The 129692-nt window shown below is 38.7% G+C and overlaps 7 protein-coding genes and 1 pseudogene across 9 annotated transcripts; 3 read left to right on the forward strand and 5 right to left on the reverse strand.

Annotated features, from left to right (window-relative positions):
* Positions 1-6482: 6482 nt before the first annotated feature.
* Positions 6483-8720, reverse strand: LOC114466191 (cyclin-dependent kinase inhibitor 1B-like). Its single transcript, XM_028451759.1, has 3 exons — positions 8032-8720; positions 7834-7951; positions 6483-7162 (listed from the first exon to the last, which is right to left on the reverse strand). The coding sequence occupies exons 1-2, from the start codon at positions 8588-8590 to the stop codon at positions 7836-7838; spliced, it is 675 nt and encodes a 224-aa protein (XP_028307560.1). The 5' UTR covers positions 8591-8720; the 3' UTR covers positions 6483-7162; positions 7834-7835.
* Positions 8721-11609: 2889 nt separating this feature from the next.
* LOC114466237 (uncharacterized) lies at positions 11610-11727 on the reverse strand (annotated as a pseudogene).
* A 3200-nt stretch (positions 11728-14927) lies between these two features.
* Positions 14928-44346, forward strand: ptdss2 (phosphatidylserine synthase 2). Its single transcript, XM_028451738.1, has 13 exons — positions 14928-15134; positions 15464-15723; positions 26587-26688; positions 30366-30448; positions 33334-33401; positions 35940-36074; positions 36348-36398; positions 36558-36671; positions 37196-37314; positions 37442-37556; positions 39359-39504; positions 39868-40053; positions 41744-44346. The coding sequence occupies exons 2-13, from the start codon at positions 15539-15541 to the stop codon at positions 41895-41897; spliced, it is 1458 nt and encodes a 485-aa protein (XP_028307539.1). The 5' UTR covers positions 14928-15134; positions 15464-15538; the 3' UTR covers positions 41898-44346.
* A 1353-nt stretch (positions 44347-45699) lies between these two features.
* tmem168b (transmembrane protein 168b) lies at positions 45700-57833 on the reverse strand. Its single transcript, XM_028451733.1, has 5 exons — positions 56773-57833; positions 55114-55807; positions 51842-51984; positions 50006-50280; positions 45700-46707 (listed from the first exon to the last, which is right to left on the reverse strand). Exons 1-5 carry the CDS (start codon positions 57207-57209, stop codon positions 46160-46162), a joined length of 2097 nt encoding a protein of 698 aa, XP_028307534.1. The 5' UTR covers positions 57210-57833; the 3' UTR covers positions 45700-46159.
* A 766-nt stretch (positions 57834-58599) lies between these two features.
* On the reverse strand, positions 58600-78606 carry samtor (S-adenosylmethionine sensor upstream of mTORC1). Of its 3 annotated transcripts, none has more exons than XM_028451753.1 (5): positions 75833-77156; positions 71784-71925; positions 69669-69791; positions 66494-66608; positions 58600-62695 (listed from the first exon to the last, which is right to left on the reverse strand). In XM_028451753.1, exons 1-5 carry the CDS (start codon positions 75834-75836, stop codon positions 62069-62071), a joined length of 1011 nt encoding a protein of 336 aa, XP_028307554.1. In that variant the 5' UTR covers positions 75837-77156; the 3' UTR covers positions 58600-62068. The 3 variants fall into 3 exon arrangements, with proteins under 3 accessions (XP_028307554.1, XP_028307555.1, XP_028307553.1); XM_028451754.1 differs by lacking the exon at positions 75833-77156 and adding an exon at positions 72028-72681 and having other exon boundaries at positions 58601-62695; XM_028451752.1 differs by lacking the exon at positions 75833-77156 and adding an exon at positions 78312-78606 and having other exon boundaries at positions 58612-62695.
* Positions 78607-80888: 2282 nt separating this feature from the next.
* On the reverse strand, positions 80889-86321 carry ppp1r3ab (protein phosphatase 1, regulatory subunit 3Ab). The gene is made up of 4 exons (XM_028451729.1): positions 85476-86321; positions 84720-84781; positions 84498-84583; positions 80889-83131 (listed from the first exon to the last, which is right to left on the reverse strand). The coding sequence occupies exons 1-4, from the start codon at positions 86249-86251 to the stop codon at positions 80954-80956; spliced, it is 3102 nt and encodes a 1033-aa protein (XP_028307530.1). The 5' UTR covers positions 86252-86321; the 3' UTR covers positions 80889-80953.
* Positions 86322-95045: 8724 nt separating this feature from the next.
* LOC114464209 (forkhead box protein P2-like) lies at positions 95046-109467 on the forward strand. Its single transcript, XM_028448267.1, has 11 exons — positions 95046-95126; positions 96637-96714; positions 98156-98279; positions 98340-98502; positions 102336-102423; positions 104176-104307; positions 107255-107378; positions 107472-107542; positions 108475-108576; positions 108644-108765; positions 109350-109467. The coding sequence occupies exons 1-11, from the start codon at positions 95046-95048 to the stop codon at positions 109465-109467; spliced, it is 1203 nt and encodes a 400-aa protein (XP_028304068.1).
* A 5402-nt stretch (positions 109468-114869) lies between these two features.
* Positions 114870-121134, forward strand: LOC114466192 (uncharacterized). Its single transcript, XM_028451761.1, has 4 exons — positions 114870-115215; positions 115587-115661; positions 116695-116913; positions 120665-121134. The coding sequence occupies exons 1-4, from the start codon at positions 115155-115157 to the stop codon at positions 120922-120924; spliced, it is 615 nt and encodes a 204-aa protein (XP_028307562.1). The 5' UTR covers positions 114870-115154; the 3' UTR covers positions 120925-121134.
* Positions 121135-129692: the final 8558 nt, after the last annotated feature.

A 129692-nucleotide genomic window follows, 5' to 3' on the forward strand; every position in this document is an offset into this window, starting at 1 on the left:
GAACGACAACAAGTAAAAAATATTTAACAAATATTAAAAACAGGGGATGTAGAACAAGTAAAACATATTTCAGCTCTCTGTAAATAATGAGGATCGGCAAACGCAGCAGCCCACATCGGCTGAAGCTGATACACGTAAAAAATGCAAAAATCGGCCGATAATATAGACCGGCCGATGCATCAGTCTATCACTAATACAGTCTGTTGTGAACTAGCATTTCAATCTACTGTTTTAGTGCATTGTTACCCAACATGAGGTATTGACTCGGTTTCAAGATTCCACAGATCTCAATCCAGACCAGCATCTGTGGAATGTGCTGGAGAAACAAGTCCAATCAATGGAGGCTGTGCTTTGCAGATACCATAACACACCTTCAGTAGTTCATTCATACCTGAATGAGACAAAGTGGCCTTAAAGCTATAGGTAATTACAATTTTCAAATGATTTCTTTCTCTTAAGACGAAACCTCCTCCTATGTTTAGCAACAATAACCGTGATTCCTCAAAATAAAAACTAAGATTTCAGGCTAGTTCCTCACATCCCTCATCTCCATCGTCATCATCCCTGCAGGAGACGCATAAAAGAAGATTTTTGAAAAGCTGCCACGAGTTCCCTGTCACACCGCCTCCTGTGTAGACTGAGCCGCACTCTTTGTTATCCTCAGGCATGAATACTGAGTGGATGTAAAGGAAAAGGGATAAAGAGGAAAAAAGTAGAGCTCTGAGGCACATCTGCATCAGGCTGAGCACAAAGTGTGAAAACTCCTCACTTCCCTTTTGTAACTCATGCTATTTATTTACTGTCTGAATACATCCCACATTTCTGTCACACTGACTGACCAGAGTTTTTCAAAAGGGAGAATTGGATGACGATAACACAGTTCCAATAATAAAATGTATTTGTTATGTGTTTTTGTCAAAGTATCATTTCATCTGAGATTTCACTGCGTCTGTTAATAATGAGGCTATAGAAATTATAGAAAAGTATGTTTTAGCTGCAGAATTATTAGGATTCTTATTAAAAAATATTGTTAATGTTGTATGTAAAGCTAGGAATGTATGGTGATTTAGCAGCTGCATATGCAACGAAAAGAAATATAAACACACACTTGTGGAGGTCGACATGTTTGACAAACTGACATAGTGATGACTCAAAGAAGTGCTCCATTCACGTAACTCTGACTGGTTTGATGAGGTTAAGGGCATCCGATGGTTGCCATGGTACGTGTCTCACCCCTGTGGGATGCGGGGGATGCGACACCCACACTTTTATAAAAACAAAGCTTCATCCCCCTCACTTTTTACACAGGGATTCATTGTTGAAAATGTATTGATCCAGTTAGATTGATTGAATGGTGATCAGCCAGCCAGCTGACGAAGCTGCCGTTCTGAGAAGGTAAACAAAGAGTTAACAGTCATGAGTAAAGTGTAAGTAAAGTGACAAAAATGAGTACGGGTGGCAAAAAATGGTCCAAACGTGGCAAAAATGTGACAAGAAAAGAGTGAAAAGTGACAAAAATGTGTCAAAAGCAGTCAAGAGTGGCAAAAACATTTACAAAAAAACAGGTGGTATGTAATGGTAAAAGGTAGCTTAAATGAGCAAAATGTGGCAAATAATAATGAAAAAGGACAAAAATGTGGAACAAAAAGAGGCAAAATGTGGGGAAAAAGGAAATAAGTGTTGTCTATTGGGCAAAAGGTATAGTGGCAAAAAATGGTTAAGAAATGACAAAAATTGAATAAAAGTGTCAAAAACAACTTGCAAAAATGGACAAAAAAATTGGAAAAGGGTATTTATTGACAAAAGAAAGCTCAAATTTGACAAATCAATAAAGTGTAATATTTTTGGGAAAAGCGAGTGAAATGGGAAAAAGGAAGTTGCAAAATGGCCAAAGAAAAATGTAAAAAGGGGTTAAAAAGTTTCTCCCTTTTAAGGTTTTCTGGGGAAAAAAATTATTAAAATTATGACATAAAGAGCCACATGTTGAGTATCACTGACTTAATTCATCATGGTTTAAATTAATTTTATAAACTAAATTGGGAGTCGACAGTTGCCCTACCCTTAGAACACCCTCACTTTTAAAATCACTGCTCCACCCCTGACGGAGACTCCTTAATTCAAGATGTCTTCCTTGTTCAACTGAAAGATCTGTAGTCATAATGCTGCACCCACCAACATTTTCAAAGTCCCATTTCTTTTGTTCTGGTAGGTGCGATGTCAGAGTCCATCAACCGTAATGTTCTTGGTCTTCTTTGGGAACAATGTCATAACGTCCGAGAACTGGATGAAACCTAACTAAGCCGTAAAACAGCTGATTGAAATGTTTATTCTCCATAGACTCTCTCTGTGAGCGGAAATACAAAGATTAGTCATGAAGGGAACATAATTAGAACATATTGAGGGATATCACTTGCGTTTGGTGCTAAAAGTTGATATAAATGACACCAAAGATATTTTTCACACCAATTAGTAACACGGTTTTATTATTCACCTTTAGACCCATCATTTAAAATGCATTTTTGTGATGGGTTGTGTATTGTTTTAAGAATGATTTGTTGTTTTTAGTCATATTTAGTGCACAGTATTAATCTCTTAGGGGAATCAGTTTTTACCACGACACATGTTTGTCGTTACGTTACCATGGGTAGCACAGTGTGGTCATTTATTTTCATCACATTACAATTTTACAACACATGCACACTCCGTCTGCCCCTGCACCACTCACAGACACCCTGTGGAGGAGGACAGGTGTCCCTCTGAACTGATAGCTGTCCATCCCCCACCCTGCACTCAAACACTTGTGTTCTTACATGCCAGAGTGCATACACAACAAGGGGACACCTACCAGCATGTTCGGCCCTATAAAAGCATGTAAGGGTGCCTTCTTTGATCCTGTGAATGTATGGGGGAAATAGAAAAAGAGGGTGCTCTGTGTGGTGTGTTTAGCAGCAAACCAAGTTTTAAAGTAAGTAAGCGTTTAAACAAGTGACGTTACATCCGTGTCTCTGACTCACTACAATCTTATAAAACACAGTTAAAAACCCACCTATTCACACAGACATTTAACTAAATCATCTCCTCCACCCTTGTTGCTTTGAGTTACTTTTGAAAAGTGCTATAAAACCAACAGATTATTATTATTATTATTATTATTATTATTATTATTATTATTATTATTATTATTATTATTAAGTAGGGCCTGAGTTTGAGATATTTCTGTGAGAAGCTTGCAAGTTCTCCCATGATTGCGTAGGTTGGTCAAACGTGAACTCAAATCTGTGTTTTTTCTTAATTTAATTTTCTTAGTTTCTTTCTTTATTTATTTTTTTGTGAGTTTGTTAAACTGTAGCACAACCAAAAAAAACAAAAAAAAGCACACCCCTTTGAAAGCAGTGTGCTGGATCAAAAACGCCAAAGATGCAACGAAAAAAGTCAGCACAACTGTGTGGTTATCTCCCAGTTTCATTCAGACATGTCTGATGAAAGGCATCCAGCCTGAAACGCAGTTGTGCAGACTTTTTTTTTTTCATTGCAAGTTTGTTAAACTGTACAATGAGGGGAAAAAAAGTGTTAATTGTATGATACATGATAATCTAAATTTATCCAGGGTAGTGTCTGTGTTAAATTTCTTTCCTGAGATATACTGTGGACTATACAAGAAAATCATGCAATTACGTCGTTTGTTATGAGTCAAAAGCTCTTCTCTGACAGGTTTGGTCTGCAGATCCAAAACATACACAGGCCCCCATTTCATCACACTATAGAATTTAAAAAGTGTTTTTCTTTTTAGTAAGGGGGGCAGAGGGGGTCAGGGAGCTTTAACTCGGTGACAAAGCCTCATTTGCAGGTCAATGCGATGGCACACTCGCCTCTCCTCTCCATCCAGCTAGCCTTTGTTCCCTGTCGCCTGCACCGATGCCAGATGGTCATGGAAAATGCTAATTCCGTCTCTGGCTGATTTTCTTCTTTTCTAGATTTAATTGCAGCCTTTGCAAATTGTTGCGATAATTGTGCATTTTAAGGGACAGAAAAGACGTGCTGTCTGAAATGATCCTCCTGGTTGTTACATTTTAGAGGAAAGGTGCACCGTGGCTATAATCTGAATAATCTGACCCCATTCAAGTGTGGAACTTCACTTTTATAAGAATGTACACATTAATCCTGCAAAGCCTAAAACATTTACAAAACAGTCAAACAATGCTGGATTGTCTAAATAAAAAAAGGAACCGTTTGGAAATAATTAAGAAAATATATTAACACTGAATAAAAGTTTCAATTAGAAAATTTAAATGTATACATTTATTTAAATCTTCTCTTAGTTTGACAGTTTACTTTTATGTTTTGATAGACTCAGTTTTGTGACAGGATGTATTAAAAAATAAATAAAAAAATCAGATGTTCATTTCAATGTTATTTTCAAAGAATAACCGTAATACTAATTTTCCAGCATTAAAAAAACTATTTATTTCATGTTCACATTGTATCTAATGTATAATTTTAACCTATTTTATTCCTGTGGTAAATAACTGTCTGAAACACAAAAAACATAGACAAACTCAAATGTTTATTTTACAAATGCAGATATTAAGTGGTGTGTGTGTGTGTGGGGGGGGGGGGCTTCAAATGTTTTACTGCTATTAAAATTAGCACTTGCTTAAGGATTTACAGAATAAATTATGATTTTAAGATACTGAATACAACTACCATAATAACTTTTTCTGTAAATTAAAAGTCATGGGGGGTAACTGAGAGGCTAATGTTCTTTGTTCAGCAGTCACATTGATAAGGCCTGACTGGCAGCTTTCCTTTATAACCAATGTAAACTACAACAGGGATTGAGCTATATTTTGTCAAACAATCAATGGAGGCCTTTTAAATTGTAAAATCCACATACTGTGAGAAACCTTCTAGCTTTTGAAATGTCATTACATGCAATGTTTTAGGATGTATAGTTTACAAATTTCACTTTTTCTCAGAAAAATTTAAGCTTTTATGGGATTTGTGGCAAAGCCTATTAAACAATTTCAGGCCCTGACCAACAAATTTCACCAACACAACTCACATCACCCCCTTCAGAAAAAACAGAAGAGGAATTTAGGCTCTATTCACCAGGACAGATTTTATAGGTGCTCTGCTGTAGAGACAAAAAGGGGAAGATGACCCCCATTAACACTGAGTGAGATTGGAGACCCTGAATGTGTCCAGTCTCCATCATCGAGTGGACATCATTAAAGTAACACATAAACAGCTGTTGTTTTTAGCATGTAAACTATTGAGGATTTAAATGTGTCCTGAAAGACCTGGCAGCCCCCCGTGGGCTATGGGCGTTAATTAGCTGGATATAGCCATAGATTAATTATAATATTTTTTTGCCTATTCGTATCAATGGAAAAGCCAGACAAAGTGTCTTTTGTTCTCTGATGCAGGACATTCTGTGGCTGAGTGAATGGGCCTTGGCTATGTCTACATGGATTTGCCATATGGCAACAAAAAGGAAAGAATAGAGCCTGAAAGTGCTTTGTGTTGGAAATCAGAACAAGCTCCGTCACAGCTTATGGCTGAAGAGCACAGAGAAAGTCACCCTGCCCATCAAAAGTCTTCATTTTCTGTCACGTCACAGGCAAATCTATTCAAATGAGTGCAGGAAATGATGGAGCATTATGGAATAGGGCGCTGCCCTGTGTTTGTGTGCACCATTCAAATACTCCATTTGGTTTCTGTCAATTAAGAGCAAACTTGCAAGTATGAGCCGTTTGAATGGTTTGTTTCAATAGACAATTACAAAGACTAGTAGTATTCTTTTTCCAGCTCTGGCAGGTGGCCTCCACACCCGGTGTGTCTACAGCGGGGTAAACAGTGCGTGTCTGCTTGTGTGTGTGTGTGCGTGGGTCTTTGGAGGACTCGTTGAGTGCTGGGTGGATGTTGGGGGTGGACAAAGCAGGGATCCAAAGGCAGCTGCTGCTTCTTTAGAAGGGCCAAAGGGCCTTTAAATCCCAGCCTATACCATGCAGCTGCTGCTGCTACGCCAATGGTTGGTACATGAGCGCATAAAGGCCCAGGAAGATGCAGCAACGAGTAACTACCTGCTCATGTGTTCAGAGGCATCACCTCTGAGTCTTCTATATTCAAACTGTTTTTATCATGTGCACAGTAAAGAAACATGTTCTCCTGCACAATGAAATTTCCACTTTGTTCACCACACTGGATGTCACAAAAAAAGAAATTGAAACAAAGAACAAAAAACCAAACAAATAAAGAGATAAGTATAGTAACAATAATTCTGATAATATAAAAAGTAATAAAGATAAATATGTACATGGTAGAAAATATAGATAAGTCAAATATTAAGTGTAATGTGCATAGTGAATTATATACAGTTCTATCGGCTATGGAGAGTCTGATGGCTGAGGGGAAAAAATGATTAAAAACCTTTAAAACCTGCTTTATAATCACAGAAAAAAAGAGGCAAAAACACACCGGCATCAAGTGAAAGATATTTTATTCCCATCTTTTGCATGACATCATTAGGGCACTTGTATGAAACACACACAAACAAACAAACAAACGGCTCAGACACAAAGAAACCTATTTTTCAAGTGTGGACTAAGTAAAGAAAAGCTACATGATTGCAGAACATCACAACAACAAAACGTAAATAACAAAATAAAATTATGCCCATTGGCTACATCAACAAGGCATTTAACAAATATAAAACATAAATAAATTATAAGTTAGAATAAACTTAAAAATATACATTTATAAAAAAAAAAAAAAAAAAAAACCAAACCAATCAGAAATAAATGTTGTCTCTATAAAGCTGTACACTTTTGGCCAGTGTAGACGATTCTTTAGAAGAAGTTCAGGATTGCACAGATGTTAAAACATTTAACACTGTCGAGTGGCTGAATGCGATAGAAACCATGAATGCTACATTTTGTACTGGATAGATTTTTAGGCCTGTTTCTGCTTTATTTCTCAGCCACCCAAACCGTTCAGTCCTGAGAGAGCCGCTCCGGGACCGGCCGCGTCCTCCTCCGGAGCCCCGAGCCGCAGCCGGTCCGTGCCACGTCTCATCCCCGCGCGCTCAGCGGTGAGGAATCGAACATCTTCCCATAAAATATCCTCCATAAAAAGCGCAGGAAAAGTAGTGCAAAAAATCCACCTGAGAATGGAAATGAAAGCGCAGTGAGTTTCCTGCTGGTGCAGCAGAAGGCGTCACACAGCCATGCCCCTCCACCCCTCCCTCCCCACGGCCTTTTCCCGCCACACAGTGACGCAGGCCCCCTCCCCCCACGCCGGGGTGTTACTACAGCTACTACTATCACTACTCCTGCGATTTCACCACAGCAAACTCTCCCCACCCCCACACTGGGCTTTTCACTCACGTAACCAGGGGCGATTAAAGCGTAAACACGCACAACAGAACAACAGATACCTGCGTAAACACCACCAATGACTATCACTATCAGCGGAACAAAGCACTACTACTACTACTACACACATATATATATATATATATATATATACAGTTTAGCGTCTCCTAAATATAAGTTAAAATGTCAAATAAGGAACCTTTCTGATTTGTTACGATCACATACATTACGATTCATTAAATAGATTATCTATAACATGTAACCATGATTTAATGCCAAACAAAGACACATTAGGTTAAGTTAAATAGTTGTTCTAAAATGTCAATTTAGTGAAAAATAAAAAGACATTCTGCTGACAAAGATAGAACCGTTCTTTGCCCCAAACAGTCATTTTTAATCACATTATATGAGATTCTACAGATGATAAATGATACATGCTAGTAATAAAATATGTATATACCTTCAACGGATCCTTTTCCGTGGGGTTTGTTCCACCGGGATCTGGGTCTTGGAGAGGTGGCAGACGCTCATGTCGCTGAGCATTTTCTCCGCAGCCCTCTTTCGTTTCACGAAGAAGTCTGTGCGTAAAGAAGAGGAGACACGGTTAGGTTCTGTGAAGAGTGGAGATGGACCTGGTGTGTGTGCGTGTGATCCTTACCTGTGATGTGCGTGTTGCTGTCAGCAGACACCGTCCTCCTGCGTCGCACACACTGGATGTGTCTGTGACTCGGACTCCCTGAGTTCAGCTGATAGGTTCGGTTCTCCTGGTTGACCTCCACCGGTCCACAGGGCGTCCCGCTGCTCTCAGGAACCATCAGCCGCTCCAGCACGTCCACAGCCCGGGGCTCCGGTAGAGCTGAGTCCCCTGACGGCCTCTGTTTGACGGGAGTCGCAGGAACCCTGGTTCTGATGTCTGACACTGAGTCCTGGTAAAACGTGGGACTTCTTTCCACGGGGACCTCTTCCCATTTATAATCCCCATCCAGCGGGGTGTTGGTCTCGAAATTAAAGTTCCACCGTTGCTGGTCCCGCTCGGAAATCTCCCGCATCTTGTCGTTCATGTCCCGCTTCAGCTCGTCGTGGTCCACCGGTCCGAAGAGGTTCCTGCAGACACCGGTGCGCCTGTGCAGAGGGAAGGTCCTCCGGGCCACCAGCCTCTCCAGCGCACTGCACGACAACTGGACATGGGACATCTCCGAGGTCTCCATCATCATCATCAACAACAACAACAACAAAACCTCCAGGGAAGTGCAAGAGCAGGGCTGAGGTTATCCTGGGTGTGAGGGTGTACTCTCCTCTGCACACACACGTCTGTTTAAATGTACCTTTCATGGACACATATGGAGTATATAGCCGGTGAGGAGCCGTGAATCTGCTTTCCCATTGGTTGGATGAAGCCCAACCCTCTGCACAGAATTCCCCTCCCCTCCCGCTAGTCCTCTCACCGTGTGATCCGATCATGGAGTGACTGTGTGTCAGCTCGGTCGGATTTTCATTTCTACTTTCACAAGCCGATTCCTCTTTCTCCTTCCTTATTTAGCGCACATTATACTCTGCACGTAACGATCACATGCCTGATCCAAGTTCAACAGGTCAAACCGTGTTTTCATAGTAATGTAAACTACCTGCTAACAGATAGACATTACATCTATGTGATTGTATTACTGATTATCAGGAACAGTGTAGTTATAACAGTATATCAGTATGTTTTCTTCTTCCTGTAAACAGTTGTTATAGTTTTCTCTGTGCGTCACTGCTGAGAATGTAAAACAATGAGTTGAACCCACGACACACTCTGTGATACCAGAACAAAAGCCTCAATGTCTTGTGCTGAGAATTTGCTGAGTCCGCTGTCCTTCACTCTGCCCAGGGACAACGCCTTTGTGGTTGATGACGGTTCATAGCGACATCTAGTGGTCAAAACTACCATTACTTTCTATCACGGGCGTATAGGAAATCCAGAATACATGAGAATGCAAAGCAACAACTCCCATCTCAAAGTTGAGACACAGGGACTTGACTTTATCACAACAGTTTTCCACCACCATTCACCACACCAGAAATACACAATGTACTGACATTCTGAACGCGAGCAAACACTGCATGGGCAGAGTGCGTGCTGGTCTGGAAACGGGCCAACTTGCCTGTGCAATATTATTTAATGTATGAGTTGGAGACAAGTTAAACATTTTATTAGTTTATATTCTGAATTGTTGGAATGTCAGTACAAAATATATATTTACACGTGTTTTTAATTGCTTTATTATTTGAAATATTATTACTGACTTAAACAATTGCAAAGTTTTAATTTTAGTGAGGTTAGTAAACATTCAGAGCCATAAACACAATGATACAAATAATTTGCATAATAATCCCTTTCGGTGTTTCGATTTTTGGCCTCATTTTTGGTTTGTGCCAAAAAAAATTATTTCGGTGCATCACTGAGCTACATGATGAACAACAACAACAAAACGTAAATAATAAAATGTATATAGTATAAATATATATTCCTAATAAATAAACAGTATAAACTTAAACATATATATGAATATATGAAATGAATGAAAAGCCTGAACGATAAATACTTGAAATCGTTTAAATTGTGGGCCCTGAATCTATAATCTATGAAAGTTTATGTTTTTTAATGGAATTATGGAAATCAAACAACTTTTCCATGATATTCTAATTGAACGAGCCGGTGGAGCTTAATGTAAAATCCCACCAAGTTGTTACAATGTAGACACAAGTAATTTCTCACAATTAAGAAAAAAGTCTCCAGGCTATATTTAAAAATATCCCCATAGGGCTGTTTGTGAAAATTCTGTATTATTATTATTATTATTATTATTATTATTATTATTATTATTATTATTATTATTAATTAATGTATTTATTCATTTATTTGTTTAGTACAACTAAAGTGTTTGATACATTCTGAGAATGTTGGATGGCGTGTATGTTTCCAGGAGTTACTGATGGGTTAAGCTATTGGAGCATCACTGATGAGTCATGCTACACACAGAGAAGCATGACCATGAATGTAAGACATGGAGAAATCAGCTCAATGAAACTAAAAAAAGACCTTCAAGGAAGTCCAACACTTTTGAATAGTGATTTTATTGAAAATAGGGTGTTAGCACCATCTAGTGGGTTAGTTTAAAAAATGCAATTGCGTCTGTTTCTTTTCTGGCGCATGCTCCATATTTCCTATCAGCATTGGTGTAGAGTACTGATATATCCTATCCTAAGGAAAAGTACTGTTACTTGATTGAATTTGTGCTCAAGTACAAGTGAGTCATACATAAAATACCCAAGTACAAGTACAAAGTACCTCAATTAAATAGTACTCAAAGTAAAAGTTACTATTCTTTCACCCTCCCACGGTTCCCTTGCTTACAGTAAACATCTCATGTATAAACTTAAAAAAAAAAAAGAACAAATCTTGCACAATTGGAACTTCATCTGTATAACATAAAAGGTCTGTCAAAATGTACAATTCTTTTTTTTATTATTAAAATAACACCAAAAAGTTAAATTTAATAAATACATTAAAAAATATATGATTAAGGATAGCTACATTTATGATTTCTAAAACAGTGCCATGCCAAATGTGTCATGCTTGTAACAACATAATATCTGGGCGTTGATCAGAAATGACACGACTAAGAACTTATGAAACAGAAAAAAATATATATATAAAATCACACAAAATAATAATTTACTCAGTAGCAGTTAGGTGTAGAAATATAATGAATTACTTCTTTTAAAACACACTACAGTAACAGTAAAATTACTGATTTACAGAAATATACTCAAAAAAGTACAAGTACCCAGAAAAGCCACTCATTTACAGTAATGTGAGTACTTGTTTCTTTCACCTCTGCCTATTAGCAGTGTGTTATCCTCACCTTAGTTTGTTTGATATACTGTACACATAGACTCATAATAATAATAATAATAATGCATCAGTTTTATATAGAGCTTTATCATAGACACTCAAAGTCGCTTTACAGAATTAAGGCATTATTCTTTCACTCCACACTTAGTGGTGGTAAGCTACTATTGCAGCCACAGCTGCCCTGGGGCAGACTGATGGAAGCGAGGCTGCCATAGTGCGCCATCGGCCCCTCCGACCACCACCAACACTCACTCACACACTACATTCATACTAGGCAATGTAGGTGAAGTGTGTTGCCCAAGGGCACAATGACAGATACCACTGAGGTGACTGCCACCCCACTGTGGCACCTGGAATTCTCAGTGGTCTCCCATTCAACTACTAACCAGGCCCAGACCTGCTTAGCTTCCGAGATCTAACGGGATCGGGCAATGACAGGCTGGTATGGCCTCATAATGTAGGACAATTACTAATAAAAATAGCAAACAACTTACAGTTTTTCCTCAGTCGCTTTGGTGCTTTTCTCACATCACTATTAACATTTGCACAGCAGTTAGTGCCTAGTGCATAACCTGCAAAAGCACGTCACTTACTAAAAATGGATAGTTCATTCCTCAAAAGCAAGTATTCACTGCCAGTGTCATCAAAATGAGAAGTCTTGACACCATTGTTTATGAACAAAGTAGTAAAATGGCTTTGTCATATTTTCATTTATTTTCTCAGTGTTTTCCATTGGAAGAAAGGGTCAGAACTCGGTGACACTACCTTAATGCAGTACACGCTTTATCGAGAGAGAGAGAGAGAGAGAGAGAGGGAAATAAATGTAACAACTTTTCCTGTGTAATGCATTTTGAAAAACATGTTGTGTAGTATGTTCTGTGAATTGCTAATGTACTGCATGAAACTACACAAAGTAAAACATTTTACAGTGCTGAACATTAGAGTATACATATAGACATGTTTTACCTGTACATACATCTCCTTCACGCTTTCATATATGCTTGCCAAGTGAGGGTTCATGGGATTCATCCCTGAGTGACTGTAAAAAAGTGGCTTGTCATTGGTTACAACTAACACTTCACACACTTCCTCATGAGTGAAAGCTGAAGTTCACCTGAGAGCAATTCTTCAATTTAGGAGACATTTCTAGCAAAAAATGATAAAGAAAGGTATAAAATTGGCTTGACAGAATTTGATATCTAGTTCAACAACTTTGTATGTAATGATTGAAGCAATGAAATGAAGACTATTAGTTTTATTGGGAACGACTATTCAGCATCTATAAGTATAGTTCATTTTGACTGATATGACACAAGCATATGATAATGTTATAAAACAGCAGAGAATTGTATGAAAGCAACTGATAAATGTCCAAAAGCATTTGTAATTTGTTCAGAGGAAGGAGAAATTGCTACTATGATGTGCACAAATGACTAAATGTTGTGGAGGTTGTACTAATAGTTATGAGAATTTTCATTCTGATCTGAGAAAAGCACCAAAGCAACTGAGAAAAACTGTAAGTGTATGTGCTCCTGCCTCTGTCTACACATTAACTTTGAAGCACTTGTTTTTGTCCTGGGGCGGATATTATCTTCAAAGAAAGGAGAGCTAATCTCAGGCTTTCATCAGGGTAGCAGGTCACACACACACGCACACACACACAGACACACACAAACACACACACAAACACACACACAAACCCAACTGTTTGGAAGTAGTTTGACACTGTTGTTCCAATATTGTGTACACAAACAAAACAGATGAAATACAATGGATTAGTCAGTTAAAGCCACATTTAATACAACAAATAAGATAATAACACAAATGTATAGGCACTGACCCCATTAACAAGATAACAAAAAACGATCCAAAAAAGGTTAGGAACCAATACTGTTTCTCTCCACTTATTTACTAATTTAGATCCCTTAAAATGTGTGTTATCACTCATTCATTCCATCATTATGCTATATTGTTGTTTTTAATAAGTTTTCTATGCAAAATGTTGCAGTTGAACAAAGGGGGTACTTGGATTCAGAAATAACAAAAAGGGGGTACTTGAGCTAAAAAAACGTTTTACTGTTTTGGGACATGAAAATACAGTCATGACAATTTGTCACCATAATATGTGTTAAACTAAAGCTACAGAATACACAAATTATAAAGTACAATTGACTATGCCACAAAACTTAGAAATAGATATGCTGTTTCTGACTCAGGAAGATGGAGGTGGTTTCAGAAAGTGCGGGGACATACCTACAACATGACAAGGGTTCCTGGTCACTGACGGGCACGTGGCGTTCGCATAGGCTCCGCCCCTTCCCTCGTAGTGTGCCCACTACGAAAGCAAGAGGCCCTTCGCCAGCTCGTGGCGCTTGGGCCTAATAACAATGTTGCCATCAAAGCCCGGTCTCAGTGGGTTTTTGTTGTTGTTGTTTTATAGAAGGAAACCAATGTTGAGGTGTCATTAAAGCAAAAAATAAATAAATAAATAAATAGTTTAAAAGACACTGCCAGGTTTTTACAGAAAAAGCATTTTTTTCTCAGCTTACTGTCAGAAACTGCCGATTTGTGTGAAACTTGCTTATTTATGAAAGAATGAAACTAGCTAAAAACGAAAAAAAAAAATAATAATAATAATTCTAATGAAAGTAGACACTAATTTTTCGGATTGTCATGGTACAAAATATTCTGTGGGTCTTTAAAAATCAGTCAAAATGCTCTAAAATTGCTAGCAGTGAATGAGTTAAAAAAAAAAAAAAATCCTCCAGAGGTCGATGAGGCATCTACGTCATAAATATAAAGAAGACTAAATACGTCAACGCTGTGCGATGTGCCTGCGTGGCGGCCATCTTGGTCGGGGCAACGTTTTAATTATAGCCAATGCTGGTAGATTGAAAATTAATCATAACTTACTAATGTTCACAGCCGCTTTTTATATTTTTTACTTCATTGTCAAAGTCAAAATATGTGCTATTAATACAGAACCTTTGATTCAAATTAAAAATAACAAAGTGTCTCTTATTGCACAACCGTATGCAGCACAATGTACAGGCACTCTTGAGTTGTTAGTTTACGTGCCTTCTAAATTAATGGAAAACCCTGTCACTTTGGCTGGGTCCGAATAGCCCCTCCTATCTCCTTTCCTATCCACTTTTCATAAGCCAGTGGAAGACGTCATGGGGTTAAGGAAAAGTGTTAGGAAAGGAGTTAGGAAAAGGTGATCACGTTTGCTTTGACGATCAGACGCACTTCCACTTGGTGACGTCATAATCCGACGGCCTCAGTTTAAATAAAACTAGAATGCTCTTTTATAATGGCCACCACTTAAACACTTCCCATGCTTAAAGAACAGTGGATAGGAAAGGAGCGTAGTGTGCCTCGCCGTGGGTACGCAGCTCAAAGTGACTTCTTCTTCTTCTGTGTAGTTTTATGGTGGTTGACAACCAAGGCAAGGAGCATTACCGCCCCAACTCAAATAAGGGGCGTGTCGCATCTCCTATTTTATAATATATCAATGTGTATACGGATGTGCAGCGTTTTGAACAGGAACTAGCCAAAGTGAGCTGGTACTTCGAAATAAAAGTATTCTAATGGGTTGAAATCGGAGTCCGTTTTATTGTGATAACAGTAAACCGGAAATAGCATTGCTTAGCAACCTCTCCGTGCCCATGTGACTGTTCAGGGGTTGTGTGTAGTCGTCTGGAGAGGTTTGTCTGGTTTAACGTGCTGTGGTGACGCCTCATGACTTGATGTATAACCGCCAGCTTCACTAAATACTCGTGAACTTTCCTGCTTGACGGATTTTAAACGCGCTCATGTCGCGCTGTCCGGACCTTTAGCCTGTAATCCTTTAAATTCAGCTGGTGAGTAAATATTAGCCTCCTGTTTTTGTGGTTAGCTCCAACGGTGACTACTGGATAGAGGAATTGTCGAAGCTCAGCATTTTAAACTAATGTTTAGTGGTGTTTGAATAGCTAGTATATACATTGTAACTCAGCTGTGGCTTGTGGACAAGGTCAAAGACTCAGTAACATTGTTCTTGTTAAACCGTTTGTCTGAAGGACCTCACTGTGGTTTGTTAAATATAAACCAAGCTAACACTTTAACGCGTGTGAGGGAGTGGTGCTGACTTTCACGGTGTCCTCCTGACCTCCTGTCAATGTGTCATCATGGTAACCATCCTGTCCTGCAGGATGCTCCTGGGTGGGGCCGACGCGGATGAACAACCCTCACCGGGACCGTGTGCTTGTAGTCAGACCCGGGTACCATGAGCAAACCCGAGTCTAAGAAGAGCACCGGGATCAACGCAGAGCAAGTCGACAACGGCTTCCTGGATCCTGGAGATTCAGATCTGAACAAGACCAAGATGATGAAGCAGACCTCCAGAGAGAGCCTCCACCGGAAGAACACGGAGTGTGAGGTCTATGACGACGGGACCAACACCTTCTTCTGGTGAGTGATGTCTGAGACCAGGAGTGTCATTGGAGTATCGGTGATTCTCAACCAGGGGTATGCATACCCTGGCCCCAGTGAGCTTAATCAATGCTCTGCATACTTGGAACCATTACTCAATTAATTTCCAATGGTGATTCATCAATATTGATATTCGTCAAATCAGTCTGATAACCAAACTTTCTATGGCTCATAATGCTTAAAAAAAAAAAGAAGTTTGTTTATGTGTATCCTTTCATTTCTAAAAATGCTTTAGCAGTGAAAAGGACATAACTTGTCACTATTAATTGTAACTTGTGATTTTGTAAGTGACTAAATTGTTAAGTCATTGCACAGAAATTGTGTTCATTCTTTAACATTGACATTTATTGAAGTGAAAAGTGTAAAAATTGCATTTGTTTTTACAAGGAAAAATACTGAAACATTTGGAATGTAAACAATGCTGACATCAAATACCAAAAAATATTACTAACAAAGATAGTTCTTTATAGCTAAAAAAGTGCACTATGATTCTAACTTCAGCGTGTATATGAGAGAACTACAGATTAAATTTGAACCTTGAACATTTAAATTGGTTCATACACCATTCAACAATTGTTCTTTTTCATTCAGCTGCAGAGGCATTTTTAGGCCAAATGCCATTCACACCTCATTCTTGGGGACAGTAGACCTAGTGTAGATATGACTATAGGTACAGCATCCTGTGTGAGGAGGTAGTTGGTGGATGTCTAACCAATAACAATAATAGTGATTGATACATTTTTATTTTTGTAGTTCTTCTGCTTTCTTATGTTATGTTGGCTCTTGTTTTTTGGTTTTTCTTAAAAGGTCAAGTTACATTTTGATTACAAGTTGCATTCCAAGAAAACCACACCTAATACTGAGAAATATCAGATAATTTTTTAGTGCCCTGATAAGACAATTTGTAGGAAATGCCTAACATGCATTTTTGGGGACAACTGCATTGCTTATACATGCTATACGGATATTATAGGGTGGTTGAATATCTAAAAAGTGTGACAAACAGACAAACATGTCCAATTCCGCTCAGTCCTGTTTGCTCATGTTATCCTGTTATGGAAAATGAATGCAAAGCTTCATCTGAAGTGTGTTTTTAATGTTTTTTGATAAACAAGCAGTTAAGATTAATATGACTGCATTCAAATCTGAAAAGGCACTGGTTCAAATACAAGTTTAGCTGATGGTGTATTAGTTGAAATTGTCATTTTATCTGGTGACATGTCTCCAGTAATTAATAATTTCACAAATATTTTTTTAGTACCATGTCGCACATTACCATGGTAGCAGTGTAGCTAATGTTGCTCTTGGGAGGTAATCTTGTGTGATTTTTAGTGTTGCCTTGTTTGGTACAATTTTAGGAAGCCGGTAATCTGAACGGGGAAAGATGATGAGATGGAAAGGAAACAAAAAAGTGTATTGTAATGCAGAAGTGACACAGAAATGGGTAAACCCTGAAATAGAATTGGTGAAATTTTAAACGGAAAATTGGAGGCTCTAAATTTGAACCAATAAGATGACCTAATATCATAGCCCCTCCCCTTGCCCTTCGACTGTGCTCAGTCAAAAGTAAAATTTCAAGTCCAGTAGCCTCAATTAAGCTGCCAGAATCCACATGACCTGAATGACTGAGAACCTTCACAGTTATGTAACTCAAAGATTTCCAGAGGCGGGAAAAGACTCAATGTCTTTATATGCCAATTGGAAAGATATTCCTTGTCTGGTGTCACACATGATACCAGACCAGGAATACACAAACCACGGCCCACAGGCCATATATGACCTGTTAGGCTTTTTAATCCCACCAGTTTAACTACCCTCCCACAATCATTAAACACGCGTTAAGATACCCACACACAGACATTTGTAGAGAGAGAGCAAGAGAGAAGCAAGAACAGGATGAAGAAGAGACCAAGTGCTGCGTTTAACTCTGTGAACCATAACATTTTGTTGTGCAGATGCAAACGTGGGTTGGATTAAATTAAAAAGTAATGCAATGGTTTAAATCCTACTTGGAGGAGCGAAGTTTTTTTGTAAACATTGGAAACTTTTAATCTGACAGATTACCAATGTTGGTAAGGTTCCTCGGGGCTCTGTTCTTGGACCCCTTCTGTTTAGCCTTTATATGCTTCCTTTAGGACAAATTCTACAGAAATGTAAGGTTGATTATCAGAGCTACGCAGATGACACACAGCTATATCTATCAGTGAACCCAGATGATTTTGAGGTGTTGTGTGACTGCTTAGAAAAAGTAAATTGCTGGATGAGTGAAAACTTCCTTCAACTAAACCATGACAAGATGGAGGTGATTGTCTTTGGTAACAAGGAAAAAAGGACTGCTGTCAGCAATTATCCTGAGTCTCGATCTTTAAAAACTAAAGGCCAAGTCAAAAACCTATGTGTTCTGATTGACTCAGATCTGAAATTCAGCAGTCAGATCAAATCTATCACTAAAACAGCCTTATACCACCCTAAAATGACTCAGAAAGATCAGGAGAAAATGGTTCAAGCTTTTATCTCCAGCAGGTTGGACTATTGTAATGGTCTTCATCAAACAGCTACAGCTGGTTCAGAACGCTGCAGCTCGAGTCTTAACCAGAACAAAGAGGTCAGAACACATTACTCCAGTTTTAAAGTCTTTACACTGGCTCCCAGTCAGCCTCAGAATATTTAAAGTTCTGCTGCTGGTGTATAAGTCTGTGAATGGGTTTGGTCCAAAATACATCAGTGAGATGTTAGTCAGGTATGAACCCAGCAGGTCTCTCAGATTTCATTTCTCTTGCCTAGCCTCATCACAAACTTGTCCAAAAGCTGCCTATTTAAAAAGCTTTATTGTTTCACTTGATCAAGTCTTTAAAGTTGAATAAAATTGAGCTGCATGTTCGCTAGATGTGGTTTAGCATGGTGTGTTATTTGTAGTATTTAAAACATATTTATTATTTGATCGGATTGGTTGGATTTTCATGACTTTTGAAGGATGGAATGTAGAGAACACTGAAACGTGGTAGCTGCTTTACACAGATTTCGACGTCCATGATGAGGAAATGTTTAAAAAGTTAAAAGTAAATAAAGAATGTGTAAATCACCACACAAGGAACTTACAGTTATGGCACCCATCAGTTCATGACACACTTTCAGCTAGAGGGCTGCTTAGATAAGTTACACTTAAAAAAAACATGCATTGAGACTTTGTGACTGTACGGAGCTGCACACTTTGTTCTCAGTGATGAAGTTTAAAGGATTTTGCTTGATGAGAGAGTGAGATATTACTTTTCTTGACTCACCTATGTAATGTAATGAGACCTTGAATTGTCACAGATCCAAGTGACTGAGCAACACTTCTTTAACAAAAGTTGAAACTCATGTTTCTGCACTGTTGTAAAAAAAAAAAAAAAACAAATGGGAAATTAATTTGTACAATAAGCAATCATGCATATCAATGTGTTACTGCCTGTCAAATCCCAAAACCTTTAATATAATGGCTTTTAAATGTCATTCCTATTAGCTCACAAGAACATCACCCATCTGCTCATGTTATCATTTGATCAAACTATACAACCAATCGTGGTCCGCAAGGCAAAACGTTTTTGATTGATGGAAGCTCCTTAAATGAAATCAGATAGTAGAGGAGTAGGATCAATTTTCATCTTAAAGTTGATCCCCTGATTCCATGTCTCTATGTCAAAATGTCTCTGAGCTCCAAGTTGTCCCTAAAAGAGATTGTACTCAGTGTGCAGTTGGTTTCTCACTTGGTGGCATCTAAAGACACCACATGTGTTAAAAGGAGCTAAAAATTGAAGCTTCATTTGCAATCCTGACAATTGAAGTTTTCACCGTGGAATTCAAGTTAATGATCTATCATTAGAACTATAACAGACAGAAAGACCTATGCTTTTTACATGTGTTAAGGTGGAGACGTGACACATTGTCTGAACAGTGTGTCCTAATATTAGTTTGTGGCCAGTCACGCCAGGAAAGGTGACATTCTCTTGTGGTGCCGTATTTTCTGATTTACAGCTACCTTGGCCTTTGAACCTGTTTCTCTAGACAAGGGATTTTCAAAGAGTTGTAAAACGACCCCTCCACCCCAGAGGAGAAATATATACTCCCATAAAACACACAAACACGTTTAAAACACAATTTTTAAGCGATTTGACCTTAAAATGCGTGCGTTCTTTAGTCTGATATACATTTCAAGAGTTTTTCATTTTGACTGAGGAGTCATAAAAATCCCATTGTTTAACCATCACTTTAATTTTTAAAATTCTAATAATGACCTATTCAATAGCAGTTTAAAAAAAAAATTCATTCATCACACTATGCCTCCAGTAGCTACATATCAATCAAACAATATTTGATTTAATAAGTGCTTTTCATACAAAAAGAATGCAGCTCATGGAATTAAACGATTGCACTTAAAATGTAAACCGTTACACTGCTGTGGCATGAACACAGTCTCACATCTTTCTCCTGGTTTGTATTGACTTGAATTGAAGCTCCAGTGAAACATTATGTGTGGTTGGTAAGTGTCCACGTGACCTTGACTGGTGGAAATGGAGGACAGATGTATTGAGAATGGCTTTGTTGTTTCTGACCTTGTGGTCAACTTTAAAAACAAGTAACATTTGCTTGGAAATAACAATGGATATATATATATATATATATATATATATAGATATATAGATGTTTAGATATCTCATCACTTCATTCATGCTTTGTCATTTAATGCAGCACTTCACCTGCTCAACTCAGAAAAGGTCTGGAGATGATCAAATTCCTAGGTTTTGCAAAGATCTCTCTCTAAAACTCTTGGCTCACTCCCACACAGTCAGTGCACTCCTCCACAGAGACACACAGATTAGCTATGTGTGATCCAGCTTCTTCTAGTTTACAAGAATAATATTTACATACAGGACATACAGCCTCTTATCTGCACAGGCTGCACGTCTTAGGTTGTTTACCTCAAACAGTTTCTAAAATATTGGTAATTGGGGCAGCAAGGAGCCAAGGTTTCCCAACAAAACATTGTCCGACTCCAAAGTATCACATTGCCTTCCCCGGTTTCTTGTTTGCTTCCCATACTGGATGGATTAGATCACAGGTAAATGGTAAATGGACTTGATTTTATATAGCGCTTTATCACCACACTGAAGCAGTCTCAAAGCGCTTTACATATCAGCTCATTCACCCAATCACTCTCACATTCACACACCAGTGGGACAGGACTGCCATGCAAGGCGCTAGTCGACCACTGTGAGCAACTTAGGGTTCAGTGTCTTGCCCAAGGACACTTCGACACATAGTCAGGTACTGGGATCGAACCCCCAACCTCTCGATCAGAAGACGCTCCTCTACCACCTGAGCCACGGTTCTCAATTGGTGAGCTTGGACCCACAAGTTGGTCACAGACCTGTTTCCATTGGGTTTAGGGCATTTGCAATGACCAAAACTAAAAAACGACAACTAAAAACTCTGGGATTTTGTATGGAGATTGAATGCTATTTGTTATTAACACTATGACTCAGGAATTTGATAATTAAAATCCTTAATAGATTTTCACTATTTACTGTATTTAACTAAATTGATTGTACATACTGTTCCTCTTAGAATTGAAAAAGTTGATTAATTTGATCCAAGTTTCTAAATTTAGAAGAAAAAAAAACATTTTTTTTTTTGTGAAAACTTACGAAATGGTATTTTACAGGTCATAAGATATTTTCCCCACGACCCTGATAAATTTTATTTATTTATTTATTTTATTTAACCTTTATTTAACCAGGAAAAAAAATCCCGTTGAGATTAAAAACCTCTTTTTCAAGGGAGTCCTGGCCAAGAGGCAGCAAAGTTACAACACTGAACAAAAATACATTTACATTACATTAAAATGACAGGATAACATAAGAATCAAATAAAACAATTACAGACAACTGAGGCAGTCTCAAATTCTCTCAGTTTCATTTTAAAAGCATTCAAGGATAACAATTCAAACAAGTCAACTTCCAGTCTCTTTGCAGTGTGTTCCAAGCACAAGGAGCTGCATGTACAAAGGCTTTTTTCCCCAGCTGATCATTGGATCTCAGTGCATAAGTGTTCGTGCTTCTCTTTGTAGGTAATGTACAGATGTAAGAGGGCAGTAATCCAAGAAGAGCCTTATAAATAAAAGTAAACCAATGACACTGCCTCCTAGTGTACAGGGATGGCCATCCCACCCGTGAGTACAGCTCACAGTGATGTGTCTCGGCTCTACGGTTTGTGATGAACCTCAGAGCAGAATGATAAACCGAGTCCACCATCAGAAGACATGTACAAGAAGCATTCATATAAAAAAGGTCACCATAATCTAACACAGATAAGAATGTGGCAGAGACAAGTCGCTTCTTTACACCAAAAGAAAAACATGTCTTGTTGCGGAAGAAGAACCCCAATTTAAGTTTTAATTTCCTCACAAGTTTGTCAATGAAAAGTTTAAAAGTGAGGGAATCATCAATTACGACACCAAGGTATTTATATTCATGTACCACTTCTATGACATTTCCTTCAAGAGTGGACACGACCGGGGGAGCTTGAGGCACCTTCTTATGATTAGAGAACAACATTAGCTTGGTCTTCTCAGCATTGAGAACCAGTTTTAGATTAATCAGCAAATGCTGGACAGAAACAAAGGCTTTCTGCAGGGAATTAACAGCCTGTTCAAGAGATGATCCGAAGCAATAAATAATTGTATCATCGGCATAAAAATGCATATTAGCATCAGAAACATTTTGTTCGACATTATTAATGTACAAGATAAATAAGAGGGGCCCCAAAAGAGATCCCTGCGGCACCCCCTTGTGAACAGTAACAAATTCAGAACAAAGGCCCTCGTATTTAATACACTGGGTCCTGTTTTCTAAATAATTTGAAAACCAAGCGACAGTGTGCTCTGACAGTCCAATGAGATGTAGCCTGTGTTTTAAAATAGCATGGTCTACAGTGTCAAAAGCTTTAGAGAGATCAATAAAGAGTGAAGCACAGTACTGTTTTTTATCAAGTGCTGCAATAATGTCATTTATCACCTTCATAGTAGCAGTGATAGTGCTGTGCTTTTTTCTGAAGCCTGATTGCAATTTAGAGAGGATTTCATTAGAATAAAGAAACTCTTTCAACTGATCACAGACAAGCGACTCCAGGATTTTTGATAAAACACATAAATTTGAAATTGGCCGATAATTGGTAAGAACTGCTGGGTCACCTCCTTTTAATAAAGGGAGCACAAAAGCTGATTTACAAACAGATGGAATATCTTTGTTCCTAATTGAAAGATTAAAAAGAATTGAAAGTGGCTCTGCTATAAAATCAGCTGCCAGCTTTAAAAAGTAAGGCTCAATCAAGTCAGGTCCAGGGGGCTTTCTGTGGTCTAATGTTTTTAGAGCTTTGTGCACTTCGTGACAAGTAAAAGGATTAAAATTAAAAGGATCTCCAGAAAACATGGAAGATTCTGTGCAAGAATTCCCAGTCGTTATTCCTTTTGAATCAAATAGAGAACCAGATGATAAAAAATGCTGGTTAAAGCAGTTCAAGACTTCAGTTCTATCATAAACTGGGACTGAGTCTTTAAGTACAAATGACGGAAGAGTCTCTGTGTTTTTGTTCAAAGACAGGGACTTGATCACTTTCCAGAATTTCTGTGGATTGTTGAGGTTCTCAGTGGTGACCGACAAAAAGTATCCTGATTTGGCCTTTTTGATAAGCGAAGTGCATTTGTTTCGAAGCTTTCTGAAGAAGGACCAATCAGTGGCAGAATTACTTTGTCTTGCCTTGTCCCAGGCCTTCACCCTGTATTTCTTCAGAGGTGCATGCTTATTTATAATTTGCATGAAAGTGTCTTTGAAAAAAGTCCATGCTAGCTCTACATCAGGGATTAGACTTATATATTCCCAGTTCACCATCGACAAATCGTGATGAAAGGCTTGTTCATTCAAATGTTTAAGATTCCTTCTACAAACAATATGGGGTTTGCACTTTGGAATCCTAGGAACAAGTGGGTCAGAAAATGAAAAAGCATCACTAAATGTTGGTTTTGTGCTGCTGGTGATTAATAAAAGGGTATTTGTGGTGTTTTGTCTCCAGTGACTTTGACTTTCTTGTAAAACCATATTAAGAAAAGAAGAAAAATCAAGTTTATATCATCTTTTGACATTTTTAAGAAAAAATATTGAGATTTTAATTTTGGTCCATAGTGCCCAGCCCTACCAACTATTACCTGTTCATTCAATTGAAAGTGAAAAAATGTCCTGTTTTATTATGCAAAGAAACTGGGTTCATAATTATGTGATGTTCACCTCAGATTTAGTGATAAATCTGCTCTCTATTGTTCATTGCACACATGATTGTGAGGAATGAGACTTTTAAAACTAACAATTTAGGCTGTCGTAGACTTTTTTTTCCTGGTTTTCAAAGTCATATAGTTAGTTGCCCACTTGTAGGTTAGATTCTTGTGAACAAAAGGCCTTAATCTTTCCGGCCTCACTGTTGCCTCACATTTATTCACATCAGTTGTCGTCGTCAGGCTAGAGAGTGGCTGGGCCCTCCCTCATGTCTCCTGCCAAACAGGTCGGATTGGGAGGGCTGAAAGGGTGAAGACAGGTGTAACTGGCATGTGACTCAAACCTAGTAGGGCTAATGGGGAGAGGGAGTTTCATCACTTTGATTGCTGACAGCTGACACAAATTAAAAATCCAGTTCTTTAGACCATTGCTTCATAGCAGATATCCAAGTAGTCTCAAAATAGCAGTACCCATAGTTTGTTTTACATTGCAAATTTACTCATGCAGCTACAGGCTAGGACAGGTTATTGTCACTGTGGTGACGGTTGAAAACACGTTAGTGATCCACACTGTGTTCAACGGTAAACACTTTCCTAATGACAGTAACCACAGATGGCGTTCCACTCAAAACAACATTGATGTCAATGAATTCATCACAGAGAATGTGTTTTGATGTTACCATTCAGATGATAATTCCTGGCTTGTCCTGGTCTGATTTTGCTTTATTCAATGGATTTAACTTGAGTTATATTTGAGTCTTTGGCTAAACTGAGCATCTTGGACCTCAGCCACCATTTCCATCTTTTATAACTTTTTCATCAATTGATCTAGTCCGACACCTTTGCCAAACGTTCAATGGTTCCTCTTCTTTTATATTAAATGAATATAGACGAAGCCCCATGTTAATACTTAATATTAATTTTACAGGATGTTAGAAAGCAGTTATTCAGAAAGTTAACGTGTCTACTATGGACCAAATGAAGCAGTACCATCAGTAACCATATAGGGCAGATACGGTCAACTGGTGGCCCGGGGGCTAATTTTGTGCGGCCCCCAAAGTAAATTCACAAAAGGACAACAAAAATGCCCTAAATTATGCCACAAAGAAAGATGAAATTACTTAAAACACAACAACAAAAATACATAAAATAATTTCAAATAAATGTTGCTAATCTGGCACTTGTATCAGATCACATTTTTGTGACCCCATTGTGATAAAAGTTGTCTATCCTGATAAAGGGCAATGTGGTTGTTAGTTACTATTGTGTTCCTAGGTATCGTGGTATTAAGTTTTTTTTATACAACAATTACTGTCGTTCTTACCAAGTGATTTGATTGGACAGTAGACATCCCAAGAGATCTGATATAGACTAACAGCATCGGGACGGATCATATAACTCTGCTGTACAGCTGATCTCAATACTGTTAATTACCATTACACTTTGGGCTACACACCGCAGTACACTGTCACTTCTACTTTCACCACATTTCCAAAAATCAGATTTTTTTTCTGTGATCATTCATATTACATATTAAATGCGTGACCTGCATGTGCACAACAAATACGTACAGTGTTTACGTAAGTAAATATGGAGGCGTCCAGTGTAGGACTGTGTGTCGCGCTGAGAAATAACTTTAAGGAGAGTGGAAAAAGAAGAGAGCCAGGTTTATCGCTCTAGCCATTTGCTGTGTGATGGCTGCTCCATCTTAACAACAGACTGTTTGGATGTGATGACGTAGGAGTTAGATAGAAAGCGCCTCGGCCTTTCAGATACGTATCGGATTTAGGACCACATATGAATATTACATGGGTCGGATTTGTGCTGTTCAGACTTTCAGAGATCAGATACAGGTCCCATATAGGCAAAAAGATTGGATTTAGGTCGCATTTACCTGCAGTGTGCTCTCAGTCTCCGCTTGTGGAACTATTTTTGTTTGCACAGCCAAATGATTAAATAAATAAACAAATCATAATCTCTTATAACTGTTAACTAATAAAATGCGGTTGTAGAACTGTTGTATAAAAGCAATATCACACTTGAGGTGGTGCTGTTGTACTGAAAAATCAGCACTGGTGTGATTCAGCCTAATGGCATATTGCTTAATTAAAAGGATAATTTTTTTTCTTGTAGAATAATGTAAACAAACTCAACCCAAAGTGAATAGTTTTAGAACTATGAAATCATTTGTCTGTTGTATCACACAACAAAAGGCCAAACAGATCTGCTGAATGAAGGGCTGTGATGAGAGACTCGGCTTATTCTAACTGGACCATGCACATTTCAGTTCTCTGTTATTTACTCAGACTCTTGTTCAAACTTACCTCTGATCTAATCTTTGTAGCTTTCGTTTCTTTCATGCAACTGCGTGAAATAATGAACTTACAGTCCAGTCTGCAGTCATTTATCTATCAATGTTCATGATTTTGGAGAGTAATGTCTCTAATCCACACATTTATCCACACAGTTATCTTTCCTCAGCATTTAATAGTCAATAACCACTATTTCTGTTTTTTTTTTTTTTTTTCTTTCTTCAACAGGCGAGCCCACGCTGTGACTGTGCTGTTACTTCTCACCTGCGCTCTGGTCTACGTTACACTGTTGGAGGAGACTCCTCAGGACACAGCTTACAACACTAAAAGGTCAACATCCTGTGTCCATTTCATGTGTTCTGTTGCATTTTTTAATCAGATAAAGCACATTGAATTGCCTTGTGTATGAAATGCACCATACACATAAATTAGCCTTTCCAGTAATTTAGTGGGGGCAGAACCAAAGTATTACCCTGAAACCACTGCAGACTCTATCATTCTTTATATTTATTTTATTAGTTCAATTCAACAATTTGAAGCCAGTAGGTTGATGTTGTCATTGCTTGGGTTGAGTTTTTTTTAAAGTCTTTACACTGGCTCCCAGTCAGATTCAGAATAGACTTTAAAGTTCTGCTGCTGGTGTATAAATCTGTGAATGGGTTTGGTTCAGAATACATCAGTGACATGTTAGTCAGGTATGAACCCAGCAGGTCTCTCAGATCTATGGACACAGGTCAGATAGTGGAGCCCAGAGCTCACAGTAAACATGGTGATGCTGCTTTTAGTTGTTATGCTGCAAAGAAGTGGAACAAACTGCCAGCAGAGCTGAAGTCAGCATCTAATGTGAACATTTTTAAATCAAAGTTAAAGGCTCTATATTTCTCTACTGCGTATGATTGAGAGAGAGATTTATGGTCATGTTGTTGATGTAATGTGTTTGTCGATGATTTTAATTGATTTTACTGATGATTTTAAATGTTCTTATTGATTTTAAACAATTGAATTTTTTATCATGGAAAGCACATTGAGTTGCCTTGTGTATGAAATGTGCTATACAAATAAATTTGCCTTGCCTTGCCTTAAGCACCTTTACCCTTTGACCCTGCTCTGCCAGCACAACTATGTGCTAAGAAGATAACAAATTCATGTCAGAATTGATGTTATTTTGGAGTTCCTTCACAATCTCAGAAAAATAAGTCACATTTGCAGTCTGAAACACATGGACCCTGATGGGTTTACAACAAAGCTGCATCTCTCTCTTTTTTTTCACTATTTGGAAATGGGCAGCATACGCAAAACAAAACATGTCAAGGAGGTCCTTTACAGTCTCAGAGAATGACTGTGGACTCACTTTCTACACTATGCAATTTCTAGAAGACAGAAAAATGTCTTCCAAGTTTCCTAAACCATCACCTGAAAGACTGCCAAAAAAGGATGTCTTTGGAAGCAGTATGTATGAAGCAACCACTGCCAGATTGTCAAAAAGAGCTTAAAGATGTGGAGAAGGGTCAGTCGCTGCGTGCATTCATCCCAGTTACACACTGTGGGTGGAGCAGCTCTGAAGTGTGGGTGTTTCCATTCAAATCTGGCTTTACACGCATTCTCCAGTGTGCGTAAGTCCTTTTCCTCTTACACGTTTCTAACCCTGGAATAAGTGCAGCGCCCTGATAAGGTGAAACATTTTATTGCACTAGAAATATGGACTTAGTTACATTTGAAGCCACACGGACTCGTGCGTCACGCAGCAGCAGCTGTGATCACTCAGCTGCTGCTGCTGCAATAATCTGATCAATGATCTGATCAAATCAACCTGTTACATTTTTTATCAATGAAGGCATTTCAAATATAAAGTGAACTTTATAATTTTCATTGATTTCAATGATTTTCACAAGCGTTGAGAAAACTCCATGTTTCGTGATTTCGAGACAGCCCAAAAAAATGACATCACCGCCTCCTTTCCTTCAGCCCACCTTCATTCACACATATGCGCTTTTTGGCTCCTTACGCACAGTGGGCGTGTCAGCAGCCTGGACCGGAGAATACGCGTAGGAGAGAACCGCAAAATAGCACTTAAGTTCAGAATGGAGAATAGACCCCTTAGTTATTTAACTTTTATTGGAACAGATCGGTTAATTTGTGAGTAAATCATACTTTATAAATATATTATTATTTTGAAAAGCACTTGTCAATGTTATACAAATAAAACTACTAGAGACTTGTATTTCATTTACTAACGCACTGCAAGTCTGCTAAATATCACAAAATAGTTTTTTATTGTGATGGAGTTGAACGTTGTGCTCATTTTTTTTACATAGGCTGAGGCTGGCTCAGGCTTCTATGTGTAGCTAGTCCCTGGTAAAATGGTGGCCAAACTGGAGCTGTTCTCGTGGGGTTCATGTCAATTTTCCAAAATATTTTAAATTATTTGTATGGAAAGTGGATCATTTAAAAAATTCACATTAGTGCAATTATTGTGCCATAGTTTGTATTTATTTGGATGATATAATAATACCATTAACAGCACTGGTAATTTTTTTACAAGATAAATGCTTTTATGCATGTATTAATTCATTATAGTTCAATTTTAATAGTGAACAAAATAAGTCTCAGTGCTGCCACCTCCCAATCTTTCATCTCCTGAAAACCAGGAACCTGTGCAAAGGAGTTTCTTCTACTTCTTTGATGTGTGTGTTTGTAAAATGGTTCTTAACGGGATTTGCTGCTGTCAGCAATGTCTGGCTCTTCAAGATAAAGACCTGAGAGCTTCTTCCTGGCACTGGAGTACACTAGGAAATACAGGAACACTAAAGCACGTACACTTACTCACACAAAGAAATACAGTTATGCCTCATTCTCACTCATCACATTATACTTAATGTTATTAGTATTAAATACTGTATTCTGGGCATCATACATTTTAAATCTCTCTCTTCTCTCTCTCTCTCTCTCTCTCTCTCTCTCTTTCTTTCTCTGTATCTCACACACATGTTGGCACCCACACTCTCCATGGTCAAAGGGTATTTGGGCATTCTGGTTTTTACATTCACCAAAGTGAAATGCAAAATTAAAAAAAAAAATGTGTCATAATAAGGAGGGATTTAATAACTTGTGTCTTAATCCTGTTTCCTTCTTTGATGCTGCTTATTTCATGGATGAAAAAGGATAACTGATCCCTACAGCATCTGATGTACTTCACTGCTCAAATCTATTTGATTAAAAAAGTTAAGCAGATCCTGACATATGACAAAAATATAAGTAGACATGATAAAAAAAAAAAACAGGCATTAAGTAGGAAGGAAATGTTCGCTTTTAACACGTCAGTATTTTTTATTTATACATTCAAAAACAAATTTATACATTTAAGGAGCATCAGTTTATACAACATACTGTACATTCAGAAAGCTTGGCTTTTATCTCTATGTACAAAGTGCTAGAGTACCACCAGACACATGAACAGTTTATTCCCTAAAGCCATCCACTCTCTAAACAATAAACACACACCATAGACACCAGCATCACTACTAATATAATGGAAAAGGAAATACTGTCTCTTTTTTAATTAGTCTGTTTTCTAATATTTTATACCTCATGCACTTTTTTACTGATTCACTTTTTATATACATGCACTTTTATTCCCATTATTTTTTATTCTGACGAACTTTTTATTCCGACAGACTTTTATTATTTATTATGTTGTTTTTATGATAACTGTGTCTGTTTGGCTTGAATCTTTGAAATGTACTTGATTGTTGTTGGTAGGGGCACGTGCAGTTTTGTTGTACTTTGTGCAATGACAATAAAATGATTCTATTCTAAATATTAAGGTAAACAACTATTTACTCATCCCTAATGTTAGAGGTGTGTTGGGATGGCATTCTGCTATAAACAAACTTCTTCCAAAATAAAAGCTTTGTTATATATATTTTCCTGTGACTCACTTTTGGGTCGCAACCCATAAGTTGGGAAGCCCTACATTAAACAGTGTTGTCCTGGCTATGTCATTGCAGAGGGATCATTGCCAGCATCTTGGTGTTTCTCTGTTTTGGAGTGACTCAGGCCAAAGATGGACCATTTACCAGACCACACCCAGGTAACAGGAGCACTTTCATCCCAGTCCACAGCTCCCTGACTCCACACACAACTAACTCTAAGATGGACCAGATTCCATAAAATTTTGGAGGTGATCCACTGATTTTAGTTTCAAAAATTAAAAAATCCCTATTTTTCATTATTAAAAAAAAAAAAAAAAGTCCTATCTCTGTTCTTAATAAACCTTTATGAAAGTTGACTTCATTATGTCAGGTCAGTTTCCAAAGAATATGGGGTGTCCTTACATTTGAACCTACTGTATGGTTATTAATGGGGATATATATTTCTCCCAAGCATTGAAAGTGTGAATGATCATGGTACTATGATCAGGATCACATTTGTGGAAAATATAAATAACAGATGAGTACAAGAGTTTAAATTGCTTATTATTGTTATTATTTAATTTAATTGTGGTTCCAGGAAATGACAGCTGAGCTGATCCATAATGCTTTTTACCAACCGTAATTCAGGTGTCAGCCATTTAATGTGTGTGCCCATTATTCTTGGATCGAGAAGTAGAAGTACCTCCTGACCACAAACGGCTAGTATTCAACCCATGAAAACATCTGACAGTCTCATATTGGCTTTTAGCAAGAAATAGAAATCCTCTAAGTACAAATCAGATTGAAGGAGAAGTGACTTTTGTGAAGCAATTTGGTTCAGGTGAATGTTCCACAAAGCACAAGAACATAAACACAGAGCACACACACACACACACACACACACACAGCAGCCAACTCTAGAGGGAAGAGAGAGCAGGAAGGAAGGAAGGCAGCAGGGAGTGGAGCACTTGTGAAGTGCCACAAAGTTGTGTTGCCGTTGTTGACTCATCATATTCAGAGCTGACAAGAGGACGGAGTTTGTGTTTGCATGTGCTCTGTCATACACTCCAACCTGTTGATCAAGTGTAGGGTCACATGTTGTTCACTCTACAGACCTCTGGGAAAAAAGGTGTTTTTTTTTTTTTTTTTCACCGTGCAACCTGAAAGTCTCAATGGATTACTGCCTGGAAGTGTTGCTGTGCACAAAGATCACACGCCCCAATATGACACAGTATTAGTGACTCACAGTGTTTGGAATAACGACGTTTAAAATAACGGCGTTAGGTAACGGCGTTTTTTTTTCTTTCAGTAACGGGGTAATCTAACTAATTACTTTTTACGTCGTTTTAACGCCGTCATCATTACTGAACGTTAAATGCGGTGCGTTACATGCATTGATTGAATAAACTTTTATCCGAAAGCAACCATGGCTTCTTACGCAGCTGTAGTGAGGAGGTGGGTTAAAAACAAGGTGAGCAGATTGGCTAAGGCAGCGTCATGTGTCATGGTAGCCAATCAGAGCCAGTGTTTTTACACACACACACACACACACACACACACACACACACACACACACACACACACACACACACACACACACACACAACTACTACAGATTGGATGAAGCAGCAGAGATGGTGAGCGTCTGATGAAAAGTTGTCATTTTTCAGTTGGCGATACAAACACTACTTTAAATTAATTGTGATCAAAGTCAAGAACGTGTATGTGAAGTGTTCATTATATCCAGGAGTGAAGACTTTGTCGACATCCGTTGTAAGCAACTCAAATTTAATGAAGCACCTCACAACGACACACGTATCTAAAAAAATCGGAAATTTTTGACATATATCAGTTACGCAAATAGTTACTTTCCTTGGTAATGAGTTACCTTTATTATAGAGTAATTCAGTTACTAACTCAGTTACTTTTTGGAACAAGTAGTAACTATAACTAATGACTTTTTTAAAGTAACGTTCCCAACACTGGTGACAGTGGGACAGATTCATTAAGATCTGAAATGAAGGGTAGTAAATCACATGCATCCCTAAATCCTTTGGTGGTGCTGTTTCTTCACCTGCTGTGGGGAATTCACTAACATTGCGGGGCAAATAGGTGTGCGTATAGACGTTGTTGATACTGCCATATTTAAATTAACATTATGTTCGTTTAACGTGGAGAGGTGAGTGCACAGAAGCACAAAATGACATTTGAAGAAGTTCAATTGGAGGCAGGTGGACCTCTGTCTGCTGCACAATCATTTAATAATAATTTTCCCCTTCATCTAATGTGGCTGCTCCATCACTTCCTGTAAAGCGACATCCATGGATCTCCGTGCACAGCCTCTTTGCATCGCAGAGTGACACACCAGACTCCAGCTGTTTCTCGCCCTCACACACACTTTATTCTATATTTTCTTTCAGTGGCTGTTAATATTGACTATTGTTTTATTTAAAATATATTAGATTATATATTTTATTTCTTATAGTAGAAAGGTCAACTGGAGCCTTTTTTTCCCATATCTGCTGTGTTTTGTGTCAACATTTACTGCAGCCATGATCTTTGTGTGTGTGTTTGCACCTGCCTGTGGGTCCAGAGCAGAAACAGTCACCACAAACAGTTCCAGATATAATGAATTGCATTGCACCCACTGCATTACTTTATTTGCATTTCCGCCTCACATTTTTGCTCCCATTATGAGATCCACCTACATTACATATTCATCAGAGGGAAATGCGCTAAATGGATTGTGGGCGCATTGTGATGCACAGAAGACGCGCAGTCCTGATTCCCTGGGGTTTGTACCCCTTTAGTGCATGGAGTGATATTTGCACACGTTTTAATACCCCTAAATCTTTAGTGAATCCGCCCCTTAATGTGCATGGGGCCCATTATTCTCAAAATCAGAAGAGAATCAGCCAAATCCCAAAAGCAGAAACTACAAATGTGTGTTTTTAGAGAGAGCATAAGAAGAGCACACTGACCCAGTTTACTTTGTTGGACACTTTTTGTTACTTTGCTGTTTTCTCTTTTTCCGTTTTAATTGTTTGTCATCCTCTTTGTGCAGCTTACTGGAGGTTTTGGCTCTGTGTCACCGTCGTTTACGAACTGTTCCTCATCTTCATCCTGTTTCAGGTCAGTAGACTCTACTTGCATCAATACAGTGGCAGATGGCACTCAATACCATGACTGTTGAGGAAGAAACATCAAACAAGAGCTGACAGAGGGGTGGAAACCGTCTCTAGATAATTAGAATCATTTGAGCTGTTTGAGAGTTGTTCAGCCTAGTTTTTCACCCTAAAAGCTGCAATGAACTAATGCTGTATTTCACTTTTTGTAAAATAGTTTCCACTAGCCTAAAGCCTTTTTCTCAAATAACAGTATTTTACACCAACCGATGCCATGTTGGGTTAAAAAGTTTGCGTTCAGCAAAGGATCTGTTAAAAGTAATGGCCTCCAACAGAGGTGGTGAAAATAAAGTCACTAATTGATTACTCACAAATGTATTATTGACGACTATGAATCGATTCCTAAATTTCCAAAGAATCGTTATTAAAATTTGTATAATTTTAATAAAAAACCTTGTGAGTCCTGCTAATTTGAATATTGCAATTACATGATACAGTATTGAAGATGCTGTGAGATATTATGATAAGAAAAATCACAAAATTCAGCAGCTGACTGATCTTAAATGAAAGATCAAGAATCACTAATAATAATAAAATGAATCAATAATTATAAACCAATTTTAGATTATCAATTATAATTATTGATTAAAGAGACTTCAATAATCACAATTGAATTGGGAAATTGAGCTAATTACCATCCCTAGCCTCCACAGTCACCAGGGGCCTCATTCATCACTTGTGAGTAGAAAAGGTTCTAAATTTGTTTGTATGAAATTTTGAATGTGCGTACGTACAGGAGAACATGAGCACATCAGTCAACACCAGTGTTGATAAATCCCACCTGTTCTAAAGCACCGTGCGCATGCCTTTTTCAGGCTCATTTGCATTGAGAAACTCTTCTATTTAACCATATATGGTAGCAGCAATATCTTTCAGAATGCATGAAGGGACTTTTGACATAACCAAAGCCATAAATGACATAAAGTATCAACTGAAAAACATCCAGAACACTCTAATCAATGAGTCACTGGCAGAGATGTCTGCAAGCGCTAACAATATTTAAGGTTTTATTTATTCAGGCAACTTTTTTCAGGTAATTTTCTTTGATCTCCTGACATGAGATGACACAAGCGCAAAAAAACATGTTAAAATGTAAAATCTGAAATGTGTCACTTTTCAAAGACAGCTGACAGACAGACTTCCCTAAAATCTCTCAATGATTCTCCGTCTTGTTTGAATGACAGCAGCATTACTTCTGCTCTGAGGGATTCCATGCAGCAAGATGATGTGCAGACTTTATCAGCTTTATACTGAAGTGCCCTCCCTGTGCTGAACCAGCACAGCCATCAGCCTTTAAGCAGGGCTATTGTGTTTTTTTTGCTCAAAGATGCTCCTTGAACACGCATGGGCATCATTAGACACAGCTTTAGGGCGTAACTGTATCCCCAATCAAACACAGAGATCTAGCACCATCTTGAAGATGTTCTCCTGTAGAGTGCACGGCTTTCTGAATTGGGGGGGTCCCAATCCGATATTGGTCCGATATTAGCCTGAAAATGAATATCGGATTCAAATTTCCGGATTTTCCGATTCTTTTTTTTTTCCAATTCATTTTTTATTTATTTTATTTTATTGACAAATGCTGTAGATATTATGTGTAAGGTTAACTTTTATGTAACCAATTGGTTAATAATAAATGGGTCAGTTTTTCTCATACCTACTGTTGATGACTATTGTTCTCTTGTTTGAGTGACATCACTTGATCAAACCTTTTCTAACATTCCACACTACAAAATACGTAATTATTGTTTTTTTTTATTAAAAAAAAATGGAGAGAGAGAAAAAAAAAGCATGTATGATTCATGCTCATATCAAATCAATATCGGTATTGACCGATACGCAAGGCTGCAATATCGGTATCATATCGGAAATGAAAAAGTTGTATCAGGACATCCCTATTCTGAATCCTCCAATAGTTCATTTCAGGTGTTATTTTCAGCTTTTCCTGTCAATTTGAGTAATTGGTCGAGTTATAAAACACAGCTTTGAGTAGATACTATATTATTAATTAGCAACTTTTTTTAAATAGAGGGAACTGTGAACATGTGCGACCAGTTTGAAAGTGCTGACGCTATGACTCTTTCACTGTTCTACCATCAGGTTATGTGTATATGCATGGTAAGAGTTGTGCGTGTATTTAGACCTGTTTCTACACACAAGTACAAGATGATAAATGCCATACTATGGAAATGTTGGTACGTATGAACTGTTGATAAATGAGACCCCTGAACTCTTTCTAATGGCATCACTTTGTTACATTTCTGATACAAAGAATGATGGGTTCAGAAGGAATCAATGGCTGTAGAGCTAATAGAATAATATAGTTGTAAAGATGAAGGATGGGCCAGTTTTTGTGTAAGTAAACTAAAGTTTGCATTGAGGGAGGATTGGAAAGCACTGCAGCCTTTACCATGTCCCTCAATGTTTAAAGAATACACACTAAGGTGTATAAAGATCTAAGGTGTGCTTGAACTCCACTACCCAGACAGTGCACGACGGACGACAGTTCATGAAGTACATCGACCCCAAGCTTGGTGTACCTCTTCCTGAGCGTGACTATGGAGGAAACTGCCTCATGTACGACCCGGGCAACGCTTCGGATCCTTTCCACAACATCTGGGTGAGAACATTCACATCTGTTGGTGTCACGATTTTAAAACCTGTCTTTAATTAAAAGAGCTCAAATAGATCTGTTTTCAAACAAAGACTGATGTTGAAACTGAACTATTAGTAATGTTATCACGCTTTCTTCATTATTGGTTTTTACTAACTGGGAATAATTATTATTTCTCATTCATCACACTGTCTTTTCACTGTGTGAACAAGGCATGAGACGGTGCTCAGCAAAGGTTGTTAAATCATGGTGTTAAACAGTTTTGTGTTGTCGCTGCAGGACAAGATGGATGGCTTTGTCCCGGCTCACTTCCTGGGTTGGTATATTAAGGTGAGTTTAGATAGATGAGAACCTTTGTACTGATGGAATAGCAGGATAACAACTGTGGATTAAACACTAAAGAAAACCATCATCCATTGCTGTGTTTCTGACACGCTTATAGAAAAGGTCCAATCCTCACACGCTCTATAATCTCATTTTGTATCGTAGACTCTGATGATCCGAGATTGGTGGATGTGCATGATAATCAGCGTCATGTTCGAGTTCCTGGAATACAGCCTTGAGCACCAGTTACCAAACTTCTCAGAGTGCTGGTGGGACCACGTACGTAGCTTAACTCCTGCTGCTCACTGCCTGCTTTAATTTATGTTGTTATAATGTTGCTTAACGAATGAGAAAACACATTTACTGATGAAATATTATCACTTTATTAAAATCTCTATTCTTTACAATATAATAAAAAAATAAGACTTCTAACAACAGCCAACAGTTAAACCAGAATAGTGGAATGGATCAGGGGCTTCTCTCTACATTATATATTTCCCCATTTTTTTTTTTCAAGAAGTCACATTTAAATGATGGTTTATGAAGGAGTTATTGATAAATAATTTCAATATTAATTCTAGCAGGAGTTGTTGAAGCTTCAGGTCAGTGGACTTGTGCTGCTAATAAGTGCTTTCTCATTTGATCACATGTCCAAGCTTGTCCTGTGCTCACGGATCCTGGGTTAAAACCTGTATTCTAGCTGCTCAGATAAATGACCGCCGCTAAATATTCATCAATTTCTTCAGATGCTCAGAAACTGTGGGTTGTTTTTATTTACTCGTCAACTTCTTTTCTCTCTTTAGTGGATCATGGATGTGCTGGTGTGCAATAGTTTGGGGATTTACTGTGGCATGAAGGCCTTGGCTTGGCTGTCAATGAAGCCGTACCAGTGGCAGGGTCTCTGGAACATTCCTACCTACAAGTATGACACCAAATATAGCAATAACACTAGGACAAGTCATTTAGTTTTCTTTTATCAGATTTCATTGGTTTCCCTATGGAAAATACAAACTAACAGTATCTTTTTTTGGTGTTGTTGTTCCCTTTAGAGGAAAGATAAAGCGTATAGCATTTCAGTTCACACCGTACAGCTGGGTGAAGTTTGAGTGGAAGCCGGCGTCGAATCTTCGTCGATGGCTGGCTGTATTGGGCATCATTTTCATGGTAAGAAGTGTAATTTTATTAAAGGATCGTGGCACCAAATAATGATAAAGTCCTTGGAATGTGGGTTGTGAGTTTACTTATTTAGACAACCTGTCATTGGATTTATATGTCCAGAAGTGACTCAGTATTCTTTCTTCTACTGGCTGAGGAATTAGAGATTTAAAGTACTTCTAGTTAGGAATCATAGACATTCATTTATGAAACGTCACCGTCACCTTCACACAGACAAATCCTAGAGTGGTTAAAATGCTCTTGGTTTTGTTTGCATTTGAGACGGTTTGAATTTTAGAGCAACAAAATAGTTTTGGCCAGTCAATTTCACAATTTCTGACAGCTGCAGCCAAAGTAAAGTAAAGTAAAAATAAACACCATAAAACAGTATAAACAGTTCATATACAGATGGAAAGCAGTGAAGAGTTCCTTCCATTTATTAAGATTCTATATGTGAGGTTTATAATTCAGGTTATCATTAATGCCTATTTCAATGCCCAAATAATACAAGCTCTATGGGGGAACCTTTTCCAGACATAAAGGATGGTTATGAGGTTGGAAATTTGTCTTCTCTGTATTCTCACAACAGCATGAAAAGCACCGTTTGATAGATTTTTGCGTGCGTCCTGACTCCTAACCAAGGGGATTGCTTTTGGGTCCCATTCCTAAAGCCACATTTATTTATTTATCTGAATAATATCCACTGTTATCGGGGAAGTTTATTATTATTTGCACTATAGTATTCTGTATAGTCATCTTAAAGATGTAAATCCTTCTTTTAATCAGAAATAAAATGGGTTAAAAGTGACCAAAATTGGTGGAAAAGGTGGTCAAATGAGATTTTAAAAACCACAGAAAATTGTTTAAAAGTTGCATATTAGAGTAGGCAAGTCAATCAATCAATCAATCAATCTTTATTTGTATAGCGCCAAATCATAACCAATGGTATCTCAAGGCACTTTACAGTAGAGCAGTCTTAAGGACGGACTCTTCATTTTATGGATACACACATATGCATATATACGTATATACACATACATATGTATCCCACACCCAACATGAATTCATCATGTTGGGTGCAAGTACAGGCAGAAAAAGTGGTAAAAAGGGTTCAAAGTGTCAATAATGGAACAGTTAGTCTGAACTGGCAAATAATGGGCATGACATATTGTGAATGTTATTAAATTGACAAAAATACAGTAAATTTTAAGTATGTGTGAAAAATGTTTGAAAGGGAGAATAATTGGTCAACATATGTGACATTCGGTTGGAAAAGTGGTGGAAAGGTTTTTTAAGTGCTGAAAATGTCTTGAAAGTTTAAAAAATGTGCAGAAAAGGCATTGAAATTTGATTGACAAGTGGCAGAAATGGGAGTGCTTTAGCAAGAAAAAGTGATGAAAATAGGTTAGAATATGGTAAGTTTGGTGTAGTTGCAGAACAATGGTAAAAACAAGCCACACTACAGAACTCACTCACACATGCTGTCCCTTAGAGGACAAAACGCTAAAAGTGGTACATATTGTGCAGCTGTTTGTTAATGTGCCTGTGTGGCATTTTGCATCAGCAATTTTAACCCTGAATTGTTTTTCTGGTCAGACTTCATTCGAGTTAAAATGATCGAGATTTATATTGTATATCACCATTTTGAGAAAAAATATTGAGATATGAGTTTAGGTCCATTTTTGATTGCAATGATAGGATTACGCTTGGAACAACACTGTATCATTTGGACAAAACGAACCTGTAACTAGTTACTGGTACTCATTGTTTGTTTCTTTACATGTTTTCTATTTGACCTCTCCCCTCATCAGTTCCTCTTGGCAGAGCTGAACACTTTCTACCTGAAGTTTGTTCTGTGGATGCCACCCGAACACTACCTGGTGCTCCTCCGCCTCGTCTTTTTTGTTAACGTGGGGGGCGTGGCCATGAGGGAGATCTACGACTTCATGGACGACCCGTGAGTAGCTGTTACACCCAACCCTTCATCACATTTTTAGTTCGTTGATAAAAATGGTTACTTGTTTGTTAATGTTGTCGTTGTTGTTGAAAGTGTTCCTAACAGTGGAAGCATTCATTCACTGCAAACACCTGACTTAAAATAATAAACCACATTAAAGATTAGGAGTAGATTTGAAAGAAAAGCAAAGGATCATGTGTATGAACCAGAAATTTCATAATTTTTCTGTGGACTTTGTAAATTGCAAATTGTCCTTGAAATAAAGCTCTTCCATCATCAGTGAAACACATGCAGAGAAAGTGAAAAGATGCCTTCCTGATGATAGCATTCATAAAAAACACAGGCTTGTCTTTTTGGCAACAGGAAGTTCCATAAGAAGCTGGGCCAGCAGGCGTGGCTCGTGGCAGCAATCACAGTCACCGAGTTCCTCATCGTGCTCAAGTACGACCCCAACACCATCATGTTGCCCATCCCCTTCTTCATCATGCAGTGCTGGTTCTTGGGAATCTTCCTCATCTTCATCTGGACTATGTGGAGATTCTTTATCCGGTAAGAAGTCGTCCCCAAGGCGGAGCCTCGACCCCTTGAGAAAAATGTAAACATTACTCAAAAATACGTGAATCAATCTGAGAAACACTGGAGCTATGTTTGACACACTAACATGATATAAAGCTTGAAAAAGTGATTTTTACATGTTACCCCCTTTAAAGAAACTCGTGTAAGAAGTAGGAGCTTTGGTTATCATCAACTCTTTGGCTTTCCTGGTGAAAAGTCAGATTTAAGAAGATCATCTTACCATATCGAGGTATTACAGCTGCTTCAAACCACAGCCAGAAAAACAGAAGGAAATGATTCAATCTGTCTGCTCTTTTATCAAAACGTTTAAAGGTTCTTCTTTCTGAAAGCTCATTTAAATCCTGCTCTGTTTATATCTGAATTATTACTGTTTTTTTCATTACAAACATTAGCACTGGTTTAAATGTGGCTTTATACTGGTAGAAAATGCTAAGCCCTGCTCAAATTGTTTGGTTTGAAATATGGCCTAACTAAGATGTAGTGTTAATGATCCTCTTTTATGCGCTTTGTGAAGGAACTGCTTCCATTAATTCTTACTTCAAAGTCTCAAGGCACATTTCATATGGAAAACATTCAAGGCTGTCATTGTCTTCTGATGGCAATAGGACAACATCATCAGCAAATAGAACGACTCTCCTTCTCGGTTATGCCTTTGTCTCCTCTGTGGTCTACTAAAAACATCACATGACATACATCTCATCCTTCTTTGAAGAAAATAATCTGTTATTGTCAACAAAAGTCCAAATCACCTGAAAAATGCTGTTCACATAAATTACGGGCTGTAGCCAATAACTGTGATTCACATGTTTTAAGTTGATTTCTCAACCAGTTTAGCACTTTAAAAACCAGCTGCATTGTGGACCACAGCATTATTAAACCATAGCAACTGCTATCTGCAGAGACAGTTTTTTTTTTTATTACATGTGTCCCTTGGTTCAGACATTCAGTTCACATTTAGAATAATGACCAATCTGAGCAATAATTTAGGAAACAACTATGGTTTCTGTCATTGTGTATATGTGCCTGACATTATTGTATGTTTTTGATAATGTTCTGTTTGTTTTTGTTGTTGTTTTTATGTATTTTTTTTGTAATTTGGTAATTTGAAGCAATATTGTGTTAATTTTGGGGCAGTGTCTGCTCTAAGGACACAACAGAAGGTGATAAATCAATGGCTTCGATGCCTTGTTGCTCTTGCTTTGGACAGAAAGATGAGATTAGACTGCTGAGTCAGCAGTGCTGACACTTTAACAACATAACAAATGTGTGGCTAAAAAAATCTGCATTTCTTACAAGAGAAAGAAGAGAGCAACTTAATTTCATTTAGTTTCAATCTGATGAAATCATGCACACTGGACCTTAGAGCAGCGGTTCTCCAACTTTTCAGCCCTCGACCCCCAAATATAAAGGTGCCAGAGACCGGGGACCCCCACTGTACCTGAAGGTGGTTAAACACAGACACGAACATTGAACATGAACAGTCATGTGGAGACAGGGCCATCTATAAGGGGGGATAAAGGGAGAGCTTTTTAGGGTCCACCTGAGACAGTGTTTAAAACACATAGATGTGGAATGTGCAAACTGTGAAACACTGACTCAGCTAATTTAGGCTAATAGCAGACCTGTGTCACAGTGTAACACAATCATTACTTTCTCTTTACAGTGACATCACTCTGCGCTACAAGGAAACCCGGCGACGCAAACAGGAAGTCCCGTCGGACTGGGAACGCCCATCAGGGAATGGCAGCACTGCCGCCCCCACCGGCCGCAGCAAACTAAACGGTAGCTCAGAGACGCTGCGCTACAGGAAGTCCTGAGAGGAGGACATGTCCATGGACAACATACGACACACACTCAGACTGACTGCTGCGACACGCTCAGCAGTCTCAGGGCTTATATTTCACCCTGTTGGCTTTTTAACAAACTATTTTGTGTTGTGACCGTTTTGAATGTTGAGTGATTTAAAAAAAAAAAAAAAAAAAAAAAAAAAAAGAGAGAGAAAGATCAGACAAAGACTCCAAACCAACGTTCAACAGGCCATCTTATTGAAAGCTAACATTTAGAAATGTTAGTTCTCAGTGTTTGTGACTGATGGTCAGTCCTTTGGTCCCATTTCAGCCTCTGCTCTGTTCTTTGTGGGGTCAAAGCTTGAAGAAGGATTTGTAGAAGAAAAGTTTTGCGAAGGGCAACGATTAAGCAACAAAACATAGGAAACCAAACCTCTGAGTGTCCACACAAGCTGCCTCTGCTTCACCTTCACACACACTGTTGGCATCATTTTTTCAAGCCAAAGACAGGATTGGATCTGCTTCACAGATGTTATCTAGATGTTTTCTTTCATTTAAACAGAGTCCTGCTCTACTCCTAGACAGCTGCAGTCTTACATGTCTCTGATCTACACAGGGACAGATTTCTATCTATGGTCATAAAAACAGTGCATATATAAACCTCCAATCATCACCAGCAGGGTTCAAACATGACAATGGATGATTTGTTAGTTTTGTTAACATTTTTTCGAATTATTGTGAGGATTTTCTTTGACTTGTGGAGCCGAAGCAGGAAGTGACCATGAGCTGCCTGTTCATAAATCATGTCATTAAGCTTGAGAACGTGTAGGCAGTCCTACTGTCAGTGTTTGACGCCATGGATGAAAGGGATTTGTTTTTATTAGCTTTTTATAAGTAAAAGTGAGTCATTAAAGGATGGTGCGGCTCTTTTTCTGCTTCAGTGTAGATTTGGACACAACACTGACGTCTGTTGGATCCAAAGTGAACACTTTGGATCTGATAGTTGGCAGAAATCGTTTCTCCTTTTTTTGTTGGTAAGGTTCCGTGTTGTTATTCTGCTCTGGTGTGTGTAACTCCGGGACTCTGTGGTGATGGAATAGCTCGGTTTTGCTTCCTTATCTAATCACATTAGAGCGATTCGCTCCCAGGCCCATGATTGGTTGTTTACTTGTGATGAGAAACAAGTCCATCATTTAATTTCCTCTACAGGCTTCATTTCTCTGTCAAACACATGTTATGTTTGGTTATTGGTGTGTGTGTGTGTAGCTGTGCTTATGGTGGAGGGAGAATGGATTTAATCTGGGTATCTTCTAACTGTTGCTGTTCTTCAGAGGAACTAAATCCTAATCATGACTGAGATTTGTAACGGAAGCAGGACCAAGACAATCATTAGAGTTGGTAGAATGCAACGAGCTGGATCTGCTGTTTTTAGGGCAAATTGATAGATTTTAAAGAAGGCCAACGTGCTCCTGTGAGGTGATGGTTAGATATAGGAAACTGGAGGTTTGGGTGTATTATTATTGTAGAACACTTACAGCTGCTGAAGCTCATTTCTTTTTATTAAGGTTCAAATAGACTTTATATTTCAAAACATATTAAAACCAAACCAAATAGTTTAGCTGTGCTTGTACTTTTCATGCTGAGGTCAGAGCTAATCCAGTGGTTTTCCTGTTTCTGAACATCTTAATTCTTCAGTTCTGTAAGGGGGAGGGGCATACAATCCTTGCCCAATAGAGGTTTTCATTTAAAAAAAAAAAGCTCCTGTAATGTTTTTTTTTAGGGCTGAATAATGGATATGATTAACGATTAAGGAAATCAGATGGTTTCATAATGAGGTTTTTTGTTATTTATTTGACGTTTTGAAATAAAAATATCACTTGACTGTAAACACCTACAAGTGGATGATTAGAATTTGGTGTCATCAAACAAGGAGTCTTATTCAACACTTTGTGAAACCAAAAACCTTGTGACAGAGATCCTTCATCTCTCAGTCCAGCTGTGGACGTTCCTCGGCTGATGTTGAAGACTTCATACGTTTGTTCTTCTGAATGTATTACAGCAGAGATAAGGACCTTCTCAGCTGCTGTTTAATTCTGCTGAAGTCTACCATTCCTCGGCCTTTGGACACTTACTGCCATCCTGGACTGTGTTTGTGCTCTAATGCCTTGGGTTGGATGGAAAAGCTTCATCCAACAGCTTCATCGTTGGATCTACACATGAACTCTGAGCGACCAAAACAGGAAGCAGCCATTGAATCAGAACAGAGCAACTTTTCATCATGGTTTTTAGTTGTAAAAGCAGCCACTAGAGGGCGTTAGAGCTGTAATCTCTGCTTTGTGGAGTGTATTTGAAAAGTGGCTGAAAATAAAAAAAAAAAAACATTTAACTTGTTTTGTTTAGATGTGAATATTTTTATGATAGAAACTGAAGATGATACGACACATTTTTATGTTTTCAATAAAATGGAGAGAAAAGCTGAGTTCAGAGTCTACGTATATTTGGTTGTATCTATATATTTGATTGATTTGCTGAAGCAGTTCACCTGAACTATAAAAAATGCATGAAACAAAAATGGAAGACTTAATTATATATTTAACGGTCTGTAGCTGCAGCTCAGCAAACATTTAGTCAATGTTATTCATCTACAAACATTGTAGATCATTGTTTTTCAACCTTGGGGTCGTGACACCATGTGGGGTCGACTGGAATTAAAACGGGGTCACCTGAAGTGTCTAGTAATTGATAAAATAAGAAATAGACAAATCTTTTTTTTTTTTTAGATAATTATTCTCTATCACACTATTTCAAACAAAAGTGTTGTGTATTTTCACTTTCTCAAATCTAAATGTATTAAAATGTCTAAGCTGGTGCATCTTGTCACTTTCTGCACTATAGGTGGCTACTCTGGATTTGTAACAATGTAACTAACATGATCAAAAACTGATTCTAGAGGGAAAAATGTCTCCGGGGTCAGATATGAAGATGGGGGTCATGACCCAAAAATGGTTAGGAACCACTGTTGTAGAAGAACATGTTCCATTGTTACTGTAGGAGCTCAGTATTGTGGTTAGTCTTTAGTCTGACTTCAGTCCAACCAGCTGTCAGAAAATACCCAACTTTCCAAAGCCAATGACTTAGTTTACATGTTTAAAGACCCACACGGTCCCTAAGGGGAGTCAAACTCAAGACTGTGTACAACATTTTAATACAACTTAAGTAATTTAAAACAAACATCCAAATAAAATAAATTATACAGACTTTGGGACACTTTGACACCATCTTTTCATCATTTTAACATAAAAGATAATTTTCTGCACAACAAAGTATTAATTTGCCTCATGTGAATACATGTCACTGACTCACTTCACTTTGTTTTTTGCTGCTGAAAATCCAAAAACTATTTAACAGATGTTATCAAAAATAAGCAGCTTTGTAACCGACACATCAGGTAGGAGAGATTCCAAAAGTGCAGTGTGAACGCAAACCGAATCAAATGAGTGGATTAATATTAAAAGAAAAATAAAGGTACATATTTTGACTATATATAGACTAAGTTTGATGACATGTTGACAAATAAGAATATTTAATGTTGATTAAGGCTTAATTTGAAATTATTTGATGGCTTTTACAACTCATTGAGGACGTATGATTGGTGCTGGTATGATCCAATAACCAAGGCTAAGTGAGAAAGATACATCCACACCACATTTCCTCAGTAAAAACCTAATCAAACATTAAGTATTATTTAAATAGAATCAATACGTAGTCATCAGTAAAACATATAAACACACAATCAGTTACAAGCCACAAAAGATCAAATTATTTTATTGCATAGCATTTTAATCTTTAACTTTCCAAATACAGTTTGCATAGCTAGATTTAGTATGTGTTTCAATCATTCCTGTGCTTTATTATAGAACACATCACTCATTCATTCACAGTGCAGTTAAAACGCTACATGGATCACCTGAAGCAGCTGGAGTGGATTCAAAAGCTCAAACCCCTAAAAAAGCATAAAACCCATTTCTACAAAGTGTTGTGCATCACTCCACCATGAAGCCCAACATGGCCTGACGTCACTTTGGTTTATTAGCTGGACGCTCTAAGGTCAACGGCACAGTGGGATTAAAGCAAACATTTGGAAAAAATTGATTGAAAAAGTTTTAACATATTCACAAATAATTCAAAACTAGAAAATCTATTGCTTTCATTACTGCAGTAACTGGTTCATCTCACAAACTGGTCAGAGTTAACCCATTGATAGCTGCCACAGGTTCAACTAAACATGTTCACTACGATCGGACCAGTTTGAATCCCTGTCCTGTGTCCAGTACGGCAGGTGGGAACCAGTTGAGCTTGATTCTCCTGAGGCAGCGCAGCCCAGTGCTGCAGAGCCACAGTGTGTTCAGTCCACTGCACCACTGGGCCAGCTGCACCACTGGGTACGTCACCCGTGGAAAGTACACACTCCAGTGGGTGGTGACGTCACTTCCTGTGGGCAGGTGCAGCGTGTAGTCGCTCCAGTGTTTGGAGATGCCGTAGGAGGCGGACACGGTCCGACCCGGCTCCGCCCACCTCACGCTGCTGTTGGGGTTGCAGTTGTAGTCGACCCACTGGGAGGTGAAGTCTCCCAGTTGAGGCTGATCCTGCAGCTCCACGTCACTGGCTTTGGCGTACGATGCTCCCTGCACGGCAACAAACACGCCCTCACTGCTCCTTACGTCCCTCACCCAGGGAATACAGTGCTCACAGTCCAACAGCAATATGAGGCGAGAACTGAAGCTTCCGTTCTTCTCCCTCCACCAGTCCAAGATCTGCTCCAGACCCAGAAAATCTCCCCCTGTGACCACAACAAAGACCACATTCCCAGTTAACTATGGATACTTTGACTGTATTTATCAAATCAAAGCTGTTCCTAATCACTGTATTAAAAGTGGCCCATGTCTGCCCTGTGTTAAGACTTTTTGTAGTGACACTGGCAGATTAAAGCGTCTGGATTGGGTGAATGAGAATGTTTAGTAAATCCTAATTAAAAAATCTTATAGTGGGGTTACACAGAGCCCTGACATTTTACAAATGTTTCATTTTGAGTTAAAAATGATTGTCAAAATTAACACCATTTCCCTCTGCCACCAGCCTCATGATCACAGCCCCAACCACCCATAAACCCCCCTCCACCCCCCAATCACCACCTCCGCTAATGCTAGCTAATGCTAAAGCCAAAGGTAGCTAATGCTCACGGTCAGTGGCGTGCACAGATATTTTGGGGGGCAGGTGCTCAGTGATTTCATTGGATAATAATACATACAAAAGCGCTATACAAAATTGATGAATTATTATTATTATTATTACAACATATGACACATTTTGGCTACAAACATTTGAGAATATTTACAGTGCTCCTCTTGAACCTGAACAACTTGATCCAAAACTAATTCAGACATAAAACAAATAATTATTCTGTAAAAAAAAACAAAAAACAAAACATATTATAGGTGCAGTCTGCAACTCTTATAAAAGTAACTTTTTGTCATATTTGCTAAAGCTGTCACTATGTAAGGACAGCTTTATATCAAACTAGTAGTTTGTGTGAATAAAACAGGCTCATTGAGTCCTTCCTGCTGCTCCTGCAGCCTTTGGCAGGTTGCCAGAATGCACCACGACCGAGCAAAAAGAACCAATCAGAGTTTAGCCTTTGTTTACATTTCTCTACATTAACCTTCAGAGGCCATCCCCTGGATGTTACATGCAAAAATGTGGCACAGGTAATGCCAGTTGTGTTCATTACTTATCATATAGCATCGTACATGGCGCAATTGCCTTCAAAACCCATTTTGCAATAATATTTAATTAACGATGCATCAGCCATTGCTAGATGACACTTTTATCCAAAGTGATGTACAACACCAGGTGTCAGGGTTAAGGGACTTGCTTAACGTCCCATAGTAATAGCGAAGGTGAGATTTTTAACATTAAAATAAAATAGGCTATATTTTCAAAACTTTTCCAAAACAGTTAAATTATTCCATGACTTTTCAAGACTGGAAAATAGTTTTTTCAAATTCCATAACTTGTCTAGGAATTTCATGACTGTGGGGACTCTCTCTGTAGGTGTCAGTGTCAGCGCTGCAGTAAAGCTCAAAGTGACGACTCAGTAGTAGTTTTAATATTTAGTACATTTTTTGCAGGCACCTTTTTTGTCTGTCAAATGTATTAAAAAGAAACTACAACTAAAGAGAGAATGTTATATAACTGTCGAACCTTGTCATAATTTCATTTATTTATAAATTTTTTTAAATTTAAAAAAAAATGTTGATGGTCTTGGTCTTGGTCTCGGCTTGTCTCAGTCTTGGCCTTGACTCGGTCTCGGCTCCCAAAAGTCTTGGTCTTGTCTTGGTCTCGGTGCATTCTGGCCTCGGGCAAGTCTTGGTCTCGGATAGTGTGGTCTTGAACACAACACTATGCTAAACTGACCTCTCTTTTCTGGACAATATGCACTTTTTGACAAACGTGCCTTCTGTGAACGGCTTTCCCACCTTCGCAATCATCTCACTGACCACGTAGCTCGCTTCAACTGCTACATTATTCTCTTTGGTTGCTTTCTTAAATAAATTTTGTTGCTTCAGTAGACATGTTTTAAAATGGGCAACCTGGTTGGCTCTCTCTTCTCCCTGGCATTTTGCATATTCTTCAGCATGTCTTGTGGAGTAATGACATTTGAGGTTGTATTCTTTGTACACCGCAACTTTTTTCTGTGCAAATAAGACACGTTGGGTTGCTCATGTGCTCAACAAAGAAATATTCTATCTCCCACTTGGCCTGAAATTGTCTGTGCTCATCACCAACCTTTCTCTTCACTGCAGGCTTTGAACATGACATGATGTCGGCTAATTGCTGTTGCTTCCCTAATAAAGATTTTATTTTCAAGCAATAAAGTTAAAGTCACGTGTTTAGCCAACCAGACGCATGGAGAACGTCATTTCCGCTTTTTCTTCCGGCAACAATACGGCGGATAATGAACCACTCGGCAGCAATCACCTTTTTTTTTGCGCTCTATGTTCATGTATTTCGTGATGACATGAACATCATGACATTTGCAGATGGTAGAAAATACTGAGATAGAGAGCGGAAAACAGGCGATCGCCACCGGCGCGTTTACTAGACCGTGGGACATAAGCCGATATAAACCATGGGATGCAGCCACAGAGGCGTTATTTACTGGTTTTTATTTTCTATAATAACCTCATAGAATCAGCTGTACGTTCCAGCCAACACTGATGTTTTGTTGACTATAATCGAGGCCTATGAGCCCCCAGCCTCGGAAGCGGGACGGCGGGCACGAGATGGCTGGGTGGGTGGTTCCATCGGAGGTGTGCTTCCCTCGGTGACATCGTCAACGTACAATGCTGTAAAGTGCCATTCATATTGTAACAGACTGGGTCCTATGTTACTGAGTTATGTTCGACATGTAGTTCATTTAATGTTTAACATATTTGGTGGTTTCCCATGGCATTTGAAGGCATCGTGGTTACGTGCAGCTTTCTCTGCCAATGTTTGTCTTTGTTTACATGTGTTCTGCGTGTTGATTGGCTGGGAGGCTGGGGAAGGGCGGGTGTAAGCGGAGAATTAGTACATTCTGTTCCCACGGATGATCAGCGAGAGAAATGACGGAATAAGACAGTTATGTTTGTGTCTTAATTGTTTAATTTGGCGTCGACTACGGCCAAAAGTAGTCAGGTTGTAACGACTTCCATTAAAGGCTGATAAACCTTTGATAACGGCTCGAGTCACGTCATTACAATACAGTATAAAACACACGGGCCACACTAACATTACATTTTCACATTGTCCTGCGGGCCACAAAGTATCGTCCCGCGGGCCGCGAAAATGAGACCTCTGATCTAGGACAATCTTGAGACTCTAATCATCCAAACAGTCATGTTTTTCGACTGTGGGAGGAAGCGAAGTACCCAAAGGAAACCCACGCAGCACGGGGAGAACATGTACACCCCAGGGCTTGAACCCAGGATCTTCGTGCTGTGAGGCGGATTTGCTAACCACTAAACAACTGTGTGCCTAGATTTTAATAAAATGATTGGGTATTGGATCTATTGAAGGTAAAAATGATATACCCTCACCTGCCAGAGCCCACTCCCCTGAGCGGTGCGTGTGTCCACTGTAGAAGATGACGTAGGTGTCATGGCGAGGTCCGTCCGCTGTGCGCAGATCTAGGAAGGGTTTGATCTTGGCCTGCAGAGCGTCTAGTGTCACACCGCTGGTGGAGTAGTCGCAGCCGTAGCTCTCTATCAGGTGGTGGGCAAAGAACTGCTGGATGTTGTTCAATATGCTGGTGGAGCGCCGGTTCAGCTCCAGGACCTGATCTGGAGGGAGTAGCATCGGCTGACCGTCCGGACTGTGGGAAGAGGAAAAAACACAGATCTGCACCGACTCATGGTTTGTCTAAGAATGTTAACAGAACAGAACTTTATAATAAATCAGGTCAGTGCATAGAGAGAAAACAAGCTACAATGTTTATAGATACTGTTTATTGTGTTGCTGCAATAAAGCTGGTGTGTATGAACATAAACAAGCACAAACAGCTGGAATAAAAGTGCATATATCCTCTTTAAACAGGGACTCCATTCATGATGTCAAGTAATGAGGAAAATAAATAAATAACATTTATGTCATATTTAGGTATTAAGTGATTTATTTCTTTACTTATGGCATGTACTGTATATTTAGTAGGGCCTTATAAAATCAAGTTTATTCTTTTCCAAATTCTGTCTTATACATTAATTTTTTTTAAATTCTGTTTTTGTTTTTTAATATTAATCAATCAATTTTTTCAGAAAATATTAGTTTTTAACTCCTGTGAGGAAACAAAATAGGCTTTACACAATCTGAATTTTGGGGCTGAGTTTAAAAAAACTGATCACTGATCCGATCATATGAATTCATGTAGTTTTTTTTAGGTACTGACCGAATTCCTTTGGTATTGCCTGATACAGACTCACAGAAAATCAAACGATACCATGTTTCAGGACCTAAACACAGCCTTGTGACTGTGAGGGATTAGAAGAGATTAAGAATTTCCATGCAGGACCTGAATATAACTATGGCTGTGACTTTAACACGTTAATCGCAAATAATTAATTACAGAAAAAATGTACGTCCAAAAAAAAAATTAATGCTGTTAATCACTTTTTTTGTGATGGTGTGTGTGGAACCTTATTATTTCAAGAGTTAACGGTATACCCATAATACTGATGCACAGACTACAGTACAAGACAGGAGACTACTGAGCTGATCAGGTTTGTTTGTGTTAGGCCTTTAAAAACACTGCATGGAAAAATAAAGCCTTACTTGTGTGTGAAAATTGTGCAAGAAAGAGTTGGCCTTATCACCGGAGCTCTGCAGCCTTCACTACCACCTCAATGTAGCGGCTAGCACGAACAACCCGGATAGCCTCGACCACGGTCTGAAGACCAGACAGGAATGGTTAACATATTGCACACACGGAAGAGTCATGGCGCCGCTTTTTAATATGTGATGCAGACCGAGCACTTGCCAAAAACATGGCAGATGTAAATGTGAGCTTCACTCCAGCACTTGGGACGGTGCAGCCAATGAGTGGTCCCCGGAAAAATTTCTCCATAAAAAAAAAATGTCCTTTGCCTCAAGGTGACGGCGTTTCATCCACATTCTGTCAACTTCCGCGTTCAACAGTGGATTTCATTGGTCGATTCCGTGATTGTGTCTGCGATTCAGTTAACGTGCAAATTATAGGGCCCTAATTTAGGTACTGAGTGTTGTTTTTATTATTTATTTATTCATAACATATGTCTGTAGGCATTTATTTATTTCTAATTTTGGCTAGTTGGTCCTCCATTCAAGTTCTTTGTTTTATAATCTACTCAAACAGGAAAAAGCAGTGCAGCATCCACGTCCCACGTGGTTTAATTCAGTCCTACCTGCAGTAGTTGGTGGGGATGACGGTGGCGTAACCCACACATGTTCCTCCCAGGCTGCTGCCCAGCTCATGGAAGAGTCCATGAAAAAGAGACTCCAGAGGCAGAATGAGCAGAAAGGTGCTTAAAAAAATACTGCTGGATGCCTGTGGAAGAAGAAAAGAACTGGGAATTTATGCTTTGTCTGCATCTGTCATCACTATATGTAAAAGCTCTATGACAGATATGGGCAACAGGTGGCCCAGGTACCACAGTCTAAATATGTGTGGCCCCCAAAGTAATTGCACAAAAAAAAAAACAAATCACAGATGGCAAAAATACACAAAATAACTCCAAGAAATATACAAAATTACAGAAAAACACACAAAACAAAAAACACAAAAATGACATGAAAGTAGTGATGCACCAAAAATTTGCCACCGAACATTAATAATGCATTTTGGGGCCATTTTCGGCTGAAACAAGATGTGGTGATGACGCAGCAAAAGCTGCAACCAGCACATGATTTTCTGGATATGGGCCAACGTGTCAGTGGTGTGGATGTATTTCAGTATATATACTGTAGTATATCTGAGCACTAAAGGGTCTGCTAAGCAGGGGTTCAGATGGAACACGTGTGACGCACACAAAAGGTGTCGTGACATTTTATGTTGATATTTGCCTAATGTATATTAATAGCTGTGTAACTTTCTGTAATATGAGCCATTTTGGTTGGTTAATGACTGTTGAAGGACACAAAGCTTCTATTTAAAACAAACTGCATATTTCAGTTTTACCAGTAGGAGGCAGTGTGGCACCGTGCTTCTTTTATGGACTCTCTTTGCTATTCAGACTCAGGCTGTGTCCGAATAGTGCCTCCTATCTCCTTTCCTATCCACTTTTCCATAACTCCATGGATGACGTCACAGGGTTAAGGAAAGGTATTAGGAGAGGAGTATGGAAAAGGCATCACGTTTGTTTTGACAGACACACTTCAAATAGGTGACGTAATAATCTGACGGCCGCAAAGGTTAGTGACGTCGGCCGTGATGAAAAAACTACAAACTTACATGATCTCAGTTACTTATTGTGCGTTTCTGTGAGCGCTCGGGTGTGGGTTTTCATTTAAATGTTGTCGCCGCAAGGAACTGTGGGTCAGCATTATCTTGTCTCCTTTGGTAAAGGATGCATCAGTGTTTCCTAGGCTAAAGGAGGTAAAAAAGGAAGCATTGAGCCTCTTTTCCTGAGCTTAAAGAGAACTTGGACGCTCCTTATCATGGCCACCACTTAAACCCTTCCCAGGGTGAAGGAACAGTGGATAGGAAAGGAGATAGGAGGGACTATTCTGACACAACCTCAGTACGCTGAGCAAAGCTGCACTAAACAGAAGCTCTGTCATCTTCCTCATCTGTTCTCCTGTTTACACCGGTTTGTGAAGCTTGAAAACAAGTCAACATGTCTAAGAATGTGGTTTAACACTAAAGACAAGCTAAAACGTAATTGAAAGGTAGTTAAAGATTGTTGATCATTATGTTACAGTCGTCGCTAAACATGTTGAATGACATAAGTATATAAAAAGCTCGTAGTTGTCAGTCTTTAGCTTTTGTTTATCATTAGCAATGTGCGAGTTTCTCTTTATAATGTGATTCAAGTTCAACAAGGGAACACAGAAAATTATGTTTATTTTTAATGATTTACTTGAGATATATTTGAACTAAAGGTAAATTACTGTGTAATGGCTGAACGAAAGTTCATCTATGCAGTTTTACACTGTTTGCACTTAGAAGCATGGTAATGGTGATTTGTATGACTGAAAATGCTGTTTTATGCTGTTATACAGAGAAAAGAAAGTCATAAAAATGCATTTATTTTGAATATTGACCAAAATAAAATTATGCTGAGCGAAGCTGCACTGAACAGAAGCACTGTTGTCTTCCTCATCTTTTCTCCTGTTTACACAGGAACTTCATTTTGTTTATGGGTCTCCAACCTGAGACCTGTTACACACGCAGTGAAAACAGTGAAATGTTCACTCGTGTGATTTATGTTTCTGTGTCATGTCGACGCAGAAACATACATAGACCTGGCGTGGCGCTGTGTGTCTTTAAATAATCCCAAATACCTGTTAGAATTATAAATTAGGCTTTAGAGTCTGTCAGCACACGTTTCACTAAGATCTAGTCGAATCCTATACTCCTCATCATGACTGTACTTGATCTACATTAGAAAAATCATTACGGAATGTGAGAATAAAACAGTGCGCACAAGAAAGGAAAGGATCCATGCCATGAGAAGAAGGGCGCTTTGGAGGCAGAGCAAAGCGCTGAGACTGTTCAGTGCTGAAGCTCAAGAGACTTTGTGTTTTAATGAGAACATCTTTCAGCAGCCCAGTCAGTTATAGGCCTGTACAATATCATTTAATGTACGAGTGGGTACAAGTTAAAGAGTAACTAAACCCCTGATTTCTCCTGACCTGCCACTAGGAGGGAAATTCAAAATAAGCCTTGATTATGGGCGGGATTACTGGAGCAATTAAGACACGCCCAATCTATACTATAAAATCTCCAATGAACAATCTATGTTATTCTAACTTGCTACTCATTACTCAATATACAGTACATATCTATTCATTCTTCTCTCAATCCAACCTACTCACCACAGATTGTAGAGTCCACAGGTGCTAGTTTTTTTATAAAAAGGGCGGGGCTAACAGGACTCGTTTGTGAAGCAAAATGGTCCCAAAGCATCACATGATCTTGTTCTGAGACAATAGTAAAAGCCTGGTTTCAACCCATAGAGGGCAGTCACTGACATTTTACAACTAAAATATGCTAAAATAAAATACTTTGACTAAAATGTTGTGAATTGGACCAGGATCAATCAGTAACACTCCTTCATACTCAAATACATTTGTAATTCAGCAGAAAAAGTGATTTTGGGGTTTAGTGACTCTCTAAACATATTAATTTATTTTATATTTTGCATTGTTGGAATGTCAGTGCTAAATCAATATTTTCAAATTTTATTATGCCATAATATTAATTTATATGATTGCAATGTTTTAATTTTAGTGAGGTTATTACACATGTATACCCATAAATGAAATGGTACTAATAATCTTAGTTATAATTTCTTTTAGGTTTTAGGCATTTGTTTTCTCATTTTTGGTTTTGGCCAATAATTTTCATTTCAGTGCATCTCTAATTTATGACTCTGAATGGGAATTATGTCAATGGCCTCTTGATAATGATCAGAATGATCAGATATAGGATAAAAGAACTTAAAGAAGAGCCTACCTGCCAACAGAGAGAAGCTACCATCACTGTAGAGACCAGAGTGAAGAGCAGCAGGCGTTCAGAGATGAGGCAAAAGTGCCTCATGCCTTTGGACGCCATCACCTTGTCGAGGCTGCCGACCTCTGACCCCTGTGAGAAGCACATCCTCTGGCAGTCGCTCAGCTTGGTGTGAAAGCCCCACACTGTAATGACAAACACCATGTGGCAAACAGCCCAGAAGATGACACACACCACCAAGGCCGGGATGGTCAGGTACCAATGGTCCATCTCTGACAGCTTCCTCAAAGCAAGAGCCATGAAGGTCACCTCAACCAATAGGAGAGGAAGGAGGGACATGCGGCGCCAGAGGCCACTCCACAGCAGGAAGGGCCTCCATCGCTCAGTGACGGACAGCCCACTGAAGTACACGTCCAGGAGCGGGTCACAGATCAGCTGGCTGAAGAAACAAGCCAGGGCGAAAGGGTTGGTGCTGATGTCCAGAGATCTGAAGAACATGATGGCTGTGACCACAGCAAAGCACACCAGGTTTGACAGAGCCAGGATAGCCTTCATTCGAAGTGCCACCATAACAGTGCCCAAAGCCACCACCAGCACCGTCACACTCAGGGACTTCTGGACCAGTAGAACCAAGCTGGACGCGGCAAACCCTGCCAGCTCCAGCCTCTCTGCAGAGGTTAGGAAGGCAGGTCGGTACCTGTCAGTGAAGAGAAGGAACTGAGCAGATCTATGCTTCTGGAAACTTACTTGCATTTGATCTTTTACTTTATAGACTAGAATTATGCTGTTTGGAAAGTGTGAAACAGATTGAGTGTTTCTAATAGAAATGGATAATGTAAAGGTTGGAAGACTAGTGTATGAGGCTAAATATATTTAGAAATATTTACATGCCTTAATTGTACCGTTTCAATCTCACTGTGTTGAAGTATGAGGAAACAGAAAAGCAAAAGTTATGCGCATTGCAAAAAAGAGTGATGCAGATAATAAATCATACAGGATATCTAATTTCTAGTCTATTTCATACTAACCTGCATTTTTTCTTTTTTTAAGTCTAAAGAACTTAAGTGGATGGATTTGATTAAATTTAAATAAAAACTGCTCAAATTGTGTATAAAGCAAAATACAGAAAGAGCAACTTTAGAAAGATGGCAGTGCGGACAACTGCAAAGAATGTGTATTTCAGTTAGTGAGGTAATCATTTAGAACATTTACATTTTGTTATAAGAAAGTGTAAATAGATCAGTAGAACGGACTAGAATCTAGTGGGTAGCTGGACATGTGTTGATGTTATGTAGGTAGGTATCATTCATGTATGTTTTTGTTTATATGTATATATTAAGGCTAGACCAATAATATTGGCCAAAATTCAGCATTTTTAAAATAATATTTTTTATAAAAATAATTTGTCCAACGATAGCAGATAGAATTATTTTATTTTATTTATTTTGCCTGACGTCACCACAATGTCCCGCCTACAGCCCCAGTGATTGGCTACACAGCAAGTGACAGCCAATCAACACTGACACTTCAGATGAGCTCCAGAGAGAGAGAGAGAGAGAGAGAGAGCTCTGAGATTTTACTTTGATTTGACAAAATTCAGAAAGCGATTTCAAGCTTTTGGTTAAAATAATAATAGTAATAATAATAACAGGTGTGCGTTACCTGGTGCACCCTAGAACCCTCTCCAGGAGCGACCACAGGGTCCTGAGGACCACGTTGGACAGGAGCAGCTGATTGGCCACCTGCTCCGTGACGTTCCTCTGCAGGTCGGACGTGTTGACGAAGCACAGCAGCCCCAGCAGGAAGCCGAACCACAGGTGGACCAGGTTCCGGCTCAGCCTTTCGAAAGCCTGGTGCAGCAGGCTGGCTGCAACCAGCACAACCAGGGCGAGCACGGAGACCACGAGGAGGGCGGGGTCTGCGGTTCTGACCCAGCGGGTGTAAAGACCCGTACCTAGGGCCAGGATCAGGTTCAGCCCGGACAGATAACCCAGGAACCGAACCGACCTCCACACGCTCACGTCCTCGTTGGCCTCCTCCAGGCGCGTCATCGCTGCGTGCAGCCAGTGGCTGACACAGTAGCGGAGAAACCGGCACATCGCGGTGTGAAAACCAACGATCCAAACCCAAAGGAAGCCCGTTTGAACTCCTGCTGGTAGCGTTAGTTTTACTCACCGTGACATTTCAAACAGCGATTAGCTTTTAAGCTAACTTGTTGCTTCGGCTATAAACTCTCGTAATGGTGGACATTCTAACAAAAACAAACCAAAAAACAACCATAATCCAAAAACGAAGAGCTTGAACACCCACTGGTTACTTTTACTTTCCTTATCGTGACATTTTAAAGTTTGCTTTCAGGCTAACTTTTTCTCTCGGCTACCAACTATTTTTACATATTTAAAAGCCTTACTCTATTCTCACATATCAGCGCTCTGTTAAACTTTTCAAATGCGGCACACTGAATGCTTTAAAACCAAATGTCAGGCCTAAAGGACGCATTTTAGTCTTAAAAGTTTGTAACGTCAAAACTTCTGTCCGCCGCCATGATGCTACATGAAGTACGGCAGCTGACGAGCGACAAAACATACCAATACGTCTTGACTCTATGATTGTTTGTAAACATTGTGAGGTGTTTTGTTGGGCGGGGCTTAGTCTGGATGCACTATTGTCCGCTGGAATCTTATAAAACTTGAATTTACGTCCACTAAATTTATTCATCTTATTCTAGCAACCAAACACACAATAAGGCGACATTCTGAGCTGTAACATTACTAGCCTCCGGTCTTCAGCCAGCGGCATTTCCTCTTTGCTTCCAGCTACGTCACTCGTGACGTGGGCCATTAAAGGGTCTATAAAATGTCAGCGATTAATGGGATTTTAACGTTTTTAATAGAAAGGAAATCCAGTTCGTCTTCTTGTAGGGTTTATTCGGGGTTTGCAGTCACATGTTGGTGCAATTGGAAGTCTAGTTTACACCAATGTAATAATAGAGATTCTTTGGCAAGTCACAAAAACTATCATTTACAAGAAGAAACTCGTCAATAACTCATAGGTCTTTCTCTTGTGTGTATTAACTTGGTCATAATAATGTTTGAATTTTAATGTTTACCTTTAAATCTTTGCCTATGTTTTCTTTTTACCTGTAATTTCCCACATTTTCCTCAGTTATGTTTTAACCGAGTTTTTTAAATGTGGTTAATGACAGAAAATAACAAGATATGAAATGCAAGAGGCTGAAATAACTTTTCTTTAGACGTGTGGCCAAGCTCAGATAAAGCAATAGGTGAACAGCTCCATCCTATGGAGTAGAGCTGCTGCTCCTCCATGTTTACAGAAGTCTTTGTGTGTCTTAGTAGATTCATTTCTCTGTAGAGATATTTGTAAAGTCATCCTAAAAATCACCCTTAAAGAAAAATGATGTATTTAATTTACATACAGTGATACAGTATGATTCTAATACAAGGCATTCTATTTATTTAAGCTCCTTAACCACATAACTAGCATTTTTTAAACTCTACTTGTATTTTGTCAAAAAAGTAGTTTTCATCCACAACTGATGCCAGTGTGACCCCAAAAACACTGTCTAAATGACATTACTGGGCCCTGTACTATGGACCCCTGTAACCTAGCTACAACATGTTAGTCTAACTAAGGTAAATCACCATGGTAACTTTTGTTGAACAGCTAACCTGGTTTGGAGCAGGTTATGTTTAAGCTAAATAATCAGTGAGTACCAAAGCACTGCCTCTTGACCAATCAGATCTTTTGGAATTGGGTCATTCTCTGTGACAGCAGAGGGAATATTTAGAGATGGATGCAATTCTTTCATCTACCCAATAACGTCCTTTAGGAAAGGTACAGATTTTCATCTGATGGACTGTGATATTTTAAACTGATATCACAGACACATTTATTTATTAATTCATTGGTACTTAAATAAACGTTAGCACTGCTGAAAGCCTCAGCAAGAACCACTGCTACACTGGTTTACACAAAATGGTGAGGGGTAAGACAATAAATGATATATAAAGTACAAATAAATTATAGAGTACATATGATGTATGATTACTGAGCTCTAGGAACTAGGTGCCTTTCACACGGTTCCTGAGAGCAGTTTCTCAAATGGGGACACGGGATCTTGGCACTAAAGGGGGTACTTATAGAGATAGAGCAGAAAATTAACTAATTAAAGCATTAAAATATGGGTTTTGTGTTTAGTTTTAAAGAACAATGATGGAAATGATCTTGATTAGACCATGAACGGAAAATACGAGAGAAACAAATCTATTCAGGAGGCACTAAATACCATTTAATTTCACTTAAAGACATTTTTAAAGATGTGTAACACTAATTCATTCCATCATTATGCTTAATAGTTGATTTTTCATAGAACTATGAGTAGAATGATTCAGTCAGACAAAGAGGGTACTTGGATTCAGAAATAAAAATGGTACTTAAGCCAAACCACTGCCCTAGTGTCATCAGAGCCATAAATAGAAATACATTTGTCTTGTAATTAAGTCAAACTAATCAGAATGTGTCCATTTATTGTACGATTAATATTGTACATTCCGCCAAATTTACGCATCAACAGTTGGCCTTTTTTCTTGACTTTTCGATTATGATTAATCATATTTTCAGGAATTAAAATCCATAATTTAGGAACAGAAGTTAGAAAATGAATGAATGGATGTTTTTAGGAAATGTTCCTCAATGGTGACATACGTTGTTCTGCACGGTTTTCCCCGTGTTTGCAATTGGTCAGACTCAGTGAGCTCCACCCCTTTTGTGAGCTTGCACTGATCCAGATTAAAACCCCTGGCTTAAATTAACATGTTGACAACCCACTTTGAAGTACAGCTGATCTGTGATTATACAATATTAACTCATCGGAGAATAAACTGACACACCGATCAGTTTCATTTTATTATGGCAGACACTTCTATTCATGCTTCTACTCAAACAGCATGAATGAATGAGAATCCACCAGCTAACAAATTCAATTCCATACATTTTCAATAACATGTCATTGGGTAAATAGAAAGTATTGCATCTACCCATTTATCATCTCTCTCCGCTGTCAAATCACATCTGCACAGCAACCTGTACAGAGAATGACCCGCCCATTCTTGGGAAGGCTATTTTCTAAGAGAAAAGACTGAACAGGAGGCGGGGCTTTTATACTCTTATGATCTGTTATCCAGAACTTGACCCAGTACGGACCAGGTTAGCCATTCACCCTAAAGCTACAATGGTGATTTACTTAATTACAGCATACAGAATAAATCCTGGAAGTTAGGGTGTAAAGAGGAAATCTAGCTTCATATTTCAGGCCTTAGATGACAACAGCAGTAGTGTAAAAACCTAAAAGAATACAAAAACATGTAAAACGTATGTTCACATTCATTTATGCAAGAGAAATACAACCATTCTAAAAGCACACATCGCTCTGCATTGTAGGAAATATTGAAGATGAAACGTTTTATGCAAATGAACCTCAAATCACTGGAAGACAAACCACAAACCTCCAAGTGCAAATGCAGTACTGTTCAATGTTTTTTGATAATCTTAATCAACAGAGAACATCAGCCTAAAGAGGTGCACTGATATGTAAACTTCATCATACCAACACTGGAAATATTGTTACATTAACGACAAGTTGCAGGATATTTTGGGTGTGTTCGTTGAGCCAAAATTTTCAGTTTATTCACTAAAAAGACGTTACTTTGGTCATTTCCAGGGCCGTAAACAACTGCAGGACAATTTGGAGCAAAAAAGGCACCATATACTTATGGGTATCAACTTAGTGGACACCATGGGCAGAAACCCTCTGAGATAAGTACCACTTACACAGAACTACAAATCTAACCTTTCATTCACAACAAAAGAACCACATTTATTAATTCAGTTCGTTCAGGGAGCAGCTAGAAACACACACATTCCACCTGATGCTAAAACCACCAACCTATTACACCATTTCAAGACCCAACTGTTCAATGTCAGCTCTTTCTGAGGGTCAGTGTGACAAAACCATAAATTAGTGCAAATTTCTTCAGTCGAGGTGAGTTTTGACCTCTGAGGGAATCCGATCAGGATGATATTTAGAAGCTGAATAATGAAGGACATGCTGCTGTAAGATCCACTCACCTTTTATCTGGATTTCTAACATCATGATACCAGTTTTATCTGTGAGCACAGGAAGAAACAAAGTCATCTATACTATGCACTTGTACCTTGTTACACAATAACACATTAACCTAGTAATACTTCTACTGTAGGTGTCAGAAAAAGGTTTAAAATGCTACAAATATCACATTCTTGTAAAATATGTCATTCCAAGGATCCCGTTACGGATCTGGTATTGCCACACTTCTCACAGGACAACATCAATGTAAGTTGAGAAGATACGCGCTTCAAACAGTGAAAGTCTATTTAAAAACCTAAATACACATTGAAATCTACAGGGAAAGTCCTGCAGATGCAGAAGCAAGCATACTAATCATTCTTGGTCACTCCAGTGCAATCAAAGTCCAAACAGGCTGCTCGTGTTGCTGTATTTGGCTTCTCTACGAGGCAGCCTGCTTTACTAGCTTATTCAAAGAGAGACTGAACCACACACAACAGTTTTCATACTGAGAGCTAATAAAAAGGTTAGGTAGATAAGGGAGGTCTGGGTATCTTAGGGCATTCAGTTTCCAACTATTAAAAATCCTAGGATTCATATCAAAATATATCCATCTGTGTGTGTGTGTGTGTGTGTGTGCGCTTGTGTGTTAGTGTGCATTTGCAGAGGGAGTGCTGATATTGGAGAATAATCTGTAAACTTCTCTCTTTCACGCTGTGCAAACTGCATTGTTTTCAGAGAAGGGAGGAGAGGTGAGAGAGATGCAGCGAGTTTCATTTGGCAGCGCAGTAGTTGAACATGGAGCTGGGCATCAGGTGGAGCTGACGGTGAAACCTAGCTCTGGAGCAGGATGGGATCCTCCAGCTCGTGGAAGCCCGGCAGAGAGCTGCTCTGACTCTCCCCAGAATCAGAGTCGTAAGGCGTCTCTGGAAGCTCCGTAAAGCCCCACGCCAGCTGGTCGTCTTCGAAGTCGGAGCGCACTGGCACGTCGGTAAGATCCTCCTCCTCGTTGGAGTTGAAGTCCTGAGGGATGTAGAGCATCTCCGGGTAGTTGCGTGACACCAGGTCGCTAGTGGTGGTCAGAGACATTTTCCGGAAGGCAATGAGATGCATGTGAGAATACTTGACGTACTTGTAGCGCTTGAAGCCCAGCGACTCCACCGCCACGCGCCAGCTGCGCATCATGAGGGCGTGACGGTTCTGGTGCGATGAGTCGGGCGTGATGATGAGCAGCAGGCCGTGCAGCTCCAGCAGCTCATGTGCTTTCTTACAGCAGATCCAGCGCTGATAGGGTGAGGGAAAGTAGGAGAGAAGAAGGGAAAAGACCACCACGTGGAAAAGCTGGGCGGGCAGAGCATCGATGGGGTTGTGCAGGTGGCGGAGGAAAGTTTCCACTGCGTCACCTGCAAGCTGGAGAGGCTGCTGCAGCTGGAGGTTCAGGAAATCACACTTGTAGACACTCTGGAAAAGGTTGAAATCAGGTTTAGACATTAGCCGCTAGCGCTAATGGGTTTTTTGTGCTCAACACTAACCAGGGTTGGGGTCAATTATAATTGTAATTGTGTAATTGATAATTCCAATTATGATGTTATTATAATTGTAAAAAAAAAAACATTTGCCCTTTTAATCATAATTAAACTGTAACCGAGCTCAGATAATTGACTTTGTAATTGTCATGGAAACCCGGAAATTAAAAACTTTCAATTACAATGAATTCAATTAAACAGAAAACTGTGGAATCATGTTACAGTTCTATGGTTTAGACATATGTAGTTAATAATTCTAAAATTATGTTACATATCAAGTTTTACCATTTTTAAAAGAAGTGAAATTGAGGCGTATACGACACTCAGACTAAAAACTGATACAAATAACAGGATTAAAATGGAAACAGTACAGTGTGTGATTTGATACTCTGCCATAACAATAGGGGGCGCTGTGACTGTTTTAGTGCTGCTTGTTTAGACAGTTGAGCCCCCACACTCAGCTCTCTTTTATGCACAAATATGTTTTAAGCTCTGGCACCCTGGCAGATCCAGGTGGTGAGTGCGGTGATTCTACTTTTGGTATAAAAATATAATAAAATAATATATATTTTTGTTCAACTTTGCATGGTGATGAATTAAGAAATGTGAAGTTTATTTTGGTTTATGAGTTCAAATGGTTTGTAAGAAGGTTATAAGAAGAAAATATTAGTTAAAATATTCTTGACAATTTAAATAGAATCTGCATTTTGACTCATCTGTTTTTTAATCCAAAATATGATCTCTATGTATTCAAATTGAAAGGAGTTAAGAGCATCATTGCATTCAGGATTCAGATCGAATTGTTGGTTGAATATATCCCTACACCCCTAATATGCATGAATGTTTCTGTGTGAATAATTTCATTATTTGTAGCAATTAACGCAAATAATTGCATCATTACCTTTGATTGCAAAATAAAATAAAATGTAATATATATTGCTTTATTTTATTTTAAATGTACTGCAATATAAATCAAAGTGTGATAACATTTGAACATATGAGTTAAGAAAGTCGGAGGTTCTGTGTGTCCTGCTCAGGTGCATCGATTCAACGACCTCGACACAAACTGCTTTGTAGCATTATTCCACAGAAGAATGAATGTGTTACCATTTCAAGGTTGAAATTTTAAGTTTGAATTTGAAGCACATGGAATGTATATTTGCTTCTTATTTTCCTTTGGAGACAGATATAGTCTGATATTGAACATTATATATTTCTATTTTCTGTGCTTCCTTTTTGTTTCTTTAAATAATTACACTTTGAATGACCCCATGCAGGCTATTCTACCAGTTTTTTTGTTTTGTTTGTAAAATATGCCAATAAAATATATTTCATACATAATGTTCTCATGAAGGTGTGCACATTTACAGATTAGTTGTTTAAGTCATATTAAAAGAAAAAAATTATCGCAATAAACGCCTTATACTTTAATATTGGGATATATCGTATCATATCGTGACCTATGTATCGGGATACGAATCCTATCGCCAGATGCCAGCCAATACACACCTCTACTGGATAACAAAAAAGGGATTTCAAAGTCAGGATAATTTAGATCCATATTAGACCTTCTGAACAACTTGACCCTGGGAATTAGTCCATATTCATATTACAGTATAGATGTCCGACCTGAGCCGTTTTAGACACTTCTTTAGAAATGATGCTCCGGTCGAGTCAGGCTTGGCTACTTTAGCTCCATAAGGCATTGAACATTTTAAATTTAAAACAGATTATTAAGTAGGGAGTCAATGGGCCTGTTTCACCTGATAAAAACATCTGTCTCCTCAGTAATAAGGCTCTGGGGCATCGCAGACTGACAGATGTGTGGTTATCCAGATGGATACCAACAGGCAGAGAGTGTGCGTGCCTGTGCTGTTGTTCCCCGTGCATGCTGAACATTCCGAATGCAGAAATCTAGGAGGTTCCTACATTGCTTAATAAATGCGAGCTTTCCACACAAATGTGAATGTGTCTTTAGTATAAAAAAATAAATAAATATCTAATATCTGTCAGACTCGGGTCAGGTTCTGTGCTTGTTCTGTTGGGTTGACTTCACACTAGTGCTGTGCAATGTGGAGAAAATTTTATATCACAATAGAGGTAGATTTATATCTTGATAATGATATATATCCCGGTATAGTATTCCTTCCTTAAAATTACATGAAATGAATGGAAAATTGCTATTCATTATTTATAAAAATGAAATAAATTTTTTTTAAAAATCCATAAAAAAAATGGTATTTCTCCTTCAAGAATCTTTTCAATGAAGGTATATTTTCTACGTATGGTGGCGGTATCACTAAGATCTGAAATAAAGGGTGGCAAACCAGTTGCATCCCTAAATCATACTGCAATGATTAGCGCTCGTGCAGAAGAGGTGTAGACCGCCCTATTTAAATGAGCGTTTTGCTAGTTCAATGTAGAGAGGTGAGTACACAGAAGTACACAATGATATTTGAGGAAGTTACAGTGGAGGAAGATGGACTTCTGTCTGCTGCACAACATTTAAGAATGTAGAAAACAAAATCATTTTTTATTATTTTTTTTAAATCAACAAATTTAAAATCTAATGATAATTGTTCCCCCTAATGTATTGTGGATGCTCCGCCAGGTCCTGTAACTTTGCACTTATCAGTCCATGAAACCGTCCTATTGATCTGAGTTAATGCAGCAACACAGTCTGTCAGTCAGTCAGCACCATTTGAAGACGATCTACTGGATTCCTGAGACTTTTAGATGTCTCTCTGCTCTAACACACCTGGTTGAAACCAATGTGTTGTAATCAAGCTCTGCAGAAGCATGACAACGAGCCATTCATTTGATTCGAGGACTGGATTTCGCCACCCCTGTTTTAAACAGTACCTGTAGTGAATTTTACTTGCAAGCTCAATCAAAGATCATACATGATAGTAGAGGTTTCATTAGGTTATATTATTTAAAAGTCCTTCTAGAGCAGCAGGAGATAAATTAACACCAACACTTGTGAGACATATTTGCAGCTATTTTGCTTGGAAGAGTCAGATTGGCTATAGCGACACAATTTGTAACCAGACTAATTGATGATTCCGGTAGCTCTGGGGGATGCAATATGGCTGAAAAAAAGCAGCGTTTCACCTCCGCATACCATAGTATCCATTTTCTGCATCTTTATTGCACTAAACTAAACACTTAACGCTTATATCCGAGCACGGCCCGGCTGGTGTTAAATGATGTAGAATTAGGCAGGGATTGGATGTAGCCCATAATGACAGTGGAAGGCGCTTCAGTAGCTACGGCAGTCACGTCAACTGGGACCAGCTTGCTCCTCTAACGGTGATGGAAACTAGTATCTCTGGGTGACGTAAACATGCTACTGCAAAGTAGCAGTGTTGCTGTGAGTAGATTAGCCTGCTTCATGACATTTTAGCAACAGAGTAGGAGCAATACCACACACATTAAATGTGCAATATAAACGTTATATTGCACAGCATTGGTTCAGACCTTGTGGTGGCACAAGAATGCATCCCGAGATGCACTCTAGTCCATATTCAATATAGAGAGGATGAACAAGTTAAGTTTTGGGAAAGGTGTTGGACAGGATCAATCGAAGAAAAGGTTAGAAAAGACGTAAACAGTGGCCAGGGTGAGTTGTACACGCTTGATTTTATGTGTATGTATATATATATATACACGTAATGACACATACAAGAAAACATTCTGCTTATTTTATCCGCAAAAGGTGAGTTGCTCATACCTCGACTGCAGGAACAATGTCAATTCCAACTGTTAAGAACTCATCAAACTTCAGGAAAGGGTTGAAGCAGCTTCCCACATCAAGGAGGCGCATTTTCCCCAACTGAGAGATGGAACTGCAGCAAATACAAAAACAAATGAAGGTGTGTCAGTACCTGCACATAATAACTGCAGTGCCTGATAAAGCAGAAAATCAGTGGAAATAGACCTGACCACTGAAAAAAGATCTGTTCATCTAATCCCTCAATTTCTTCTTCTGGCAGTGACACATGGTGTTTAGCTTCACAACCCAGGTTTTTCATGCAATTCTCCTACTGCCCAGTCCTATGCTAGGTAACCGTTTAATAGAGTTTCTTGGTTTCCAACTGGAAGAAAGTTGTGTGCATAGCAAACTCTGGCCCTGGAGGGCCATCTTAAACTGACTGTAAGGGGAGTATTGTTCTCAAGCTTTCTGCAGAGATAAACAATCACAGACATTTATGCTAGGGCAGGGCTGGCCAATCCTGGTCCTCAAGAGCCACTATGCAGCATGTTTTAAGGCTGGGATACACTGTGCAATTTTTTCAATCCTTGCACTCAGCTTCAGCTCAAACTGTGCGACTCAGACGCAGAGCCGGAATGTGCGCACAATGACTGTTCTCACACTATACGATCCGACACTCTGACACGATCTGACTGCTCACACTGTACGTTCATACACGACACATCGGGGTCTTGTTTCCAGAAATGCAACGTACAAATTAGAAGAAGAAGAACTCTGAAGCGTCACTATTAAAAAAAAGATGCGTGATGAACCAGGAGCTGGCTGGACAGACGTGGGCATGACCGTCTGTCAATTTTACAGCGGTCCTACGGTGTTCGCGCATGCACAGTGTCAGCGTTTACGGTAAGCCGGTCTGTGGCACTGCTTCAACTGTGCGATACCATCATGTTTGAAATCCTTACGACCTACGATTGCTGATCGGGAGCTGGTCGTGAGGTGTTAATCGTTCTTGTGACCCCATGTATACTACACAATGCACGACACACGATCCCACAAAATAGTCGCACGAGTCAAAAGTCGGCTCAAAATGGGCCAAAAATCGCACAGAGTATGCCTGCCTTTAGATGTTTCGCTCTTCCAACACACCTGATTGAAATGACCAGGATCGTTATCAGGCTTCTGCAGAGCTTGATGAGTTAATCATTTGAATCAGGTGTGTTGGAAGAGGGAAACATCTAAAACATGCTGAATAGTGGCTCTTGAGGACCAGGATTGGCCACCCCTGTGCTAGGGCATCTGGTAGTGCATCAACATATAAAACCTACAGAACTGCAGTCCTCCAGAAACATGGTTAGAAAACTATGGTGCAATCTCTATGATTGACTGGTGACTTGCTCCGGTTGGGATAATATGACTAAGAAGATCAGAATAAGCACATATAGAAGATGGATGATGTTAACTTACTTTTTGTTGTTTTTAATGATTCAAAATAAAGTACATTTTAAGTAAAACCTACTAAAAGTAGAGAATCAGCATAGTCACCGGAATCACGCAAGTCGGGTCGCTTGAAGTTGTGACATTTACATTGATTTTGAATGTGATCTAGTCACTTCAGTCGCATTCGAACGCACCTTAAAGCTAAAAGTCGCTCTTAGTGATGCCACTCTAAGAAAAATCTTAGAATTCCTCAAACAAAGATTTTTCTTAGAAATTTTCCTTGTTATGTTAAAAGTAATTCACAAAGCCTCTTAGGCCCTAAAAGAGCTCCTAAAGTGAAATACTATTAGGAGTAGTGAGGAGGACTTTTAAGAAGCCTAAAAGTGACTTAAACAGACAGAAACGAAGAGAAAGTTTAACGACAGTGCTTTAATAAGATGCTACCGGCTTATATGTATTATTATTAGGGTTATAGTGTTTCTGGTTTGGTTTTTTTTGCACCATCCACCAAATCACATTTCCTGTATTGTTTTAAACTCTTACTGGCAATAAAACTATTCTGATTCTGACTTTTCTCACACAACGTAACGCGATTTGTTCGCTCCCTTTTTGTGTGCTGCTATTGCCGCCCTCGCTTTGATTCCAATAGGCAACAGTGCTTCACACTCGTATCTTGTGTGCACAGAGAAGGAAGAACGCATTGATTATCAGGACAATGAGCTCCAAGGTCTGCCTCTTCCTTTGTGCAGTGATCCCAGGACCTAGTTTCCCTCTTAATACTCTCGTATTTCACTTTTTTTAAACAGCACCAGCAATCGCAGACAGCTGCGTCTGCTCCACCATTGATATCAAATACATAAAGCTGGAAAAATTACCAATGTAAATATATAATAATAATAAATAAGACAATCCATATAATAATTGGCATGTGAATGAGGTTCAAACAATCTAAACTGTACAAATTAATTTTATTTTGCTGGATTAAATTTATTTCATGATTATACATTTCTTATTGCAGTCCAAGTATGATCCATTGATTTTATTCTGCATGCATTACTAGGAAAACTCCTTTTTCCCCCCCATTCTCTGACAACCATTCACAGATTTTAGCAGACTGCATCATACCCAGCAACAGGATCAACCACACCTCCTCACTAAGAGAAAAATGTCTGTCAACTCTTGCTCAGAGTTGCTCTAACAAACTTCCTGAATCACTTTTAAGCAAAGATTCCTTGCTAGGAATCTTTAGGCTAAGTTAGGAGCTCTCTGAGAGGACTCTGAGAACCTTTGTGAATACGGGCACTGGTCTTTATTCCCGAGTAGTTTGCAGAATGCTTTTATAGCACAGATTGGCGCATGATTTGACATAAAATACAGATCAATTGTGTCAGACATGGAGCTTGCAGAGAAAAAAAAACAACCCTTAAACCCTTGGACACAACACTGATAAATGTTTGTTTCCAGAACAAAAACGAAAAGAAAATCCCAGCTTTTATCGAAGTCCAATGTTATCAGATTAAAATATGAAATCACTGAAAATATTTTTTTAACTTTGAAACAATAAGAAAGGAGGTTGATGTGTAATTCTGAAGATGTCAAATGGGAAATGTTTAGTACTGATTTATCCATTTAATTATCCAGATAAGACGTCTTTTGGGTCTGGTTGCAATTTGCAATGCACCATTACCATTTGCTCCTGTATAAAAATCATAATGTTATGGCTCAACAGTGGGTAAAAGCTAATAATTGGACATACCTGGGGATGGTGCTGTACGGTGGTACGGGCGCTGCAGTTAGTCCACTGGAAAGCGCAGCACTTTTTGCATCTTTTTCCAACATTCTTTTCATTCCTCCATCCAGAAAGTATTCCTGACAGACACTGTGGAGGTGCAACCCAACAGTTTAGGCCTTTGCCAACACTCAAGGACTCCAAGCCAAACGTCACACAATTATCAGGGTATCACCACATACCGGTCCTTGTCCTTTAAAAACAAATTGGCATTTGTTGCTAAGGACAGTAATCATTTTTTTAAAAAATCATATAAAGACATAGTGTAGGCATCATAGATTAGAAATTCAAAGATCATTTGCCTGAAAGTTGAAATTGCCATACAAGTTTGTTTTGATCTCCATTGTAAACACTCAGTTTATTGACTTTAATGTAAAAGTCAAATTGCATTGTGGGTAGTGGAGTCCTGTAGACAGATGTATAAAAGTGTTTTTAGTTTCTGTTTGAGTTTCGTTGCCATACAAGGCCAACAGTGACTTGCTTGACACCATGTTTGTTTTAAATTGTTCCCAGTATTCCCCATGATATCACCTCACTCAGCGAGGCGTCGCATTTTATCCAGATTCACAACGCAATGTGTGAAACCTTTTGGACAATGTCAATAATAGTGTACTATTTACAGTGGAGATCAAAGCAAACATTTAAGCATCAACGTCAACTTTTTACATCCTATTTTGAGCAAATGATCTTCAATGAGGCCTACACTATGGTTGTGTTGTAAATGTCATACTAACGTACTACTCATACTAAGTCAAACGTCAAAATGAGTACCGTAATTTCCGGGCTATGAAGCACACTGTATTATTGGCTGCATTACAATAATTTAGCAATTTTCTAAGAAAAATCCACACAAATGCCGCAGCCTAACCTAGGCCCCACATTATTGGCTGATGAGGATGTCCTTCAGATAAGTTTCCTTTACTTACATGAAGTCTCCTCGTCACTGCCCCACGTCCACATTTCAGTCCATTTACAGCTTTTTATGGTCACTTTTTACTGGAATCAGACTGATACACCACTTCATCTGCTCTTCTTACCGTGAACTACCACGGAGCGATCACAGCGAGTCGCACTCAGAGTCAGAATACGGACGTGATCGCTTCTGAACAAATCCAACGTGGTGATTTGGCAAATTCATGCTTTTATGCTATTATTACAAACTGGCTGACTTTTACTTCATCCACACTAATGCTGCTGCAGCCGTCTCTCTCTCTCTCTCTACATTTGTCTGCGTCGTTGCTATGTTGAGGCAGTGTGTATCATGACAAAATGAGTGATCAGAATGATTCAGTACAAGCAAGAACAATTTAATGTTAACAAGTTCATTGTTCCACCTGGTCTAATGTGACGGAGCTCAATTTTGTGGCGGCATGAAGCTTATAGTCCGGAAACTACGATATGGAGTGTGTTTACATTAGATAGTATCAAAAGACTGAGTATGTGATAAAATACCCGGATGTATACTATCTCAAGACATTTTCTAAGTATGCACGGGGGACACACTAGTCATACTCAACCACCCCATGATGCATTGCGAACAGAATGTAAAATCGTCCTGGGACCGGCTTTAAGCTAAAAGTCAAACATCCCCTTTTCAAACCAAAAGCATCTCTTCTACATCGTTAGCAGCTTCAAACTTAACTGGGCTTCTATTTAAGGAACAAAACCTGTTTCTCTCTTCACATCTGAGGGGACACTTCTACCTTGGCTCTACTACAATGACCTTTTATTTATAAATGCTTCCATAAATGTCTTAAAAATAGAATAAAATGAAGTGTACCACTGTGCTCTTAGCTTCATCAAAGACTGTGGAAACAGTATCCATCACTATCTATGGGTTTCCCTCTCTATCTGTCAGCTCTATAATTATAAATGTCTCTGAGTTTAATGGACACAGATCCAAATCATTGTGGTCTGCGCTAGAGCATGGCTGGAAAGCCTTCAAGTAGGTACACTACTTTTCAAATGTCATTGTTCCTGTTTTACTTTCCTGGAGGCAAAGGATTGTTTAAAAATTGTGTTGTTGAAACTCAGTTACTGCTTTCCCAGCGCTCTCTTACAAAAAAGAGACGTTGACCTCACCTGCGACACCATTCGATGCGCCCCTCGCCCTCGCAGTTCTTGGTCCAGTGATTGTCAGCAAGGTTCTTCATGGCGAGCGCGTATTGGCTCAGCGTTTGCTCGTCCTCACAGTGTTCACGCCAAATCCTATCAAAGTCACCCACTGAGGAAAACAAAAGGCAAAGCAGCTCATTTTAGTGCAGACCTTCTGCTTTTCCACCCTGACCTATTCAATAAGTGGAAAAAGCAAATCCTCTTAACCTACTTGCCAGCTTTTATCTTCCACTTTAGCCCCAAAAGATGATCGCACTGCTGAGAAATACCTGTGGAAAGCCCCTCAGGCCATGGCTGCCAGTTCAGAGTCAAATCTACTTTAGATAATCATTTCACAAAAACAAAGACGCAACCAGTGCATCCTTACAGCTGCCTGCAGCATAAGCAAACATGCTGATAGGACGAAATCCCATGACCAGGAGGAAAAAAACATTTAGTGAAATGAAAGAACAACAAGGGGAGTGGTGGTAAACAGCTGCACTGATTCTACACCATGCCTACTAGATCATGCTTTTCTTATTAACCAATCACGAGGTCTGCTGGGAGAATGACTTCTTGGTGCCTGTTTGCAAAACAACCCACCGCTCTATGCTGTGTCAGACATTTCACTTTTCAGCAAACGATTCTTTGAGCCCAGGATGTTATGAAGTCTGGCCTCCATGGATCTAACTTGTTTCAAAAATGTTTTTTTTTTTTTTTTAAATACCGGTAATAGGTTACACACCAAGCAGCTCAAGTCCAGTATCCCATTTCTATGTAAGCACACTTAAAGCTGATATCTGGAGTTTCTGAGAAATCTTTGTTTATATATCATTCTTTTGACATGCAAAAAAATACCGAAATAGTCTTTTACTATGGTCTACTGCCGGTGGTCATTCATATACATTAATGTATATAAGTCCCGCCTTCGTCCTATAGACCCCTATACAAATGGAAACGATCGCCCAGCCAATAGGCTTTGACTTAGTGTTTTTGTGACTGTCAATCAAAGTGAATGCAGAACTGTGCATGGAAACAAGGCCAGCAAATTTTGATTTTGGCTCTTACCTGACCCATAAACCTATATCAATGCAACCTTGTTATGTTCCGCGATGCGCATGCAGAAAAGTAGAGGCGTGGCTTCGGGTAGATTGCAGAGGCAGGGGGAGGAAGTGGAGCGGCAGGACATCGAGATGTTTCTCAGAAACTCAAGAGAGCAGCTTTAAAACATGGGTGTTTGAAATCAAGTAGGACAAACTAGGAGAATCGTGACATTTAAGGAAAATGTGCTAATTCTTCTTAATTTTACAATTCAACATATATACAAACAATATAAAAATAATTTAGAAGTTCCTAACTTATTAATAATTCAGTTATTTTTACTTTGAGCCAATAATCATCTGGATGCTTCATGGGCCTTAATTTTGAAAGGCCTGCCTTGAACCCCTTGGTGTTTTTAATTTTGCACTGAGTAATATTTTCTGATAAGGTTTCCATTCAATTATATATATATATATATATTTTTTTTTTTTTTTTTTTTTTAAAGAAAAACTAATAAGTGCAATAATCTTTATTATCTATCCTAATTTCACCATTTGTAAACCACAGTGAATGAATGAAAATCTCTGAAAAAAAAATGTTTTGTTCACTCCAATGGTTTAAACTCTGGTCACAACCAATGGGAAGGGGCGGAAGCCTCAGCCTGTGTATAACCAAAACATATAATGATGGAGACCAAGCAGACGTGTTGTCTTGTACTGAGCAGCAGCTTTGGTTGTAAATATAGTTGTTTTTTTTAGCAAAGGAAAATTAATACTGCCTACAAGGAGTAAGGAAAGATTGTGTCCAAAAGAATGAATGAATAAGCAGCTGAATATGTATAGATATAACAAAATCCTCTCCACATTATCAAGCTCACAGTCTCGGGCTATGCATGGGTCGGACACTCTTCTTAAAAACTTATAAAGATACTCTCACTGCTCCAATAACAAGACTGTTAAATCAATCAATTACGGAAAACACATTCCCTACCACATTAAAAACAGCCACTATCATTCCAATCCATAAAGCAGGAAATAAACAAGACATCAACAACTACAGGCCAATTAGCATTCTCCCCGTTATTACAAAAGCAATAGAAAAAGTGACCGTTGAGCAACTCACACCACATCTAGAGGACGAAGGCCTTTTACATCCCATGCAGTTTGGGTTTCGAGCAAACCACTCGACCGAACAACATGCTGCCTTCTCACAGAAACAATAAAACAAAATCTAGATAATGGAGGAGTAGTTGGAGCAATATTCTTAGATCTTCGCAAGGCATTCGATACAGTCAGTCACCCAAGGTTACTTTTAAAATTAACTAAATTTAAACTGTCAACAAACACTCTAGCTTGGGTTAAATCCAATCTGTCTGGTTGGACCCATTATGTCCGTGGATGCTGAACAGGTGGCCAATAAACTTACAGCAGGAGAAGGAATGGAGAAGGCTGCAATAAAGCTACATAATTCATGTCTCGCATTAAACGTAAAGAAAACAAGAACAATGTACTATGTAACAAACTGTCATCCTTTCCAAACATAACTGTACAAGGGAAAAATAATACAAAATGTCACTGAATATCGTTACCTGGGTGTAAATTTAGACCCAACTCTTAGTTTTAAAAAAACATATCAAACAGATGTGCCAGAATCTCAGGTACCGCACAACATCAAAACTTTCAAATGTATTAGAAACTCATTAACACTGGAGGCTGCTCAAACTTATTTTAATGCAATGATTATGTCTCGGTTTTATTATTGTATAATGTGCTGGTCCCAGGCGAGTAAAACCACTCTGAGGCCATTGGAAACTCTACACAAACAATCGCTCAAAATCCTTGACCGAAAACCACGACAACACCATCACTGTTCAGTCCTTCAAAAATATAGACTGTTAAATTATGATTGGCCCATAGAATCTTAAATAATTCTGCACCAGCACCTCTGACGAACTTTATACAGTTCACTTCTGCTGTGACATCTAGAACCACATGAGCATCCACCAGGGGGCAGTGTACCATACCCAGATGTAAAACTTCATTCACACAATCATCTTTCACATATAAAGCAATAAAGGAATGGAACAAAGTCAAACTGACTATTTCCTGTTCACTGCAGAACTTAAAAAGTGTCTGTAGAACAATGAAAGCTGCTCACACACATATTGAGGCGGACACTATGTTTGAACCATATGACAACTTACCGGTAATGTGTATATATTCATGAACGAGAACAGATTAACGTGTATTTTATAAAATGTACTGTATTAAACTTGTGGTTAGTTTATATATAATGTCAGAATGAGATAATGCAGTTATGCAGGTAGCCAGGGAATAGAGCCAGAAACTAGCTATTTCGCTATACTCTGGTGTAGAACATCTTTGTCTTTTATGATCTTAATGTCTCTATGCATTTGTCACTTCAAATAAAGAATAAACAAAAACAAATAAACATACTTCTGTAGATATATGTTTTTAGTAGTGTACATACTAAACTCACTTGTTTACACAGATCTGACCAGCATGCCCACTGGGATTCTCTGACATCAGAAATTATTGAAATTCAAAGCCGTGTTTAAAGGAAATTAATCTTCAATGTAGCACTGCCCCTCCCCCACCGTGGACTGGTCATGTACTGCAGGACATTTTGCACTGTGCATTTATTTACCATCAAGTATTTGATTATCTACCATCATCATTGTTCTGATTGATAGTTTATTTATTAAAAAAATAACTAGAAAGCAAATTAAATCCCTTTACTATCCCTAGTAATCCCTAGTAATGTGCTTTTTAACAATGGAGAAAAATATAAACCCTATATTATATATGTATATTTCTGGCTTTTTTAAAAATTAAAATTACTGTAACATGAGATCAGATGAAAACTCAAGCCAAGCCTGCCTGTTAGCATAGTCGGTAGCAGGCAAGCAGAGTATATCTCTATGGTAACCGTCTGATGTTCCCCTTTGATTTAACAATTTCCCAGCTAAACTCAACTCATCCAGGATAGCTGGAAAATCCAGGTGTAGCTCCAGCAGCAGTTCCTCACTAGTTCACTGCTTCTTCTCCACTTGACTGATCAGAGGCGAGGACTTGGCTCTTCTTACTCTCAGACAACAACATTTTAAGATCAAAGCACTCCGGGTCATAAAGCTGAAGCAAATGTTTGATCAGTGCCCAGTTGTCATTGGCCTGAGTGAGGACACAGATAAGGACTAGGAGCAGCACTCATCAGTGACTCATTAAGTGGTAGGTTGACTGGTTCACATTCAGAAATGTTCAGAAAACATTCAGAAAAGATCAAATGTCCCCTACACTATGACATTAAATCATTCTGTTTCCTTAAAAATAAAAAAAATCAAGTATTTTATTGATCAAATAGTGCTGTTAGTTGGTAGTTAATTTGTCAAAAAAAAAAGCCTAAAAGTGTCGTAGAAACAATTCCCGATTATTTTTTTAATTAACTGTTAAATCTTTGAGTACGCCCTTGCAATGTGCTCCTGTACCCCTGTTTGAGAACCACTGCCGTAGACAGATGCATACTAGTGTTTCTACTTCATTCTTACTGTGTACAGTGATTTCTTGTGTTCGGCCCTAAAACACTGTCAAAGTCACTTGCCAGAACATTTCTGGTGTTTTCAGAAACTGAAAGCTGTGGCAAACCAATGGTGGATAAAACGGGAATAAAATGGTGAACAAAAATGGGGTGAAGTGAATGACTTTCCTTTTCTGGCAAACAAACAAACAGTAATGAAGTAAAAACTATTCTATGCATACTTCTACGAGACCTCTCATCCTATAATGCAATGCATAAAACTTCTAACAACGTCAATAAAAGAGTGTTTGTGGTGGAGATCAAAACAAACTTTCAAGCAGCAATTTAAACCTTTAACATTTTTTAGAGCAATTTATACTTGATAATTGGAAAAAAAAAAAAAAAACAATGAATATCTCAATTTGTAACTGAGCGAGCTCAAGAAATGTTATTACTCTGTTATGTGGGGTTGGTTTAATAATGTATATGAAAATGCAATGGTTACTATGGTATTTGGCCTGACATAACTATGCTTTTTACCGGACTAAAAACTAAATGGAGAACGCAATAAGCATTCATTTATATCATGCAACCTGTCAGAAGGGATTACATTTGGGGTCCATAAATACTTGAAGACACCCTTCATTATACAAATGAAAGCACAGATATCACAACACATTTTAAATGAGTCCTCTACCATTCATTCACACAAGCTGTTCATTCATAAGCAATATTAGGAGTGTGACGATATCTCGATACAGCAACATATCGCAATATTTTATTTATTTTTTTACACGATCGAGTATTATATATATATATATATATATATATATATATATAGGTCTTCACAGAAATTTTGTCACTATTTGAAGGAACCAATATATTGTTTGCTGGAATATTGCATTATAATGGTGTCACTGGTAAGAAAGACCCTATTTTTTGTTTACAGAAAGCACTATTGGAGATACTTATTCATTTACATTGGTATGTTGACACTTATTTACAGAAATGTTGCACTAAAATAGTGTCACTGTTCATAGGACACTTTTTTAATTTTTTGTCTTTCAGAGATATAAATTTAAAAAAAAAAAATTTAACTTAATCTTTTTTGTCTTGTTATATCATAAATTATCGTAGATTGATTTCTGACCAATATATCAATAATCGCAGTATCGTCATATCGTGAGATAATCGTTATTGTGAGCTTAGTACCGTGAGGTACCCAGAGGATACCCACCTCTAAACTATAGAGAGATTAAGTCCCCTAACATACATGTTGTTGGAGTGTGGGAGAAAACCAGTTTAGACACTGGATATTCACACTAACTGCATGATGTAAACTTGACACAGAAAAAGCTCCAACACCAGCACTGAGCAGTGATATGTCACGTTGAGCAAAAAGCAGAAATGCTGCTATGAAGAGGCTATCACGGGACTGCAGGGTGACTTTTCAAACGGAGAAATGAAAATAACATGTTAGTTAAAGGCAGACAAACCCCATGGACACTTCTGTACACACTCACAGTCTGTTTCTATGTGAAGTCCAAACGTTTAACAGTGAAACTATAGAATGTAATGTTTGAGTTTGGGCTGAGGCTGAGGCCTGCTGTCACCCGCTGAAGTCAGACCGGGTGAGAACCACTGGGTTAAATGTCCTACTGTTAATAACAAACAACACAGTACATAGCAGAGGTCTATTAAAGGCTGGGTACAGGTTGCTATGGAGAGCTATGTGAGCATTATAGAGACATATCAGACAGGTGCTCTTAATGTTATGGCTGCCTATTGTATATTGGGGGCCTGAACCAGACAGTGTTGCTTTAAAGGCTTTAGTAGAACAGGGGGCTCTGATGTGGAACCACCTGGTCCAGGTGTGATGTAGTCTTCAGACTACGTGCTATGGTAGTGTTCAGTGATCATAGATCACATAGATCTGCTTACCCTCTCTGTACTTCCTGCGCAGTCTCCTGTGGACGTTTTTCACTAACCCTGACAGCTTCTCTTGCTCCTTCTTCCGCGGAACCTCAACGGGAATGGGCATAAACAGAGGCCCAGTGTGGGCTTCCCCAGTCTCCACTTGTTCCCTGAGGTCCATGGTACCGAACTGCCCCTTTCTGAACCGCTCCGGTCGCGGTCCGTTGATCCTGCTTCCCCTTTGGCCCTTTTTTTTGACTGCTGGCACACCGGCAGGCCGGCCAACAGCGCCTCAGCTGATTGGCTGACAGCGGCACACATGGCACAGAACTGGCAGCTTCTTGACCAATCAAAGATGGATAGATAGGGACGTGACTGACGTGCAACTTTATTTAAAAGCACAGTGGACAAAACACAAAATAAAAACAAATAATAATGAAACCTAGATAGGAGACTTAGCCGAGCTGAAATCCTGGTTTAGGGGTAAATTCATTCATTCAGGATGTAACTGGAACAGCCGTTTAATCAAAGAAACGGGGGTATTTATTATTAGACGGGGTATTAATTGAAATATGTCAATAATTTCTGATGTCTCACAAAAGTCTAGGAAGCAGGGTGCTTAGATATGTGTATAAAAAGTCATCTGTGCACAATGAACAACATTAATCAACATGCAAAATGTAGGAAAACATCTTGAATGTTGGTTAGGGCTTTGATAAAACAGTTTATTATGACATTTTTTTGTAATAAAGTGATGTTTTGTATCAGCAAAGTAATATCAAATTATTTAGTACTACCTTTGCCTCATGGACGCAACATATACTAAGATGGAATTAAGCATCTGACATTTCTGAACTCATTCATTAATCATTTTTATTTTTTTTTTTATTATTATTTTTTTACTGTCGTACTTTATCCACTTCATCCAAGTTTTCTAGTAAAATCACTATAACATGTAAATAATAGTAGCAATGCTCAGACTGCTGCTTTTGAAGGTGCTTATGGGGTGGAAAAAAGTGCAACCACGTGCAACTGCCACTGACATAGAGTAATATTTTGCTACACTGCCAAAACTTTGCATATTTTTCAATCAAATGAGTAAAACTTGAGTTTTATGAAATACTATCTCCCATGACAGAATAGCAGGAAAATCACACAAAAGTTACCGGTAGAAAAAAAAATCACATATTTTTTTCATTCCTGAAGTGTAGATTCTGAGGTTTCTGTGTGTCTAACTGTAACACTGTGACAATACAATAACTCACAGCTTATCCCTACAAACCCCACCGCCACCTCGAGGCCCTCCGCCAGCAATCACCCCACACACACCCTAATGCCCAATCCGCTGGGGGAGGGCCAAGGGAACCCCCCCACACCCCAGCAGAAGGGCTGAGACCCATGGCTAGGAGGCAACCAGCTCCTTGCCGTGAAGGCAGCACCCTAGAGAGCCCTTAACCACCCTCTTCTCTAGCGGCAAGCACAGTGAGCCCAGTGATCATCAAAGGCAAGTCCTCCTCAGCCCTAGACAGCCCACTATAATAGTATGCGACACACCAAGAGGACTCAGCCATGGACAACAGCACAACAGGACATGAGCAAGGCCACACCAGCAGTCATACTAGGGTAAAGACGGCTTCGTGCAACCCAGAAGGTCCCCTAGGGTGAGCCACCAAGCAAGCCATTGCAGAGAAACCCAGCCCCCTGCCTGGTGGGTGACATGCCCACCTGCCAGAACAGGAAGCACCATTCTTAGGGGCCACACAACCCACTCCCTACTGTGCCCACTCCCCACACTGGCTAGACAAGCCAGCCCAGGCTAAAACCACCAAGACACGAGGCCAGCACCCAGCCGTACCAGAAGAGGAAAGGCTCTATCACACACCTTAAGAATGATACAGCTTGGAGAGATAACGCAAAGCGAGTCCCAAGTGCCACCCCAAAAGCCCACTCGTCCCACCGCACAATTCAGCTGTGTTTAAACTCCACACAATGGACCAACCATCCACAGAGGGGGCCAGGTCCCCACCCATTGTGAGCACCCACCCTGATATGGTGGGTAGTTCCATTCCCTAATGGAAAGAGGCACTTCCCTAACCCCTGTGTGTATGTGAATGTTTGAGGTGCAATTAAATGAATGGCACTGGGCAGGAAACAGTGAGCCACACCAACCCAGCCCTTGTAAATATGGGTGTATGTAGTGCATTAGTTTTAGAGGGTAGAGGGCAGAGGCCGTGGATCAGTATTAGTCGTACCATTGAATTTGCAGCTGGGTGTGAGGTGGAGAGTCCAGGTAGGAGGCCTGTCCGGTGTGAGGCAAGCCCATCCACATGGCAGGCCACTAGAAAGGATAGATTTTTCAGACACGAACGCTGCTTCACAGGCTCCAGGACGGCACCGAGAAGTACGGCCAAAAAGCCACACCTGTGGCACACCCCGAACCACACTGGCCCCATGGCACACCATGGCACCCCCCACAACAGCCCAATACTAATGCGGTCCTCCCCAGTTTCCTAATGGCACTTTACATGTTTTTAATTTAATAACATTTTTAAGCAAGCTCATATTGTATTTATTATATTTTTTGACATGATTAATGTCCAAGGCTTCAAAGGATGAAAATGTTTATCTTCAAAATAAAACATTTTATCTGTGTATGCTTCTCAGCCAATTCATTTGTGTTCTTTGGTGCCTTGCTTCTCTTCTTGACAGCAGAGCCACACCACTGATATCAAGTACAGCCCAAAACAAGCAAGGAAATCATAGTGGTATGCCACGACAAAAAACAGCACCAACAAGGAGGTGCATACCAATGTTTTGGAGACATTGATGCAGGGAAAGGTGTCAGTCTCAGAGCTTTCATGTCTGCTTGATGCAGCCTGAGCAATGGTAGAGTCTGTGCACACCTGCTGATGTTCCTCCTTAAGTGCAGTGAAGTGTTGCTCCTCGTCCACAGATTCACTGATGGGTGGCATTGGTGTGGCCTGCAGCTTGCTCCTGGTTATAGAGGTCCTTCTAGCCACGGTGACGCTAGTGTCACTGCTCCGTTCCACTGTGCTGACCGCCCTCAGGCAGTGCATGTATAACTCCACCTCATCATCTGAGTCAGACTCTGCTGAGCTGCCCTCCTGGCTAGTGTGGTAAGATTGTTCTGGAAACATCTCTTCATCCAATGTTGGACATTTACTCTCCATGTTTGGTTGATCATCTGTAGCATATATGCAGCTTTGGACTTCCTCCTCATTCTGAATGTGTGTGTTTTTGGCGTTGCTCACTCTCTGCTGTTCATGGTCCAGAGCAGATGTATCATCATCAACCCCATTTCGAGGACACTTTTCTTCTGGATATGCCTCTTCATATTCTCCGTCTTCTATCGTTATTCTTGAGTCTGCATCTACAGTGTCAAAGTTGCAATCTGGATTCTCCTGCTTTTCCTCCTTCCTCACACCTTCCCACTGAAAACCTACATGACCTTCATCTTTTAACTCTATCTGCACTTCTTCTGGGACATGCAACGTTTTAGAAATTACTTCATCTACCTCTGAAGACTGTATCTCCGTCTCTGGGTTTTTTGGTATGTCTCTTTCTGGTTTCTCCTCTCCTGCTCTCTGTTTTGTTTCCTGTCCACACCTTGGAACGACTTCTATTTCAATCCCAGCTCTGGATTCCACAACAAATTCGCTTTCAACCCTCTCCTTGTGGTCTGAGTGTGAATCTTTGGCACTTCCCTGGACATGTTCTTCCTTGCGTTCTTTATTTTCTGCGCCTTCCTCTGTCACTGTGGTGTTCTCTTTCTTTAAATCCACAGGCTCCCCTTCCTGATTACTCATTAAAATGTTGGTTTCTTCTTCTTCAACCATCATTTCCCAGTTTTTAGTAAGGTCTAATAAACAGTTACTTGCATTCTGTTTGAAGCCAACCACCTTTCCAGTGTCTTCATCCTTTATTCCCAAACAAGTGTTGTCATCTTCACTAATATTTGCAGCTGCTGTGAATTTAAAGTCATCAGTGTTGACTCTAGGATTTTCTCTCTGACATATGAATTCCTCACAGCTCTTCTGTTCACACTCACTACACGAATCAAAATTATTCTCTGTTTCTTTCCCAACTGTATCTGTGTGATTATATATCATATGTTCCTCCTTTGAAGGAGAGTCAGATATTAATTCCTTGGATCCTTCATCTTGGTCACCATCGTCCTTGTCTCCTCCTCTTCTGGTACTTTCTTTTGTTGAACCAGTGTCTTCTTCCCCAGCAGGACTCTCCGGCACAGCATTCAGATATTCCTTAGCTTTAAAATAGTTATCTCTACTCTCTGTTAGAGTGCTGCAGCTTTTTGGTTTTTGTCCAATGTTAGAGTGTAAGTCTTCATTCGGACCTTCTTTCAGACTCTGATGTCCACCCTCCTTTCTCTCAAACACTTGTTGAAACAGTGGATCCACCACGGTCCCAAATGTTTGGTCGATTTCTGCACTGCTTTTTTCGTCTTCTTCAGCTCTGTATGGATTCTGACAGCTTTTCACAGCTTTAGTGTTCATCCTTTCCTGGTCTGAAGGACTGTCATCAATATCTGAAGCTCTCCCACCTCCTGTTTTTAGGACGGTCTCAGGTTTCGCCAACTCACTGTCAGAGCTGCAGACATGTGCAGGTGATGGATTGTGAGTTTCTGGAGCTTCAGAAATTATCTGAGAGTTTTCTGATGGTACATCTGTGCACTTTTCATCCACATGGTTTAGTTCTGCAGGTGATTCTTCTTTATTGCCTCCAGTTCTTTGGGCAAAGTAGTCCATCACTTGAGCCAGCTGGTCCGTCTTTCTACCACTTCTGCTGCTGTTGAGCCTGGTCTCCATCTGTCCGTCAACAAGGAAAGATCAGTTTCTGCTCACTCACACAACAGCTATGCTGGAATTAAATGATGTTAATATTGCATCTCTCTGGAGTGGCTTATAGATTTCAAAATACCCTTTGCTTTAACTCACATTGACAAGATTAGAATCTGAGGCAATCAGGAGGAAACACAAACAGAACATATGAGGTGTCCTTTAGGTGTGCAACGTGTTACATACATATTACCCTATGTGCTATTCAAGTTGAAGTTATGTGACATTATCCCAGTAAAGTGCATGAGGGTCAGGTTCAGTTTTCTGATCCTCTTGTCCTTCACAGAGACACAGAGCTGTCTCTATTCATTCTGTATTTACATGTCAAAGGCTTTGTCTGCTTTATTGAGCAAGTTTGGACTTTTAATAATTAAAGAACAATTTTATTATTATGTATTTTTTGTTTATTGTGGAAAAGGTTTTAAAGTGAATAAAATAGGTCTTGCATAAGATTGTACTGATATTTTACTGAGATCTCAGCTGATTGACAGTGTGAAATAACTTACTTTAAATGATAAAGATGTACAGGTTTAATGACTCTGAATCTGCAGCAAACTGGACTATTGTAATGGTCTTCATCAAACAGCTACAGCTTGTTCAGAACGCTGCAGCTCGGGTCTCAACCACAACAAAGAGATCAGAACACATTATTCCAGTTTTAAAGTATTTACACTGCCTCCTAGTCAGCCTCATAATAGACTTTAAAGTTCTGCTGCTGGTGTATAAATGTGTGAATGGGTTTGGTCCATCAGTGAGATGTTAGTCAGGTATGAACCCAGCAGGTCTCTCAGATCTATGGACACAGGTCAGATAGTGGAGCCCAGAGCTCATAGTAAACATGGTGATTCTGCTTTTAGTTGTTATGCTGCAAAGAAGTGGAATAAACTGTCAGCAGAGCTGAGTCAGCATCTAATGTGAACATTTTTAAATCAAAGTTAAAGGCACTTTTTTCTCTACTGTGTATGATTGAGAGATAGATTTTTGGTCATGTTGTTGATGTAATGTGTTTGTTGAGGATTTAAAATGTTTTTGCTGCAGATTTTTAAGCTGTTGAATGTTTTCTGTAAGCACAGTCATTGAGTTTCCTTGTGTATGAAATGTGCTATACAAATACATTTGCCTTGCTTTGCCAACAGACCCTTAATAATGAATGGGTCATTAAGGTCATTAAGAGGTCAATATAGCAGAGGATCATAACAACCTTCTTCAGGTATTCAAAGTCCACTTTGATGCCTTTGATCAATGGATAATGTAAGGCTTTAGACATTGTCATATCCCTTTTCCATCACAGCTTCCAGAAAAACTGCAACTCACACACTGTGTGGTTTCCACTCACCTGGGCTTTCTGTTCATGTTCCTCAGAAGTTTTTGAGGGACCATAAGAGATGGCCTTGCTGATAGTCAGCCCATGATTAAAAACATCTACAAAAAAAAAGAAAGAAAGTGAACACTTTTTCCATAAATGTAGTTTTGTGTGATTTCACTATTGGTATTAACACCGTTTATTCAGGATAAGAAGCAAGGATGGAAAAATTATATTAGAATGTTAGATAATCACCTTTTGAACTTTCCCCCCGTGAAGACTCGTTTGTTGTTGGAACCACAGTGGAGAAATTCAGACTGTAAAAAGATTTAATCTGTTAAAGCAGATTATTTTCTCAAAAAACAGAAAAAAACATGGAAAGTAGATTTACTTCAAATGGATTCATATTTAGAGTTAAAGGGCTTCCACTGCTGTCAGTGAAGACAAAAAAAAACTTTTATTGGTAGAGTTGAAAATAAGTGTTTGTCTCAGTGAGATCTAGTGTTACATCTAAAACAGAGGTTCTCAGCTTGTGGGTCCAGTCGTGACGTCGCGAACACTTTCAGTGGGTTGAGAGCATTTGTCTGTGCAAAAAAAAGGTAATAATTTCTGACTATTTTTAAGCACATTGTTGAACAGCATGTGTCTTGTGTAGTTGCAATAGTAAGACAAAAATTAATTTTCATAAAATTTCAACCAATAAAACTTGCACATTTTTTTCTTGAATTTATTTCAAAAATATGGATTAAAACTGCTGCCTATGTTGTGGACTTGATGCAGTTTAAGTTGACTTTTATTTAAAGGGGCAACAAACTAAAACTTTTTTTTAAATCTCTGGTTTAAAAGGCATCATGTCTGCATTGAATACATTTGGGAATTGAACCATTTTGTCAGATTTGGGTCGTGACTTGTTTTTAAAGGTGTGGTAATGACTCCCCAATCCAGACCAGTTAACAACTACTAAATATGACTATATTAACTGCAGTGTGTTTACTCTTTAATAGCCCCCACCTAGACGTTTTTAGGCAGCTCCTCTTGCTTCCATGTGCTTTCTCCTTCTTCGTTCTTATTCTATGCTGACAGCGAAGCACATAGTTCTTGTTGTCATTGTTGGCCCAGAAAATGCCAGCAGATGTCTCATAGCGCAGACAAAAATCCACTTTGGCTCCCTTGATCCCGTATGGAGGCCCTAGGGTGAGCTTAAAAGAGAAGCAGTCGGTCCCACAGTCACTGGAGCCTGGGATGTACTCAGCCAGAAGGTCAAAGTGGCTGGACCAGGAGTCCAGAGAGGTTCGGATGTAGACGGCCTTGTTGAAGGAGATGTTCAGGACTCGGATTACTCCTCTAACAATTGTGGTCCCGGGAAGTATCTCCAGTGTTTCCAGCTCAACCTTCTTCTCCCTAACTCGAGTGAGGAGCTCCTCAGTTGACCAAGGAAGGGAGAAGGTTAAAGGTGAGATAAAGAACTCCTCAGCATCGCTACCTTCATTGTCAGAGGATTCGTACCCTGGCAGCTTTGGTATGTCCCATAGGCCAAACTCCTTCACTTGCACCAAGCTGAGGCCTTTGGCATCTGCAAAGGAAACCCTCCTGGAGCCACTCAAGGGGGGCTCAAAATCCAGGTCCTCCTCAGTGGAGGAGCTCCTTCTCCGTGGGAGAGGTGAAGATTTGGGTCGGATGCCGATGACCACTTCGCTATCCTCATCATCCTCGTCCAGCAGACTGAGGGCCGGGACCCCCAGGAGCTGGTTGGCCTGGTAAGGGCTCAGTTTTCCCACTAACTCCATGAAGTTCTCAGGAAGAGAGTCAGCAGCGAATGACTACAGAGCTTCTGCTTCTGGCAACTGACATTCAGAGCTGTGACTTAACAGATGGAGTCCAGTTACAGATGACATTGTTGCGAGGGCCAACACTATTAATAGGCCAGAGGGGACCTATGCTATGTGCAGCAGGCTAAGCTCAGCAGGACAACTTACTGAGCACTGTTTTTTGTGGAAAGGAGCCCTGAACGTGATATATATATATATATATATATATATATATATATATATATATATATATATATATATATATATCTAAACTATAGATAACTATAAAAACACAGAAAACGTTAATTGTGTGTTTTTTTTTTTTTTTAGTTCAGAGCAGTAGTTTTGCAGTCAGCTCTGCAAAATGCAGTAACCACGGAAAGTAGTGGGATGTATGCTGCATCTTTAGTAATGATTCCAGGGGCCTGTGCGCAGAACTTTTATTGTCTTTACTAAATTGTCACGCAACAGTCAACTTCTTCTGCAGGCTTAAAACAGACATAGCATTTCTATCTGTGTTATGTTAGTGCGCCCTCTGCTGGACTCCTATGTACTGCAGGGAGCATCAAGTATAAAGCAAGAAAATAATAACTAAAAAATACTGTATCAACAAATGATAATCTGTGAAACCACAATGTCCTATTAAGAAAAGTAAATACTACACCCAGCACATTCAAATGTTCTACAATTTTACCAAGCAGCTTAAAACCATCAAAGCTCCCAATTATAAAGTAATCAATGTAACTTTAAAGCTGCAAGTCACACCAGCACTGATTGATCAGTTGTTGTTTTTTACTCATTTATTTATATGTCTGTTTATATGTTTCTATTTGTGACTTCATTAATTTTGAAATAAAGAAAAGATCAAAAAGCAAATCATGCACTGATTGAGTGGCCCCTCTAGCACTGTATTAGTCACAGGGGTTTGGGCCCATATGAAAGTTTTTATGTGATGTTATTTACTTATTTATTTTTTTGTGCATTCATTGTCTATTTGTTTAAATGTGATGAGTGGCTTTGTTCAGTTACTTGGTTGACAATCGGTGTTTTAGAAAAAAAAAGAGTGGGTCACTCTGTTTTGATGTGGTATTGCTGCATATGTTGAGAAATGATCCCTAGACAAATCACTTGGCTAAATAAGCAAAAAGAGAAAATGTTTATTTTCTTTTAAGGTTGCTGTGTGCTGTGTGAAACTAAATAAAGCATGGAAGGACTTGTCCTGGATTTGACACCCCACTAAAACATTACCACTCAGATGGACTTTGACAAATGCAGACATGGGTATAAAAAACAAACAATTAAATGAAAATAATTTTGTAATGTTTAAGGTACAGTAAACGGTGTTATCACAGGCTTACTCTGGTTTCCTCCCATATTCCGCTGAAATGTGGAAAAAACACTTTTTAATCCCTTTTAATTAAAATGTGAGTATTTAACAATGGTCTCTATTGCATAATAACTTCTGGACTGTATGTTTTCATAATTATGTAAAACCTTTCAAAACTGTGAAAGTACTTTATTCTGGCTGTTTTTCTGATTTAGTTGAAATATAAGGAAAAGGCATTACATTTTTAAGCATAAAATTGCTAGAGAAAGAAATCTCTGCTCTTGATAAAATAGTTTTTGAGTAATTGCATGTAGTTGCTGTCTGCATGTGTTATTGTCTAATCATGTGCAGAGCAGAACACTGTGGCGGCTCTTCAGCCTTAGGCGCTTTACACCACTGTGTTGTTCAGTCATATATATATATATATATATATATATATATATATATATATATATAATATTTTTTGTTTCTGTATATGGTGCTTGTTTTTCCCTATACTAGCAAGTAGTATACACTTCTACCATTATCCACTAGTGCTGCTGCAAAGGGCTTTACTGTCCAACTATATCATTCTTTTACTAGTTCATTATTACACAAGTTTTTTTTTGCTTTATTATTATTATTTTTTAATAATTTAAGGGATTTAAAATATTGTAAAAATGAGTTGTGAAAGGCATTAAAATGAGGTGAAAAATTGTCCAAGTATGATAATATTGTTGATAAAGAAGTCATGGTGTGAAATATTGATCATAAGACCAAAAATAATATCCTTTTCTGAAAAGGAATTTTGTGTCGACTGCTCTCTTTTCTCTCCTTCCACATCAGGCACTGCGTCCATTGCACAAGTAGAAGCTGATTCTGATTCAACAAGCTTTCAAAAAACCTTTAGAAGACCAAAATTTAGGGCCAGTTTTCCAACAAAAATAAAGCCTTGTTCTAGACTAAATCACATGTCTATATATCCAGGAATTATTGATATACTTTCTCAGAGAGGGATTAAAATACTGGTGGTGTCAGACTCAGTCTTGAGATAAATAATCTCCTTTTATTGAGAAAGATTAGTGTGCCGCTATAGCACTGACACCTTTTACTTCACGTTGCGCACTAGTAAACCACATGCACTCCAAATTAGAGCATTACTATGTTTGATGTCAAATTTATGGTCCAACGGCTTTCCATAGTAGTCATGTAAATTTGACCGAAGAGGGGAAAATGTCAGTTGTAGTAGACACATATTTAAATCAATGTATTTTACCAATTGAATTGAGATGAATTACTGAAAACCTCTAATAATCTTCTTTTCTATGGTTGCAGGCTTTCTTTACACTGAATAAAGTGATTCACATTCACAAGTCAAATGTGAACAAAGTAGGAAAAAAAATTTGTATCCTTGTAAGATCTAAACGTGACTCCTGGGGATGAATGTTCCTTTTTCTTTGTTAACATCCTGATGTCCTGTCCTCTGTCTCCTGTCCTTCTGTCTCTGCACTGGTCCTGTATCTAGAGGTTTTGCAGGTTCTCGCCATGCATGCACAGTAGTCTGATGGTGGCTGATTTAGAGTCACAGATCTGCAGTTATTTCAGACATTTCTATACACTCTAGGGACAACACATTTATCAGCAGCCTAAATTAAAACCCTTTTATTTAATTGTTTTTAACAGACACACTCATATGCCGTCCAAAAAAAAAGAGCTGTAAATACATCTTTGATATAAGCGACAGATGTGATGTCCCAGAGCTCTTTTTAAAACTCTCCCATTTCTAAATAAAGTCACACACAGCAACGTTTGTCTCCTCTAAAAGAAAAGACTCTTTGTTTTCCATTTAATACAGTAAATGATGCTTGATTTGAAGCATTTATTCACATTAGGAGATAATAAATAATATTATAACCACAGCATGTGAAGGTTTTCAGTGTAAACCTCAGAGTTGACTTTATTAGACTGCTCTTCCTCTAAATCCTCACCTATTAGTGATTTGTGCGTTTAGCAGCAGAGGTTTGGGTTCAACCTTCCTTATGTAGAACCTCAGGTTATTATATTTTATTCTTAAAGGATTATAAATGATTTTTAATAAAGAATATTTTACAAAGATGAATAAATTAGGTATATTAAAGTCTCCATAGTGATAAGAATAGATATTTATATTCATTGATACTTTTATTTCGATTCGTTAAACATTATTTTTTTATTTAAAAAAAAATGTTGTTGATGAATATTTAATTCTAATATATCTTAAGTTTATGTTCCGTTCCTTTCTACTGCTGATTGTCCCAAACCAGTATGTGATCCATCACAACAAGTCCAGTGCAGTCCATGCAGAGACATTGGTATAAAACATGTCAGTGTGGTAATGATGTTTATAATAAAGCTCTGATTTTAAAGCTGCAGTGAACAAACATCTCTGTCTGTCACTTCTTCACCTGCTTCCATTGCTCTGATCTAAAGCGTGTCAGCTGTGACTCCTCCCCCTGAGGAACATCTCCATCCTCAGCTTCCTTCCATCCTCAGTTCAAAGTGAAGGACTGCCCATGGAAACATCTCCACTCTGAAAGGTACGTGCAGGCTTTAACACATATTATATGCTTATGTGTTGATGGTGAGCAAAGATTTTTGGACTATTTCTGTAAACTTCATCCATCTTTTCTACAGGAAACCTATTTCTGATTTCCAAAGTTTACCTGTTTGATCTTTTATCAACTTATTAAAACAGCAAATTAACTAATGATGATCAGAATCTTCACGAGAAATCATTTGGATAAGGGTATTTCATTTAAAACCAAGCTCAGATTTGACGTCTTGAGATATTAACTTATTATAGGAAATTTGCAAAAGTTATATCTCCTAAATCTCAACTGGTTTCACCCACATTTTACCACGGTTATTAAATTGTGACCCAGTTTTTTTTTTAGAATTCAACCACAAATAACGTTTTTCTCTGTTAGCTTTTGAAAACACATATATAATCTTTTTAAAAACATAAATCTCTATATTTTCCTGTGAAACATGCATTTCAGAGCATGCCTGTCAAAAGAAAAGTTTCTTTCAAAATAAAAGACAAGTCCAACATGAGAGATATTAAATATCAATTTATTTTTAACCGGCTGTCCGTGACCCACCCAGTACAGGTCCGCGACCCACTTTTGGGTCCCGACCCACCATTTGAGAATGACTGTCCTAAATTACAGTTAAATAATACATTATTTAATAAAATGTTGTATAAATGTACAACATTTAGAATTTAAGTAAACAAGTGTGTGTGGTTTTTGTTTTTTAAAAGCATTTTATCAATCTTTTCATATTCATATTTTTTATTCTTTATATCCTCACATTTCTTCCTATCTTTTATTTGTCAATTTAATTATTTTTGCTAAGTGACGCAGCAGTTTGATGATTTTGAGCAAGAAGTAAAGATTCCTCACATAAATGAACAAAAAATGACCTTTTATGAGATTTACTGTTAATCTGTTTTATTCTATAGTTTTATCTTCTTGTTTTCAACCTAATGCAGTAATAAACACATATTATAAAATTGATCAAAATACAGATATAAAGAGTTGACATCCTTCTTATTTTCTTCAGATGATGTGCAAAGATTTAGCTTTATGTGTGATTTTATGATTTATTTTAATTTTTTACCGAGATTTAATCTCATCTTTTAAATTACCTTCATATATCTTTAATACATCTTCATAAGCAAATACACAAAACAGTTATAGAAATGGAAACAGGTTATAAAGATTTTGCATTATAAAAAATGTAAGTTCATCACATTAAATAAACACCTTTCTTTGCTTATAAGTAATAAGTCATTTATATTTAATTATGTTTTTGATGATCCATTAAATTCAATAGGAAGCCTTGACCGAACAAGAAGAGTTGGGAGTTTATACTTTATTCTAACATTAACATTTTGTATTTTTTTTTTTAATTTCAGGAGTCAATGGAAAAATGTCAGACTTCATTGAAATGCATATTGACTTTCCATCACATCATGTAAAACACAGGACCTTTAGCTCATGCATTAATGCCTGTAATCTGCATCAAAATCCAATGAAATATATATTTTAAATGAAATACTAAACACGTTTTACAGATTGGTTTACAGACAAAAGCACCTTCATTTTAAGAAGTAATAAAAAGTGATGATGATACTTAGGGAAAAGAATAAGATCTGATAAGTGTCTAAATTACACTGGCTAAAAAGCATTTGTTTTAACATTCCAGTTAACCCTTCAAAGACAAAAGTAGCTCATTTTAGCAACATATTTCTGATTTTACCTCATTTCTAATTTGAACTTTTTAAAAAATCCCCCCCCCCAAAAAGAAAAAAACAACAAAAAACAAAACAAACAAAAAAACTATCACTTGTTTACAGCAATGTATCAGAATCAGAATCAGAAAAAAGCTTTATTAATCCCTGAGGGGTAATTAGAAAAGCAAAGAGCGGCATATTAAAAAACAGCAATAATACATACACAGAAAACAAGACTACACAAAGAGGTAGTAAAGGCAAACTAGATGATGCAACGATGCCAAGAGAGTGCAAAATGCAAATGTATAAGTTAAGAAACATTTAAAATAATAAAAATAACAATAATGGGAAAAAAAAATGTATATAACAGATTTTTTATTGTTAGGTCTGTGGTTGGCCAGCTGCCAGAAACTATGAGAGTGGTAAAAAAAAATGTGTACAAAGGCCGCCTATATTTCCATATGTATTTATCTAATGAGTCATTTGTATATTTATTTATTTACTGTCGGGGCCATGTACTGAGCAGTGTCTCTGCGTTGTTTCAGACTTCCAGATGCCAGAGTCTCCTCTCAGCCCCACAGTGGCTCAACAAACCCTCCTCAGCCTCAGCCAGGACGGAGCCTGGAGTCAGCAGCAGAAACAGGTCCATCCATCCATCCATCCATCCATCCATCCATCCATCCTTTTAATCTTAAATGCAGAGGTGAAAGTAATGGATTACAAGTACTCACGTACTGTAATTGATTTGCTTTTATGGGTACTTATTGGGTCAATTTACTTGTATTTAAATACATTTTAAAAGAAATAAAGTAATTTGTTACATTTCTACACGCAACCATTACTGAGTGAATTATATATTTTTTTGTTTGTGAAACAACAAAAAAAATGAAATAATCAGACAACAATCAAATGCATCACATCATAGCCGACCAATCAGATTAAACGTAATGCACCGTGCCATAACAGCACTGAATGCCGGTTATTTTAGTCATGCCATTTCTGATCAAAGCCCAGGCAATTTCTTCGGTTCAGGTTGTGGTTTCTCCACATTATGTTGTTAGCCACAAATTACCTTTGGCATGGCACTGCTTTACACTTCATAAAGCCTGAGAATTGTTATATTTAGAATTGAATTAATTGATGTTATTTTATTTTTAAAAAGAATTGTACATTTTGAAATTTATTCTATACTGATGCCTTTGTGGAAAATAAATTAAGTTCCAATTGTGCAAAATTTGGTCTCTTTCTTTTTAAGTTTATACATGAGATGTTTATTGTATGTATGCAAGGGAACCATGGCAACATTTATTACCAAAAATAAACATGGGTGGGTGAAAGTAACTAGTAGCTTTTACTTTGAGTACTATTTAACTGAGCTACTCTTTACTTGTACTTGAGTGCTTCATGTATAACTTACTTGTACTTGTACTTGAACACATACAGTATCAGTACTCTTTACACCTCTGCTTTAATATTGATAAGATAAATAAATGATGTAGCTAATGTTATGGGGTTTAGTATGTGTTTTTGTTTATTAAAGATTTATATCTGTCTTTTGTAATGTCAGATTATTTGGTTGTTTTTTGCTGTTTTGGTGGATTTTAGTTTGAAAATGTTTTTGTATTTTGATGTAAAAAATTTCGCGATGCTCTTGGTTTATAAAAGGTGCTTCATCTAGATAAAGTTTGATTTAATTACGTTGCTTTTCACTGTTGTTTTAGTTTTCATTTATTGATTTACTAGAGATTTGCTTAGTGACTGTGTTTAAATGGCTTTCCTTTTTCATCCACTTCTAGTTTTGACTATTTTTCTTTTTGTCACTCTTTGAACATACTGTCCGTTTGCTTCCGTTCTCTGCAGCCTTCTCAGATTTCAGTCCAATAACCTGCTAAATCGAAGACGTAAGATAAGATAAGACTCTAAACCAGTCGTTCGTGCCGTGAGGCAAGTCCGGGTGTGCCCTGGGATTTTTTGACAACCACATATTATTATTACAATATACAACTACACAAAAATAATGATTTTTTAATGTACTACTTTATATGCACTCATTTCATCGTACAGAGGCAAACTGTATCTACACTTTTTTTGTTGAAATACTTAGTTAATAAATATTTCACAAGTAATATAGTTGTCTTTGTCACATTTTATTTGGCATTAGTAAATAATTATGCACATTTACAAATATTGTACATAATATGAGTGATAACACATGTTATAAAAGCTATTTTACACAATAGGTGTGCTTTCAGACTTTGACTCATCCTTTGGTGTACCTTGGGCACTAAAAGTTTAAGAATTACTGCTTTAAACAATGGAAACAAGTGAAAACTTAACAGAAATCGTGTAAATTCCATGAAGCCCATGTTGTGACTGGCTCTGGAGACCTGAGACCTTTCTGTGGGAAGTTTGCATGTTCTCTCTTCCACGGCCCACAAACATTTGTTTGGGTATTTGGTATCCGTTGGTCTCCCATTGATATGAATGTGTTTGTCTAAGTGTGTTCACAGGCGCCACAAGAGTGGAACAGTTTGTATCTCAAATTCACACACACACACACACACACACACACACACACACACACACACACACACACACACACACACACACACACACACACACACACACACACACACACACACACAGAGCAGCCACGGACAATCGCACATGTATCATTTTTGTGTAGTTTGTACAGCGTGTGTGTCTTTGGTTGGCTCCTAATGCAGTCAGGTCTGTTTGACTGTCAAGGGCAATGATCGCTCTGTTATTCAGCCCATCAGTGAGAAATCTTACCTGTTATTATTCCTCTGGTGTTCAGCCTCCATTAAAACCCACACACTCCTATTAAGAGCCACAACAAGCATGAAATTGTGTTGCTAATTAAGCGAGCACCCATCACCTTGTCTCGTTCGGGGTCAGTGACACCCTCGTGCACAAAGATGCTCACACCGGTTAAATTATCTGTCTCACTCACTCATCCATCCATCATCCTGAACACACTTATCGTGCTGAGGGTCAAAGGGTGGGGTGGTGGGGTGCGCCTTTGATCATCATCAGGTCATCAGCATCTTAAGGCTACCACACAGACACACATGCACATGGCTACATCAGGAGTTGCTAAACTGCTTCTCACTGTCTTATATTGTGTATTAAAGTGGCTTTTTCTATGATATTAGGTCTTCCTGGCCATGATGGCTCCACAGCAGCTTCTGTCGCCCAGTCAGCTACAAGCTCTGATCCAGCAGAAGCAACAAGCCCTCCTCCTGCAGCAGGTTATAAAGGCTGAGTTTGTCCACACCTCTCATCGCTGACCTCCTTTGTCACAGAAATTCATTACTTCCCATAAAACCTTAAGGTTAAGCCCCTCTTTTCAAGGGAGAACTGACCAAGGATGAGTCCGAATAGTCCCTCCTATCTCCTTTCCTATCCACTTTTCTTTAATCCTCGGAAGTGTTAAGTGTCAGCCATGATAAGGAGCGTTCCAATTCTCTAAAAGCTAGGGAAAGGAGATTCAATGCTTGCGTTATATCCTCCTTTAGCATAGGAAACACAGATGCATCCTTTACCAAATTAAGGAGACAAGATAATGCTGCGCCACAATTTCTTGCGACGTCAACATTTAATGGGACGCTCTAATCCGAGCATTCACAAAAACTCCCCATGACTTAAAAGGAATGCAGATAAGTTACCAATGCAATAATATGCCTTGAACAACTTTAAATGATCTAAAACCCATATCCCAACTATGAATGTTATGCAGATGTTGTAAAACAAACACAGTAAAGTAAACTTTATGTTTTATTCAACATGTTTCATTCACCTAGGAATGCTTTGTGCGGTTGTACATTTGTATTACGTTATGTAGGCCTATACCTTGCATAAATTGAACAAATTCATAAAAACATACTTATTTTGGATTAATGTTGATTTCTGAGTGAAAGGTGAGTGTGAGCACCCATTCTTATCAATGTGACATTCTTTTAGTTTAGTTTAGTTATAAAACGCAGCTATGTATACAGTATCAGAAAGTTACAACACACTGTCATTCAAGACACAAACATAATGAGATTATGTAAGAACTATAGTTGAGTTATTAAGAAAAAAAACATGTACATGTCAAATAATAGTTTAAAGCATAACCTATGAAGAAGGTGCAGAGTGAACCAAGCAATTTTAACCAGTTCAGAACAAACAAACAAACAAAAACACAAAACTTAAACTAAAAAAGTTCAAAGACAATGAATAGAAAATAAATCAGCCATCCAGCAAGAGAAGAAGTGGATCTCTGACAGTACAATGGAGCAAAAACTCCTTAAAGCACCTTAAATAGGGAGCAGAGGCAATCAGGAGGTGAGGTACACCAGCATGGAGACAAGAAGGAGTTAGGTATCCTAATCATTCTCTTTGCATTTACACACTGATCAAACAGGGGGTGTTGTAAACTAGATCCCACACACAGACACAGAGAGAGTAAAAACACCGACCACAACAACAACATAATCATTTCAGGAAATAAATCAAAACATGAACTGAGGCCAAAAACAAAACCCCAACTGAAAAGTGCCCCGAGTCCAGATTGTGACAAGCAGCATCTAATGCAGGTTAATGAATGACACATATATACAGTTCAGGGTATATGGATTCAGTCGATCGATCATGATCAAATTGAGGACCTCTGTTTTAAAACAACCTCATTTCATCCAAACAAGCAAAACAACAAAATCAACTCAGATTATCTGTGAAAATAATTATTATCATTTAATTGTTTTTTCTTTTATTTAGCAACACCTGAAGGAGTTTTACAAGAAGCAACAACTACAGTTTCAGCTGCTGCAGCAGTCCAGCAAGAAGAACAAAGAGGTAAGTATTCACTATGTTCTCCTAACATCAAAATCATATAGATTTCAATATGTATCCCTGTGTTAAACAGGGGTACCAGCATGCTGAGATAAATCAATTCACATCTTGTTCATTTTATTCTTGTCTATTAAATTCTTAAAATAAGTTTAACAGAATTAAACTTAGAAGGCCAGTTTTCCGTACAAAGATTAAACCAGGACTTGGTTAAATATATGTCACATTTAGAGCCTCCAATTATACCTGCAGGACAAACGCAAAAATGACAGGAAAAACATTATTGACTGTGCAAATGACCACTTTCAGATGTAGACAGTCAGTACCTTCAAATTCACAAATTCATGGAAACTCACAGTATTTGCAGGGACTCATTATGTTCCAGTGGACTTAAAAAAAACAGGATATAAAAGTGTCTCTTCTTTTCTCACCTAAACTTTGTGTCCCCCTTGAGACCAAACTGGTCCGTAGTTGAGCAAAAATGAGTTTGACTTGTCCTGTTTTGACACTTATTCTCCTTTCTTTGAAAGAAGACCAGAGCTAATCCAGGTCCAGATGCTCTGGATTAACTCTAACCTGAATAAACCTGAATGGTCTAAATCAGGGGAGCCAAATAACGACCAGTTGGATCACAAGTGGGCCACAGGTTTTCGGCGGGAAAACTAACAATTTCAACATTAATGTGTCCTATTTTGTATGGAAGGCATCAACAATATCTACGCAATAAGTGGCAGATCCTTAAATGTCCTTTGTTTTTTTTGACCAAATTGTATTTAATTTCGGAAGATTTTGTGGAATATTTTGAGAAAAAAATGCAGATTTTTTTAGAAAACAGTTGAGTTAATTCAACAACAATTTACAACTGAATTATTTGGTAATTTACACAATGATTCATGTTTTCTCTGTCATTTTTGCTTTCTCCTGTGCACCAAATTGACTGAAGGGCCGGATTTGGGCCCCGGGCCTTGAGTTTGACACATGTGGTCTAAATAAACTAACCCTGGCAATAGGCCAGATGTTTGTTTCACTGAGCATGTCAGTGATGCTATAAAGACTGTTTCCTCTTATTTTCCTTTCTAAAAATGTTTTTTTTTTTACCTTTTTAAAATGTTTCATCAAAATTTTAAATATTGCTTTCTATCTAAAGTTGCTGAGTGAAGCACAATAATTCATAAAATTAGTACTATTTTCCCTTTGTGTTATACATCTATATGTTGAGCATTTTTGGTTTTATTCATGTTTAGTTTTTTTTTACTTGAAAGGTTCTCGACACTTTTATTGATGATTAATTATAAAAAAATATTTGTATGAATGAAAATATTTTGTTGTAAATATTCATGTGAATCAGTAAACTACCTGATAACAAAGGAAATGGACTATATGGGGATGGAGTGGTTTAATAAATGGACTGCTGTCTAACAGTGTGATATGGTTGCTGGTCCTGCAGCTTCCGTCTCAGCAGCTCTTCTTCCAGCAGCTCCTCCAACTGCAGCAGCTCCAGGAGCAGAGAGCAGCCTCCTCGCTTACTGCGTCTCCAGGTTTGTCCATCATCACCAGCATCTTTGACTATCGTCAGTCAGTGAGAGGCATCACATGCTTGTATAGTGACCCTGCTGCACACCTTGTTTCAGCATCCCTCAGCCCTGCAGACGAGCAGCAGATATGGAGGGAAATCACAGCCGGACAGAGTAAAGATAAAAGCTCAGTGGTAACCAACAAAGACGTGAAGGAATCTAAGGTCACATGTGGACAGACAGGTGACCAGCAGCCTGTCGAGCTTCACAGGACTGAACGGTGAGACTTCCACCATCAGAAACATTTTAGTAAACATCAAAGAGCTTCACTTGTAGACACTTTCCTCTTTCCTTCAGGGTGTTTGCTTTGGAGACGATGTTGTTAATTCCCCTTGGGAGGAGATATTTTCCATTGTTTGTTTGCTTTGTGTTCCTCCACCCAGAGTGGTTCAGCAAAGATAAAGTTTACATGAGTGAAGAACATGTCCCAAATCAAAAGTAAATAGTTGTGCGTTTATTTCCCAGCGTGCCTTTTCACCTCTCTGTCATTTCACGTCTTCTGAAGACAAAACAAAACGCTCCTGTCGCTCTGTTTCCACTGTTTTTGTTGTCAGACTGCTGCAGATCTTTGGTTTGTTGTCAGAGAAATCATCACAGTCTCTCCTTCCCTCAGAGCTGTAAAAGGTGAACGCACAGACACACACACACTCTTCAGTCATGGTGTGTGTAGTTGGCCGGGATGCGAATCTGTGTGTGAAAACATCAGCAAGTTCATAAAGTAAGTCAATTTTGGTCCATTTAATTTTTTTTAAAAAAAAAAGAAAGCACTTAAAAGTACACATGACAAATATGTTTTTGATAGATTTATTTAAAAAAAAAAATTGGATTTAGGCTTAAAATGAATTGTGACATTGTAAGAATAAAACTTAATAAAGTAGATGGAGAATTACTGGGATATTTTTGGGTATCCAAATGTAATGCATGGTGAATAATCAGCTGCTCTCTTGTCCTGCCTCCAAACTTTCCAAAGTCCCTCCCTCAGAGGAGCTAACAATGTTAGCCAGACAGCAACATCACAGTAATATAACATGCTCTGTAAAAAGCATATTACTGCAGCGCTTCTCTCTCTCTGTGCACGCACCTTAGCAGAAGCAGCAACAACACAGTGTCACTTACAGCAGCTCACACGGAGGCTGCTGCGCACAGACAAACAACACATGCACTACAGAGTTCTCGTGTAACAATTACAAATCAAACATAATGTAAATCAAGCAGCAGTAATTACCTTTCAAGCAGAAAAGTCTCTAATTCCATCTTCTACTTCTCCAGACACTGTAAAAAAGACGGTGCTCTAGCTCCGGGAAAGAGGCGTGGCCTGTGAGCAACAGCGGTCAGACAGTCCATCAAACACAACCCTGGCTCTGATTGGTTCTTTTTGCTCGGTCGCGGTGTATTCTGGCAATCTGTCAAAGGCTGCAGGAGCAGCAGGAGGGACTCAATGAGTCTGTTTTATTCACACAAACTACTAGTTTATGTAAAGCTGTCCGTACATGGTGACAGCTTTAGTAAATATGACAAAAAAGTCACTTTTATAAGAGTTGCAGACTGCACCTTTAAGGGACTATACCAGTGACGTGCCGTGACCACTAGGGTTAGGTAGCCACGTTGCAAATCGAGACCACCAATGACAATTTCATATGTTTCTGCTGGCAAGTGTTAATTCAATTCAAATCAATTGTATTTGTATAAAGCAATTTCCAACATAGTCATCTCAATGCGCTTATCAAAATATAAAATTCATAATAAGAAAAAAAAAACCCAATAAGATCCACATGAACAAGCATTTAGCCATCTAACAAAACCAACATCATAAACACCATAAAAGAAACATAAACAATTATTTAATATAGCCTCCATACTCTCCCAACAACATATATCTCATGACACGGCAGCAACTCTGTTGTTTGTGTTGAAAACACAGAGAAAATGACAACAACTCAGAACAGCCTCAGTGAGGAGCATCCACAAAGTCAATCCTTCTTTTTGTACCATTCACTGTGGAAAGTATGAAACATTTTCTGACCTTACCTTTGCTGAAGCTCTGGTAACTCAGGTGTTTGTCTCCATCTTTTAAAAGCTGTCGTTTTTCCTCAAAAAAAAGTTTCTCTATCATCTCTAGCGCTGTCATCCTGACAGTAGTGTTATCCCGCCCACTAGCTAGAGAACGTAGCAGCAGCGGTCACATGGCATCTATTCACTAATGCACTGTGAACTTACGTATAGCATTTAGCATAGCACGGTTACGTCCAAAGGCAGCTCTTTACGCTGCCTTTGGACGTAAATGGTTGCCATCTTGGGGACCTGACTGCGCATGCGCAAACACGTGAAAACACCCAATGGGAACGGAGGCAGAGGAGCAACGTGCCTTTGGGAGGGGGCGTGGCCTCCATCTGCCTTACAGTGGAGTGAAAAAAAAAAAGACTGTGCAGCTGTTCCAGGAAATAGCACTGTTTAGTAATTTGGGCTATGAAATGCACAAAATGCGGACACTTTCAAACTTATAGGTACTGTAGGTTATTGGAAATAGAAAAATAAATAATTTATAATTATATTATAATTAAAACAAACAATCAAAATATCAATTCACCCTTGGGTAGGAACTGCCTACCTTACCTACCCTGACGGCACGTCAATGGACTCTAGTATGAAGCTAGATAAGTGATGCCTGGCTGTATCTCCGTTAGCAGGCTTCACCTATCCAAATATTCTCTGTCAGATAGAAGCTGGACTATGAAGCACGATATAAACTCGCTAATTTAAGTGAGATGATTTCAGCCTGGCTAAGTGTGCGCTCTTGTGACGGGGCAGATTGCCGCATCAGAACAATCGCAATCACAGAGAAACTATGGAGAGCAATTTATGTCACAAATGAGGAATAATTCTTTAAAAATATGAAGAACTAAAATAAATAATTCAGACCAAAAGCAACATTGTAAAAAGAAGGAAAAAAGGAACAAAGGCGAAGAAAGGAACAAAGGCAGGAAGCTGCTGACACAGTTAATGTGTAAAAGCGTGAGATTATAGAATATTAATCCATGGGATTATAAACAGACAGCGCTCAGTTTTATTACATCACAGACATGTTTCTATTCATGTTGTCCTCCTCAATTTATCACACACACACTGGGATGAGAGTGCATTGTTTTAATGTAGCTCCATTTCCTCATCTGTAAATGTGACACCTGCAGATAAGAGCACTTTGAATGAATTCAATCTCAATGGCTAGAGCTTCCAAGTGTGCACCCTTGGTTGTGCTACGACTGGGGAAGGAAGGAGAGGTTATGTTATTTTAAGTATGTACTCAAAACCACCAGGTTGGTGAATGATGTTTCTGCTTCAGTGCTGTAAGTGTGTGTGTGTGTGTGTGTGTGTGACAGACCTGCTCAGTTCGTCACTATAGCGTATCTATAAATGAACATAATAATTAATGAGTTCATCCGTTCGTACATACGTAGAGTTCATCAGCTGACTGTAGATCAGTCCAATCAGATATAAATCTATATATTTCCTAATAGGATGCCATTGGTAAATGAAAGAATTACATTTATCCATTGATAGTTTCTTTCCTAAGCACAGCTGTCAAATCTGCGCACCAACCAGGATCTTCTAACAATGGGCAGGTCCTTTTCCAAGAGAACTGACTGGTCAGGAGGCGGGGCTTTAGTACTCACTTGGATCTTCTCCACTTCATAACTTGGTCCCGACCAGGTTATGTGTTCAGCCAAAGTTACCATGGTGATTTAGCCCGGTAAGAAGTTAGCCAGCGTATAGTACAGGACACACCAAATAAATCCCGGAAGTTAGCGCGATACGATGAAATCCAGATTTGTAGTACAGGCCCAAAAGCATAAACATGCTCACATCTAGATCTGTGGCATCCGTGTATCTACACTTCCATACCCTGTTCAGGGTCACTAGGTACCTGATTTAAAATATTCTGTTCACTTTGAGCTTTTCAATGAATCCACCCACTCTGAGGAGGTTTGGGGTGATGATGACACAGCTCAGGATCAGCGTTTGGTGTGGTGACTCCATGTGTTTCTTTGTTTTCAGGCACATGAGCTGCGAGCACGCGCTGGATGACAGAAGCACTGCTCAGTGCAGAGTCCAGATGCAGGTGGTTCAGCAGCTGGATCAGCAGGTACAATAGTGCATCCATCCATCCATCCATCCAAAAATTCTCCTAAAATAAAAAAATATATATATTCTGCACTAACTTCAGTGGCTGGTTTGGAGGTAAATTTGTGTGAAAGGATGGGTCATGAGGTTACAGTGTTGTGCTATCGACTAATACATGATAACTAATTAGGTACCAGATACTAGTTACTTCACTTAAAAATTATTGTTTGAGTAACTTTTTTTTAAAAAAAAAATTGTTCCAATGCTCCAACTAATGGCCTTAAAGCTACTGGAGGCCCTGAAGGTCACATGAGGCTCTCAGTCTAACTTTGTATGACCCCCAAAAATTAATTCCAATAGCATTCAAAACCCCCAATTGACATAAAATGGCTCTAAAATAACACAAAACAACAACAATAAACAAAAATACACACAAACCCATTATTTTTTCTTGTATGAATGCTTGGATTGGTAATTATTTTAAATGCTTACATAATGTGTAATATGGCACACAGATCATCACAATCACATGTTGACTATCTCTGCCTCAGAGCCTTCATATCACTATGGTTACTGTATGGAGGATAGCACACACTTGTTCTGTTGTTCAACCTGACAGTTTTGGTATCGTCAGTGACCCGTTATTATTATAATGAGTTGCCCGATAGATTGATCAAGGCTAAACAACTCCACAGTATCAATCACAGTCAGATAATAACTGAAGAGCAATGAAACATCTTTAAAGCTGATATCTGAAGTTCCTGAGAAACATCTCCATGTCCCGCCCTAAACCGCTCCAATTCCTCTCCCTGCCTCTGCAATCTACCAGAAGCCACGCCTCTACTTTTCTGCATGAGCATCGCGGAACATAATAATGTTGCCTCGGGTCACATTGATATAGGTCTATGGGTCAGGTAAGAGCCAAAATCATATTTACCTGTTTGCTGTTGTGACACACGGCCTTGTTTCCGTGCACAGTTCCACATTCACTTTGATTGACAGTCTCAAAAACAGGAAGTCGAAGCCTATTGGCTGGGCGCAGTTGGCCATTAGTATAGGAGTTTATAGGACGAAGGCGGGACTTATATACATTAATGTATATGAAGGACTAGCGGCAGTAAACCATAGTAAAAGACTAGGTAGGTATTTTTACGCATTTCAAAAGAATCATAACTAAACATAGATTTCTCATAAACTGTGGATATCAGCTTTAAGTAAACCTTCCAGTCCAGTTGTTAAACATACCAGAATCTACATGACCACATACTGTAGCTTACTGTGCAGTTGCTCTGTAAAGCTGTCCCCGTTTAACTGTTTATCAGTTCAAATCCAGCTGCTGTTGTGTGGAGGGAGTAGTGGTGAATCAATGTATGTCCTTTGGGTCTCCTTCTAAAGTTGTATACCACACTTTAGAACTGAGTTAGTTAATTTATGAATTAGTGTGTTACAGTCATAATTGCTGCAAAAAATAACATTACTGCAACGTGTCACTAATTAATAATGTGTTATTGCCTAACGCGGTCTTTGTGTGAGAAGTTAAGACAGAGGCAACTGAAACGAGTTAGAAGTTATGTGTCTGACCACTTGAGAGATTTAGTTAAATCATTTTGAACCGAGTTGACTGAGATCAGTGAAATTAAATTAAAAATAAAATAATTGACTATATCTAAATTTGTTCTATCTAAAATCACCCTAAATGCTCATTGCTGATGCAGTAGTTTTCTTCCAATGCAGTGTTGTCTTTGTAATCTGTTTGTAATCTGATCATTGACAGCTCAGCAGAGAGCGTGAGCGTCTGCAGGCCATGATGGCTCACCTACATCTGCTCTCTGTGGATGCTCCAATGATCTCCACTTCCTCACACTCGGCCCTATCTGATGTAGTGTCTGATCCCCACGTCCTGCAGGTAGGTACCAAGCTGATGAACAGGAAGTCGTCAGGTCTGTCAGGGATACTCAAACTGTGAGGCCTCGACTTCCTCTGATTACTTGTCCTTCAGAACAAAAGCTTAGAATTATTACATATTCAGAGGTTTGTCTGAATATATAATAATAATAATAATAATAATAATAATAATGTCACAAATTTCTGTTTTTTAATCATTTAAATACAAAGCAGTTTATTATGTTATATACTAAACATTTTACTCAATAAAAAAAATGTTGAATTTAAATTATTAATATAGTAACATATACTTGCAAATTCTTGCTACAAACAATTTTAATATTAATTAATTTAAAATCTTTGGAAAATATCAGAATTTTAATTTTAATTTTCTTTTTTAACAGCCTTTTTGCATTGACTCCATTTTTAACAAATGAAGTCAATGTAATCATTGCAGCTGTAGAAATCCTATAATGACAGAGAAGTTATAAACATATGCACCACAGAGTTTTCTCTTTCTAATTATCTCAGCGACATAGAGCATCGTCTCTTGTGCCAGAAATTGTCTGTTGAAGCTTCAAGTAATGTAAAATGCAGATTAGAATACCACCTTTTTTCATCTTCCTAACCACCTGGCTGGGGGGTCGTCCTCTGATTGAGACACTGTCGGCATCATGGGGGGGGCAGTGCCCTCCCCAGCTGTAGTTTACGGCTGCCTCAATCGTTCTAACTGAGAAAAGAGAAAGAGATTTTATAGAGTACCAAAGATTGCCATTCACAAAGGTGAGAAATGTGGATTTTAGCAGAAGCGGAGGGTTTTTGTGCCCCCTGCAGTTTTCTTAATGCCCCCCTCATTTAATAACGGCTGGCGCAGACTCTGGATTGAGACGTTGTGGGTTTGATCCCAAGGCTATACCTGTGTATGTGTTTATGTCTCCTTTGGCAAGACACTGAACCAGACGTTGCTCCTAATGGTTGCTGTAATGCCTCGGTTTTGCTGTCAGATTTTGTTAAGTTTGAGTTCCTGGTTGAGTTTATGGTAAATTCATGTCTGGTTTAGGTTCTTTGAATCACTCTGTAGGTTTAAGATTCCAGTTTGTCAACACACCATCTATGTCCTGAGAGTGGGATTAGGTGCCCTCAGTGCAGTTTAGAGAGAGATTTACGACAACGGAAGTTTGAAATGTTTGACCGTCACGCGACTTAAATAGTTCCTGTAAGTTATTGCCTGCAATTGGAAATCCATTAATTCCGAGTGACATAACTGAGATTTTCTGAAATTTGTTGTCAATAACTGCATTGATTTACAATATTTATACAGTACACCATCATACGTATGTGCAGGGCTTTAAATGAACTTTTTAGATCACCAGCCAGCATGGCTAGTACATTCTTAAAGTTACCAGCCAACCACATTATTTTCCAGCGAAAATAAACTACATTATGAGTGCTACAGAATATATTTAAGAGTCCATTTTAGTTTGTCATTTAGTTGATTACAGAAATACATTAAAATGGTAAAAATATATACATTTAATTTAAAATCAATGCCTAAAAGGTGCAATATGGAATTTTGGGTGTGTCGGAGAAGTCAACCTTTTATGAAGTATAATCTCATAACTTAATAAACACACATAACACAGATGAAAATTGGATCCCTGGAACACTGAAGTTAGAAAAAATACAAGTTATCAGTACTGACTTCTTTTCAGATCCTCTTTTATCTTCGATTTCCTGTGTCGGCCGCAGCCTTCCTTTGTTGCAGTTTAGGTTTTTCAACATCCGATAAATATCTCCTCATGTTTGTTTATTTGTTCCTAACTAATTTTACATTATCATTCCGTCTGACTCCTCCCATAACAAACCATTGGTGGCTGTTAATTCAAAGCCCTGCGTATGTGTATATTATACAATATATGTTTATGTAGTTCAACAAATAGTTTTTTAATTTTTTATATTTAAAGTTAATGGCTTTAGATACGATAAAAATAATAATAATAATAATAATAATAATAATAATAATAATAATAATAATAATAATAATAATAATAATAATAATAATAATAATATCTTATATGATTATTTAAACATCTTATCATTTACAAGTGCATCACAAACTGTCTAATCTGCTCTAGCTTCATTGCGCTGGAATAGTCAACTCGCTTCCGGAAACTATTGTGAGGCTCCGTGAACCGCCAAAAAAGGGCCATTGGCGTGAATCGAGATGTTGTAACTCTCTCTCTCTAAACGGCACTGGGTGGCTTGCTGTTTCCACCCAGGTGTGCCGCATCACCTGATTACCTCCCTTCTCTATTTAAGTGTTGGTGTAATGTCTTCTCCTACTCTTTTGATGGATTTGTCAGAAAGTCAGTTAGTTGTGTTGTTTGATTTCTCATGTTATCTCATGCCTGTCCTGCTCCTTTCACTACACCTGTGTCTGCCACTATCATCTCTCCTAAAACACCAAAATTGTGTTTTGAAAAAATATTGCTGTCAATTTGTTGTCATGTATTGATTTGTAAATAGTGAGCAATTTATGAAACCCTCTTCCAACTAAATGCAGATTTCTCTTCCTCGCACCACTGAAAATGGGTGACCGATTTTTGGGTCATGACCTATGACCTGAAAACCTCTAATGTGAATCATGATAGTCTACAGTTGAGATATGCAAAGAGGACTAAATGTGAGCAAAGGGTTAAACTTCCTGTGTTGGTTCCTTCCCTACCTTGTGTTTTCACAACTCAAACCATGTGAAAACTAATCATTTGTTAATCTAGCAAATACTGCGCCGTAATCGCTACACTCCTGAACAATTTCACCCTGTAATTAACAATAATAGACCTCCTTCCTATTGTGATCAGCAGAATCACCTCTGAGAAGGCGTGTCCAATTGTTCAGTTATGCCCTATTAAAAGTCTCCCTGTGTTTGTCTATCTTCTCGTTCCTTTGTTTGCTTTTGTCCAACTCAGCTCAGCTCAGCCTCCAACAAACCCTCTACTCCCCCCGCCCATGTCAGCACACACCAGGATGGCCCACCATCCACCAGGCCTCTGAGACGCCGCCATCACCCCTTAGTGTTCTCCCTGTCATCAGGTGAAGTAGAATCAGTGGCTAAGCTTTCTTTAGGTGATATATTCACATGTTATATGAGTTTTTTTTTTTTTTTACTGTTTTAACTTTGCTCAGAGAATGAATACGAGCTTTACAAGAGCACGGACATCAGACCACCCTTCACCTACGCAACACTGATCAGACAGGTATGCTGAGAGACACACTCACCTTCCACTGTATTAGCTACACCTTATTAGTGCAGAATATAAACCAATTGCAGAAGCAGTCAGTTTTCAGGGGTCTGAACAAACTGAGACCACTACTTTTACAATATTAATTGATGGAGATTTGGGTCATAACGAACCATCCTTTTGCTAAACCCAGGTCAAATGTCTTTTTGCTTTGCATTTTAAAGCTGATTAAATCAAGTTATTTTTTGTTGTAGAAAAAAATAGCAATTTTACTAAGGTACTTTTAGTTTTCTATATTTTATGTTTATATACTGTATGTCTTATATAATTTTCTGTTCTTATATTTACATCTAATGCATTGTAAAATTGTGTTCAATCTGATTTAATATGATTAATTATATTATTATTATTATTATTATTATAATATTTGCAATATTGATTTTTTTTTAAAACATATTTTTATCTAATTACTAACTTTAATTTTAGGTTTTAAAGTACATGAAGTAAATATAATTGAATTGATTTCTTCATTATAAATGATTTTGATAGATAGATAGATAGATAGATAGATAGATAGATAGATAGATAGATAGATAGATAGATAGATAGATAGATAGATAGATAGATAGATAGATAGATACTGTTACTGTCATGGCAGCTCACATCAGATAAAGTGCAGTAAAAAAGGCTTTTACGTTAATGTTAATTTTACCATCCATTGTTGGGTTATCCCCTGCTTACATGAGACACAGTGGCTACACCCTAGATAGGACACCAGTCTGTTGTAGAGCAAACACACAGAGTAACCCTAACTCCCTTAATTTAAACTTTCACTTTTTTTTAAATAACCATCCTTGAGTTTTACGGAGTTTCCTGAGAAACTGTAATTACAACTTAGGAATTACTGGGAGTGAAAAAGACGTAACTCATCTTCTCTCCTCCCTCAGGCCATCATTGAGGCAACAGACATGCAGCTGACTCTCAACGAGATCTACAACTGGTTCACAAGAACATTCGCCTACTTCAGACGCAACGCTGCCACCTGGAAGGTATCAGACCTGCTGTTGGGTTCTATTCCCTCTGTCTCACACACTCATTCTGCATCTCCTCAACCAGAACGCTGTTCGCCACAACCTGAGCCTGCACAAGTGCTTTGTGCGTGTCGAGAACGTAAAAGGTGCCGTGTGGACAGTGGATGAGGTGGAGTACCAGAGGAGGAGATCCCAAAAGATCACTGGGTACTGCAGATCCTTCCAGTTTGTCAGAGTGCTGGAATTAGAGTGTGCAAAAACCTGATAAGGTCTAAGTCAGACAGGTCATGGTCTATCAATAAAGATATTAGATTGATGCAGATACCAGATCAACTTGTTCAACAAATAAAACATGTTTGAGAAACCTTGGCAAACATTTAGTCATCTTCTGACCCATTCCTGCTCAGGGTCAAGGGGTTCTGCTGGTGCCATATGTCCAGCTCTCAAAAGGCCACTCATACAGGCAAACTACAGACTCATATTACCACACATGCTTTTGTGTAGTGCGGGGAAGCCACATGAACCAATCTAAGTGTTTACCCCAGGCCTGTCTCACTGTGAAGCCGATGTCTAAACCACCACCAGTGGTAAGTGGGCAAGTGAAAACTGTGTAGAGCACTGGATGTTGGTCCATATCAAAACTCTCACAGCTGCAAGAAGGTTTCCCAGAATAAAATGATTTAGAGTTTCTCATTGAATTTCAATGAGAAGGTACAGTATATCAAAAAATGGTGACTGCTAGTGTATACTGTACAGTTCAATCCTTTTTTAAAGTCTATTTTATTTTGCAGGAGCCCATTAATGAAAAACGTCTCCTCTAGTCTGACCTTTGGGGCTGTCCTCAAAGCAAGTTTAGAGGTGAGCAGTCGTGAGTATATACAGTATATCCCTCCCTCTAAAGTACAGTGATCAACCCAAGTTACCACTAACAGACGCAGCAGTGATTCATCATTTCTTTCTTTTTTCAGACGGCACTCGCTGAAGTTTCTCTTCCAAGATCCAGAAACATGTTCAAAACATCCCTGAGTCACAAACAGGAGGATAAAGCAGCAGGGGGCATCAGAACTGACTTCCCTAGACAAGTCCAACAGTGGGTTCAGTTTGTCTTGAGCTTGAGAAGCCAGTGAAACGACCATTGAAAACCAAATGGTCGTAGTAGTCATGCTAGTTTTTATTTGCTTTCTGCAGATCTCTGCTCTTTAAAGACAAGGACATGAATGAACAGGAGTTTCTGCTGCCGACAATGAAACCTATCAGTCCACGGATCAGCTTGAGTGAACACGACGAACAGCATCTGTTTGACCTGGAGTAACCTCTGACTCTCGATTCATTGATAGTCTGTTTTATCTTTTTTCTGTTAGGTTAGGTGAGCTGAAGTGGAGATTTGGACCCAAATACACAGAACAATCAGGAACAAAACCAAGGCCAACAATAAAAAAAAAATGTGCCTACCCAGTCATAGTAAGCATACAACATGGAGTTTGTGAGTGAGTGTTGGTGTCATTCTGCCCCAGGACAGCTGTGGCTACAATAGTAGCTTACCATCACTAAGTGTGGAGTGAAAGAATAATGGCTTAATTCTGTAAAGCGCTTTGAGTGTCTACGATAAAGCGCTATATAAAATCCAATGTGAAAAAAACAAACAAACAAACAAACAAACAAACAAACTGAAAAAGCAGGGCCAACCAACCAGGGGGAAAGAAACAGCTGACAAAAGGAATAGGTGGGATAAACCAATGTGATCAGGAGATTGGGCACACCTGTGTGGAGACAAGAGGTAGGAGGGGATTTGCTGTATAACTTATATAGACTTCAGGACCATCTTTGTCCATTCATAACAAATTCTACTCATTCTCTCTGCACTCGCACACTGAAAAAACGGGGTGTTATAAACACAAAGGGAATGACCCACAAACATTGTAAACAGATACCAACAAACCAAAATATAAATACTAAAACAATAGCAACTTAAGTAAACAAAAGTCTAACTGAAAATAGAATTCCACGGGGTCTGAACTCGTGAATTTGTGACAAATTAACCAAAATCAAACCAAATGTGCAACACAACTAACTGGATAAAGACGTGACACGCACAAAACACCCCTGATCGGGACATTCTCTTTCAAATCTGGAAGAAAAACAATTGTCTCAATTCTGGATTTTTTGATTCACGCAAAATTGGAGCACACAGATCCTCGTCACTGTAAGATATAGTGCATAACCTTCAATGTATCAAATGACGATCTAGGCGTATAGCAAGTACCGGTACTTCTGCTTTGTGCAGCACAAACATTCATGTGTTTAAGGAAAAAGCCTCCTTTTCCTTCAATGTGCACATATAGAAGATTTATACAGTCCCACTCCACACACAGCAGACACAGTTTCAGGTGAGCCACAGCACAGCGTCATCAGACTAATCTCTGTGTTTGTACATGTCTTGTGAGTCTATCTGTGATTAAAAATACTGTACATGGTGAAAGGCGTTAATGTACCTAATCTTTCTTTTTCCTCTTAGTTTGTATTTCATGTGCTTCAGTTTTCAGTCATTTCAGCTTCCACTTAAGTTTAGAAAAGTCTTTGCAATTAGGAACAGAATCTGTGTACCGTTCGTTCTTTGGTTATTTTGTTTTAAAACAAAAACAAAAACAGGATTGGTTTTTTTTGTTTTATTAATTTAAAACCAGAAACATAAAAACCAAATACCAAAAAAACCTAAAAAACATTTTTAGTTTGTCTTTTTTAAAAAGCGCAGTGGATTATATGAACAATATAATATGTTGCCTTTGTTAATTTGATTTTAAATAAAAAATACACCGTTTTTTTTTTTTTGGTCTTCGGTTTTTCCGTTTTCCTTTTTCTGGTTTTAAATAAATAAAACAAAAAAACAATCCCTTTTTTCTATTGTTTAATTTGGTTTTTAAACGAAATAACCAAAAAACGAACGGTACATGGATTGAACAGTCTCCAAAAATATCTTGCAGATCTGTATGTGACTCTGATGTGTGTGTTTATCAGATTAAAGTGCATCAAGATGTTTAAATAAACCTGTTTGTTGGTGTGTTTATTATGAAGCTGTACATTGTTTGGGTTGAGGTTATTACACTTCATCTGGTAATATATGTCTAAATTAATGTACATTTTCTGAATAAATTACCTTCTTTGGTAAATGTATTTGACATGCAAAACCAGCCATGGTCTCAAAACCATGTGTCTAATATTGTGAAGGTCATCCTGTGACCAAACACCCAAAGATGTGCTGTGGTACCTGGTCCAACACGATTTGAGCTCTTTGAAAATGTTAGATTTTCTATATATAGCATTAATTTATTAAACCAGGAAGGTTTGATTACAACCAGTCCTCTCAGACCAAGAGGCAGTCGGTAGAAAAAGACATTTCACATAAAAACACGTACAGATTTTTGCACGAATAATAATCCAACCCAATAACAATATTTCCCCCTTTTTGAGTACCATAAACTATACATTTTCGGAAAGCGGGTGGGCATGCCTACACCATGACATGGGTCCCTGGTCACTGACGGGCACGTGGCGTTTGCATAGGCTCCGCCCCTTCCCTCGTAGTGTGACCACTACGAGGGCAAGAGGCCCTTCGCCAGCTCGTGGCACTCGGACCTAATAAAAGATATATATGGAGTATAATGAACCAACAGTCACTCAGTGTTCAGGCAAACAACTCAAACACACTGACAAGACAGGAAGTAAAATACAGACAAGAACCATTACCAACAAAGACAAAACAGAGAAGTAATAAGTAACAGAATAAAAATGATTAACCGTAAACTAAATCATTTCATAAACTGGAACGACCCAACTGAAAAAGGCGTTCCAATGGGACTTGAACCAAAAAGCTAAATATCACATGACCTAACCGATAATAACTAGATGAGCTCTAGAACCCATGGACAGTCATAGTATACATATTTACACCAAATCTCAATTTACTAATGTTAAACCAAACTCTGACCACAGGTCCCAGATCAACATGACTAAAGTGAAGGTTTGGTTTTCTCTTCCGCTGACTTCACTACATCTGTGTGAGAAAATATTGGAAGATCAATGACAGTAAAAAGCAAACAGTGTGTATTAAAGTGATGCACACACAGTGCACTCTCTCAGAGCTTCTCCAACTCCCTGTTTTCACTAATGTCAGTAACTGTTTTTGCTGATAATGTGTTGGCTTTAAGTTTGCTGTTGCCTCTCAGGGCTCCCTTTGATTCGCTGTCAGCCCATTAGATGACACTTCCTTCTGATTGCCTCCCTGAGCGGCACACGCACTGACGGGAAAGTTAGGAGATGCTTTGATGTGTCGTACGCTGACTGAGGCGGGTGCCTCAACATGTTTTTCAATGTAGCACTTTTGACAACGCTTAGTCAATAAGAGTCGTAATGAGGATGCTGCTAAAGTAGAATACACTCTATACACCTAACTCTTTGTGTTATTGATAGTCTTTGAATGTTTTTGTACAAAAAAGTGATGCTATTTTTCTTATTTTGCTGCTTTGTTGAAGCCAAAACACAAAGACCTCTTGCTTTGCAGAGTGTGTATGCTGTAGGTAGCCACCAGTAGATGTTACACTGTGGTCCTTAATGTCAGCAAAACCATTCTGATTGGCAATGCTGTTCTAAGGGCCACAATCCACAACTAGTGGCGGTCTAATTTTGTGCAGCCACCAAAGTAAACGCACAGCATTGCAGAAAAATACAAAAAACAACACCATATATTCAAACAATGACTACAGAAAACATACAAAACTAGAGCAGTCAGAGAGCACTGACCTCCGCCAAGTACAGCATGAGTACCAGGCGGGACATGCACACAGTGCATTTCCCTACCACTACTACATTAGCCATAAGACACCACGCTTATAGGTCCCATATCATGCTAATTTTCACCCATCTCGATTTGTTCTAAGAACCCCAAAAACACGAAATTTGAGGTTTTTCCAAACTCACCTGTTTTCCAGAGTTTAAGCCTCTGAAAAGTCTGAGTTCTGAGCAACTCTACACAAACAGCCTGATTTGCGACCTACTTATGCATATTCATGTGTGGGCGTGTCTATTAACGGGACACTGACTTCCTCCTCCCAGCTGGGTGCTCGGCTGCTTGGGGCTTCCTCGGATGTGTGTGTGTGGGGGGCGGTGGCTGCTTCTCGGCCTGGGATCTTGGGGGCGTCTGGGGGGCTGTTCGGCAGTGGGGGGTGGCCTGGGGCTCCTTGGACCCAACTCTTTCTGCTGGCCTGGCTGCATCTGCGGGCCTGGGGCTGTTCCTGGGTTTGCAGTGGCGGTTTTTACACATATACTGGTCTGCAATGCACTGGCATGCCTTGGTATGTGGGATAAAACTCATACTGGGTTCTACTTTAGACATGTTAATCCCAAATAACTGCTTTAGGTACAGTATTACCATTCACTCATTCCCCCTGTTCACAGCCACCACCATTATCGCTAAGCTTCACACTTGTCACTATATTGGCTTGATTACACAACATAATAAGCACAATATATTCTACAACTTCACATCTCACTCTCACTGTAAAATAAGATTCTTCCCCACCCTTTCTATTTCCTACTTTGAGTCTCTCATCCCTGCTCCCTCCACCCCTCCCCCTCCATCTAGGTGCAACACTGCTCTCCCTTTTTATATCCTCCCTATAATAAAATATTTCTTACCCTTCCTTAGGGAGGGCTGGTGATGGTCACAATTAAGCAATAAAATAAACAAACTTATTTCATTACAATAACAAAACATGCGTTGCTGTCTCATAATGATTGCACTTCTTGTCGTGTTGACCTTTGACAGCTTGTGCAGACAAGAGAAAAAAAAATGCACACAAATAATCCCAAAAAAACAAAACAAATGCATTTACTCCAAAGGCACAAAATTAGAGTAAAATCAACAAAATGTTTCCAAAAATGCACCAAACAACATTATACAATAATTCTTGTTTTTTCTATAATACAGTTTCGCATTAGTACATTTTAAAATTTCAATTATCAAAACAACTTACTCAATTTTCACATCATTGTGTCATTGTGACACAATGATCACACTTTTCCAGTTAAAAGCTTGAACTGGTAATCCATCCTGCCTGAACAAGGCAGAATAGATCACTGATATCAGGAAGTTCACACTAAAATCTGAGCTGGCCATCTGAATGACGCAGCAGTAAACCAGACTCACCAGATTCACTTTCAATCATCTGAAACCTTTTTTGGACCATTTACTGCAAAACATGAGATAAGTTATTTGGGTATAAATCTAGTTTCTTCCAAGGTTTGACAATGTGCTGCTGATAAAGCTGCTGATGTGTGTGTGTGTGTGTGTGTGTCTGGGCTTACACCCTGGTGGAGTATGTGTCTCTGATGTGTGAGGTGACTAAAAGCAGGAGGCGACCTAAAGCCAGTTGTGCTGATGAAGGATCAGCATGTTTTGGGGCGGCTCCTCAGAGATGTGAGGGGAAAAGCAACAACACAGCCCAGCTGACTGAGTGCTGAGATGTGACTCATGGAGGCTTCCTGATACACGCATTGGGAGGACAGAGAGGAAAAGCACCCTGAGCAGTCATGAGTCAGACATGTTATCTGAAGAACATTGGTCGATGGATGGGAAGGAGACACTAAACATCCAGAATGAAGGCAAGTACATAAAACTTAAATTAACTTTTAAACCCGATATCATTTTTGCTATAATAGTGTGAGAATGGAATAATAGAGGAACATGTTTTGTTTCATCATGAAAGGGAACAGAAAGAAGATCCATATTCAAATTAATTACCTGACCCCCTTTTCACATTTTTATAAATAAAACATAAAGATAGAATTAAAGATTGGATTGATGTATCATATTGATAATGACACACAGGCTATAATCTCCATTATACTATCTGTAATAAATTATCAGAACCTAATCCAAACATGTTGTAATTGTAGTTTAAAGTAGCCTCCGCTTGGTCCTAAACATGTGACGCCTTAGTTAACAATTGTTTGTTTGATTTTTTTAAATTAAGATTCCACATCTTCCCAGGATTTCCCTCCAGTGTGTGAGAGCAGGGGAAATAGCATCCTGTGTGACCTCATCAGCAGTAAGTGGAAGCTGACAGACAGCATGGTGTTCTTCAGGCTTAAATGACTCAGGTGTATTTATCAATCATTAATGGTTTCCTCTGTTTGAATATATTTACCTTTAATTCATGTGGTTCAATCCAAAACCATGTGAGTTAACGTCCTTAGTGTTGAAAGTGACGACAGGCTGACTGAGTGTGTTTGTGTTGGTGCCACAGTGAACTGGAGATCTGCTCATGTTGTACCATGTGTTTGAGCTGATGGAGGGAGTTAGTCTCAAATCCACACACATTCTGCGCAGTGATTGTTAGTTCTCACTGTGTGTGTGTGTGTGTGTGTGTGTGTGTGTGTTGGTGGGAAGGTCAGTGTGGTTAATTCAATTCAATTCAATGGCGCAAATTACAACAAAGTCATCTCATAGCGCTGAACAAAATATAAAGTCCATAGTAAGAAAGAAAGAACCCAACAAGATCCACATGAACAAGCATTTAGCGACAGTGGAAAAAAAAACTCCCTTTTTTTAATAGGAAGAAATCACCAGAGGAACCAGGTTCAGAGGTGGCAGCTATCTGCTTCGAATGGTTGGGTTAGTGAACAGAGGGGCAAACAAAATGGGATAGAAGGATAGACCATCAGAGTGTTCCAGACTAGTTGAGCCTCGAACCAATGATCAGAAAAGAGAGGAGAAGGCACAGACTGCAGGAAAAACATGATACACTTATTCCTAGTGGTTAGGTTAATATTAAACGTCTTGTGGCTTCCTCCATGCTCTGACAAAATCTACTTGACAAAAAACATTTAAGTACTAGTCAGCGGTTTACGAAAAAAATATTGTTGTTGCACTTTTTCTTTACTATACTTTTCACTGTAATAAGGATAATACCATTTATTATTATTTTTTTTTTTTTTTTTTTACAATGATTAAATCCTATAAATTGGTCGTCTGGTTTGCATTTTAACTGATGAGAGGCTTTTCTTTCACACAGTAACTTGCAGGTCTCCAACACTTCTCTCCTTAACTCTGTATAACGTCACTGTGTCCTATTTATGTAGATCAGCCTGTAGCTCATGCTGTGGACTCACATGATGCAGCTGAGTGTGAAAAGCTTCAACCTGACCTCCATCACAGTACGTGCCCACAATATGGCCTCCCAGTCCCAAAGCCTACAGGACCTCCGTCTATGAGCCTAAACCAGCTGCAGGGCCACAGCAGTGGTGAGAGGAGCAGGACCACCACAGCTGGATCAAACCAACCTGCTGCTACTCAGGCTGGTAGGTCCAGGAAAAAAAAAAAAATATTAACATAATGAATTGTTATTTCTTACAGACGGTAATAATGATAAATGACACCAAATAAAATCATGATATAACCATTTGTCAACCAAAAAATCACAATGTGTAATAACTCTGTCACCTCCCTACTTCACCTCCTAAAACATCTACAGATCATCATCTTTCCTTACTCCTGTGGCTAAGTTTTAAATCCCTGGTAAGATAACTAAACCAACAAAAAAAACTATTCTGGAAGAAAATAGAGATTTTATTTGCATGTCTTGAAGTGCAATAAATAACTGAAAAAATGAGGGTGTTCTAAAACTTTTGACTGGTAGTGATTATGATATGAAAAAGTGAGAGAAAGTGAAAGCATAGAATACAGTTGTTTAAGATTGTGTATTGTGTTTGTATTTGAAAAAAGTTGATAATTTAAAAATATGTTTTTAGTCATTTAAAACAAAAAAAAAAATATTAGCAATTTCAAGACATTTCTGATAACCCCATTTTAATTCCAGGTGACCCCACATGAGGTCACGACCACAAGGTTTAAAAACACTGCTTTAACCTCAATGTCCCAATTTCAAATATTGCTCTATAGCATATGAACAACAAATACAGAATGCTCTATCATGTTAAATCAGGTTTATTTAACATTTAACATTGCTTTCATTATATTAGGAATCCAGGAAAATATCAACTAGAGTCTAAAGTGAAGGCTTTCCAGGGAAGTTCAACTGGCACTTTAATTGAATCAGAAACATCTAATCTGACTGATCTAACTCTATGGTTCAAACTCACTGTGCTTAAAGATTTACAGACATCTATTGTCAAGGTATCATCTAGAAAAAGGGATTCTAGCCTTAGTTTCCCTGTCTCCCTGTTTTTAGTCTGTCTGCATGTTCAACACAAGCAGATTTTTCAAAGAATACATTTAAAAAATGTTTTAAAGGAACAATCACATTTTCTGACAATACCTACATGATAATGTGTATAAGTTCTAATCATGTTAATAAACCAATTGTCCACAAACCTCCATGTTACCCTTTTACTGCACTTCATGTACAGTATGTATACAGGCATGCACGCTTGTATTCAGACAGTTTGAATAATTAGGTGCATTTGTGAGAAAAATCTTCCCAAGATTTCCCAAAGAGGTCTCAGCACCCTTAAAACTTTTCTTGAATGCAAACCTTTAGTTTTGATCAAAGCATGTGACGGGCCACTCATTGTTTATCACCACATTTGTGTTGTTATCTCTATGAAGTTCTGCATTAAATCAATACAGAAGCCACACATAATGCTCTTTTATTCATCTACACACAGGTATTAGCATACCTTACACGTGGGGAGTGGATAATTCAGGCGTCTGTGCAGGATAGCGTTAGACCCCACTCCACAGGGAATTATGCTGGAGTCGTTTCATTTGCTTCCCTCAGTAAACAGGATAAAACAGCTTCATTTGCATGAGCTCACCCACTCTGGTCCTGGTGAGGATGAAAACAGCAGCGTGGTAACAACAACGGTTGGGATTGCGGGAGACGTTCTGTAACACGGCATTAGGGTTAATGCATGCAACTTCATCCACGCCTAATTTTGCCAGCAAAGAAATTATCAAGTGACAGCTTCCTTTTTTTTTGTTGTTCATCAGCGGAAGACATTGTGGCCTTTTTCATTTCCCACGAGGACTGAACAAAGCTCTGTGATTAAGTAAACACAATCACTCTCTCTTTTAACTTCACTCTGGTAACACAAACAAACACAACAGAGATTAATCTCAGGTTAATGGAGTCGTTAGGCTTGCTACGCACTTCACAGTAAGAGAGAACTTTGTTCTTGTTCTTGAGGTGGAAAAAACAAGAACAAAGTATTTTAGAGTCATAACAGTACATACTCTTAGACATCAACGGGCCACGGTTTAATTAACATGACAGTTTTGTGATCTATTGTTTTGTCCATTCTGCTTGTAACAATTTCTTTTGAGCTGCTTACAACCAAAAATCTAAATAAGTAATATAAAATGAAGTGGTACAGCTTATAATATGGGCTTGTTTATGATTAGGGTAGGGGGAATGGTAAGAGTTCATTTAAATTACTTCCAATTTAAATACATACATCCAGCCATTCATTTATTTTCTGGCCTGCTTGCTCCTTTTCCAGGGTTATGGGGGTCTGCTGGTACCAATCTCAATGGGCATTAAGCAGGGGTACACCTTGGACAGGGCGCCAGTCCATCATCGTGCAAATCAGACAACCACACATTCACCAGGCAATTTAGAGACCAATTTAGATACATCAGTTTGAAATTCCTTCCATGCATGCATATGAAAATATTCATTGTTAAAAGTGCAAAAAAAAAAGAGAAAATCATGTTGGCACGCACGGAACAATTGAATAATTTCTTTACGTCACAGTTTCACAAATGTGTGCAAACATAACGTACAGTAGCCTGCTTTAAACATGGCGGTGGCTGAATGCTTCATCCAATCAGACATTGGCTCCTAACTCCTCATAAGTTCCTGTTCTGTCCAAATGTCCTACCCCCAACCATGAAAACTCTGACGGAGAGCGAGGTCATTTACACCGATGATTCCGGTGGTAGAAACACACAGTTTTCTGGAACAGTTCAGAACAGAGGCCGAATATTTCAGTTGATGGAGGTAAACAACATTCTGGAAGCATCCTGTGTGTGATAATACAGAGAGAAAAAAATAAATGTTGGTGCATGAGTTCAATCAGTGACCATCACACCAGGCTTTAATGTTGTTACTTGGTGTTCACAGTCACATGACGGTAATCTTGATGCAATGGATTTCTTCGTTATTTACGGTACTATAAAACATCTGTCAGAAACCTCCTCATTTTTCTGATCCATAACATACATGGGAAGGTTGAGGGCCCACAGTATTTCAGAGTAGAGTTGGACACATCTGTTAGGATATCCCTGAAACATTAGACCTCCAATATAAAAAGCCTAATTAAACAATCAGGGCAACTTCATGCCAGTGAATCCTGGAGTGTTTGAACCGCTCTAGGAATGGATCGCTCTGGTTGGTCAAAGCCAAATTATTCTTTAGATGAGGTTAAGTATAATTTTGACGTTATTTTATAAAGAACTTAAAACTGCTACCGGGGTTTCTGAGAAACATCTCGCCTAAACAGCTCCACTTCTTCCCACTGCCTCTCCCAATCTACCAGAAGCCACGCCTCTACTTCTCTGCACGCGCATCAAGGAACATAACAAGGCTGCATTGGGTTGCATTGATATAGGTCTATGAGTCAGGTAAGAGCCATAATCATAATTACCTGTTTGCTGTTGTGACCTTGTTTCCGTGCACAGTTAAACATTCACTTTGATTGATAGTCTCAAAAACAGGAAGTCAAAGCCTATTGGCTGGGCGCACTTGGCAATCATTTCTATTTGTATAGAGGTCTATAGGACGAAGGAGGGATTTATATACATTAATGTAGATGAATGACCACCGGCACTAGACCAAAGTAAAAGACTAGTTAGCTATTTTTTCGCATTCCAAAATAATCATACATAAACATAGATTTCTCAGAAACTCCAAATATCAGCTCTAAGATAAGAACATAGATGTGCATTTATGCAACTCTAGGATGTTGGCCAGTTGTTTTGATCACTGTGTGCATCAGATCACATGTTCTGTACCCAGTGCTGTAGGCTAGAACCAACACTTTCCTAGAATGAGTGACTGTGGTGATCTGAGATGTGACGTGTGTGTTACAGGCTGGTGTTTCCACCTGCTGTTGGCATGCCTATCCTGTCAGTGCTCCGTGCTCCTCCTGGGTCTGCTGGAGTCCTGCTTCTCTGGCCTCCACACAGTCTGCTCCTGCTGCTGCCACGCCTGTGCTGGATGCTGCTCAACTGTCCAGGAGGAGATCACCTGCCACACCCACTGCCACTCCGTGCTGTTCGAGTCCTGCTGCGAGCCCACTGAGTGCCTCCAGCTGTGTGTGGAGTGCTGCCACTTCTGCCATCATGGCTGAAGATTCTAGGCCTCTAGAGCAGACATGGGCAACTGGCAGCCTGGAGACCACATGCAGCCCTTGGACTAATCATGTGTGGTTCCCAAAGTAAATACAGAAAATGACTTCAGAAAAAATACAGAAAATGACAATGTAGAAACATAAAAAAAAATACAGAGAATTACTTCAATAACACTGTAAAAACATACAAAATGACAGAAAAATACAGAAAATGACAACAAAAATAAACAAAAGACAACTAAAATTGAATAAAAACAAAAACATGAACATAAAGAAAAAAAATAACAACAATAAACAAAACGGTGTCAAAAATACACAAAGGGACTTGTAAAACACAAAATTAGAAGTAATACACACCTCCAAAAGTACACTGTTGTGTCTTCTCCTTTAACGTCTGAGGGTCTCCTCTTCTCCCAGATCCTTGGTGTGGTTTTAATTTTGTTTAAAGTGTTCAAAAGGAAAACTGCAGAAATGCCGATTTAGTTGAAACACACGAGGTATATTAAAAAATACAGCGTTCTTCTTTAATTCAGGCTGAGCATTGCATCACAAAAATGTTGGTCACCAGCTGATAAGTTTTCAATGATACTCCATCTGAAACCCAATTCAAAATCATTTGGCTTCAATTATAATTCTGGTCTGATTCTAACTGTATGCTTTCCTGCATATATGTCCATTGACCACACCATAGCAGCCTGTCATTGCCCGATCTCAGAAGCTAAGCAGGTCTGGGCCTGGTTAGTAGTTGGATGGGAGACCACTGAGAAGTCCAGGTGCCACAGTGGGAGACAGTCGCTCCAGTGGTATCTGTCATTGTGTCCTTGGGCAAGGCACTTCATCCACATTGCCTAGTATGAATGTAGTGTTGGTGGTGGAGGGAATGATGGCGCACCATGGCAGCCTTGCATCCGGCAGTCTGCCCCAGGGCAGCTGTGGCTACAATAGTAGCTTACCACCACAAAGTGCGGAGTGAAAGAATCATGCCTTAATTCTGTAAAGCGCTATATAAAATTGATGCATTATTATGTTAAGGGCCCTGTTTTTCCACTACCCTCTGTCCATATATGGTGAAGACATGTGAGAGGCCCTATCTCTCCATAAACAAGTGATGGTTATAATTCAAATGCAACCTTTACACAACCTAATGTGAAAAACAGGTGTAGGAGCACAGATCATTTCTACAACACAAAACACTTAAATAACACAAAGCCATTGTTTTTTCCTGCTATAATGCTGATCATTATTCTAAATACTGACATGAATGGTGATAATGTGGCCCTCAGATCAGATACAATCACATTTTTGTGCACCGCCTGTGATAGTTGTCTATCTCTTCTCTAGACTCAGCAGTTCAGACATCGTACTAAAACAAATGCAAAACAACTTTCGGAACTTCCATCAGCAGAAATAAGAGCTGAGTGTGATGTTCTACAGTGTATGTGCAAACATCTATCTATCTATCTATAATCTACAACAGTGTACCATGGAAAGCAGTAGAGCACATTCCAGTTTAAAGAAGGTGGAAATCAGATTCTATCCATCATAGTGTCACACACACATATACAGTCACAAACTTAAGTATGTGGCCACTGTCAGCTCATCCAGACAGTGTTTACGAACATTTCTTTTTTAACCAGTTATCAATTATTTTAAAAAAATTGACCAACCAAAGTAAAATGTCCACTGTTTAAATATTCTTTTAAATAAAGCAAAGTTAATATAATGTGTTATGAAGAAGTTATTACACAGATAGCTTTCACTACAACAAACAATTCATTTTTCTCAAATAATTGACTTAATAGAGTTAAGGTTCTATTACTCACTATGTAATAATTAGTTTGAATATTTTGCTCCATTTTGGAAAACATTAAAATATATTACATCATTCATACAGTATATGTACCAGGAGTGGATATCTAATGTTGTGGAAAAAAAATCTAAATCTATTTTCTCTACCAGCGCTGCCCTCAGGTTTACAGAAATTCCAATGAACAACATATACATTGCTACTGGGAGAAAATCTTGGTTCTTTGAGAAACACCGCACAGGCACCAAGAGAACATTCAAATGATCTTTTCTGTCTTCATCCATCATGGCCACATCTGCCCTACCCTCTACACTTTTCTGGCTCAGCCGTTAAAATGTTTGTACTAACGATTTCTATTTTGAAATTTTTGCATTAATTGATCAAAGAACATTTTATTTTCATGTTTATAATCTCGAAGCTGTTGGGTTGAAGACCAATGTTTAAAATAAAAAGAATAATTTAATGGTGAACATTCTTCTAATATTTAAAATGATTTTATAGTTCTGATTCGATGGTTTCGTTTTGTGGTTTCCCAACATATTGTCATAAACCAGACATGGGCAACTGGGGGCCACAAGCAACCATCTGTCTAGCTATGTGTGGGCGCCAAGGTAAATGCAGAAATGACTCCAAAAACAAAGAAAAATACACAAAAATATACAAACAACAAAAACACACACAAATGACTCAAAAAATACTGTAACAAAAATGCACAAATGTACTCACTAAACATACAAGACTGCTACAAAAATACATAAAGTTACAGTAAAAGAACCAAACAGAAACCCTTTCTTCAATCCTGAAATGCTCAGATTGGTCATTATTTTAAATGAATGTTGATAATGTGTCTCTGATAAAAGTTGTTTATCACTGCTATGAACCAAGACAAAAAACAAAACAGACTCCATATAAATGTGTAAAGCTTTACTGTTATTATTTGTCATTTGATAAAGTTCTGCTGACCTTGTGAGAAGCCACGACCTTTCCTGCTCAGTTTCACTCAGTTGGTAATGATCTGAGTTTGCAGGTTTGACTTCATGCACAGGAGAAACTAGGTGACACAAAACTTGTCATCTCCCTCTTGGATCCTTTTTCTTATTTGTCAAATAAAGCACTTACAACATGAAAGGATGCTGACTCTACCCAGACTGCAGGAGATCTAAGCGGCTGCTTTAAAGTAGTTGTCCGTGATGACAGCACTGAGGCAGAGTAAACAGCCAAAAATAAAACAAAGAGGCGACAAAGACAACACTGTCAGTTAGTGAAGGCGAGCCAAGAGGCTCATTTAAATCATGTTAGAGCCACTAAATCGAAGGGAAGAATCTGCTTTGCCAACATCCGGATTGTGCTGGTGACAAGAGACGGCAGTGATGTCTCATTTACAGCGTGGAGAGTATGCACTGTAGCATAAACACCTGGTTTGTTCCACTTGTCCCACTCAATTTGTTCTCGCCTTTTCCACAGCGGATGTTTCCCTCCACAAATGAAGCCATGATCAGATTCCTTTCCAGTAATCGCTGTCTGAGAGGGACAATTCTCAAAAAAGGATGTTGACATATCAAGAAGGAGCTCAAAGTAGAGTTCCTGCTCCTCTGCATCGAGATTAGCCAGATAGAACTCAGGATCAGGGTGACCACAGTCAGCATAGAACTCTTAAAGCAGAACTAAGTAACTTGTGCTTAACGCTCCCCCTAAAGGTCCCTTTTGGTTATGTCACTGTTGTAAAAACTCTGCACCCCCCACCAGCTGCCCCACCCCACAGCTACATGCGCACCTTTGCTCTCCCAAGACAGTAGCAACCGATCACTGAAAAATCCTAATACAACAGTGACACTAAGGGTTTCATACATATAGTCCCATGTTACCATGTGAACAGTATGAGGAAGAGAGACAATAAATGAATGATGTGGGAGTAATATAAAAAGGCGTGTGGAAATGTGTGTGATGTGTTTGTTTGTGTGCTGACAAAGCAGGTCTGAAAAAGAATGGATGGATGGATAGATGAATGGATATTTGTGTGTGTGCTGCCTGATGGAGTGCTGGGTTGTGTGTGTGCGTGCCTGTTGGCTTGACGACAGTGTGTGTGATTGCTGTAAGTTGCTGCTGAGCTGTCACTGCATGGAGTTGCTCCGTTTCTCAGACAAAGATCTTCTTTACCTTTTTTTTGCTGGCTCTGCCACAATATACTGTAAGTTTGAGAAAAGTGAATTTGTAGACAACCGGGGCTGGTCATAATCTAGTATTAGTTTGTATTGGGCTGCTGTAAAGCAGTACGTCTTGCCACTGGGTCGGAGACAGGAAAGTTGCAGTGTGGTTTTCTGGCCAAAGACAGCAGGGGGGGGATGAAAGACCCCCCAATCACCCCACAAACACTTGTATTACCCTCACAGGGACTATGAGAATGATTCATTAAGGTGAAAAAGTTACTTAGTGCTGATTTAATGCTGGTGTTTCCAATGACCTGGACATCAGTCAATTTCTTTTATCACCTCAGACAGATGACTAGATTTATTAACATAATCCATAACCCTAATACATGTAAACCTACAAGCTTGATCAAGGTTCTCTGCTTCCTCACAGCTGGCTGTTCTGGATGCCAAATACGTCTTACTCTCTGACTCCATTGTTCTTCTGGTGCTTTCCATCTACAGTTCAGCATCTAGGGGTGGGCGTAAACCCCCCCACTCTTCACCATTTGCTGGCCTTGTCATAACCAACAGCATGACGGGGGTTACTTCCAGGGGCTTCTGCTCTCTTACATTTTCTGTTCCGAGAATCATTATCTTCTATGACCTTACGTCTATTCCTTTATGTGATGTTGTGCGTGTGTGTGTGTGTGTGTTGTTACCAAGTGTGGTTGTCCCAATAATGATTCTACACAAGCACTCAGGTCAAACATTCTGACATCCTAGCTTTAACTCATAGAATATGACAGCATGGTGATACCTCTGCATAGTTTGCATGTTCTCTTCTCTCTGACTACTAGTTCTTCACTCACCTCAAAATCATGCAAGTTTCCCTACTGGGGTTTATACATTGTTATTAGTGTTTAGAATAAGTGAAGTTTTTATGACTTCAAGCTAAAAATTTAACAATTTCATAAATAATGAGTTTTAAAAAAATAAATGCATTTGGCAAAAAAATACTCCAGGCCCTATGTGTCTCGTGTTGGTCTTTCGCAATAGTGGAAGACTTCATAAATCCTCATTTTGGTGAGATTGTCCACTCATGCACTGATGTAACAGTATTGTGGGTTTCTAATAAAATGGTCTGACAATGGACTGGCTTTCTGAGATAAAGAATAATAGGAATTAGAGACAAGGGCGCTCGACAGAGGGTGGTTTGTTTTAAACCTGAGTTGTTCTTGAAAAACATCTCTTAAAAAGGAGAAGAAAAATCAACTGGATGTCTATTTGCATTCCTCCTCCCAAGCTTCCTGATGACTGTTGTAACCTCCTCAATCAAAACAAGGCATACGTGTAGTCTATGAAGTGGCATCGATTGAAAAAAAGAAGAAATAATAACAGCTAATAGTCAGCCTGTCAGATGTGCCCATCTGCTGTACAGGAAACCAAAATAAATGTAAGTAGATTTGAATATCTAAGATTTGAAGCTGACGCAGGGAGGACGGATCAAAGGGAAGAGAGACGCACCAGAGGGGGGCAATCATAAACACACTGTCTCATTTCAATAAGTGACTGAAACTGTTTCTAAACCTGCGCATACATCAACTTTCCCGTGTTTAGGTGAGGTATATCAACACACAGCTAATGTGCGACGGGTTAAAAAAACCTCTGCGTGCATTAAGTAGAGATGGCAAGCTGCTTTTTTATTTAGAAAGTTTGAAAGACGCAAAGCATTGAAATCACAAGATTGGCAGAAAAAGAAGTAGATTGTGCATCAGTAGAAGAAACTAAACACACATGGAATACAAGTATGAAGAGAAAAAAAAAGAAAATAAAGACAAGAGAAAGTGGATTAAAGAAAGGAATTCATTTAAATAAACTGACCAATCCTTAAAAAATTAGTACGTAAAACAGTGGGATTCAAAGTGAATGTGATAAACCTTAATCTCATTCCTTTGACGAAAGCTTTTTTGCTGCGGCTTTTGGTCGTCTGGATTACTGTCATGCGTTTGTCTGTTCCCATCCAAGGGCAGGGCTAACCTGAGGCTAATGTGGGCAGACTGCGGTAACTAAAAACATGAATTATTTCATTTGCACGGCCTTCGATTTTCCATGATTGCAGAAAATGTATGAAAACAACGGAATTCACGCTCTGAAACAAACAAAAAAAAAGCTATTTTCACTCTTTCATTATTTAAAAAGGGACCCCCAACAGGACACAAGAATGCCTCACATGCATGTTTTGGGACAATATAAAGCATTTACACAATATTTTTCACTGTAAAATGAGTGACTGAATGTCTAGGCAGAGTGACAAACAGACATATGTTTAATTAAGTCCATATCCTGTTCAAAATCTCTTGCTGTGAGAGCAACCCAAGGGACACTCAGTTTATCACTAAAGACGTTTGAAACCAAATAAAAAAAATTAACAAATAAAGTCTTCCTTCTCTCCTAACACTAATAAAACAGAGTTGGCCAAAGTGCTAGTCACTAATACTAAGTAAAAGTAAATTAAATGTGTCAAGAAAAAAAAACAAGTGCAAATGCTCAATTAAACCCAGAGCAGATTTGAATTTAACATTTTTAAAAACTTGAAAATGTTAACCATGTAAGGGATAGACAAGGAGTGATAATTATATTAATTATTATTAATATTAAATTAATTTGCCTTGAGGTGCCATCCAAGATTGAGTTTATAGTGTCTTGGATTACTAGTTATTAATACCTTGTCATTCAGGGTGTGAATTCTTCAAACTGTCTACTCTCCAGTAGCAAACCATATTATATTGCATAAACCACGGACAAATAGTAAGAGTATAAACATTCATTAATCAAACAAGTTAAACCTATTTACACAATAACTAGAGCGCTACGCACACTAAGCTAAAGATAAATGCTTGAGTGTATACAATTTAAAAGTAAAAAGCTAGAAGAAAGAAAGCAATGAAACAGAGTGGTTTCATTCTGTGTGTGTGTGTGTGTGTGTGAGAGAGAGAACTATGAGATCAATATGGAGATGAGATTATGTGACTAAGTAATTTTAGGCCCAAATGGAATTTGAGTTCCAGAGAGTACCTTGAGTTCTGATGAAGGAGTCTGTGGTCCGTCTCTGTGGCAGGGCGGGTTGGTGAGAAGAGTCCAAGGCCGAAAGGTGCAGTTCTGGACCATGGAGTGTGTCCAAAGCTTCCAGTTCTGGACTTGGTCAGTCTTTCACTGGGTTTTCAGCAGGATTCTACTGGTTCTGGCTTGTAAGAGGCCTGACGGAACCTGGTCCTTGGTCAGTACATGCTGGCTTTGTTCTTGTGTTGCTTCAATTGTCCAGTTCACAGCAGTGGGAACCGGAGGTTTTTCTCTGGAGCACGCAAGCTTAGTTAAAGTCTAATAAAACAAAACACTGTGAGGTTATAAAGAAAATAAAAGTACATCGCGACAGCATGACTCAGCAACCTGTGCCGACAAAATCCAAAAATTTAAATTTTGCGCTTGGTCTTATACTGGTGAAGGAATACTGTGTCTGGGTTTAAGAGTTCCTATTGGTCGGTCTTTGCGGCAGCCAATCAGATCGCTTTTGGGTGATTTGTGAGCTTATGGGCGTGTTCATGAATGAATGAAAAGCTTCTTTGAAAAAGAAATATGAATAGGTGTAACTCAGACAAGTTTTTGGTTGAAATTGTCTTCAACAAAGAAAATCTGTCATCTGCAGCAGCTGTAAATCTGTAATAACTTCGACCAATGGACAAAAAGAAACGTTTTTTTTTTTTAAACCAATCACGTCTCACTGTCTCCCTGCTTGTTCTCGATCCCTCGCGTGCATGAGCTCACGCTGAAAGTGCGTCACCGCTGACAGAGTTAAAAAAGATTTTTCAGTCACGTTTTTTAACATATATAATGATAAAGTTTATTGTTTACTTACTGCGGAATGAGACATGAGTTTCTACGCAATACAAGCAATGAGCTGAGCTCAGAGGGGAGGGGTGAGGGGGTAAAGGCGGAGCCATCAGGGAGGCTACATTCCAAATAACCTACCCAACCTTTATATTATAACCTTCAAAGCAAGATGAGAGTAAAAATAATATTTTTCTGGTCAGTTGAACACTAAACATACTATACTGCTTGCAGTGTTAATGAACGATATTCATTAAACTGTGTAAATATGTAACGTTATTCTAAGGATTTCCTGGTTTGCTGTGAATAAAATACTTAATGACAGTGTATATTTCTACATTGTATCAAAAATCTGTGTCCACTTTTCAAATGTTTTTGTTAATTCTTGAAGCAAAAGCCTGAAGGGGGTTTCTGACTCAGTTCTTGAAAAAGCAGGGTGAAAAACAAACAGTTATGTCGTAAACGCCTGTAGGCCCCTTGCTCATGGGTTGTGAGAGAAAGAAGGGAGGAGGACACGGTCTCCTACAACTATAAAACTAAGGGACCTGTCTAAAAGAGAAAAAAAAAATGAAACGACCAAATATCCAGTCAATAAAGTTTAACCAGAAATACTATTCTGGGTCAAAGTCACTGGTGCAAAACGCCACACAGGCACATTTATTAACAAACGGCTGCACAATATCAACATTATGTGCCACTCTTGGATTTTCCTGTCATAAAGGACAGCACATGTGAGTAAGTTCTGCAGTGTGGCTTGTTTCAGAGCAGGTTGGGGTTGCTGTGTGCAGTTCTTAGGACACACTCTGTAATTAATTTTATCATACTATTCATGCTGTTGTAAAAGTTTGTAGTCCCTTAACTACAGAAGTAACTACAGGTAGAGAGGAACAGAGGAGACAGTGTGTGTAGTGTTTCTATGTGTGTGTGTGTGTGTGTGTGTGTGTGTG

The sequence above is a fragment of the Gouania willdenowi genome, chromosome 6 (genome assembly GCF_900634775.1).
Source record: "Gouania willdenowi chromosome 6, fGouWil2.1, whole genome shotgun sequence".
NCBI classification, from domain to species: domain Eukaryota; kingdom Metazoa; phylum Chordata; class Actinopteri; order Blenniiformes; family Gobiesocidae; genus Gouania; species Gouania willdenowi.

Coding starts and splice junctions, on each gene's coding strand:
- ptdss2 (XM_028451738.1), top strand. CDS start 15,539: ATGAGCAAACCCGAGTCTAAGAAGAGCACCGGGATCAACGCAGAGCAA. Junction 15,724..26,586: donor GGGACCAACACCTTCTTCTG/GTGAGTGATGTC, acceptor TTTCTTCAACAG/GCGAGCCCACGCTGTGACTG. Junction 26,689..30,365: donor ACAGCTTACAACACTAAAAG/GTCAACATCCTG, acceptor ATGTCATTGCAG/AGGGATCATTGCCAGCATCT.
- samtor (XM_028451752.1), bottom strand. CDS start 78,465: ATGGACCTCAGGGAACAAGTGGAGACTGGGGAAGCCCACACTGGGCCT. Junction 66,609..69,668: donor CCGTACAGCACCATCCCCAG/GTATGTCCAATT, acceptor TATTTGCTGCAG/TTCCATCTCTCAGTTGGGGA. Junction 62,696..66,493: donor ACATTGTTCCTGCAGTCGAG/GTATGAGCAACT, acceptor AACCTTTTCCAG/AGTGTCTACAAGTGTGATTT.
- LOC114466191 (XM_028451759.1), bottom strand. CDS start 8,590: ATGATGATGATGGAGACCTCGGAGATGTCCCATGTCCAGTTGTCGTGC. Junction 7,952..8,031: donor CAGCAACACGCACATCACAG/GTAAGGATCACA, acceptor CTTTACGCACAG/ACTTCTTCGTGAAACGAAAG.
- ppp1r3ab (XM_028451729.1), bottom strand. CDS start 86,251: ATGGAGTTAGTGGGAAAACTGAGCCCTTACCAGGCCAACCAGCTCCTG. Junction 84,782..85,475: donor AGCTGCCTAAAAACGTCTAG/GTGGGGGCTATT, acceptor ATCTTTTTACAG/TCTGAATTTCTCCACTGTGG. Junction 83,132..84,497: donor AACATGAACAGAAAGCCCAG/GTGAGTGGAAAC, acceptor GTTGACGGACAG/ATGGAGACCAGGCTCAACAG.
- LOC114466192 (XM_028451761.1), top strand. CDS start 115,155: ATGTTATCTGAAGAACATTGGTCGATGGATGGGAAGGAGACACTAAAC. Junction 115,216..115,586: donor ACTAAACATCCAGAATGAAG/GCAAGTACATAA, acceptor TTTTAAATTAAG/ATTCCACATCTTCCCAGGAT. Junction 116,914..120,664: donor ACCTGCTGCTACTCAGGCTG/GTAGGTCCAGGA, acceptor TGTGTGTTACAG/GCTGGTGTTTCCACCTGCTG.
- LOC114464209 (XM_028448267.1), top strand. CDS start 95,046: ATGGCTCCACAGCAGCTTCTGTCGCCCAGTCAGCTACAAGCTCTGATC. Junction 95,127..96,636: donor AAGCCCTCCTCCTGCAGCAG/GTTATAAAGGCT, acceptor TCTTTTATTTAG/CAACACCTGAAGGAGTTTTA. Junction 98,503..102,335: donor GAGCTTCACAGGACTGAACG/GTGAGACTTCCA, acceptor CTTTGTTTTCAG/GCACATGAGCTGCGAGCACG.
- tmem168b (XM_028451733.1), bottom strand. CDS start 57,209: ATGTGCCGGTTTCTCCGCTACTGTGTCAGCCACTGGCTGCACGCAGCG. Junction 55,808..56,772: donor AGGGTTCTAGGGTGCACCAG/GTAACGCACACC, acceptor CTTCACTGACAG/GTACCGACCTGCCTTCCTAA. Junction 51,985..55,113: donor TAGCTTCTCTCTGTTGGCAG/GTAGGCTCTTCT, acceptor CTTCTTCCACAG/GCATCCAGCAGTATTTTTTT.